This window comes from Schistocerca piceifrons, unplaced genomic scaffold, assembly GCF_021461385.2.
Source record: "Schistocerca piceifrons isolate TAMUIC-IGC-003096 unplaced genomic scaffold, iqSchPice1.1 HiC_scaffold_1544, whole genome shotgun sequence".
Taxonomy (NCBI): domain Eukaryota; kingdom Metazoa; phylum Arthropoda; class Insecta; order Orthoptera; family Acrididae; genus Schistocerca; species Schistocerca piceifrons.
Genome location: NW_025727396.1, coordinates 16,664,276 through 16,808,454, shown reverse-complemented (window position 1 = coordinate 16,808,454; position 144,179 = coordinate 16,664,276).

Here is a 144,179-nt window from a genome sequence, read left to right as displayed (position 1 = left end):
TATAGATTACGATGCTTCATTTCAGGTTTACTGTATCCCTTGCACCTTCTTATTGACGATGAAACACAGAAATTGCATCGGAATTAATTGCAAAAAGCACAATGCTGACTTAAGTACAAGAAGACTGACTCTTTTCACTGACTATGTTTTGAACCATTCCTGTGACACTAGTTATAGATTCGGATGCTTCACTTCAGGTTTACTGTATCCCTCTGACCTTCTTATTGACTATGAAACACAGAAATTGCATCGGAATTAGATACAAAAGGCACAATGCCGACTTAAGTACAAGAAGACTGACTCATCTTACTGTCTATGTTTCGAACCTTTCCTGTGACACTAGTTACTGATTCCGATGCTTCACTTCAGGTTTACTGTATCTCTTGGACCTTCTTATTGACGATGAAACACAGATATTGCATCGGAATTAAACACAAAAGGCACAATGCCGTCTTAAGTACAAAAAGACTGACTCTTCTTACTGACTATGATTAGAACCATTCCTGTGACACTAGTTATGGATTCCGATGCTTCACTTCAGGTTTACAGTATCCCTCTGACCTTCTTATTGACGATGAAACACAGAAATTGCAACGGAATTAAATGAAAAAGGCACAACGCCGACTTAAGTACATGAAGACTTACTCTTTTTACTGACTACGTTTTGAACCATTCCTGTGACACTAGTTATGGATTCGGATGCTTCACTTCAGTTTTACTGTATCCCTCTGACCTTCTTATTCGCGATGAACACAGAAATGGCATCGGAATTATATACAAAAGGCACAATGCCGACTTAAGTACAAGAAGACTGACTCTTTTTACTGACTATGATTTGAATCATTCCTGTGACACTAGTTATAGATTCGGATGCTTCACTTCAGGTTTACTGTATCCCTGTGACCTTCTTATTCTCGATGAAACACAGAAATTGCATCGGAATCAAATAGAAAAGGCACAATGCCGACTTAAGTACAAGACGACTGACTTTTCTTACTGTCTATGCTTTGAACCATTCCTGTGACACTAGTTATAGATTCCGATGCTTCACTTGATGTTTACTGTATCCCTCTGACCTTCTTATTGACGATGAAACACAGAAATTGCATCGGAATTAAATAAAAAAGGCACAATGCCGACTTAAGTACAAGAAGACTGACTCTTTTTACTGACTATGTTTTGAACCATTCCTGTGACTCTAGTTATAGATTCGGATGCTTCACTTCAGGTTTACTGTATCCCTCTGACCTTCTTATTCACGATGAAACACAGAAATTGCATCCGAATGAAATAGAAAAGGCACAATGCCAACTTTAGTACAAGAAGACTGACTCTTCCTACTGTCTATGCTTTGAACCATTCCTGTGACACTAGTTATAGAATCCGATGTTTCCCTTCAGGTTTACTGTATCCCTCTGACCTTCTTATTCACGATGAAACACACGAATTGCAACGGAATTAAATAGAAACGCCACAAAGCCTACTTAAGAACAAGATGGCTGACTCTTCTTACTGGCTATGTTTTGAACCATTCCTGTGACACTAGTTATATATTCCGATGCTTCACTTCAGGTTTACTGTATCCCTTGGACCTTCTTATTGACGATGAAACACAGATATTGCATCGGTATTAAATACAAAAGGCACAATGCCGACTTAAGTACAAGAAGACTGACTCTTCCTACTGTCTATGTCTTGAACCATTCCTGTGACACTAGTTATAGATTCCGATGCTTCACTTCAGGTTTACTGTATCCCTTTGATCTTCTTATTGACGATGAAACACAGAAATTGCATCGGAATTAAATACAAAAGGCACAATGCCGACTTAAGTACAAGAAGGCTGACTCATCTTACTGTCTATGTTTTGAACCTTTCCTGTGACACTAGTTATTGATTCCGATGCTTCACTTCAGGTTTACTGTATCTCTTGGACCTTCTTATTGACGATGAAACACAGAAATTGCATCGGAATTAAATACAAAACGCACAATGCCGACTTACGTTTAAGAAGACTGACTTTTCCTACTGTCTATGTTTTGAACCATTCCTGTGGCACTAGTTATAGATTCCGATGCTTCACTTGAGATTTTCTGTGTCCCTTGGACGTTCTTATTAACGATGAAACACAGAAATTGCAACGGAATTAAATATAAAAGGCCCAATGCCGACTTAAGTACATAAAGACCGTCTCTTCCTACTGACAATGTTTTGAACCATTCCTGTGACACTGGTTATAGATTATTCCGATGCTTCACTTCAGATTTACTGTATCCCTTGGACCTTCTTATTGACGATGAAACACAGAAATTGCATCGGAATTAGTACAAAAGGCACAATGCCGACTTAAATACAAGAAGACTGACTCTTCTTACTCACTATGTTTTGAACCATTCCTGTGACACTGTTTATAGATTATTCCGATGCTTCACTTCAGGTTTACTGTATCCCTCTGACCTTCTTATTGACGATGAAACACAGAAATTGCATCGGAATTAAATAAAAAAGGCACAATACCGACTTAAGTACAAGAAGACTGACTCTTTTTACTGACTATGTTTTGAACCATTCCTGTGACTCTAGTTATAGATTCGGATGCTTCACTTCAGGTTTACTGTATCCCTCTGACCTTCTTATTGACGATAAAACACAGAAATTGCATCGGAATTAAATAAAAAAGGCACAATGCCAACTTAAGTACAAGAAGACTGACTCTTCCTACTGTCTATGCTTTGAACCATTCCTGTGACACTAGTTATAGAATCCGATGCTTCCCTTCAGGTTTACTGTATCCCTCTGACCTTCTTATTCACGATGAAACACACGAATTGCAACGGAATTAAGTAGTAACGCCACAAAGCCTACTTAAGAACAAGATGGCTGACTCTTCTTACTGGCTATGTTTTGAACCATTCCTGTGACACTAGTTATATATTCCGATGCTTCACTTCAGGTTTACTGTATCCCTTGGACCTTCTTATTGACGATGAAACACAGAAATTACATCGGAATTAAATAGAAAAGGCACAATGCCGACTTAAGTACAAGAAGACTGACTCTTCCTACTGTCTATGTTTTGAACCATTCCTGTGACACTAGTTATAGATTCCGATGCTTCACTTCAGGTTTACTTTATCCCTTGCACCTCCATATTGACGATGAAGCACAGAAATTTCATCGGAACTAAATACAAAAAGCACAATGCCGACTTAAGTACAAGAAGATTGACTCTTCTTACTGTCTATGTTTCGAACCATTCCTGTGACCCTAGTTATAGCTTCCGATGCTTCACTTCAGGTTTACTGTATCCCTTGGACCTTCTAATTGACGATGAAACACAGAAATTGCATCGGAATTAAATACAAAATGCACAATGCCGACTTAAGTACAAGAAGACTGTCTCTTCCTACTGTCTATGTTTTGAACCATTCCTGTGACACTAGTTATAGATTACGATGCTTCATTTCAGGTTTACTGTATCCCTTGCACCTTCTTATTGACGATGAAACACAGAAATTGCATCGGAATTAATTGCAAAAAGCACAATGCTGACTTAAGTACAAGAAGACTGACGCTTTTCACTGACTATGTTTTGAACCATTCCTGTGACACTAGTTATAGATTCGGATGCTTCACTTCAGGTTTAATGTATCCCTCTCACCTTCTTATTGACGATGAAACACTTAAATTGCATCGGAATGAAAAAGAAAATGCACAATGCCGACTTAAGTACAAGGAGACTGACATATCTTACTGTCTATGTTTTGAACCATTCCTGTGACATTAGTTATAGATTCCGATGCTTCACTTCAGGTTTACTGTATCCCTTGGACCTTCTTATTGACGATGAAACACAGAAATTACATCGGAATTAAATAGAAAAGGCACAATGCCGACTAAAGTACAAGAAGACTGTCTCTTCCTACTGTCTATGTTTTGAACCATTCCTGTGACACTAGTTATAGATTACGATGCTTCATTTCAGGTTTACTGTATCCCTTGCACCTTCTTATTGACGATGAAACACAGAAATTGCATCGGAATTAATTGCAAAAAGCACAATGCTGACTTAAGTACAAGAAGACTGACGCTTTTCACTGACTATGTTTTGAACCATTCCTGTGACACTAGTTATAGCTTCCGATGCTTCACTTCAGGTTTACTGTATCCCTTGGACCTTCTAATTGACGATGAAACACAGAAATTGCATCGGAATTAGATACAAAAGGCACAATGCCGACTTAAGTACAAGAAGACTGACTCATATTACTGTCTATGTTTCGAACCTTTCCTGTGACACTAGTTACTGATTCCGATGCTTCACTTCAGGTTTACTGTATCTCTTGGACCTTCTTATTGACGATGAAACACAGATATTGCATCGGAATTAAACACAAAAGGCACAATGCCGTCTTAAGTACAAAAAGACTGACTCTTCTTACTGACTATGATTAGAACCATTCCTGTGACACTAGTTATGGATTCCGATGCTTCACTTCAGGTTTACAGTATCCCTCTGACCTTCTTATTGACGATGAAACACAGAAATTGCAACGGAATTAAATGAAAAAGGCACAACGCCGACTTAAGTACATGAAGACTTACTCTTTTTACTGACTACGTTTTGAACCATTCCTGTGACACTAGTTATGGATTCGGATGCTTCACTTCAGTTTTACTGTATCCCTCTGACCTTCTTATTCGCGATGAACACAGAAATGGCATCGGAATTATATACAAAAGGCACAATGCCGACTTAAGTACAAGAAGACTGACTCTTTTTACTGACTATGATTTGAATCATTCCTGTGACACTAGTTATAGATTCGGATGCTTCACTTCAGGTTTACTGTATCCCTGTGACCTTCTTATTCTCGATGAAACACAGAAATTGCATCGGAATCAAATAGAAAAGGCACAATGCCGACTTAAGTACAAGACGACTGACTTTTCTTACTGTCTATGCTTTGAACCATTCCTGTGACACTAGTTATAGATTCCGATGCTTCACTTGATGTTTACTGTATCCCTCTGACCTTCTTATTGACGATGAAACACAGAAATTGCATCGGAATTAAATAAAAAAGGCACAATGCCGACTTAAGTACAAGAAGACTGACTCTTTTTACTGACTATGTTTTGAACCATTCCTGTGACTCTAGTTATAGATTCGGATGCTTCACTTCAGGTTTACTGTATCCCTCTGACCTTCTTATTCACGATGAAACACAGAAATTGCATCCGAATGAAATAGAAAAGGCACAATGCCAACTTTAGTACAAGAAGACTGACTCTTCCTACTGTCTATGCTTTGAACCATTCCTGTGACACTAGTTATAGAATCCGATGTTTCCCTTCAGGTTTACTGTATCCCTCTGACCTTCTTATTCACGATGAAACACACGAATTGCAACGGAATTAAATAGAAACGCCACAAAGCCTACTTAAGAACAAGATGGCTGACTCTTCTTACTGGCTATGTTTTGAACCATTCCTGTGACACTAGTTATATATTCCGATGCTTCACTTCAGGTTTACTGTATCCCTTGGACCTTCTTATTGACGATGAAACACAGAAATTACATCGGAATTAAATAGAAAAGGCACAATGCCGACTTAAGTACAAGAAGACTGACTCTTCCTACTGTCTATGTTTTGAACCATTCCTGTGACACTAGTTATAGATTCCGATGCTTCACTTCTGGTTTACTTTATCCCTTGCACCTCCTTATTGACGATGAAGCACAGAAATTTCATCGGAATTAAATACAAAAAGCACAATACCGACTTAAGTACAAGAAGATTGACTCTTCTTACTGTCTATGTTTTGAACCATTCCTGTGACCCTAGTTATAGCTTCCGATGCTTCACTTCAGGTTTACTGTATCCCTTGGACCTTCTAATTGACGATGAAACACAGAATTTGCATCGGAATTAAATACAAAATGCACAATGTCGACTTAAGTACAAGAAGACTGTCTCTTCCTACTGTCTATGTTTTGAACCATTCCTGTGACACTAGTTATAGATTACGATGCTTCATTTCTGGTTTACTGTATCCCTTGCACCTTCTTATTGACGATGAAACACAGAAATTGCATCGGAATTAATTGCAAAAAGCACAATGCTGACTTGAGTACAAGAAGACTGACTCTTTTCACTGACTATGTTTTGAACCATTCCTGTGACACTAGTTATAGATTCGGATGCTTCACTTCAGGTTTACTGTATCCCTCTGACCTTCTTATTGACTATGAAACACAGAAATTGCATCGGAATTAGATACAAAAGGCACAATGCCGACTTAAGTACAAGAAGACTGACTCATCTTACTGTCTATGTTTCGAACCTTTCCTGTGACATTAGTTATAGATTCCGATGTTTCCCTTCAGGTTTACTGTATCCCTCTGACCTTCTTATTCACGATGAAACACACGAATTGCAACGGAATTAAATAGAAACGCCACAAAGCCTACTTAAGAACAAGATGGCTGACTCTTCTTACTGGCTATGTTTTGAACCATTCCTGTGACACTAGTTATATATTCCGATGCTTCACTTCAGGTTTACTGTATCCCTTGGACCTTCTTATTCACGATGAAACACAGAAATTGCATCCGAATAAAATAGAAAAGGCACAATGCCAACTTAAGTACAAGAAGACTGACTCTTCCTACTGTCTATGCTTTGAACCATTCCTGTGACACTAGTTATAGAATCCGATGCTTCCCTTCAGGTTTACTGTATCCCTCTGACCTTCTTATTCACGATGAAACACACGAATTGCAACGGAATTAAATAGAAACGCCACAATGCCTACTTAAGAACAAGATGGCTGACTCTTCTTACTGGCTATGTTTTGAACCATTCCTGTGACACTAGTTATATATTCCGATGCTTCACTTCAGGTTTACTGTATCCCTTGGACCTTCTTATTGACGATGAAACACAGAAATTGCATCGGAATTAAATACAAAAGGCACAATGCCGACTTAAGTACAAGAAGACTGACTCTTCTTACTGTCTATGTTTTGAACCATTCCTGTGACACTAGTTATAGATTCCGATGCTTCACTTCAGGTTTACTGTATCCCTTGGACCTTCTTATTGACGATGAAACACAGATATTGCATCGGTATTAAATACAAAAGGCACAATGCCGACTTAAGTACAAGAAGACTGACTCTTCCTACTGTCTATGTTTGAACCTTTCCTGTGACACTAGTTATTGATTCCGATGCTTCACTTCAGGTTTACTGTATCTCTTGGACCTTCTTATTGACGATGAAACACAGAAATTGCATCGGAATTAAATACAAAACGCACAATGCCGACTTACGTTTAAGAAGACTGACTTTTCCTACTGTCTATGTTTTGAACCATTCCTGTGGCACTAGTTATAGATTCCGATGCTTCACTTGAGATTTTCTGTGTCCCTTGGACGTTCTTATTAACGATGAAACACAGAAATTGCAACGGAATTAAATATAAAAGGCCCAATGCCGACTTAAGTACATAAAGACCGTCTCTTCCTACTGACAATGTTTTGAACCATTCCTGTGACACTGGTTATAGATTATTCCGATGCTTCACTTCAGGTTTACTGTATCCCTTGGACCTTCTTATTGACGATGAAACACAGAAATTGCATCGGAATTAGTACAAAAGGCACAATGCCGACTTAAATACAAGAAGACTGACTCTTCTTACTCACTATGTTTTGAACCATTCCTGTGACACTGGTTATAGATTATTCCGATGCTTCACTTCAGGTTTACTGTATCCCTCTGACCTTCTTATCGACGATGAAACACAGAAATTGCATCGGAATTAAATAAAAAAGGCACAATACCGACTTAAGTACAAGAAGACTGACTCTTTTTACTGACTATGTTTTGAACCATTCCTGTGACTCTAGTTATAGATTCGGATGCTTCACTTCAGGTTTACTGTATCCCTCTGACCTTCTTATTGACGATAAAACACAGAAATTGCATCGGAATTAAATAAAAAAGGCACAATGCCAACTTAAGTACAAGAAGACTGACTCTTCCTACTGTCTATGCTTTGAACCATTCCTGTGACACTAGTTATAGAATCCGATGCTTCCCTTCAGGTTTACTGTATCCCTCTGACCTTCTTATTCACGATGAAACACACGAATTGCAACGGAATTAAGTAGTAACGCCACAAAGCCTACTTAAGAACAAGATGGCTGACTCTTCTTACTGGCTATGTTTTGAACCATTCCTGTGACACTAGTTATATATTCCGATGCTTCACTTCAGGTTTACTGTATCCCTTGGACCTTCTTATTGACGATGAAACACAGAAATTACATCGGAATTAAATAGAAAAGGCACAATGCCGACTTAAGTACAAGAAGACTGACTCTTCCTACTGTCTATGTTTTGAACCATTCCTGTGACACTAGTTATAGATTCCGATGCTTCACTTCAGGTTTACTTTATCCCTTGCACCTCCATATTGACGATGAAGCACAGAAATTTCATCGGAACTAAATACAAAAAGCACAATGCCGACTTAAGTACAAGAAGATTGACTCTTCTTACTGTCTATGTTTTGAACCATTCCTGTGACCCTAGTTATAGCTTCCGATGCTTCACTTCAGGTTTACTGTATCCCTTGGACCTTCTAATTGACGATGAAACACAGAAATTGCATCGGAATTAAATACAAAATGCACAATGCCGACTTAAGTACAAGAAGACTGTCTCTTCCTACTGTCTATGTTTTGAACCATTCCTGTGACACTAGTTATAGATTACGATGCTTCATTTCAGGTTTACTGTATCCCTTGCACCTTCTTATTGACGATGAAACACAGAAATTGCATCGGAATTAATTGCAAAAAGCACAATGCTGACTTAAGTACAAGAAGACTGACGCTTTTCACTGACTATGTTTTGAACCATTCCTGTGACACTAGTTATAGATTCGGATGCTTCACTTCAGGTTTAATGTATCCCTCTCACCTTCTTATTGACGATGAAACACATAAATTGCATCGGAATGAAAAAGAAAATGCACAATGCCGACTTAAGTACAAGGAGACTGACATATCTTACTGTCTATGTTTTGAACCATTCCTGTGACATTAGTTATAGATTCCGATGCTTCACTTCAGGTTTACTGTATCCCTTGGACCTTCTTATTGACGATGAAACACAGAAATTACATCGGAATTAAATAGAAAAGGCACAATGCCGACTAAAGTACAAGAAGACTGTCTCTTCCTACTGTCTATGTTTTGAACCATTCCTGTGACACTAGTTATAGATTACGATGCTTCATTTCAGGTTTACTGTATCCCTTGCACCTTCTTATTGACGATGAAACACAGAAATTGCATCGGAATTAATTGCAAAAAGCACAATGCTGACTTAAGTACAAGAAGACTGACTCTTTTCACTGACTATGTTTTGAACCATTCCTGTGACACTAGTTATAGATTCGGATGCTTCACTTCAGGTTTACTGTATCCCTCTGACCTTCTTATTGACTATGAAACACAGAAATTGCATCGGAATTAGATACAAAAGGCACAATGCCGACTTAAGTACAAGAAGACTGACTCATCTTACTGTCTATGTTTCGAACCTTTCCTGTGACACTAGTTACTGATTCCGATGCTTCACTTCAGGTTTACTGTATCTCTTGGACCTTCTTATTGACGATGAAACACAGATATTGCATCGGAATTAAACACAAAAGGCACAATGCCGTCTTAAGTACAAAAAGACTGACTCTTCTTACTGACTATGATTAGAACCATTCCTGTGACACTAGTTATGGATTCCGATGCTTCACTTCAGGTTTACAGTATCCCTCTGACCTTCTTATTGACGATGAAACACAGAAATTGCAACGGAATTAAATGAAAAAGGCACAACGCCGACTTAAGTACATGAAGACTTACTCTTTTTACTGACTACGTTTTGAACCATTCCTGTGACACTAGTTATGGATTCGGATGCTTCACTTCAGTTTTACTGTATCCCTCTGACCTTCTTATTCGCGATGAAACACAGAAATGGCATCGGAATTATATACAAAAGGCACAATGCCGACTTAAGTACAAGAAGACTGACTCTTTTTACTGACTATGATTTGAATCATTCCTGTGACACTAGTTATAGATTCGGATGCTTCACTTCAGGTTTACTGTATCCCTGTGACCTTCTTATTCTCGATGAAACACAGAAATTGCATCGGAATCAAATAGAAAAGGCACATTGCCGACTTAAGTACAAGACGACTGACTTTTCTTACTGTCTATGCTTTGAACCATTCCTGTGACACTAGTTATAGATTCCGATGCTTCACTTGATGTTTACTGTATCCCTCTGACCTTCTTATTGACGATGAAACACAGAAATTGCATCGGAATTAAATAAAAAAGGCACAATGCCGACTTAAGTACAAGAAGACTGACTCTTTTTACTGACTATGTTTTGAACCATTCCTGTGACTCTAGTTATAGATTCGGATGCTTCACTTCAGGTTTACTGTATCCCTCTGACCTTCTTATTCACGATGAAACACAGAAATTGCATCCGAATGAAATAGAAAAGGCACAATGCCAACTTTAGTACAAGAAGACTGACTCTTCCTACTGTCTATGCTTTGAACCATTCCTGTGACACTAGTTATAGAATCCGATGTTTCCCTTCAGGTTTACTGTATCCCTTGCACCTCCTTATTGACGATGAAGCACAGAAATTACATCGGAATTAAATAGAAAAGGCACAATGCCGACTTAAGTACAAGAAGACTGACTCTTCCTACTGTCTATGTTTTGAACCATTCCTGTGACACTAGTTATAGATTCCGATGCTTCACTTCTGGTTTACTTTATCCCTTGCACCTCCTTATTGACGATGAAGCACAGAAATTTCATCGGAATTAAATACAAAAAGCACAATACCGACTTAAGTACAAGAAGATTGACTCTTCTTACTGTCTATGTTTTGAACCATTCCTGTGACCCTAGTTATAGCTTCCGATGCTTCACTTCAGGTTTACTGTATCCCTTGGACCTTCTAATTGACGATGAAACACAGAATTTGCATCGGAATTAAATACAAAATGCACAATGCCGACTTAAGTACAAGAAGACTGTCTCTTCCTACTGTCTATGTTTTGAACCATTCCTGTGACACTAGTTATAGATTACGATGCTTCATTTCTGGTTTACTGTATCCCTTGCACCTTCTTATTGACGATGAAACACAGAAATTGCATCGGAATTAATTGCAAAAAGCACAATGCTGACTTAAGTACAAGAAGACTGACTCTTTTCACTGACTATGTTTTGAACCATTCCTGTGACACTAGTTATAGATTCGGATGCTTCACTTCAGGTTTACTGTATCCCTCTGACCTTCTTATTGACTATGAAACACAGAAATTGCATCGGAATTAGATACAAAAGGCACAATGCCGACTTAAGTACAAGAAGACTGACTCATCTTACTGTCTATGTTTCGAACCTTTCCTGTGACATTAGTTATAGATTCCGATGTTTCCCTTCAGGTTTACTGTATCCCTCTGACCTTCTTATTCACGATGAAACACACGAATTGCAACGGAATTAAATAGAAACGCCACAAAGCCTACTTAAGAACAAGATGGCTGACTCTTCTTACTGGCTATGTTTTGAACCATTCCTGTGACACTAGTTATATATTCCGATGCTTCACTTCAGGTTTACTGTATCCCTTGGACCTTCTTATTGACGATGAAACACAGAAATTACATCGGAATTAAATAGAAAAGGCACAATGCCGACTTAAGTACAAAAAGACTGACTCTTCCTACTGTCTATGTTTTGAACCATTCCTGTGACACTAGTTATAGATTACGATGCTTCATTTCAGGTTTACTGTATCCCTCTGACCTTCTTATTCACGATGAAACACACGAATTGCAACGGAATTAAATAGAAACGCCACAAAGCCTACTTAAGAACAAGATGGCTGACTCTTCTTACTGACTTTGTTTTAAACCATTCCTGTGACACTAGTTATAGATTGTGATGCTTCACTTCAGGTTTACTGTATCCCTTGGACCTTCTTATTGACGACGAAACACAGAAATTACATCGGAATTAAATAGAAAAGGCACAATGCCGACTAAAGTACAAGAAGACTGTCTCTTCCTACTGTCTATGTTTTGAACCATTCCTGTGACACTAGTTATAGATTACGATGCTTCATTTCAGGTTTACTGTATCCCTTGCACCTTCTTATTGACGATGAAACACAGCAATTGCATCGGAATTAATTGCAAAAAGCACAATGCTGACGTAAGTACAAGAAGACTGACTCTTTTCACTGACTATGTTTTGAACCATTCCTGTGACACTAGTTATAGATTCGGATGCTTCACTTCAGGTTTACTGTATCCCTCTGACCTTCTTATTGACTATGAAACACAGAAATTGCATCTGAATTAGATACAAAAGGCACAATGCCGACTTAAGTACAAGAAGACTGACTCATCTTACCGTCTATGTTTCGAACCTTTCCTGTGACACTAGTTACTGATTCCGATGCTTCACTTCAGGTTTACTGTATCTCTTGGACCTTCTTATTGACGATGAAACACAGATATTGCATCGGAATTAAACACAAAAGGCACAATGCCGTCTTAAGTACAAAAAGACTGACTCTTCTTACTGACTATGATTAGAACCATTCCTGTGACACTAGTTATAGATTCCGATGCTTCACTTCAGGTTTACTGTATCCCTCTGACCTTCTTATTGACGATGAAACACAGAAATTGCAACGGAATTAAATGAAAAAGGCACAACGCCGACTTAAGTACATGAAGACTTACTCTTTTTACTGACTACGTTTTGAACCATTCCTGTGACACTAGTTATGGATTCGGATGCTTCACTTCAGTTTTACTGTATCCCTCTGACCTTCTTATTCGCGATGAAACACAGAAATGGCATCGGAATTATATACAAAAGGCACAATGCCGACTTAAGTACAAGAAGACTGACTCTTTTTACTGACTATGTTTTGAATCATTCCTGTGACACTAGTTATAGATTCGGATGCTTCACTTCAGGTTTACTGTATCCCTGTGACCTTCTTATTCTCGATGAAACACAGAAATTGCATCGGAATTAAATAGAAAAGGCACAATGCCGACTTAAGTACAAGACGACTGACTTTTCTTACTGTCTATGCTTTGAACCATTCCTGTGACACTAGTTATAGATTCCGATGCTTCACTTGATGTTTACTGTATCCCTCTGACCTTCTTATTGACGACGAGACACAGAAATTGCATCGGAATTAGTACAAAAGGCACAATGCCGACTTAAATACAAGAAGACTGACTCTTCTTACTGACTATGTTTGAACCATTCCCGTGACTCTAGTTATAGATCCCGATGCTTCACTTCAGGTTTACTATATCCCTCTGACCTTCTTATTGACGATGAAACACAGAAATTGCATCGGAATTAAATAAAAAAGGCACAATGCCGACTTAAGTACAAGAAGACTGACTCTTTTTACTGACTATGTTTTGAACCATTCCTGTGACTCTAGTTATAGATTCGGATGTTTCACTTCAGGTTTACTGTATCCCTCTGACCTTCTTATTCACGATGAAACACAGAAATTGCATCCGAATTAAATAGAAAAGGCACAAGGCCAACTTAAGTACAAGAAGACTGACTCTTCCAACTGTCTATGCTTTGAACCATTCCTGTGACACTAGTTATAGAATCCGATGCTTCCCTTCAGGTTTACTGTATCCCTCTGACCTTCTTATTCACGATGAAACACACGAATTGCAACGGAATTAAATAGAAACGCCACAAAGCCTACTTAAGAACAAGATGGCTGACTCTTCTTACTGGCTATGTTTTGAACCATTCCTGTGACACTAGTTATAGATTACGATGCTTCATTTCAGGTTTACTGTATCCCTTGCACCTTCTTATTGACGATGAAACACAGAAATTGCATCGGAATTAATTGCAAAAAGCACAATGCTGACTTAAGTACAAGAAGACTGACGCTTTTCACTGACTATGTTTTGAACCATTCCTGTGACACTAGTTATAGATTCGGATGCTTCACTTCAGGTTTAATGTATCCCTCTCACCTTCTTATTGACGATGAAACACATAAATTGCATCGGAATGAAAAAGAAAATGCACAATGCCGACTTAAGTACAAGGAGACTGACATATCTTACTGTCTATGTTTTGAACCATTCCTGTGACATTAGTTATAGATTCCGATGCTTCACTTCAGGTTTACTGTATCCCTTGGACCTTCTTATTGACGATGAAACACAGAAATTACATCGGAATTAAATAGAAAAGGCACAATGCCGACTAAAGTACAAGAAGACTGTCTCTTCCTACTGTCTATGTTTTGAACCATTCCTGTGACACTAGTTATAGATTACGATGCTTCATTTCAGGTTTACTGTATCCCTTGCACCTTCTTATTGACGATGAAACACAGAAATTGCATCGGAATTAATTGCAAAAAGCACAATGCTGACTTAAGTACAAGAAGACTGACTCTTTTCACTGACTATGTTTTGAACCATTCCTGTGACACTAGTTATAGATTCGGATGCTTCACTTCAGGTTTACTGTATCCCTCTGACCTTCTTATTGACTATGAAACACAGAAATTGCATCGGAATTAGATACAAAAGGCACAATGCCGACTTAAGTACAAGAAGACTGACTCATCTTACTGTCTATGTTTCGAACCTTTCCTGTGACACTAGTTACTGATTCCGATGCTTCACTTCAGGTTTACTGTATCTCTTGGACCTTCTTATTGACGATGAAACACAGATATTGCATCGGAATTAAACACAAAAGGCACAATGCCGTCTTAAGTACAAAAAGACTGACTCTTCTTACTGACTATGATTAGAACCATTCCTGTGACACTAGTTATGGATTCCGATGCTTCACTTCAGGTTTACAGTATCCCTCTGACCTTCTTATTGACGATGAAACACAGAAATTGCAACGGAATTAAATGAAAAAGGCACAACGCCGACTTAAGTACATGAAGACTTACTCTTTTTACTGACTACGTTTTGAACCATTCCTGTGACACTAGTTATGGATTCGGATGCTTCACTTCAGTTTTACTGTATCCCTCTGACCTTCTTATTCGCGATGAAACACAGAAATGGCATCGGAATTATATACAAAAGGCACAATGCCGACTTAAGTACAAGAAGACTGACTCTTTTTACTGACTATGATTTGAATCATTCCTGTGACACTAGTTATAGATTCGGATGCTTCACTTCAGGTTTACTGTATCCCTGTGACCTTCTTATTCTCGATGAAACACAGAAATTGCATCGGAATCAAATAGAAAAGGCACATTGCCGACTTAAGTACAAGACGACTGACTTTTCTTACTGTCTATGCTTTGAACCATTCCTGTGACACTAGTTATAGATTCCGATGCTTCACTTGATGTTTACTGTATCCCTCTGACCTTCTTATTGACGATGAAACACAGAAATTGCATCGGAATTAAATAAAAAAGGCACAATGCCGACTTAAGTACAAGAAGACTGACTCTTTTTACTGACTATGTTTTGAACCATTCCTGTGACTCTAGTTATAGATTCGGATGCTTCACTTCAGGTTTACTGTATCCCTCTGACCTTCTTATTCACGATGAAACACAGAAATTGCATCCGAATGAAATAGAAAAGGCACAATGCCAACTTTAGTACAAGAAGACTGACTCTTCCTACTGTCTATGCTTTGAACCATTCCTGTGACACTAGTTATAGAATCCGATGTTTCCCTTCAGGTTTACTGTATCCCTTGCACCTCCTTATTGACGATGAAGCACAGAAATTACATCGGAATTAAATAGAAAAGGCACAATGCCGACTTAAGTACAAGAAGACTGACTCTTCCTACTGTCTATGTTTTGAACCATTCCTGTGACACTAGTTATAGATTCCGATGCTTCACTTCTGGTTTACTTTATCCCTTGCACCTCCTTATTGACGATGAAGCACAGAAATTTCATCGGAATTAAATACAAAAAGCACAATACCGACTTAAGTACAAGAAGATTGACTCTTCTTACTGTCTATGTTTTGAACCATTCCTGTGACCCTAGTTATAGCTTCCGATGCTTCACTTCAGGTTTACTGTATCCCTTGGACCTTCTAATTGACGATGAAACACAGAATTTGCATCGGAATTAAATACAAAATGCACAATGCCGACTTAAGTACAAGAAGACTGTCTCTTCCTACTGTCTATGTTTTGAACCATTCCTGTGACACTAGTTATAGATTACGATGCTTCATTTCTGGTTTACTGTATCCCTTGCACCTTCTTATTGACGATGAAACACAGAAATTGCATCGGAATTAATTGCAAAAAGCACAATGCTGACTTAAGTACAAGAAGACTGACTCTTTTCACTGACTATGTTTTGAACCATTCCTGTGACACTAGTTATAGATTCGGATGCTTCACTTCAGGTTTACTGTATCCCTCTGACCTTCTTATTGACTATGAAACACAGAAATTGCATCGGAATTAGATACAAAAGGCACAATGCCGACTTAAGTACAAGAAGACTGACTCATCTTACTGTCTATGTTTCGAACCTTTCCTGTGACATTAGTTATAGATTCCGATGTTTCCCTTCAGGTTTACTGTATCCCTCTGACCTTCTTATTCACGATGAAACACACGAATTGCAACGGAATTAAATAGAAACGCCACAAAGCCTACTTAAGAACAAGATGGCTGACTCTTCTTACTGGCTATGTTTTGAACCATTCCTGTGACACTAGTTATATATTCCGATGCTTCACTTCAGGTTTACTGTATCCCTTGGACCTTCTTATTGACGATGAAACACAGAAATTACATCGGAATTAAATAGAAAAGGCACAATGCCGACTTAAGTACAAAAAGACTGACTCTTCCTACTGTCTATGTTTTGAACCATTCCTGTGACACTAGTTATAGATTACGATGCTTCATTTCAGGTTTACTGTATCCCTCTGACCTTCTTATTCACGATGAAACACACGAATTGCAACGGAATTAAATAGAAACGCCACAAAGCCTACTTAAGAACAAGATGGCTGACTCTTCTTACTGACTTTGTTTTAAACCATTCCTGTGACACTAGTTATAGATTGTGATGCTTCACTTCAGGTTTACTGTATCCCTTGGACCTTCTTATTGACGACGAAACACAGAAATTACATCGGAATTAAATAGAAAAGGCACAATGCCGACTAAAGTACAAGAAGACTGTCTCTTCCTACTGTCTATGTTTTGAACCATTCCTGTGACACTAGTTATAGATTACGATGCTTCATTTCAGGTTTACTGTATCCCTTGCACCTTCTTATTGACGATGAAACACAGCAATTGCATCGGAATTAATTGCAAAAAGCACAATGCTGACGTAAGTACAAGAAGACTGACTCTTTTCACTGACTATGTTTTGAACCATTCCTGTGACACTAGTTATAGATTCGGATGCTTCACTTCAGGTTTACTGTATCCCTCTGACCTTCTTATTGACTATGAAACACAGAAATTGCATCTGAATTAGATACAAAAGGCACAATGCCGACTTAAGTACAAGAAGACTGACTCATCTTACCGTCTATGTTTCGAACCTTTCCTGTGACACTAGTTACTGATTCCGATGCTTCACTTCAGGTTTACTGTATCTCTTGGACCTTCTTATTGACGATGAAACACAGATATTGCATCGGAATTAAACACAAAAGGCACAATGCCGTCTTAAGTACAAAAAGACTGACTCTTCTTACTGACTATGATTAGAACCATTCCTGTGACACTAGTTATAGATTCCGATGCTTCACTTCAGGTTTACTGTATCCCTCTGACCTTCTTATTGACGATGAAACACAGAAATTGCAACGGAATTAAATGAAAAAGGCACAACGCCGACTTAAGTACATGAAGACTTACTCTTTTTACTGACTACGTTTTGAACCATTCCTGTGACACTAGTTATGGATTCGGATGCTTCACTTCAGTTTTACTGTATCCCTCTGACCTTCTTATTCGCGATGAAACACAGAAATGGCATCGGAATTATATACAAAAGGCACAATGCCGACTTAAGTACAAGAAGACTGACTCTTTTTACTGACTATGTTTTGAATCATTCCTGTGACACTAGTTATAGATTCGGATGCTTCACTTCAGGTTTACTGTATCCCTGTGACCTTCTTATTCTCGATGAAACACAGAAATTGCATCGGAATTAAATAGAAAAGGCACAATGCCGACTTAAGTACAAGACGACTGACTTTTCTTACTGTCTATGCTTTGAACCATTCCTGTGACACTAGTTATAGATTCCGATGCTTCACTTGATGTTTACTGTATCCCTCTGACCTTCTTATTGACGACGAGACACAGAAATTGCATCGGAATTAGTACAAAAGGCACAATGCCGACTTAAATACAAGAAGACTGACTCTTCTTACTGACTATGTTTGAACCATTCCCGTGACTCTAGTTATAGATCCCGATGCTTCACTTCAGGTTTACTATATCCCTCTGACCTTCTTATTGACGATGAAACACAGAAATTGCATCGGAATTAAATAAAAAAGGCACAATGCCGACTTAAGTACAAGAAGACTGACTCTTTTTACTGACTATGTTTTGAACCATTCCTGTGACTCTAGTTATAGATTCGGATGTTTCACTTCAGGTTTACTGTATCCCTCTGACCTTCTTATTCACGATGAAACACAGAAATTGCATCCGAATTAAATAGAAAAGGCACAAGGCCAACTTAAGTACAAGAAGACTGACTCTTCCAACTGTCTATGCTTTGAACCATTCCTGTGACACTAGTTATAGAATCCGATGCTTCCCTTCAGGTTTACTGTATCCCTCTGACCTTCTTATTCACGATGAAACACACGAATTGCAACGGAATTAAATAGAAACGCCACAAAGCCTACTTAAGAACAAGATGGCTGACTCTTCTTACTGGCTATGTTTTGAACCATTCCTGTGACACTAGTTATATATTCCGATGCTTCACTTCAGGTTTACTGTATCCCTTGGACCTTCTTATTGACAATGAAACACAAAAATTACATCGGAATTAAATAGAAAAGGCACAATGCCGACTTAAGTACAAGAAGACTGACTCTTACTACTGTGTATGTTTTGAACCATTCCTGTGACACTAGTTATAGATTCCGATGCTTCACTTCAGGTTTACTTTATCCCTTGCACCTCCTTATTGACGATGAAGCACAGAAATTTCATCGGAATTAAATACAAAAAGCACAATGCCGACTTAAGTACAAGTAGATTGACTCTTCTTACTGTCTATGTTTTGATCCATTCCTGTGACCCTAGTTATAGCTTCCGATGCTTCACTTCAGGTTTACTGTATCCCTTGGACCTTCTAATTGACGATGAAACACAGAAATTGCATCGGAATTAAATACAAAAGGCACAATGCCGACTTAAGTACAAGAAGACTGTCTCTTCCTACTGTCTATGTTTTGAACCATTCCTGTGACACTAGTTATAGATTACGATGCTTCATTTCAGGTTTACTGTATCCCTTGCACCTTCTTATTGACGATGAAACACAGAAATTGCATCGGAATTAATTGCAAAAAGCACAATGCTGACTTAAGTACAAGAAGACTGACTCTTTTCACTGACTATGTTTTGAACCATTCCTGTGACACTAGTTATAGATTCGGATGCTTCACTTCAGGTTTACTGTATCCCTCTCACCTTCTTATTGACGATGAAACACATAAATTGCATCGGAATGAAAGAGAAAATACACAATGCCGACTTAAGTACAAGGAGACTGACATATCTTACTGTCTATGTTTTGAACCATTCCTGTGACATTAGTTATAGATTCCGATGCTTCACTTCAGGTTTACTGTATCCCTTGGACCTTCGAATTGACGAAGAAACACAGAAATTGCAACGGAATTAAATATAAAAGGTCCGATGCCGACTTAAGTGCATGAAGACCGTCTCTTCCTACTGACAATTCTTTGAACCATTCCTGTGACACTAGTTATAGATTATTGCGCTGCTTCACTTCAGGTTTACTGTATCCCTTGGACCTTCTTATTGACGATGAAATACAGATATTGCATCGGAATTAAATACAAAAGGCACAATGCCGGCTTAAGTACAAGAAGACTGACTCTTCTTACTGCCTATGTTTAGAACCATTCCTGTGACACTAGTTATAGATTCCGATGCTTCACTTCAGGTTTACTGTATCCCTTGCACCTTTTTATTGACGATGGAACACAGAAATTGCATCGGAATTAAATACACAAGGCACAATGCCGACTTAAGTACAAGAAGATTGACTCTTCTTACTGCCTATGTTTTGAACCATTCCTGTGACCCTAGTTATAGCTTCCGATGCATCACTCCAGGTTTACTGTATCCCTTGGACCTTCTTATTGACGATGAAACACAAAAATTGCATCAGAATTAAATACAAAAGGCACAATGCTGACTTAAGTAAAAGAAGTCTGACTCTTCTTACTGTCTATGATTTGAACCATTCCTGTGACACTAGTTATAGATTCCGATGCTTCACTCCAGGTTTACTGTATCCCTCTGACCTTCTTATTGACGATGAAACACAGAAATTGCATCAGAATTAAATAGAAAATGCACAATGATGACTTAAGTACAAGAACACTGACTCTTCTTACTGACTATGTTTTGAACCATTCCTGTGACACTAGTTATAATTTCCGATGCTTCACTTCAGGCTTACTGTATCCCTTGGACCTTCTTATTGACGATGAAACACAGAAATTGCATCAGAATTAAATACAAAAGGCACAATGCTGACTTAAGTAAAAGAAGTCTGACTCTTATTACTGTCTATGTTTTGAACCATTACTGTGACACTAGTTATAGATTCCGGTGCTTCACTCCAGGTTTACTGTTTCCCTTGGACCTTCTTATTGACGATGAAGCACAGGAATAGCATCAGAATGAAATAGAAAAGGCACAATGCCGACTTAAATACAAGAAGACTGACGCTTCTTACTAACTATGTTTTGAACCAATCCTGTGACACTACTTAAAGATTCCAATGCTTCACTTCAGGTTTACTGTATCCCTTGGACCTTCTTATTGACGATGAAACACAGATATTGCATCGGAATTAAATAGAAAAGGAACAATGCCTAATTAATTGCAAGAAGACTGACTCTTCTTACTGTTTATGTTTTGAACCATTCCTGTGACACTAGTTATAGGTTCCGATGCTTCACTACAGGTTTACTGTATCCCTTGGACCTTCTTATTGACGATGAAAAACAGACATTGCATCAGAATTAAATAGAAAAGGCACAATGCCGTCTTAAGTACAAGAAGACTGACTCTTCCTACTGTCTATGATTTGACCATTCCTGTGACACTAGTTATAGAATCCGATGCTTCCCTTCAGGTTTACTGTTTCCCTCTGACCTTCTTATTCACGATGAAACACACGAATAGCAACGGAATTAAATAGAAACGCCACAAAGCCTACTTAAGAACAAGATGGCTGACTCTTCTTACTGGCTATGTTTTGAACCATTCCTGTGACACTAGTTATATATTCCGATGCTTCACTTCAGGTTTACTGTATCCCTTGGACCTTCTTATTGACGATGAAACACAGAAATTGCATCGGAATTAAATACAAAAGGCACAATGCCGACTTAAGTACAAGAAGACTGTCTCTTCCTACTGTCTATGTTTTGAACCATTCCTGTGACCCTAGTTATAGCTTCCGATGCTTCACTTCAGGTTTACTGTATCCCTTGGACCTTCTTATTGACGATGAAACACAGAAATTGCATCGGAATTAAATACAAAAGGCACAATGCCGACTTAAGTACAAAAAGACTGTCTCTTCCTACTGTCTATGTTTTGAACCATTCCTGTGACACTAGTTATAGATTACCATGCTTCATTTCAGGTTTACTGTATCCCTTGCACCTTCTTATTGACGATGAAACACAGAAATTGCATCGGAATTAAATGCAAAAGGCACAATGCTGACTTAAGTACAAGAAGACTGACTCTTTTCACTGACTATGTTTTGAACCATTCCTGTGACACTAGTTATAGATTCGGATGCTTCACTTCAGGTTTACTGTATCCCTCTCACCTTCTTATTGACGAAGAAACACATAAATTGCATCGGAATGAAAGAGAAAATGCACAATGCCGACTTAAATACAAGGAGACTGACATATCTTACTGTCTATGTTTTGAACCATTCCTGTGACATTAGTTATAGATTCCGATGCTTCACTTCTGGTTTACTGTATCCCTTGGACCTTCTTATTGACGATGAAACACAGAAATTACATCGGAATTAAATAGAAAAGGCACAATGCCGACTAAAGTACAAGAAGACTGACTCTTCCTACTGTCAATGTTTTGAACCATTCCTTTGACACTAGTTATAGATTCTGTTGCTTCACTTCAGTTTTACTGCATCCCTCTGATTTTTTTATTGACAATGAACACACAGAAAGTATACCGGAATTAAATACAAAAGGCACAATGGCGACTTAAGTACAAGAAGACTGACTCCTCTTACTGTCTATCATTTGAACCATTCCTGTGAAACTAGTTATAGTTTCCGATGCTTCACTTCAGGTTTACTGTATCCCTTGGACCTTCTTATTGACGATGAAGGACAGAAATTGCTTCGGAATTAAACACAAAGGGCACAATGCCGACTTAAGTACAAGTAGACTGACTCTTCTTACTGACTATGCTTTGAACCATTCCTGTGACACTAGTTATAGATTTGGATGCTTCACTTCAGGTTTACTGTATCCCTCTCACCTTCTTATTGACGATGAAACACATAAATTGCATCGGAATTAAATAGAACATGCACAATGCCTATTTAAGTACAAGGCGACTGACATATCTTACTGACTATGTTTGAACCATTCCTGTGACATTAGTTATAGATTCCGATGCTTCACTTCAGGTTTACTGTATGCCTTGGACCTTCTTATTGACGAAGAAACACAGAAATTGCAACGGAATTAAATATAAAAGGCCCAATGCCGACTTAAGTGCATGAAGACTGACTCTTCTTACTGTCTATGTTTAGAACCATTCCTGTGACACTAGTTATAGATTCCGATGCTTCACTTCAGGTTTACTGTATCCCTTGCACCTTTTTATTGACGATGAAATACAGAAATTGCATCGGAATTAAATACAAAAGGCACAATGCCGACTTAAGTACAAGAAGATTGACTCTTCTTACTGTCTATGTTTCGAACCATTCCTGTGACCCTAGTTATAGCTTCCGATGCATCACTCCAGGTTTTCTGTAACCCTTGGACCTTCTTATTGACGATGAAACACAGAAATTGCATCAGAATTAAATACAAAAGGCACAATGCTGACTTAAGTAAAAGAAGTCTGACTCTTCTTACTGTCTATGATTTGAACCATTCCTGTGACACTAGTTATAGATTCCGATGCTTCACTCCAGGTTTACTGTATCCCTCTGACCTTCTTATTGACGATGAAACACAGAAATTGCATCAGAATTAAATAGAAAATGCACAATGATGACTTAAGTACAAGAAGACTGACTCTTCTTACTGACTATGTTTGAACCATTCCTGTGACACTAGTTATAATTTCCGATGCTTCACTTCAGGTTCACTGTATCCCTTGGACCTTCTTATTGACGATGAAACACAGAAATTGCATCAGAATTAAATACAAAAGGCACAATGCTGACTTAAGTAAAAGAAGTCTGACTCTTATTACTGTCTATGTTTTGAACCATTACTGTGACACTAGTTATAGATTCCGGTGCTTCACTCCAGGTTTACTGTTTCCCTTGGACCTTCTTATTGACGATGAAGCACAGGAATAGCATCAGAATGAAATAGAAAAGGCACAATGCCGACTTAAATACAAGAAGACTGACGCTTCTTACTAACTATGTTTTGAACCAATCCTGTGACACTACTTAAAGATTCCAATGCTTCACTTCAGGTTTACTGTATCCCTTGGACCTTCTTATTGACGATGAAACACAGATATTGCATCGGAATTAAATAGAAAAGGAACAATGCCTAATTAATTGCAAGAAGACTGACTCTTCTTACTGTTTATGTTTTGAACCATTCCTGTGACACTAGTTATAGATTCCGATGCTTCACTTCAGGTTTACTGTATCACTTGGACCTTCTTATTGACGATGAAACACAGAAATTGCATCGGAATTAAATACAAAAGGCACAATGCCGACTTACGTACTAGAAGACTGACTCTTCCTACTGTCTATGATTTGACCATTCCTGTGACACTAGTTATAGATTTCGATGCTTCACTTCAGGTTTACTGTATCTCTTCGACCTTCTTATTGACGATGAAACACAGAAATTGCATCGGAATTAAACACAAAAGGCACAATGCCGTCTTAAGTACAAAAAGACTGACTCTTCTTACTGACTATGATTAGAACCATTCCTGTGACACTAGTTATAGATTCCGATGCTTCACTTCAGGTTTACTGTATCCCTCTGACCTTCTTATTGACGATGAAACACAGAAATTGCAACGGAATTAAATGAAAAAGGCACAACGCCGACTTAAGTATAAGAAGACTTACTCTTTTTACTGACTACATTTTGAACCATTCCTGTGACACTAGTTATGGATTCGGATGCTTCACTTCAGTTTTACTGTATCCCTCTGACCTTCTTATTCGCGATGAAACACAGAAATTGCATCGGAATTATATACAAAAGGCACAATGCCGACTTAAGTAGAAGAAGACTGACTCTTTTTACTGACTATGTTTTGAATCATTCCTGTGACACTAGTTATAGATTCGGATGCTTCACTTCAGGTTTACTGTATGCCTCTGACCTTCTTATTCTCGATGAAACACAGAAATTGCATCGAAATTAAATAAAAAAGGCACAATGCCGACTTAAGTACAAGACGACTGACACTTCTTACTGTCTACGTTTTGAACCATTCCTGTGACACTAGTTATAGATTCCGATGCTCACTTCAAGTTTACTGTATCCCTCTGACCTTCTTATTGACGATGAAACACATAAATTGCATCGGAATGAAATAGAAAATGCACAATGCCGACTTAAGTACAAGGACACTGACATATCTTACTGTCTATGTTTTGAACCATTCCTGTGACATTAGTTATAGATTCCGAAGCTTCACTTCTGGTTTACTGTATCCCTTGCACCTTCTTATTGACGATGAAGCACAGAAATTGCATCGGAATTAAATACAAAAGGCACAATGCCGACTTAAGTACATAAAGACCGTCTCTTCCTACTGACAATGTATTGAACCATTCCTGTGACACTGGTTATAGATTATTCCGATGCTTCACTTCAGGTTTACTGTATCCCTTGGACCTTCTTATTGACGATGAAACACAGAAATTGCATCGGAATTAAATACAAAAGGCACAATGCCGACTTACGTACAAGAAGACTGTCTCTTCCTACTGTCTATGTTTTGAACCATTCCTGTGACACTAGTTATAGATTCCGATGCTTCACATGAGGTTTTCTGTATCCCTTGGATGTTCTTATTGACGATGAAACACAGAAATTTCAACGGAATTAAATATAAAAGGCCCAATGCCGACTTAAGTACATAAAGACCGTCTCTTCCTACTGACAATGTTTTGAACCATTCCTGTGACACTGGTTATAGATTATTCCGATGCTTCACTTCAGGTTTACTGTATCCCTTGGACCTTCTTATTGACGATGAAACACAGAAATTGCATCGGAATTAAATACAAAAGGCACAATGCCGACTTACGTACAAGAAGACTGACTCTTCCTACTGTCTATAGTTGACCATTCCTGTGACACTAGTTATAGATTTCGATGCTTCACTACAGGTTTACTGTATCCCTCTGACCTTCTTGTTGACGATGAAACACAGAAATTGCATCGGAATTAAATACAAAAGGCACAATGCGGACTTAAGTACAAGATGACTGACTCATCTGACTGTCTATGTTTTGAACCTTTCCTGTGACACTAGTTATTGATTCCGATGCTTCACTTCAGGTTTACTGTATCTCTTGGACCTTCTTATTGACGATGAAACACAGAAATTGCATCGGAATTAAACACAAAAGGCACAATGCCGTCTTAAGTACAAAAAGACTGACTCTTCTTACTGACTATGATTGGAACCATTCCTGGGACACTAGTTATGGATTCCGATGCTTCACTTCAGGTTTACTGTATCCCTCTGACCTTCTTATTGACGATGAAACACAGAAATTGCAACGGAATTAAATGAAAAAGGCACAACGCCGACTTAAGTACAAGAAGACTGACTCTTCTTACTGACTATGATTAGAACCATTCCTGTGACACTAGTTATAGATTCGGATGCTTCACTTCAGGGTTACTGTATCCCTCTGACCTTCTTATTCACGATGAAACACAGAAATTGCATCCGAATTAAATAGAAAAGGCACAATGCCAACATAAGTACAAGAAGACTGACTCTTCCTACTGTCTATGCTTTGAACCATTCCTGTGACACTAGTTATAGAATCCGATGCTTCCCTTCAGGTTTACTGTATCCCTCTGACCTTCTTATTCACGATGAAACACACGAATTGCAACGGAATTAAATAGAAACGCCACAATGCCTACTTAAGAACAAGATGGCTGACTCTTCTTACTGGCTATGTTTTGAACCATTCCTGTGACACTAGTTATATATTCCGATGCTTCACTTCAGGTTTACTGTATCCCTTGGACCTTCTTATTGACGATGAAACACAGAAATTGCATCGGAATTAAACACAAAAGGCACAATGCCGACTTAAGTACAAGAAGACTGACTCCTCTTACTGTCTATGCTTTGAACCTTTCCTGTGACACTAGTTATTGATTCCGATGCTTCACTTCAGGTTTACTGTATCTCTTGGACCTTCTTATTGACGATGAAACACAGAAATTACATCGGAATTAAACACAAAAGGCACAATGCCGTCTTAAGTACAAAAAGACTGACTCTTCTTACTGACTATGATTAGAACCATTCCTGTGACACTAGTTATAGATTCCGATGCTTCACTTCAGGTTTACTGTATCCCTCTGAACTTCTTATTCGCGATGAAACACAGAAATTGCATCGGAATTATATACAAAAGGCACAATGCCGACTTAAGTACGAGAAGACTGACTCTTTTTACTGACTATGTTTTGAATCATTCCTGTGACACTAGTTATAGATTCGGATGCTTCACTTCAGGTTTATTGTATCCCTCTGACCTTCTTATTGACGATGAAACACATAAATTGCATCGGAATGAAATAGAAAATGCACAATGCCGACTTAAGTACAAGGACACTGACATATCTTACAGTCTATGTTTTGAACCATTCCTGTGACATTAGTTATAGATTCCGATGCTTCACTTCAGGTTTACTGTATCCCTTGGACCTTCTTATTGACGATGAAACACAGAAATTACATCGGAATTAAATAGAAAAGGCACAATGCCGACTTAAGTACAAGAAGACTGACTCTTCCTACTGTCTATGTTTTGAACCATTCCTGTGACACTAGTTATAGATTCCGATGCTTCACTTCAGGTTTACTGTATCCCTTGCACCTTCTTATTGACGATGAAACACAGATATTGCATCGGAATTAAATGCAAAGGGCACAATGCTGACTTAAGTACAAGAAGACTGACTCTTTTCACTGTCTATGTTTTGAACCATTCCTGTGACACTAGTTATAGATTCGGATGCTTCACTTCAGGTTTACTGTATCCCTCTCACCTTCTTATTGACGATGAAACACATAAATTGCATCGGAATGAAATAGAAAATGCAAAATGCCGACTTAAGTACAAGGAGACCGACATATCTTACTGTCTATGCTTTGAACCATTCCTGTGACATTAGTTATAGATTCCGATGCTTCACTTCAGGTTTACTGAATCCCTTGGACCTTCTTATTGACGATGAAACACAGAAATTACATCGGAATTAAATAGAAAAGGCACAATGCCGACTAAAGTACAAGAAGACTGACTCTTCCTACTGTCAATGTTTTGAACAATTCCTGTGACACTAGTTATAGATTCTGTTGCTTCACTTCAGGTTTACTGCATCCCTCTGATTTTCTTATTGACAATGAAACACAGAAAGTATACCGGAATTAAATACAAAAGGCACAATGGCGACTTAAGTACAAGAAGACTGACTTTTCTTATTGTCTATCTTTTGAACCATTCCTGTGAAACTAGTTATAGATTCCGATGCTTCACTCCAGGTTTACTGTATCCCTCTGACCTTCTTATTGACGATGAAATACAGAAATTGCATCAGAATTAAATAGAAAATGCACAATGATGACTTAAGTACAAGAAGACTGACTCTTCTTACTGACTATGTTTTGAACCATTCCTGTGACACTAGTTATAATTTCCGATGCTTCACTTCAGGTTTACTGTATCCCTTGGACCTTCTTACTGACGATGAAACACAGAAATTGCTTCGGAATGAAATACAAAAGGCACAATGCAGAATTAAGTACAAGACGACTGACTCTTATTACTGTCTATGATTTGAACCATTACTGTGACACTAGTTATAGATTCCGATGCTTCACTACAGGTTTACTGTATCCCTTGGACCTTCTTATTGACGATGAAACACAGACATTGCATCAGAATTAAATAGAAAAGGCACAATGCCGACTCAAGTACAAGAAGACTAACGCTTCTTACTGACTATGGTTAGAACCATTCCTGTGACACTAGTTATAGATTCCGATGCTCACTTCAAGTTTACTGTATCCCTCTGACCTTCATATTGACGATGAAACACAGAAATTGCATCAAAATTAAATACAAAATGCACAATGCCGACACAAGTACGAGAAGACTGACTCTTCCTACTGTCTATGATTTGACCATTCCTGTGACACTAGTTATAGATTTCGATGCTTCACCTCAGGTTTACTGTATCCCTCTGACCTTCTTATTGACGATGAAACACATAAATTGCATCGGAATTAAATAGAAAATGCACAATGCCGACCTAAGTACAAGGCGACTGACATATCTTACTGTCTATGTTTTGAACCATTCCTGTGACATCAGTTATAGATTCCGATGCTTCACTTCAGGTTTACTGTATCCCTTGGACCTTCTTATTGACGATGAAACACAGAAATTGCATCGGAATTAAATACAAAAGGCACAATGCCGACTTACGTACTAGAAGACCGACTCTTCCTACTGTCTATGATTTGACCATTCCTGTGACACTAGTTATAGATTTCGAAGCTTCACTTCAGGTTTACTGTATCCCTCTGACCGTCTTATTGACGATGAAACACAGAAATTGCATCGGAATTAAATACAAAAGGCACAATGCCGACTTAAGTACAAGAAGACTGAATCATCTTACTGTCTACGTTTTGAACCTTTCCTGTGACACTAGTTATTGATTCCGATGCTTCACTTCAGGTTTACTGTATCTCTTCGCCCTTCTTATTGACGATGAAACACAGAAATTGCATCGGAATTAAACACAAAAGGCACAATGCCGTCTTAAGTACAAAATGTTGACTCTTCTTACTGACTATGATTAGAACCATTCCTGTGACACTAGTTATAGATTCCGTGCTTCACTTCAGGTTTACTGTATCCCTCTGACCTTCTTATTGACGATGAAACACAGAAATTGCAACGGAATTAAATGAAAAAGGCACAACGCCGACTTAAGTACAAGAAGACTTACTATTTTTACTGACTACGTTTTGAACCATTCCTGTGACACTAGTTATGGATTCGGATGCTTCACTTCAGTTTTACTGTATCCCTCTGACCTTCTTATTCGCGATGAAACACAGAAATTGCATCGGAATTATATACAAAAGGTACAAAGCCGACTTAAGTACAAGAAGACTGACTCTTTTTACTGACTATGTTTTGAATCATTCCTGTGACACTAGTTATAGATTCGGATGCTTCACTTCAGGTTTACTGTATCCCTCTGACCTTCTTATTCTCGATGAAACACAGAAATTGCATCGAAATTAAATAAAAAAGGCACAATGCCGACTTAAGTACAAGACGACTGACACTTCTTACAGTCTATGTTTTGAACCATTCCTGTGACACTAGTTATAGATTCCGATGCTCACTTCAAGTTTACTGTATCCCTCTGACCTTCTTATTGACGATGAAACACATAAATTGCATCGGAATGAAATAGAAAATGCACAATGCCGACTTAAGTACAAGGACTCTGACATATCTTACTGTCTATGTTTTGAACCATTCCTGTGACATTAGTTATAGATTCCGATGCTTCACTTCAGGTTTACTGTATCCCTTGGACCTTCTTATTGACGATGAAACACAGAAATTACATCGGAATTAAATAGAAAAGGCACAATGCCGACTTAAGTACAAGAAGACTGACTCTTCCTACTGTCTATGTTTTGAACCATTCCTGTGACACTAGTTATAGATTCCGATGCTTCACTTCTGGTTTACTGTATCCCTTGCACCTTCTTATTGACGATGAAGCACAGAAATTGCATCGGAATTAAATACAAAAGGCACAATGACGACTTAAGTACAAGAAGATTGACTCTTCTTACTGTCTATGCTTTGAACCATTCCTGTGACCCTAGTTATAGCTTCCGATGCTTCACTTCAGGTTTACTGTATCCCTTGGACCTTCTTATTGACGATGAAACACAGATATTGCATCGGAATTAAATAGAAAAGGAACAATGCCTAATTAATTGCAAGAAGACTGACTCTTCTTACTGTTTATGTTTTGAACCATTCCTGTGACACTAGTTATAGATTCCGATGCTTCACTACAGGTTTACTGTATCCCTTGGACCTTCTTATTGACGATGAAAAACAGACATTGCATCAGAATTAAATAGAAAAGGCACAATGCCGACTTAAGTACAAGAAGACTAACGCTTCTTACTGACTATGGTTAGAACCATTGCTGTGACACTAGTTATAGATTCCGATGCTCACTTCAAGTTTACTGTATCCCTCTGACCTTCATATTGACGATGAAATACAGAAATTGCATCAAAATTAAATACAAAATGCACAATGCCGACTCAAGTACGAGAAGACTGACTCTTCCTACTGTCTATGATTTGACCATTCCCGTGACACTAGTTATAGATTTCGATGCTTCACTTCAGGTTTACTGTATCCCTCTGACCTTCTTATTGACGATGAAACACATAAATTGCATCGGAATTAAATAGAAAATGCACAATGCCGACTTAAGTACAAGGCGACTGAAATATCTTACTGTCTATGTTTTGAACCGTTCCTGTGACATTAGTTATAGATTCCGATGCTCACTTCAGGTCTACTGTATCCCTTGGACGTTCTTATTGACGATGAAACACAGAAATTGCATCGGAATTAAATACAAAAGGCACAATGCCGACTTACGTACAAGAAGACTGGCTCTTCCTACTGTCTACGTTTTGAACCATTCCTGTGACACTAGTTATAGATTCCAATGCTTCACTTGAGGTTTTCTGTATCCCTTGGACGTTCTTATTGACGATGAAACACAGAAATTGCAACGGAATTAAATATAAAATGCCCAATGCCGACTTAAGTACATAAAGACCGTCTCTTCCTACTGACAATGTATTGAACCATTCCTGTGACACTTGTTAAAAATTATTCCGATGCTTCACTTCAGGTTTACTGTATCCCTTGGACCTTCTTATTGACGATGAAACACAGAAATTGCATCGGAATTAAATACAAAAGGCACAATGCCGACTTACGTACAAGAAGGCTGACTCTTCCTACTGTCTATGTTTTGAACCATTCCTGTGACACTAGTTATAAATTCCGATGCTTCACTTGAGGTTTTCTGTATCCCTTGGACGTTCTTATTGACGATGAAACACAGAAATTGCAACGGAATTAAATATAAAAGGCCCAATGCCGACTTAAGTACATAAAGACCGTCTCTTCCTACTGACAATGTTTTGAACCATTCCTGTGACACTGGTTATAGATTATTCCGATGCTTCACTTCAGGTTTACTGTATCCCTTGGACCTTCTTATTGACGATGAAACACAGAAATTGCATCGGAACTAAATACAAAAGGCACAATGCCGACTTACGTACATGAAGACTGACTCTTCCTACTGTCTATGATTTGACCATTCCTGTGACACTAGTTATAGATTTCGATGCTTCACTTCAGGTTTACTGTATCCCTGTGACCTTCTTATTGACGATGAAACGCAGAAATTGCATCGGAATTAAATACAAAAGGCACAATGCCGACTTAAGTACAAGAAGACTGACTCATCTGGCTGTCTATGTTTTGAACCTTTCCTGTGACACTTGTTATTGATTCCGATGCTTCACTTCAGGTTTACTGTATCTCTTGGACCTTCTTATTGACGATGAAACACAGAAATACATCGGAATTAAACACAAAAGGCACAATGCCGTCTTAAGTACAAAAAGACTGACTCTTCTTACTGACTATGATTAGAACCATTCCTGTGACACTAGTTACAGATTCCGATGCTTCACTTCAGGTTTACTGTATCCCTCTGAACTTCTTATTCGCGATGAAACACAGAAATTGCATCGGAATTATATACAAAAGGCACAATGCCGACTTAAGTACAAGAAGACTGACTCTTTTTACTGACTATGTTTTGAATCATTCCTGTGACACTAGTTATAGATTCGGATGCTTCACTTCAGGTTTATTGTATCCCTCTGACCTTCTTATTGACGATGAAACACATAAATTGCATCGGAATGAAATAGAAAATGCACAATGCCGACTTAAGTACAAGGACACTGACATATCTTACAGTCTATGTTTTGAACCATTCCTGTGACATTAGTTATAGATTCCGATGCTTCACTTCAGGTTTACTGTATCCCTTGGACCTTCTTATTGACGATGAAACAGAGAAATTACATCGGAATTAAATAGAAAAGGCACAATGCCGACTTAAGTACAAGAAGACTGACTCTTCCTACTGTCTATGTTTTGAACCATTCCTGTGACACTAGTTATAGATTCCGATGCTTCACTTCAGGTTTACTGTATCCCTTGCACCTTCTTATTGACGATGAAGCACAGAAATTGCATCGGAATTAAATACAAAAGTCACAATGCCGACTTAAGTACAAGAAGATTGACTCTTCTTACTGTCTATGTTTTGAACCATTCCTGTGACCCTAGTTATAGCTTCCGATGCTTCACTTCAGGTTTACTGTATCCCTCGGACCTTCTTATTGACGATGAAACACAGAAATTGCATCGGAATTAAATACAAAAGGCACAATGCCGACTTAAGTACAAGAAAACTGTGTCTTCCTACTGTCTATGTTTTGAACCATTCCTGTGACACTAGTTATAGATTACGATGCTTCATTTCAGGTTTACTGTATCCCTTGCACCTTCTTATTGACGATGAAACACAGATATTGCATCGGAATTAAATGCAAAGGGCACAATGCTGACTTAAGTACAAGAAGACTGACTCTTTTCACTGTCTATGTTTTGAACCATTCCTGTGACACTAGTTATAGATTCGGATGCTTCACTTCAGGTTTACTGTATCCCTCTCACCTTCTTATTGACGATGAAACACATAAATTGCATCGGAATGAAATTGAAAATGCAAAATGCCGACTTAAGTACAAGGAGACTGACATATCTTACTGTCTATGTTTTGAACCATTCCTGTGACATTAGTTATAGATTCCGATGCTTCACTTCAGGTTTACTGTATCCCTTGGACCTTCTTATTGACGATGAAACACAGAAATTACATCGGAATTAAATAGAAAAGGCACAATGCCGACTAAAGTACAAGAAGACTGACTCTTCCTACTGTCAATGTTTTGAACAATTCCTGTGACACTAGTTATAGATTCTGTTGCTTCACTTCAGGTTTACTGCATCCCTCTGATTTTCTTATTGACAATGAAACACAGAAAGTATACCGGAATTAAATACAAAAGGCACAATGGCGACTTAAGTACAAGAAGACTGACTCTTCTTACTGACTATGTTTTGAACCATTCCTGTGACACTAGTTATAATTTCCGATGCTTCACTTCAGGTTTACTGTATCCCTTGGACCTTCTTATTGACGATGAAACACAGAAATTGCATCAGAATTAAATAGAAAATGCACAATGATGACTTAAGTACAAGAAGACTGACTCTTCTTACTGACTATGTTTTGAACCATTCCTGTGACACTAGTTATAATTTCCGATGCTTCACTTCAGGTTTACTGTATCCCTTGGACCTTCTTACTGACGATGAAACACAGAAATTGCATCGGAATTAAATACAAAAGGCACAATGCAGAATTAAGTACAAGACGACTGACTCTTATTACTGTCTATGATTTGAACCATTACTGTGACACTAGTTATAGATTCCGATGCTTCACTACAGGTTTACTGTATCCCTTGGACCTTCTTATTGACGATGAAACACAGACATTGCATCAGAATTAAATAGAAAAGGCACAATGCCGACTTAAGTACAAGAAGACTGACTCTTCCTACTGTCTATGATTTGACCATTCCTGTGACACTAGTTATAGAATTCGATGCTTCACTTCAGGTTTACTGTATCCCTCTGACCTTCTTATTGACGATGAAACACATAAATTGCATCGGAATTAAATAGAAAATGCACAATGCCGACCTAAGTACAAGGCGACTGACATATCTTACTGTCTATGTTTTGAACCATTCCTGTGACATCAGTTATAGATTCCGATGCTTCACTTCAGGTTTACTGTATCCCTTGGACCTTCTTATTGACGATGAAACACAGAAATTGCATCGGAATTAAATACAAAAGGCACAATGCCGACTTACGTTTAAGAAGACTGACTCTTCCTACTGTCTATGTTTTGAACCATTCCTGTGACACTAGTTATAGATTCCGATGCTTCACTTGACATTTTCTGTATCCCTTGGACGTTCTTATTAACGATGAAACACAGAAATTGCAACGGAATTAAATATAAAAGGCCCAATGCCGACTTAAGTGCATAAAGACCGTCTCTTCCTACTGACAATGTCTTGAACCATTCCTGTGACACTGGTTATAGATTATTCCGATGCTTCACTTCAGGTTTACTGTATCCCTTGGACCTTCTTATTGACGATGAAACACAGAAATTGCATCGGAATTAAATACAAAAGGCACAATGCCGACTTACGTACTAGAAGACTGACTCTTCCTACTGTCTATGATTAGACCATTCCTGTGACACTAGTTATAGATTTCGATGCTTCACTTCAGGTTTACTGTATCCCTCTGACCTTCTTATTGACGATGAAACACAGAAATTGCATCGGAATTAAATACAAAAGGCACAATGCCGACTTAAGTACAAGAAGACTGAATCATCTTACTGTCTATGTTTTGAACCTTTCCTGTGACACTAGTTATTGATTCCGATGCTTCACTTCAGGTTTACTGTATCTCTTCGACCTTCTTATTGACGATGAAACACAGAAATTGCATCGGAATTAAACACAAAAGGCACAATGCCGTCTTAAGTACAAAATGACTGACTCTTCTTACTGACTATGATTAGAACCATTCCTGTGACACTAGTTATAGATTCCGTGCTTCACTTCAGGTTTACTGTATCCCTCTGACCTTCTTATTGACGATGAAACACAGAAATTGCAACGGAATTAAATGAAAAAGGCACAACGCCGACTTAAGTACAAGAAGACTTACTCTTTTTACTGACTACGTTTTGAACCATTCCTGTGACACTAGTTATGGATTCGGATGCTTCACTTCAGTTTTACTGTATCCCTCTGACCTTCTTATTCGCGATGAAACACGGAAATTGCATCGGAATTATATACAAAAAGTACAAAGCCGACTTAAGTACAAGAAGACTGACTCTTCTTACTGACTATGTTTTGAATCATTCCTGTGACACTAGTTATAGATTCGGATGCTTCACTTCAGGTTTACTGTATCCCACTGACCTTCTTATTCGCGATGAAACACAGAAATTGCATCGAAATTAAATAAAAAAGGCACAATGCCGACTTAAGTACAAGACGACTGACACTTCTTACAGTCTATGTTTTGAACCATTCCTGTGACACTAGTTATAGATTCCGATGCTCACTTCAAGTTTACTGTATCCCTCTGACCTTCTTATTGACGATGAAACACATAAATTGCATCGGAATGAAATAGAAAATGCACAATGCCGACTTAAGTACAAGGACTCTGACATATCTAACTGTCTATGTTTTGAACCATTCCTGTGACATTAGTTATAGATTCCGATGCTTCACTTCAGGTTTACTGTATCCCTTGGACCTTCTTATTGACGATGAAACACAGAAATTACCTCGGAATTAAATAGAAAAGGCACAATGCCGACTTAAGTACAAGAAGACTGACTCTTCCTACTGTCTATGCTTTGAACCATTCCTGTGACACTAGTTATAGATTCCGATGCTTCACTTCTGGTTTACTGTATCCCTTGCACCTTCTTATTGACGATGAAGCACAGAAATTGCATCGGAATTAAATACAAAAGGCACAATGACGACTTAAGTACAAGAAGATTGACTCTTCTTACTGTCTATGCTTTGAACCATTCCTGTGACCCTAGTTATAGCTTCCGATGCTTCACTTCAGGTTTACTGTATCCCTTGGACCTTCTTATTGACGATGAAACACAGATATTGCATCGGAATTAAATAGAAAAGGAACAATGCCTAATTAATTGCAAGAAGACTGACTCTTCTTACTGTTTATGTTTTGAACCATTCCTGTGACACTAGTTATAGATTCCGATGCTTCACTACAGGTTTACTGTATCCCTTGGACCTTCTTATTGACGATGAAACACAGACATTGCATCAGAATTAAATAGAAAAGACACAATGCCGACTTAAGTACAAGAAGACTAACGCTTCTTACTGACTATGGTTAGAACCATTGCTGTGACACTAGTTATAGATTCCGATGCTCACTTCAAGTTTACTGTATCCCTCTGACCTTCATATTGACGATGAAATACAGAAATTGCATCAAAATTAAATACAAAATGCACAATGCCGACTCAAGTACGAGAAGACTGACTCTTCCTACTGTCTATGAGTTGACCATTCCCGTGACACTAGTTATAGATTTCGATGCTTCACTTCAGGTTTACTGTATCCCTCTGACCTACTTATTGACGATGAAACACATAAATTGCATCGGAATTAAATAGAAAATGCACAATGCCGACTTAAGTACAAGGCGACTGAAATATCTTACTGTCTATGTTTTGAACCGTTCCTGTGACATTAGTTATAGATTCCGATGCTCACTTCAGGTTTACTGTATCCCTTGGACCTTCTTATTGACGATGAAACACAGAAATTGCATCGGAATTAAATACAAAAGGCACAATGCCGACTTACGTACAAGAAGACTGGCTCTTCCTACTGTCTATGTTTTGAACCATTCCTGTGACACTAGTTATAGATTCCAATGCTTCACATGAGGTTTTCTGTATCCCTTGGACGTTCTTATTGACGATGAAACACAGAAATTGCAACGGAATTAAATATAAAATGCCCAATGCCGACTTAAGTACATAAAGACCGTCTCTTCCTACTGACAATGTATTGAACCATTCCTGTGACACTGGTTAAAAATTATTCCGATGCTTCACTTCAGGTTTACTGTATCCCTTGGACCTTCTTATTGACGATGAAACACAGAAATTGCATCGGAATTAAATAGAAAAGGCACAATGCCGACTTACGTACAAGAAGGCTGACTCTTCCTACTGTCTATGTTTTGAACCATACCTGTGACACTAGTTATAGATTCCGATGCTTCACTTGAGGTTTTCTGTATCCCTTGGACGTTCTTATTGACGATGAAACACAGAAATTGCAACGGAATTAAATATAAAAGGCCCAATGCCGACTTAAGTACATAAAGACCGTCTCTTCCTACTGACAATGTTTTGAACCATTCCTGTGACACTGGTTATAGATTATTCCGATGCTTCACTTCAGGTTTACTGTATCCCTTGGACCTTCTTATTGACGATGAAACACAGAAATTGCATCGGAACTAAATACAAAAGGCACAATGCCGACTAAGTACAAGAAGACTGACTCTTCCTACTGTCTATGATTTGACCATTCCTGTGACACTAGTTATAGATTTCGATGCTTCACTTCAGGTTTACTGTATCCCTCTGACCTTCTTATTGGCGATGAAACGCAGAAATTGCATCGGAATTAAATACAAAAGGCACAATGCCGACTTAAGTACAAGAAGACTGACTCATCTGGCTGTCTATGTTTTGAACCTTTCCTGTGACACTAGTTATTGATTCCGATGCTTCACTTCAGGTTTACTGTATCTCTTGGACCTTTATATTGACGATGAAACACAGAAATTGCAACGGAATTAAATGAAAAAAGCACAACGCCGACTTAAGTACAAGAAGACTGACTCTTTTTACTGACTACGTTTTGAACCATTCCTGTGACACTAGTTATGGATTCTGTTGCTTCACTTCAGTTTTACTGTATCCCTTGGACCTTCTTATTGACGATGAAACACAGAAATTGCATCGGAATTAAATGCAAAAGGTACAATGCTGACTTAAATACAAGAAGACTGACTCTTTTCACTGACTATGTTTTGAACCATTCCTGTGACACTAGTTATTGATTCGGATGCTTCACTTCAGGTTTACTGTATCCTTCTCACCTTCTTATTGACGATGAAACACATAAATTGCATCGGAATGAAATAGAAAATGCACAATGCCGACTTAAGTACAAGGAGACTGACATATCTTACTGTCTGTGTTTGAACCATTCCTGTGACATTAGTTATAGATTCCGATGCTTCACTTCAGGTTTACTGTATCTTTTGGACCTTCTTATTGACGATGAAACACAGAAATTACATCGGAATTAAATAGAAAAGGCACAATGCCGACTAAAGTACAAGATGACTGACTCTTCCTACTGTCAATGTTTTGAACCATTCCTGTGACACTAGTTATAGATTCTGTTGCTTCACTTCAGGTTTACTGCATCCCTCTGATTTTCTAATTGACAATGAAACACAGGAAGTATACCGGAATTAAATACAAAAGGCACAATGCTGACTTAAGTACAAGAAGACTGACTCTTTTCGCTGACTATGTTTTGAACCATTCCTGTGACACTAGTTATAGATTCGGATGCTTCACTTCAGGTTTACTGTATCCCTCTCACCTTCTTATTGACGATGAAACACATAAATTGCATCGGAATGAAATAGAAAATGCACAATGCCGACTTAAGTACAAGGAGACTGACATATCTTACTGTCTATGTTTTGAACTATTCCTGTGACATTAGTTATAGATTCCGATGCTTCACTTCAGGTTTACTGTATCCCTTGGACCTTCTTATTGACGATGAAACACAGAAATTACATCGGAATTAAATAGAAAAGGCACAATGCCGACTAAAGTACAAGAAGACTGACTCTTCCTACTGTCAATGTTTTGAACCATTCCTGTGACACTAGTTATAGATTCTGTTGCTTCACTTCAGGTTTACTGCATCCCTCTGATTTTCTTATTGACAATGAAACACAGAAAGTATACCGGAATTAGATACAAAAGGCACAATGGCGACTTAAGTACAAGAAGTCTGACTCCTCTTACTGTCTATCATTTGAACCATTCCTGTGAAACTAGTTATAGATTCCGATGCTTCACTTCAGGTTTACTGTATCCCTTGGACCTTCTTATTGACGATGAAACACAGAAATTGCATCGGAATTAAACACAAAGGGCACAATGCCGACTTAAGTACAAGAAGACTGACTCTTCTTACTGACTAAGTTTTGAACCATTCCTGTGACACTAGTTATAGATTCCGATGCTCACTTCAAGTTTACTGTATCCCTCTGACCTTCGTATTGACGATGAAACACAGAAATTGCATCGGGATTAAATACAAAAGGCACAATACTGACTTAAGTACAAGAAGACTGACTCTTTTTACTGACTATGTTTTGAAACATTCCTGTGACACCAGTTATAGATTCGGATGCTTCACTTCAGGTTTACTGTATCCCTCTGACCTTCTTATTGACGATGAAACACATAAATTGCATCGGAATTAAATAGAAAATGCACAATGCCTACTTTAGTACAAGGCGACTGACATATCTTACTGACTCTGTGTGAACCATTCCTGTGACATTAGTTATAGATTCCGATGCTTCACTTCAGGTTTACTGTATCCCTTGGACCTTCTTATTGACGATGAAACACAGAAATTGCATCGGAATTAAATACAAAAGGCACAATGCCGACTTAAGTACAAGAAGACTAACTCTTCCTACTGTCTATGCTTTGAACCATTCCTGTGACACTAGTTATAGATTCCGATGGTTCACTTGAGGTTTACTGTATCCCTTGGACCTTCTTATTGACGAAGAAACACAGAAATTGCAACGGAATTAAATATAAAAGGCCCAATGCCGACTTAAGTGCATGAAGACCGCATCTTCCTACTGACAATGTTTTGAACCATTCCTGTGACACTAGTTATAGATTATTGCGATGCTTCACTTCAGGATTACTGTATCCCTTGGACCTTCTTATTGACGATGAAATACAGATATTGCATCGGAATTAACTACAAAAGGCACAATGCCGACTTAAGTACAAGATGACTGACTCTTCCTACTGTCTACGTTTAGAACCATTCCTGTGACTCTAGTTATAGATTCCGATGCTTCACTTCAGGTTTACTGTATCCCTTGCACCTTCTTATTGAAGATGAAACACAGAAATTTCATCGGAATTAAATACAAAAGTCACAATGCCGACTTAAGTACAAGAAGATTGACTCTTCTTACTGTCTATGTTTTGAACCATTCCTGTGACCCTAGTTATAGCTTCCGATGCATCACTCCCGGTTTACTGTATCCCTTGGACCTTCTTATTGACGATGAAACACAGAAATTGCATCAGAATTAAATACAAAAGGCACAATGCTGACTTAAGTAAAATAAGTCTGACTCTTCTTACTGTCTATGATTTGAACCATTCCTGTGACACTAGTTATAGATTCCGATGCTTCACTCTAAGTTTACTGTATCCTTCTGACCTTCTTATTGACGATGAAACACAGAAATTGCATCAGAATTAAATAGAAAATGCACAAAGATGACTTAAGTACAAGAAGACTGACTCTTCTTACTGACTATGTTTGAACCATTCCTGTGACACTAGTTACAATTTCCGATGCTTCACTTCAGGTTTACTGTATCCCTTGGACCTTCTTATTGACGATGAAACACAGACATTGCATCAGAATTAAATAGAAAAGGCACAATGCCGACTTAAGTACAAGAAGACTAACGCTTCTTACTGACTATGGTTAGAACCATTCCTGTGACACTAGTTATAGATTCCGATGCTCACTTCAAGTTTACTGTATCCCTCTGACCTTCATATTGACGATGAAACACAGAAATTGCATCAAAATTATTACAAAATGCACAATGCCGACTCAAGTACGAGAAGACTGACTCTTCCTACTGTCTATGATTTGACCATTCCTGTGACACTAGTTATAGTTTTCGATGCTTCACTTCAGGTTTACTGTATCCCTCTGACCTTCTTATTGACGATGAAACACATAAATTGCATCAGAATTAAATGGAAAATGCACAATGCCGACTTAAGTACAAGGCGACTGACATATCTTACTGTCTATGTTTTGAACCATTCCTGTGACATTAGTTATAGATTCCGATGCTTCACTTCAGGTTTACTGTATCCCTTGGACCTTCTTATTGACGATGAAACACAGAAATTGCATCGGAATTAAATACAAAAGGCACAATGCCGACTTACGTACAAGAAGACTGACTCTTCCTACTGTCTATGTTTTGAACCATTCCTGTGACACTAGTTATAGATTCCGATGCTTCACTTGAGGTTTTCTGTATCCCTTGGACGTTCTTATTGACGATGAAACACAGAAATTGCAACGGAATTAAATATAAAAGGCCCAATGCCGACTTAAGTACATAAAGACCGTCTCTTCCTACTGACAATGTTTGGAACCATTCCTGTGACACTGGTTATAGATTATTCCGATGCTTCACTTCAGGTTTACTGTATCCCTTGGACCTTCTTATTGACGATGAAATACAGAAATTGCATCGGAATTAAATACAAAAGGCACAATGCCGACTTAAGTACAAGATGACTGACTCTTCCTACTGTCTATGTTTTGAACCATTCCTGTGACACTAGTTATAGATTCCGATGCTTCACTTCTAGATTACTGTATCCCTTGCACCTTCTTATTGACGATGAAACACAGAAATTGCATCGGAATTAAATACAAAAGGCACAATGCTGACTTACGTACAAGAAGACTGACTCTTTTTACTGACTATGTTTTGAAACATTCCTGTGACACTAGTTATAGATTTCGATGCTTCACTTCAGGTTTACTGTATCCCTCTCACCTTCTTATTGACGATGAAACACATAAATTGCATCGGAATGAAATAGAAAATGCACAATGCCGACTTAAGTACAAGGATACTGACATATCTTACTGTCTATGTTTTGAACTATTCCTGTGACATTAGTTATAGATTCCGATGCTTCACTTCAGGTTTACTGTATCCCTTGGACCTTCTTATTGACGATGAAACACAGAAATTGCATTGGAATTAAACACAAAGGGCACAATGCCGACTTAAGTACAAGAAGACTGACTCTTCTTACTGACTAAGTTTTGAACCATTCCTGTGACACTAGTTATAGATTCCGATGCTCACTTCAAGTTTACTGTATCCCTCTGACCTTCTTATTGACGATGAAACACATAAATTGCATCGGGATTAAATACAAAAGGCACAATGCTGACTTAAGTACAAGAAGACTGACTCTTTTTACTGACTATGTTTTGAACCATACCTGTGACACTAGTTATAGATTCGGATGCTTCACTTCAGGTTTACTGTATCCCTCTGACCTTCTTATTGACGATGAAACACATAAATTGCATCGGAATTAAATAGAAAATGCACAATGCCTTCTTAAGTACAAGGCGACTGACATATCTTACTGACTCTGTGTGAACCATTCCTGTGACATTAGTTATAGATTCCGATGCTTCACTTCAGGTTTACTGTATCCCTTGGACCTTCTTATTGACGATGAAACACAGAAATTGCATCGGAATTAAATACAAAAGGCACAATGCCGACTTAAGTACAAGAAGACTAACTCTTCCTACTGTCTATGATTTGAACCATTCCTGTGACACTACTTATAGATTCCGATGCTTCACTTGAGGTTTACTGTATCCCTTGGACCTTCTTATTGACGAAGAAACACAGAAATTGCAACGGAATTAAATATAAAAGGCCCAATGCCGACTTAAGTGCATGAAGACCGTCTCTTCCTACTGACAATGTTTTGAACCATTCCTGTGACACTAGTTATAGATTATTGCGATGCTTCACTTCAGGATTACTGTATCCCTTGGACCTTCTTATTGACGATGAAATACAGAAATTGCATCGGAATTAAATACAAAAGGCACAATGCCGACTTAAGTACAAGATGACTGACTCTTCCTACTGTCTATGTTTAGAACCATTCCTGTGACACTAGTTATAGATTCCGATGCTTCACTTCAGGTTTACTGTATCCCTTGCACCTTCTTATTGAAGATGAAACATAGAAATTGCATCGGAATTAAATACAAAAGTCACAATGCTGACTTAAGTACAAGAAGATTGACTCTTCTTACTGTCTATGTTTTGAACCATTCCTGTGACCCTAGTTATAGCTTCCGATGCATCACTCCAGGTTTACTGTATCCCTTGGACCTTCTTATTGACGATGAAAGACAGAAATTGCATCAGAATTAAATACAAAAGGCACAATGCTGACTTAAGTAAAAGAAGTCTGACTCTTCTTACTGTCTATGATTTGGACCATTCCTGTGTCACTAGTTATAGATTCCGATGCTTCACTCCAGGTTTTCTGTATCCTTCTGACCTTCTTATTGACGATGAAACACAGAAATTGAATCAGAATTAAATTGAAAATGCACAATGATGACTTAAGTACAAGAAGACTGACTCTTCTTACTGACTATGCTTTGAACCATTCCTGTGACACTAGTTATAATTTCCGATGCTTCACTTCAGGTTTACTGTATCCCTTGGACCATCTTATTGACGATGAAACACAGAAATTGCATCGGAATTAAATACAAAAGGCACAATGCAGAATTAAGTACAAGACGACTGACTCTTATTACTGTCTATGTTTTGAACCATTCCTGTGACATTAGTTATAGATTCCGATGCTTCACTCCAGGTTTACTGTATCCGTTGGACCTTCTTATTGACGATGAAATGCAGAAATTGCATCGGAATTAAATACAAAAGGCACAATGCCGACTTAAGTACAAGATGACTGACTCTTCCTACTGTCTATGTTTTGAACCATTCCTGTGACACTAGTTATAGATTCCGATGCTTCACTTCAAGTTTACTGTATCCCTTGCACCTTCTTATTGACGATGAAACACAGAAATTGCATCGGAATTAAATACAAAAGGCACAATGCTGACTTAAGTACAAGAAGACTGACTCTTTTTACTGACTATGTTTTGAACCATTCCTGTGACACTAGTTATGGATTCGGATGCTTCACTTCAGGTTTACTGTATCCCTCTGACCTTCTTATTGACGATGAAACACATAAATTGCATCGGAATGAAATAGAAATTGCACAATGCCGACCTTAATACAAGGAGACTGACATATCTTACTGTCTATGTTTTGAACCATTCCTGTGACATTAGTTATAGATTCCGAGGCTTCACTACTGGTTTACTGTATCCCTTGGACCTTCTTATTGACGAAGAAACACAGAAATTGCAACGGAATTAAATATAAAAGGCCCAATGCCGACTTAAGTGCATGAAGACCGTCTCTTCTTACTGACTATGTTTTGAACCATTCCTGTGACACTTGTTATAGATTCGGATGCTTCACTTCAGGTTTACTGTATCCCTCTGACCTTCTTATTGACGATGAAACACAGAAATTGCATCGGAATTAAATAGAAAATGCACAATGCCGACTTAAATACAAGACGACTGACTTTTCTTAATGTCTATGCTTTGAACCATTCCTGTGACACTAGTAATAGATTCCGATGCTTCACTTCAGGTTTACTGAATCCCTTGGACCTTCTTATTCACGATGAAACACAGAAATTGCATCGGAATTAAATACAAAAGGCACAATGCCGACTTAAGTACTAGAAGACTGACTCTTTTTACTGACTATGATTTGAACCATTCCTGTGACACTAGTTATAGATTCATATGCCACACTCCAGGTTTACTGTATCCCTTGGACCTTGTTATTGACGATGAAGCACAGAATTTGCATCGGAATTAAATGCAAAAGGCACAATGCCGACATAAGGAAAAGAAGTCTGACTCTTCTTACTGACTTTGTTTTAAACCATTCCTGTGACACTAGTTATAGATTGTGATGCTTCACTTCAGGTTCACTGTATCCCTTGGATCTTCTTATTGACGATGAAATACAGAAATTGCACCGGAATTAAATACAAAAGGCACAATGGCGACTTAAGTACAAGAAGACTGACTCCTCTTACTGTCTATCTTTTGAACCATTCCTGTGACACTAGTTATAGATTACCATGCTTCATTTCAGGTTTACTGTATCCCTTGCACCTTCTTATTGACGATGAAACACAGATATTGCATCGGAATTAAATACAAAAGGCACAATGTCGACTTAAGTACAAGAAGACTAACACTTCCTACTGTCTATGTGTTGAACCATTCCTCTGACACTAGTTATAGATTCCGATGCTTCACTTGAGGTTTACTGTATCCCTTGGACCTTCTTATTGACGAAGAAACACAGAAATTGCAACGGAATTAAATATAAAAGGCCCAATGCCGACTTAAGTGCATGAAGACCGTCTCTTCTTACTGACTATGTTTTGAACCATTCCTGTGACACTTGTTATAGATTCGGATGCTTCACTTCAGGTTTACTGTATCCCTCTGACCTTCTTATTGACGATGAAACACAGAAATTGCATCGGAATTAAATAGAAAATGCACAATGCCGACTTAAATACAAGACGACTGACTTTTCTTAATGTCTATGCTTTGAACCATTCCTGTGACACTAGTAATAGATTCCGATGCTTCACTTCAGGTTTACTGAATCCCTTGGACCTTCTTATTCACGATGAAACACAGAAATTGCATCGGAATTAAATACAAAAGGCACAATGCCGACTTAAGTACTAGAAGACTGACTCTTTTTACTGACTATGATTTGAACCATTCCTGTGACACTAGTTATAGATTCATATGCTACACTCCAGGTTTACTGTATCCCTTGGACCTTGTTATTGACGATGAAGCACAGAATTTGCATCGGAATTAAATGCAAAAGGCACAATGCCGACATAAGGAAAAGAAGTCTGACTCTTCTTACTGACTTTGTTTTAAACCATTCCTGTGACACTAGTTATAGATTGTGATGCTTCACTTCAGGTTCACTGTATCCCTTGGATCTTCTTATTGACGATGAAATACAGAAATTGCATCGGAATTAAATACAAAAGGCACAATGCCGTCTTAAGTACAAGACGACTGACCCTTCCTACTGTCTATGTTTGAACCATTCCTGTGACACTAGTTATAGATTCCGATGCTTCACTTCAGGTTTACTGTATCCCTTGGACCTCCTTATTGACGATGAAACACAGAAATTGCATCGGAATTAAATACAAAAGGCACAATGCCGACATAAGGACAAGAAGACTGACTCTTCTTACTGACTTTGCTTTGAAAAATTAGCGTGACCCTAGTTATAGATTCCGATGCTTCACTTCAGGTTTACTGTATCGCTTGGACCTTCTTATTGACGATGAAACACAGAAATTGCATCGGAATTAAATACAAAAGGCACAATGCCGACTTAAGTACAAGAAGACTGCCTCTTCCTACTGTCTATGTTTTGAACCAATCCTGTGACACTAGTTATAGATTCCGATGCTTCACTTCATGTTTACTGTATCCCTTGGACCTTCTTATTGACGATGAAACATAGAAATTGCATCGGAATTAAATACAAAAGGCACAATGCCGACTTAAGTACATGAAGACCGACTCTTCCTACTGACTATGATTTGAACCATTCCTGTGACACTAGTTATAGATTCCGATGCTTCACTTGAGGTTTACTGTATCCCTTGGACATTCTTATTAACGATGAAACACAGAAATTGCATCGGAATTAAATACAAAAGGCACAATGCAGACTTAAGTACAAGAAGACTGACTCTTCTTAATGTCTAGGTTTTGAACCATTCGTGCGACATTAGTTATAGATTCCGATGCTTCACTCCAGGTTTACTGTATCCCTTGGACCTTCTTATTGACGATGAAACACAGAAGTTGCATCGGATTTAAATACAAAAGGCACAATGTCGACTTAAGGACAAGAAGACTGACACTTCTTACTGACTATGTTTTGAACCATTCCTGTGACACTAGCTATAGATTCCGATGCTTCACTCCAGGTTTACTGTATCCGTTGGACCTTCTTATTGACGATGAAACGCAGAAATTGCATCGGAATTAAATACAAAAGGCACAATGCCGACTACAGTACAAGAAGACTGACGCTTCTTACAGTCTAAGTTTTTGAACCATTACTGTGACACTAGTTATAGATTCCGGTGCTTCACTCCAGGTTCACTGTTTCCCTTGGACCTTCTTATTGACGATGAAGCACAGGAATTGCATCAGAATGAAATAGAAAAGGCACAATGCCGACTTAAATACAAGAAGACTGACGCTTCTTACTGACTATGGTTAGAACCATTCCTGTGACACTAGTTATAGATTCCGATGCTCACTTCAAGTTTACTGTATCCCTCTGACCTTCATATTGACGATGAAACACAGAAATTGCATCAAAATTATTACAAAATGCACAATGCCGACTCAAGTACGAGAAGACTGACTCTTCCTACTGTCAATGATTTGACCATTCCTGTGACACTAGTTATAGTTTTCGATGCTTCACTTCAGGTTTACTGTATCCCTCTGACCTTCTTATTGACGATGAAACACATAAATTGCATCGGAATTAAATAGAAAATGCACAAAGCCGACTTAAGTACAAGGCGACTGACATATCTTACTGTCTATGTTTTGAACCATTCCTGTGACATTAGTTATAGATTCCGATGCTTCACTTCAGGTTTACTGTATCCCTTGGACCTTCTTATTGACGATGAAACACAGAAATTGCATCGGAATTAAATACAAAAGGCACAATGCCGACTTACGTACAAGAAGACTGACTCTTCCTACTGTCTATGTTTTGAACCATTCCTGTGACACTAGTTATAGATTCCGATGCTTCACTTGAGGTTTTCTGTATCCCTTGGACGTTCTTATTGACGATGAAACACAGAAATTGCAACGGAATTAAATATAAAAGGCCCAATGCCGACTTAAGTACATAAAGACCGTCTCTTCCTACTGACAATGTTTGGAACCATTCCTGTGACACTGGTTATAGATTATTCCGATGCTTCACTTCAGGTTTACTGTATCCCTTGGACCTTCTTATTGACGATGAAATACAGAAATTGCATCGGAATTAAATACAAAAGGCACAATGCCGACTAAAGTACAAGAAGACTGACTCTTTTTACTGACTATGATTTGAACCATTCCTGTGACACTAGTTATAGATTCGGATGCTTCACTTCAGGTTTACTGTATCCCTCTGACCTTCTTATTGACGATGAAACACATAAATTGCATCGGAATGAAATAGAAATTGCACAATGCCGACCTTAATACAAGGAGACTGACATATCTTACTGTCTATGTTTTGAACCATTCCTGTGACATTAGTAATAGATTCCGAGGCTTCACTACTGGTTTACTGTATCCCTTGGACTTTCTTATTGACGATGAAACACAGAAATTGCATCGGAATTAAATAGAAAAGGCACAATGCCGACATAAGTACAAGAAGACTGACTCCTCTTACTGTCTATCTTTTGAACCATTCCTGTGACACTAGTTATAGATTACCATGCTTCATTTCAGGTTTACTGTATCCCTTGCACCTTCTTATTGACGATGAAGCACAGAATTTGCATCGGAATTAAATGCAAAAGGCACAATGCCGACATAAGGAAAAGAAGTCTGACTCTTCTTACTGACTTTGTTTTAAACCATTCCTGTGACACTAGTTATAGATTGTGATGCTTCACTTCAGGTTCACTGTATCCCTTGGATCTTCTTATTGACGAAGAAATACAGAAATTGCATCGGAATTAAATACAAAAGGCACAATGCCGTCTTAAGTACAAGACGACTGACCCTTCCTACTGTCTATGTTTGAACCATTCCTGTGACACTAGTTATAGATTCCGATGCTTCACTTCAGGTTTACTGTATCCCTTGGACCTCCTTATTGACGATGAAACACAGAAATTGCATCGGAATTAAATACAAAAGGCACAATGCCGACATAAGGACAAGAAGACTGACTCTTCTTACTGACTTTGTTTGAAAAATTAGCGTGACCCTAGTTATAGATTCCGATGCTTCACTTCAGGTTTACTGTATCGCTTGGACCTTCTTATTGACGATGAAACACAGAAATTGCATCGGAATTAAATACAAAAGGCACAATGCCGACTTAAGTACAAGAAGACTGCCTCTTCCTACTGTCTATGTTTTGAACCAATCCTGTGACACTAGTTATAGATTCCGATGCTTCACTTCATGTTTACTGTATCCCTTGGACCTTCTTATTGACGATGAAACATAGAAATTGCATCGGAATTAAATACAAAAGGCACAATGCCGACTTAAGTACATGAAGACCGACTCTTCCTACTGACTATGATTTGAACCATTCCTGTGACACTAGTTATAGATTCCGATGCTTCACTTGAGGTTTACTGTATCCCTTGGACATTCTTATTAACGATGAAACACAGAAATTGCATCGGAATTAAATACAAAAGGCACAATGCAGACTTAAGTACAAGATGACTGACTCTTCTTAATGTCTAGGTTTTGAACCATTCGTGCGACATTAGTTATAGATTCCGATGCTTCACTCCAGGTTTACTGTATCCCTTGGACCTTCTTATTGACGATGAAACACAGAAGTTGCATCGGAATTAAATACAAAAGGCACAATGTCGACTTAAGGACAAGAAGACTGACACCTCTTACTGACTATGTTTTGAACCATTCCTGTGACACTAGCTATAGATTCCGATGCTTCACTTCAGGTTCACTGTATCCCTCTGACCTTCTTATTGACGATGAAACACAGATATTGCATCGGAATTAAATACAAAAGGCACAATGCCGACTTAAGTACAAGAAGACTGACTCTTCTTACTGTCTATGTTTTGAACCATTCCATTGACACTAGTTATAGATTCCGATGCTTCACTCCAGGTTTACCGTATCCCTTGGACCTTGTTATTGACGATGAAACACAGGAATTGCATCGGAATTAAATAGAAAATTTATACTGCCGACTTAAGTACAAGAAGACTGACTCTTCTTACTGACTATGCTTTGAACCATACCTGTGACACTAGTTATAGATTCCGATGCTTCACCTCAGGTTTACTGTATCCCTTGGACCTTCTTATTGACGATGAAACACAGAAATTGAATCGGAGTTAAATACAAAAGGCAAAATGCCGACTTAAGTACACGAAGACTGACTCCTCTTACTGTCTATGTTTTGAACCATTCCTGTGACACTACTTATAGATTCCGATGCTTCACTTCAGGTTTACTGTATACCGTGGACGTTCTTATTGACGATGAAACACAGAAATTGCATCGGAATTAAATACAAAAGGCACAATGCCGACTTATGTACAAGTAGACTGATTCTTCCTACTGTCTATGTTTTGAACCATTCCTGTGACACTAGTTTAGGATTTCGATGCTTCACTTCAGGTTTACTGTATCCCGCTGACCTTCTTATTGACGATGAAACACAGAAATTGCATCGGAATTAAATACAAAAGGCACAATGCCGACTTAAGTACAAAAAGACTGGCTCTTCCATCTGTCTACGTTTTGAACAATTCCTGTGACACTAGTTATAGTTTCTGATGCTTCACTCCAGGCTTTCTGTATCCCTTGGGCCTTCTTGTTGACGAAGAGACACAGAAATTGCATCGGAATTAAATACAAAGGCACAATGCCGACTTAGTACAAGAAGGCTGACTCTTCTTACTGACTATGTTTTGAACCATTCCTGTGACACTAGTTATAGATTCCGATGCTTCACTTCAGGTTTACTGTATCCCTTGGACCTTCTTATTGACGATGAAACACAGAAATTGCATCGGAATTAAATAGAAAAGGCACAATGCCGACTTAAGTACAAGAAGACTGACTCTTCTTACTGTCTATGTTTTGAACCATTCCTGTGACACTAGTTATAGATTCCGATGCTTCACTTCAGGTTTGCTGTATCCCTTGGACCTTCTTATTGACGATGAAACACAGAAATTGCATCGGAATTAAATACAAAGCGCACAATACCGACTTAAGTACAAGAAGACTGACTCTTCTTACTGTCTATGTTTTGAACCATTCCTGTGACACTAGTTATAGATACCGATGCTTCACTTCAGGTTTACTTTATGCCTTGGACCTTCTTATTGACGATGAAACACAGAAATTGCATCGGAATTAAACACAAAAGGCACAATGCCGACTTAAGTTCAAAAAGACTGACTCTTCTTACAGACTATGTTTGGAACCATTCCTGTGACACTAATTATAGATTCTGATGCTTCACTTCAGGTTTACTGTATCCCTCTGACCTTCTTGTTGACGATGAAACACAGAAATTGCATCGGAATTAAATACATAAGGCACAATGCCGACTTAAGTACTAGACGACTGACTTTTCTTACTGTCTATGTTTTGAACCATTCCTGTGACACTAGTTATAGATTCCGATGATTCACTTCAGGTTTATTGTATCCCTTGGACCTTCTTATTGACGATGAAACACAGAAATTGCATCGGAATTAAATACAGAAGGCACAATGCCGACTCAAGTACAAGAAGACTGACTCTTCCTACTGTCTATGTTTTGAACCAATCCTGTGACACTAGTTACAGATTCCGAAGCTTCACTTGATGTTTACTGTATTCCTTGGACCTTCTTATTGCCGATGAAACAAAGAATTTGCATCGGAATTAAATACAAAAGGCACAATGCCGACTTAAGTACATGAAGACCGACTCTTCCTACTGACTATGATTTGAACCATTCCTGTGACACTAGTTTTAGATTCCGATGCTTCACTTGAGGTTTACTGTATCCCTTGGACGTTCTTAATGACGATGAAACACTGAAATTGCATCGGAATTAAATACAAAAGGCACAATGCCGTCTTAAATACAAGAAGACTGACTCTTCTTACTGTCTATGTTTTGAACCATTCCTATGACACTAGTTATAGATTCCGATGCATCACTCCAGGTTTACTGTATCCCTTTGACCTTGTTATTGACGATAAAACACAGAAATTGCATCGGAACTAAATTGAAAATGCACAATGCCGACTTAAGTACAAGAAGACTGACTCTTCCTACTGTCTATGTTTTGAACCATTCCTGTGACACTAGTTATAGCTTCCGATGCTTCACTTCAGGTTTACTGTATCCCTTGGACCTTCTTATTGAAGATGAAACACAGAAAATGCATCGGAATTAAATACATAAGGCACAATGCCGACACAAGTACATGAAGACCGACTCTTCCTACTGACTATGTTTTGAACCATTCCTGTGACACTAGTTATAGATTCCCATGCTTCACTTGAGGTTTACTGTATCCCTCTGACCTTCTTATTGACGTGGAACACAGAAATTGAATCGGAATTAAATTGAAACGCCACAATGCCTACTTAAGTACAAGAAGACTGCTCTTCTTACTGTCTATGTTTTGAACCATTCCTGTGACACTAGTTATAAATTCCGATGCATGACTTCAGTTTTACTGTATCCCTTGGACTTTCTTATTGACGATGAAACACAGAAACTGCATCGGATTTAAATACAAAAGGCACAATGCCGACTTAAGTACATGAAGACCGACTCTTCCTACTGACTATGTTTTGAACCATTCCTGTGACTCTAGTTATGGATTCCGATGCTTCACTTGAGTTTTACTGTATCCCTTGGACCTTCTTATTGACGATGAAACACAGATATTGCATCGGAATTAAATACAAAAGGCACAATGTCGACTTAAATACAAGAAGACTAACACATCCGACTGTCTATGTTTTGAACCATTCCTGTGACACAAGTTATAGTTTCCGATGCTTCACTTGAGGTTTACTGTATCCCTTGGACCTTCTTATTGACGAAGAAACACAGAAATTGCAACGGAATTAAATATAAAAGGCCCAATGCCGACTTAAGTGCATGAAGACCGTCTCTTCTTACTGACTATGTTTTGAACCATTCCTGTGACACTTGTTATAGATTCGGATGCTTCACTTCAGGTTTACTGTATCCCTCTGACCTTCTTATTGACGATGAAACACAGAAATTGCATCGGAATTAAATAGAAAATGCACAATGCCGACTTAAGTACAAGACGACTGACTTTTCTTACTGTCTATGCTTTGAACCATTCCTGTGACACTAGTAATAGATTCCGATGCTTCACTTCAGGTTTACTGAATCCCTTGGACCTTCTTATTCACGATGAAACAAAGAAATTGCATCGGAATTAAATACAAAAGGCACAATGCCGACTTAAGTACTAGAAGACTGACTCTTTTTACTGACTATGATTTGAACCATTCGTGTGACACTAGTTATAGATTCATATGCTACACTCCAGGTTTACTGTATCCCTTGGACCTTGTTATTGACGATGAAGCACAGAATTTGCATCGGAATTAAATTCAAAAGGCACAATGCCGACATAAGGAAAAGAAGTCTGACTCTTCTTACTGACTTTGTTTTAAACCATTCCTGTGACACTAGTTATAGATTGTGATGCTTCACTTCAGGTTCACTGTATCCCTTGGATCTTCTTATTGACGATGAAATACAGAAATTGCATCGGAATTAAATACAAAAGGCACAATGCCGACATAAGGACAAGAAGACTGACTCTTCTTACTGACTTTGCTTTGAAAAATTAGCGTGACCCTAGTTATAGATTCCGATGCTTCACTTCAGGTTTACTGTATCGCTTGGACCTTCTTATTGACGATGAAACACAGAAATTGCATCGGAATTAAATACAAAAGGCACAATGCCGACTTAAGTACAAGAAGACTGCCTCTTCCTACTGTCTATGGTTTGAACCATTCCTGTGACACTAGTTATAGATTCCGATGCTTCACTTCATGTTTACTGTATCCCTTGGACCTTCTTATTGACGATGAAACATAGAAATTGCATCGGAATTAAATACAAAAGGCACAATGCCGACTTAAGTACATGAAGACCGACTCTTCCTACTGACTATGATTTGAACCATTCCTGTGACACTAGTTATAGTTTCCTATGCTTCACTTGAGGTTTACTGTATCCCTTGGACATTCTTATTAACGATGAAACACAGAAATTGCATCGGAATTAAATACAAATGGCACAATGCAGACTTAAGTACAAGAAGACTGACTCTTCTTAATGTCTAGGTTTTGAACCATTCGTGCGACATTAGTTATAGATTCCGATGCTTCACTCCAGGTTTACTGTATCCCTTGGACCTTCTTATTGACGATGAAACACAGAAATTACATCGGAATTAAATACAAAAGGCACAATGTCGACTTAAGGACAAGAAGACTGACACTTCTTACTGACTATGTTTTGAACCATTCCTGTGACACTAGCTATAGATTCCGATGCTTCACTTCAGGTTCACTGTATCCCTCTGACCTTCTTATTGACGATGAAACACAGATATTGCATCGGATTTAAATACAAAAGGCACAATGTCGACTTAAGGACAAGAAGACTGACTCTTCTTACTGTCTATGTTTTGAACCATTCCATTGACACTAGTTATAGATTCCGATGCTTCACTCCAGGTTTACCGTATCCCTTGGAACTTGTTATTGACGATGAAACACAGGAATTGCATCGGAATTAAATAGAAAATTTATACTGCCGACTTAAGTACAAGAAGACTGACTCTTCTTACTGACTATGCTTTGAACCATACCTGTGACACTAGTTATAGATTCCGATGCTTCACCTCAGGTTTACTGTATCCCTTGGACCTTCTTATTGACGATGAAACACAGAAATTGAATCGGAGTTAAATACAAAAGGCAAAATGCCGACTTAAGTACACGAAAACTGACTCTTCTTACTGTCTATGTTTTGAACCATTCCTGTGACACTACTTATAGATTCCGATGCTTCACTTCAGGTTTACTGTATCCCTTGGACCTTCTTATTGACGATGAAACACAGAAATTGCATCGGAATTAAATACAAAAGGCACAATGCCGACTTATGTACAAGTAGACTGATTCTTCCTACTGTCTATGTTTTGAACCATTCCTGTGACACTAGTTTAGGATTCCGATGCTTCACTTCAGGTTTACTGTATCCCTCTGACCTTCTTATTGACGATGAAACACAGAAATTGCATCGGAATTAAATACAAAAGGCACAATGCCGACTTAAGTACAAAAAGACTGGCTCTTCCATCTGTCTATGTTTTGAACGATTCCTGTGACACTAGTTATAGTTTCTGATGCTTCACTCCAGGCTTTCTGTATCCCTTGGGCCTTCTTGTTGACGATGAAACACAGAAATTGCATCGGAATTAAATAGAAAAGGCACAATGCCGACTTAAGTACAAGAAGACTGACTCTTCTTACTGTCTATGTTTTGAACCATTCCTGTGACACTAGTTATAGATTCCGATGCTTCACTTCAGGTTTGCTGTATCCCTTGGACCTTCTTATTGACGATGAAACACAGAAATTGCATCGGAATTAAATACAAAGCGCACAATACCGACTTAAGTACAAAAAGACTGACTCTTCTTACAGACTTTGTTTGGAACCATTCCTGTGACACTAATTATAGATTCTGATGCTTCACTTCAGGTTTACTGTATCCCTCTGACCTTCTTGTTGACGATGAAACACAGAAATTGCATCGGAATTAAATACAAAAGGCACAATGCCGACTTAAGTACATGAAGACCGACTCTTCCTACTGACTATGATTTGAACCATTCCTGTGACACTAGTTTTAGATTCCAATGCTTCACTTGAGGTTTACTGTATCCCTTGGACGTTCTTAATGACGATGAAACACAGAAATTGCATCGGAATTAAATACAAAAGGCACAATGCCGACTTAAGTACAAGAACACTGATTCTTCTTACTGACTATGTTTTGAACCGTTCCTGTGACACTAGTTATAGATTCCGATGCTTCACTTCAGGTTTGCTGTATCCCTTGGAACTTCTTATTGACGATGAAACACAGAAATTGCATCGGAATTAAATACAAAGCGCACAATACCGACTTAAGTACAAAAAGACTGACTCTTCTTACAGACTATGTTTGGAACCATTCCTGTGACACTAATTATAGATTCTGATGCTTCACTTCAGGTTTACTGTATCCCTCTGACCTTCTTGTTGACGATGAAACACAGAAATTGCATCGGAATTAAATACAAAAGGCACAATGCCGACTTAAGTACATGAAGACCGACTCTTCCTACTGACTATGATTTGAACCATTCCTGTGACACTAGTTTTAGATTCCAATGCTTCACTTGAGGTTTACTGTATCCCTTGGACGTTCTTAATGACGATGAAACACAGAAATTGCATCGGAATTAAATACAAAAGGCACAATGCCGACTTAAGTACAAGAACACTGATTCTTCTTACTGACTATGTTTTGAACCGTTCCTGTGACACTAGCTATAGAGTCCGATACTTCACTTCAGGTTTACTGTATCGCTCTGACCTTCTTAATGACGATGAAACACTGAAATTGCATCGGAATTAAATACAAAAGGCACAATGCCGTCTTAAATACAAGAAGACTGACTCTTCTTACTGTCTATGTTTTGAACCATTCCTATGACACTAGTTATAGATTCCGATGCATCACTCCAGGTTTACTGTATCCCTTTGACCTTGTTATTGACGATAAAACACAGAAATTGCATCGGAACTAAATTGAAAATGCACAATGCCGACTTAAGTACAAGAAGACTGACTCTTCCTACTGTCTATGTTTTGAACCATTCCTGTGACACTAGTTATAGCTTCCGATGCTTCACTTCAGGTTTACTGTATCCCTTGGACCTTCTTATTGAAGATGAAACACAGAAAATGCATCGGAATTAAATACATAAGGCACAATGCCGACACAAGTACATGAAGACCGACTCTTCCTACTGACTATGTTTTGAACCATTCCTGTGACACTAGTTATAGATTCCCATGCTTCACTTGAGGTTTACTGTATCCCTCTGACCTTCTTATTGACGTGGAACACAGAAATTGAATCGGAATTAAATTGAAACGCCACAATGCCTACTTAAGTACAAGAAAACTGCTCTTCTTACTGTCTATGTTTTGAACCATTCCTGTGACACTAGTTATAAATTCCGATGCATGACTTCAGTTTTACTGTATCCCTTGGACTTTCTTATTGACGATGAAACACAGAAACTGCATCGGATTTAAATACAAAAGGCACAATGCCGACTTAAGTACATGAAGACCGACTCTTCCTACTGACTATGTTTTGAACCATTCCTGTGACACTAGTTATGGATTCCGATGCTTCACTTGAGTTTTACTGTATCCCTTGGACCTTCTTATTGACGATGAAACACAGATATTGCATCGGAATTAAATACAAAAGGCACAATGTCGACTTAAGTACAAGAAGACTAACACATCCGACTGTCTATGTTTTGAACCATTCCTGTGACACAAGTTATAGTTTCCGATGCTTCACTTGAGGTTTACTGTATCCCTTGGACCTTCTTATTGACGAAGAAACACAGAAATTGCAACGGAATTAAATATAAAAGGCCCAATGCCGACTTAAGTGCATGAAGACCGTCTCTTCTTACTGACTATGTTTTGAACCATTCCTGTGACACTTGTTATAGATTCGGATGCTTCACTTCAGGTTTACTGTATCCCTCTGACCTTCTTATTGACGATGAAACACAGAAATTGCATCGGAATTAAATAGAAAATGCACAATGCCGACTTAAGTACAAGACGACTGACTTTTCTTACTGTCTATGCTTTGAACCATTCCTGTGACACTAGTAATAGATTCCGATGCTTCACTTCAGGTTTACTGAATCCCTTGGACCTTCTTATTCACGATGAAACACAGAAATTGCATCGGAATTAAATACAAAAGGCACAATGCCGACTTAAGTACTAGAAGACTGACTCTTTTTACTGACTATGATTTGAACCATTCGTGTGACACTAGTTATAGATTCATATGCTACACTCCAGGTTTACTGTATCCCTTGGACCTTGTTATTGACGATGAAGCACAGAATTTGCATCGGAATTAAATGCAAAAGGCACAATGCCGACATAAGGAAAAGAAGTCTGACTCTTCTTACTGACTTTGTTTTAAACCATTCCTGTGACACTAGTTATAGATTGTGATGCTTCACTTCAGGTTCACTGTATCCCTTGGATCTTCTTATTGACGATGAAATACAGAAATTGCATCGGAATTAAATACAAAAGGCACAATGCCGACATAAGGACAAGAAGACTGACTCTTCTTACTGACTTTGCTTTGAAAAATTAGCGTGACCCTAGTTATAGATTCCGATGCTTCACTTCAGGTTTACTGTATCGCTTGGACCTTCTTATTGACGATGAAACACAGAAATTGCATCGGAATTAAATACAAAAGGCACAATGCCGACTTAAGTACAAGAAGACTGCCTCTTCCTACTGTCTATGGTATGAACCATTCCTGTGACACTAGTTATAGATTCCGATGCTTCACTTCATGATTACTGTATCCCTTGGACCTTCTTATTGACGATGAAACATAGAAATTGCATCGGAATTAAATACAAAAGGCACAATGCCGACTTAAGTACATGAAGACCGACTCTTCCTACTGACTATGATTTGAACCATTCCTGTGACACTAGTTATAGTTTCCGATGCTTCACTTGAGGTTTACTGTATCCCTTGGACATTCTTATTAACGATGAAACACAGAAATTGCATCGGAATTAAATACAAAAGGCACAATGTCGACTTAAGGACAAGAAGACTGACACTTCTTACTGACTATGTTTTGAACCATTCCTGTGACACTAGCTATAGATTCCGATGCTTCACTTCAGGTTCACTGTATCCCTCTGACCTTCTTATTGACGATGAAACACAGATATTGCATCGGAATTAAATACAAAAGGCACAATGCCGACTTAAGTACAAGAAGACTGACTCTTCTTACTGTCTATGTTTTGAACCATTCCATTGACACTAGTTATAGATTCCGATGCTTCACTCCAGGTTTACCGTATCCCTTGGAACTTGTTATTGACGATGAAACACAGGAATTGCATCGGAATTAAATAGAAAATTTATACTGCCGACTTAAGTACAAGAAGACTGACTCTTCTTACTGACTATGCTTTGAACCATACCTGTGACACTAGTTATAGATTCCGATGCTTCACCTCAGGTTTACTGTATCCCTTGGACCTTCTTATTGACGATGAAACACAGAAATTGAATCGGAGTTAAATACAAAAGGCAAAATGCCGACTTAAGTACACGAAGACTGACTCTTCTTACTGTCTATGTTTTGAACCATTCCTGTGACACTACTTATAGATTCCGATGCCACACTTCAGGTTTACTGTATCCCTTGGACCTTCTTATTGACGATGAAACACAGAAATTGCATCGGAATTAAATACAAAAGGCACAATGCCGACTTATGTACAAGTAGACTGATTCTTCCTACTGTCTATGTTTTGAACCATTCCTGTGACACTAGTTTAGGATTCCGATGCTTCACTTCAGGTTTACTGTATCCCTCTGACCTTCTTATTGACGATGAAACACAGAAATTGCATCGGAATTAAATACAAAAGGCACAATGCCGACTTAAGTACAAAAAGACTGGCTCTTCCATCTGTCTATGTTTTGAACGATTCCTGTGACACTAGTTATAGTTTCTGATGCTTCACTCCAGGCTTTCTGTATCCCTTGGGCCTTCTTGTTGACGATGAAACACAGAAATTGCATCGGAATTAAATAGAAAAGGCACAATGCCGACTTAAGTACAAGAAGACTGACTCTTCTTACTGTCTATGTTTTGAACCATTCCTGTGACACTAGTTATAGATTCCGATGCTTCACTTCAGGTTTGCTGTATCCCTTGGACCTTCTTATTGACGATGAAACACAGAAATTGCATCGGAATTAAATACAAAGCGCACAATACCGACTTAAGTACAAAAAGACTGACTCTTCTTACAGACTATGTTTGGAACCATTCCTGTGACACTAATTATAGATTCTGATGCTTCACTTCAGGTTTACTGTATCCCTCTGACCTTCTTGTTGACGATGAAACACAGAAATTGCATCGGAATTAAATACAAAAGGCACAATGCCGACTTAAGTACATGAAGACCGACTCTTCCTACTGACTATGATTTGAACCATTCCTGTGACACTAGTTTTAGATTCCAATGCTTCACTTGAGGTTTACTGTATCCCTTGGACGTTCTTAATGACGATGAAACACAGAAATTGCATCGGAATTAAATACAAAAGGCACAATGCCGACTTAAGTACAAGAACACTGATTCTTCTTACTGACTATGTTTTGAACCGTTCCTGTGACACTAGTTATAGATTCCGATGCTTCACTTCAGGTTTGCTGTATCCCTTGGACCTTCTTATTGACGATGAAACACAGAAATTGCATCGGAATTAAATACAAAGCGCACAATACCGACTTAAGTACAAAAAGACTGACTCTTCTTACAGACTATGTTTGGAACCATTCCTGTGACACTAATTATAGATTCTGATGCTTCACTTCAGGTTTACTGTATCCCTCTGACCTTCTTGTTGACGATGAAACACAGAAATTGCATCGGAATTAAATACAAAAGGCACAATGCCGACTTAAGTACATGAAGACCGACTCTTCCTACTGACTATGATTTGAACCATTCCTGTGACACTAGTTTTAGATTCCAATGCTTCACTTGAGGTTTACTGTATCCCTTGGACGTTCTTAATGACGATGAAACACAGAAATTGCATCGGAATTAAATACAAAAGGCACAATGCCGACTTAAGTACAAGAACACTGATTCTTCTTACTGACTATGTTTTGAACCGTTCCTGTGACACTAGCTATAGAGTCCGATACTTCACTTCAGGTTTACTGTATCGCTCTGACCTTCTTAATGACGATGAAACACTGAAATTGCATCGGAATTAAATACAAATGGCAAAATGCCGTCTTAAATACAAGAAGACTGACTCTTCTTACTGTCTATGCTTTGAACCATTCCTATGACACTAGTTATAGATTCCGATGCATCACTCCAGGTTTACTGTATCCCTTTGACCTTGTTATTGACGATGAAACACAGAAATTGCATCGGAACTAAATTGAAAATGCACAATGCCGACTTAACTACAAGAAGACTGACTCTTCCTACTGTCTATGTTTTGAACCATTCCTGTGACACTAGTTATAGCTTCCGATGCTTCACATCAGGTTTACTGTATCCCTTGGACCTTCTTATTGAAGATGAAACACAGAAACTGCATCGGAATTAAATACATAAGGCACAATGCCGACATAAGTACATGAAGCCCGACTCTTCCTACTGACTATGTTTTGAACCATTCCTGTGACACTAGTTATAGATTCCCATGCTTCACTTGAGGTTTACTGTATCCCTCTGACCTTCTTATTGACGAGGAACACAGAAATTGAATCGGAATTAAATTGAAACGCCACAATGCCTACTTAAGTACAAGAAGACTGCTCTTCTTACTGTCTATGTTTTGAACCAATCCTGTGACACTAGTTATAGATTCCGATGCATGACTTCAGTTTTACTGTATCCCTTGGACTTTCTTATTGACGATGAAACACAGAAACTGCATCGGATTTAAATACAAAAGGCACAATGCCGACTTAAGTACATGAAGACCGACTCTTCCTACTGACTATGTTTTGAACCATTCCTGTGACACTAGTTATGGATTCCGATGCTTCACTTGAGTTTTACTGTATCCCTTGGACCTTCTTATTGACGATGAAACACATATATTGCATCGGAATTAAATACAAAAGGCACAATGCCGACTTAAGTACAAGAAGACTGACTCCTCTTACTGTCTATGTTTTGAACCATTCCTGTGACACTAGTTATTGATTCCGATGCTTCACTTGAGGTTTTCTGTATCCCTCTGACCTTCTTATTGACGAGGAAACACAGAAATTGAATCGGAATTAAATAGAATCGCCACAATGCCTACTTAAGTACAAGAAGCCTGACTCTTCTTACTGTCTACGTTTTGAACCATTCCTGTGACACTAGTTATAGCTTCCGATGCTTCACTTCAGGTTTACTGTATCCCTTGGACCTTCTTATTGAAGATGAAACACAGAAATTGCATCGGAATTAAATACATAAGGCACAATGCCGACTTGAGTACATGAAGACCGACTCTTCCTACTGACTATGTTTTGAACCATTCCTGTGAGACTAGTTATAGATTCCGATGCTTCACTTGAGGTTTACTGTATCCCTCTGACCTTCTTATTGACGAGGAACACAGATATTGAATCGGAATTAAATTGAAACGCCACAATGCCTACTTAAGTACAAGAAGACTGCTCTTCTTACTGTCTATATTTTGCACCATTCCTGTGACACTAGTTATAGATTCCGATGCATGACTTAAGCTTTACTGTATCCCTTGGACTTTCTTATTGACGATGAAACACAGAAACTGCATCGGATTTAAATACAAAAGGCACAATGCCGACTTAAGTACATGAAGACCGACTCTTCCTACTGACTATGTTTTGAACCATTCCTGTGACACTAGTTATAGATTCCGATGCTTCACTTGAGTTTTACTGTATCCCATGGACCTTCTTATTGACGATGAAACACAGATATTGCATCGGAATTAAATGCAAAAGGTACAATGCCGACTTAAGTACAAGAAGACTGACTCCTGTAACTGTCTATGTTTTGAACCATTCCTGTGACACTAGTTATAGATTCCGATACATGACTTCAGTTTTACTTTATCCCTTTGACCTTGTTATTGACGATGAAACACAGAAATTGCATCGGAATTAAATACAAAATTCACAATGCCTACTTAAGGACAAGAAGACTGACTATTCATACTGACTATGTTTTGAACCATTCCTGTGACACTAGTTATAGCTTCCGATGCTTCACTTCAGGTTTACTGTATCCCTTGGACCTTCTTCTTGAAGATGAAACACAGAAATTGCATCGGAATTAAATACATAAGGCACAATGCCGACTTGAGTACATGAAGACCGACTCTTCCTACTGACTATGTTTGAACCATTCCTGTGACACTAGTTATAGATTCCGATGCTTCACTTCAGGTTTACTGTATCCCTTGGACCTTATTATTGACGATGAAACACAGAAATTGCATCGGAATTTAATACAAAAGGCACAATGCCGACTTAAGTACAAGAAGACTGACTATTCTTACTGTCTATGATTTGAACCATTCCATTGACTCTAGTTATAGATTCCGATGGTTCACTCCAGGTTTATTGTATCACTTTGACCTTGTTATTGACGATGAAACACAGAAATCGCATCGGAATTAAATACAAAAGGCACAATGCCGACTTAAGTACAAAAAGACTGACTCTTCCATCTGTCTATGTTTGGAACCATTCCTGTGGCACTAGTTATAGTTTCTGATGCTTCACTCCAGGCTTTCTGTATCCCTTGGGCCTTCTTGTTGACGATGAAACACAGAAATTGCATCGGAATTAAATACAAAAGGCACAATGCCGACTTAGTACAAGAAGCCTGACTCTTCTTTCTGACTATGTTTTGAACCATTCCTGTGACACTAGTTATAGATTCCGATGATTCACTTTAGGTTTACTGTATCCCTTGGACATTCTTATTGACGATGAAACACAGAAATTGCATCGGAATTAAATACAAAAGGCACAATGCAGACTTAAGTACAAGAAGACTGACTCCTGTAACTGTCTATGTTTTGAACCATTCCTGTGACACTAGTTATAGATTCCGATACATGACTTCAGTTTTACTTTATCCCTTTGACCTTGTTATTGACGATGAAACACAGAAATTGCATCGGAATTAAATACAAAATTCACAATGCCTACTTAAGGACAAGAAGACTGACTATTCTTACTGACTATGATTTGAACCATTCCTGTGACACTATCTATAGATTCCGATGCTTCACTTCAGGTTTACTATATCCCTCTGACCTTCTTATTGACGATAAAACACAGAAAATGCATCGGAATTAAATACAAAAGGCACAAAGCCGACTTAAGTACAAGAAGACTGACTCTTCTTACTGTCGATGCTTTGAACCTTTCCATTGACACTAGTTATAGATTCCGATGCTCACTTCAGGTTTACAGTATCCCTCTGACCTTCTTATTGACGATGAAACACATAAATTGCACCGGAATTAAATACAAAATGCACAATGCCGACATAAGGACAAGAAGACTGACTCTTCTTACCGACTTTGTTTTGAACCATTCCTGTGGCACTAGTAATAGATTCCGATGCTTCAATTCAGGTATACTGCATCCCTTGGACCTTCTTATTGACGATGAAACACAGAAATTGCATCGGAATTAAATACAAAAGGCACAATGCCGACTTAAGTACAAGAAGACTGACTCTTCCTACTGTCTATGTTTTGAACCATTCCTGTGACACTAGTTATAGATTCCGATGCTTCACTTCAGGTTTACTGTATCCCTTGGACCTTATTATTGACGATGAAACACAGAAATTGCATCGGAATTTAATACAAAAGGCACAATGCCGACTTAAGTACAAGAAGACTGACTATTCTTACTGTCTATGATTTGAACCATTCCATTGACTCTAGTTATAGATTCCGATGGTTCACTCCAGGTTTATTGTATCACTTTGACCTTGTTATTGACGATGAAACACAGAAATTGCATCGGAGTTAAATAGAAAAGGCACAATGCCGACATAAGTACAAGAAGACTGACTCTTCTTACTGACTATGTTCTGAACCATTCCTGTGACACTAGTTATAGATTCCGATGATTCACTTCAGGTTTACTGTATCCCTTGGTCCTTCTTATTGACGATGAAACACAGAAATAGCATCGGAATTAAATACAAAAGGCAAAATGCCGACTTAAGTACACGAAGACTGACTCTTCTTACTGTCTATGCTTTGAACCATTTCTGTGACTTTAGTTATAGATTTCGATGCTCCATTCCGGTTTTCCTGTATACCTTGGACCTTCTTATTGACGATGAAACACAGAAATTGCATCGGAATTAAATACAAAGGGCACAATGCCGACATAAGGACAAGAAGACTGACTCTTCTTACTGACTTTGCTTTGAAAAATTAGCGTGACCCTAGTTATAGATTCCGATGCTTCACTTCAGGTTTACTGTATCCCTTGGACCTTCTTATTGACGATGAAACACAGAAGTTGCATCGGAATTAAATACAAAAGGCAAAATGCCGACTTAAGTACACGAAGACTGACTCTTCTTACTGTCTATGTTTTGTACCGTTCCTGTGACACTAGTTATAGTTTCCGATGCTTCACTTCAGGTTTACTGTATACCGTGGACCTTCTTATTGACGATGAAACACAGAAATTGCATCGGAATTAAATACAAAAGACACAATGCCGACTTATGTACAAGTTGACTGATTCTTCCTACTGTCTATGTTTTGAACCATTCCTGTGACACTAGTTTAGGATTCCGATGCTTCACTTCAGGTTTACTGTATCCCTCTGACCTTCTTATTGACGATGAAACACAGAAATAGCATCGGAATTAAATACAAAAGGCACAATGCCGACTTAAGTACAAAAAGACTGACTCTTCCATCTGTCTATGTTTGGAACCATTCCTGTGGCACTAGTTATAGTTTCAGATGCTTCACTCCAGGCTTTCTGTATCCCTTGGGCCTTCTTGTTGACGATGAAACACAGAAATTGCATCGGAATTAAATACAAAAGGCACAATGCCGACTTAGTACAAGAAGCCTGACTCTTCTTTCTGACTATGTTTTGAACCATTCCTGTGACACTAGTTATAGATTCCGATGATTCACTTTAGGTTTACTGTATCCCTTGGACATTCTTATTGACGATGAAACACAGAAATTGCATCGGAATTAAATACAAAAGGCACAATGCAGACTTAAGTACAAGAAGACTGACTCTTCTTAATGTCTAGGATTTGAACCATTCCTGCGACATTAGTTATAGATTCCGATGCTTCACTCCAGGTTTACTGTATCCCTTGGACCTTATTATTGACGATGAAAGACAGAAATTGCATCGGAATTAAATACAAAAGGCACAATGCCGACTTAAGGACAAGAAGACTGACACTTCTTACTGACTATGTTTTGAACCATTCCTGTGACACTAGCTATTGATTCCGACGCTTCACTTCAGGTTCACTGTATCCCTCTGACCTTCTTATTGACGAAGAAACACAGATATTGCATCGGAATTAAATACAAAAGGCACAAAATTCCAAAATATAACACAGAAACGTTAAAAAATGAAGAAATTAAACAACGGTTTCAAAGAGCATTGCACAAAGATAGCGATGGCATATCCACAATAAATAAGAAAGCGGGATGGGAGGAGATCAAAAACGAAATAGTTGAAATAGCAAAAGAAAATTGTCTCGTGAAAAGAGTAAGAAGACATCCATTGTGGGACAATGAATGTGATGAGAACCTGGAGAAGAGACAGAAATTGTGGCAGAAATGGAACTCCACAAAAGATCCTCAAGATCTTGACAATTTTAAAATCCAGAGAAGAGAAACAGCTAAGCTTTTCCGTAATAAAAAAAGAAGACAATTTCAGGATAACCTAGAACAGATTGAGGAAGACTTTAAAAGAAATAATTCTAGAGATTTCTACAAAACTTTTAGAAAACAGCTAACCAAATACCAATCCCCAAATTTATGTTTTAAAGATGAAGAGAACAAGCTAGGTTTGACAAACAAGACTAATTGTGAAATATTAGCAAAATATTTCGAGAATCTACTAAATTGTGAACCACCCAAAGATAAAATGAGTTTTGAAAACCACCGAAATACTAATACCGAGTCAAAACCTCCAGACGCTGAAGAAATAAAACACATAATACACAGTCTAAAAAACAATAAAGCCTCAGGTGAAGACTCCATAGTACCAGAAATCCTAAAAATAATGGATACCAACCTCCCACAAGTTTTGGAACATATGTTTAAGAAGATCTGGGACGAAGAAAGAATTCCTGAAGACTGGCAGTGTGCCCTGATACACCCACTACACAAAAAGGGGGATAAGATGAATGTTAATAATCATAGAGGGATCTCGCTACTACCAGTAGGATACAAAATTTTGTCAAGGAAATTACTTCAAATCGTGGAGCCAGTTCTGGATAAAAAAATAGGTGAATATCAAGCAGGTTTTAGACAAGGTAGATCCTGTGATGAACAAATATTTAACCTGAAAACACTAATTCGTTACAGAATCTCAAGAGGCCAGAGATTTGCAATAGTATTTGTAGATTTCAAAGAAGCATACGACACGGTAGATAGAGAAACATTACTGAAAGTATTGGAAGAATTTGGGGTCGATACGAAAACAATTCAAATTATCAGACAGACGCTAACAAACAGTAAGGCCAAAGTTAAATTTATGGGTGTAATTTCAAGGAAGTTCGAAAGTAAAACAGGTGTTAGACAAGGTGATGGTTTGTCCCCAATCCTCTTCAACTGCGTACTGGAAAAGATATTGAGAATATGGAAAGGAGAACTCAAAGGCACCAAAAATGACATCAGAATTGGAACAAAAAAAGAAAAAATAAAAGTGGACTGTTTAGCTTTTGCAGACGATCTGGCAATAATTACAGAAAACGAAGAAATAGCTCAGAACTACCTGGAGAAACTACAAGAAGTTTCGGCCAGAGCTGGACTGCAGATTTCATTTGAAAAAACCGTGTATATGTCTAATCATAGAAATAACAAGAAAAATCTTATTACTAAATACGGCAATATTAAGAGAGTAGAAAAATTTAAGTATTTAGGTGAAATAACTCAAGTGAATGGTTTAGACAAGAGTGCAAACCAGGCGAGAGCAAGGAAAATGGAATTTGCTTTTCAAAAAACCAAAGACATATATAACAAAAAAACCATTTCGATTCAAGCTAAATTAAGGCATTATAAAACTGTCATTAGACCAGAATGCCTGTATGCATCGGAGTGCCTAACTCTTAACAAAAAGGGGGAAATAGAAAACATGGAAAAGAAAGAAAGGAAAATTTTGAGAAAAATATTAGGACCGAGAAAGATTGGAGAAGAGTACAAGCTAAAGAGTAATAAGGAAATATACAAAACTATTGAGAAAGTGAGTGAGGCAATGCGTAAACGCAGACTAACGTTTTATGGTCACCTGTCGAGGATGGATGGAAACAGACTAACAAGAAAAGTGTTTGAACATAGTAACAGGAACGAAAAAACCAACAATAAATGGATACAGATGGTGAAAAAGGATTTGGCCTATTTTAATGTCACCCGTGAGTCAATCAGGGACAGGGAAAAGTTTAGACAAATAGTGAACGAAATTAAGTGTTTTCCAGATGAAACGAAACTAAAGAATAATAACAGGAAATGGTCGTAAGAGCGGAGGAGGAACCACTCGAAAATGATGAGGAAAGATTGGGAAGAGAGAAAAAAAGATCAAAAAGCCGGGCAAGTGAATTGTTGAACGTGGTCCAAAGATGGCCGAAATCGAAAGAAGAAGAAGAAAAGGCACAATGCCGACTTAAGTACAAGAAGACTAACTCTTCTTACTGTCTATGTTTTGAACCATTCCATTGACACTAGTTATAGATTCCGATGCTTCACTCCAGGTTTACTGTATCCCTTGGACCTTGTTATTGACGATGAAACATAGAAATTTCATCGGAATTAAATAGAAAATTTATATTGCCGACTTAAGTACAAGAAGACTGACTCTTCTTACTGACTATGCTTTGAACCATTCCTGTGACACTAGTTATAGATTCCGATGCTTCACCTCAGGTTTACTGTATCCCTTGGACCTTCTTATTGACGATGAAACACAGAAATTGCATCGGAATTAAATACAAAAGGCACAATGCCGACTTAAGTACAAGAAGACTGACTCTTCTTACTGACTATGTTTTGAACCATTCCTGTGACACTAGTTGTAGATTGCTATGCTTCACTTCAGGTTTACTGTATCCCTCTGACCATCTTATTGACGATGAAACACAGAAATTGCATCGGAATTAAATACAAAAGGCATAATGCCGACTTAAGTACAAGAAGACTGACTCTTCTTACTGTCTATGTTTTGAACCATTCCTGTGACACTAGTAATATTCCGATGCTTCACTTCAGGTTTACTGTATCCCTTGGACCTTCTTATTGACGATGAAACACAGAAATTGCATCGGAGTTAAATACAAAAGGCAAAATGCCGACTTAAGTACACGAAGAATGACTCTTCTTACTGTCTATGTTTTGTACCATTCCTGTGACACTAGTTATAGATTCCGATGCTTCACTTCAGGTTTACTGTATACCGTGGACCTTCTTATTGACGATGAAACACAGAAATTGCATCGGAATTAAATACAAATGGAACAATGCCAACTTAAGTACAAAAAGACTGTCTCTTCAATCTGTCTATGCTTTGAACCATTCCTGTGGCACTAGTTATAGTTTCTGATGCTTCACTCCAGGCTTTCTGTACCCTTTGGGCCTTCTTGTTGACGATGAAACACAGAAATTGCATCGGAATTAAATACAAAAGGCACAGTGCCGACTTAGTACAAGAAGCCTGACTCTTCTTACTGACTATGTTTTGAACCATTCCTGTGACACTAGTTATAGATTCCGATGCTTCACTTCAGATTTACTGTATCGCTTGGACCGTCCTATTGACGATGAAACACAGAAATTGCATCGGAATTAAACACAAAAGGCACAATGCCGACTTAAGTTCAAAAAGACTGACTCTTCTTACAGACTATGTTTTGAACCATTCCTGTGACACTAGTTATAGATTCCGATGCTTCACTTCATGTTTACTGTATCCCTCTGACCCTCTTATTGACGATGAAACACATAAATTTGCATCGGGATTAAATACAAAAGGCACAATGCCGACTTAAGTACTAGACGACTGACTTTTCTTAGTGTCTATGTTTTGAACCATTCCTGTGACACTAGTTATAGATTCCGATGATTCACTTCAGGTTTACTGTATCCCTTGGACCTTCTTATTGACGATGAAACACAGAAATTGGATCGGATTTAAATACAAAAGGCACAATGCCGACTCAAGTACAAGAAGACTGACTCTTCCTACTCTCTATGTTTTGAACCATTCCTGTGACACTAGTTATAGATTCCGATGCTTCACTTCAGGTTTACTGTAAACCTTGGACCTTCTTATTGAAGATGAAACTCAGAAATTGCATCGGCATTAGATACATAAGGCACAATGCCGACTTAAGTACATGAAGACCGACTCTTAATACTGACTATGTGTTGAACTATTCCTGTGACACTAGTTATAGATTCCGATGCTTCACTTGAGGTTTACTGTATCCCTCTGACTTTCTTGCTGACGAGAAACACAGATATTGAATCGGAATTAAATTGAAACGCCACAATGCCTACTTAAGTACAAGAAGACTGCTCTTCTTACTGTCTATGTTTTGAACCATTCCTGTGACACTAGTTATAGATTCCGATGCATGGCTTCAGTTTTACTGTATCCCTTGGACTTTCTTATTGACGATGAAACACAGAAATTGCATCGGATTTAAATACAAAAGGCACAATGCTTACTTAAGGACAAGAAGACAGACTATTCTTACTGACTATGTTTTGAACCATTCCTGTGACACTAGCTATAGATTCCGATGCTTCACTTCAGGTTTACTATATCCCTCTGACCTTCTTATTGACGATAAAACACAGAAAATGCATCGGAATCAAATACAAAAGGCACAATGCCGACTTAAGTACAAGAAGACTGACTCTTATTACTGTCGATGTTTTGAACCTTTCCTGTGACACAAGTTATAGATTGCGATGCTACAGTCCAGGTTTACTGTATCCCTTGGACCTTCTTATTGACGATGAAACACAGAAATTGCATCGGAATTAAATACAAAAGTCACAATGTCGACATAAGTACAAGAAGACTGACTCTTCTTACTATGTTTTGAACCATTCTTGTGACACTAGTTATAGATTCCGATGCTTCACTTCAGGTTTACTGTATCCCTCGGACCTTCCTATTGACGATGAAACACAGAAATTGCATCAGAATTAAATACAAAAGGCAAAATGCCGACTTAAGTACACGAAGACTGACTCTTCTTACTGTCTATGTTTTGAACCATTCCTGTGACACAAGTTATAGATTGCGATGCTACAGTCCAGGTTTACTGTATCCCTTGGACTTTCTTATTGACGATGAAACACAGAAATTGCATCGGAATTAAATACAAAAGTCACAATGTCGACATAAGTACAAGAAGACTGACTCTTCTTACTGTCTATATTTTGATCCATTCCAGTGACACTAGTTATAGATTCCGATGCTTCACTTCAGGTTTACTGCATCACTTGGACCTTCTTATTGACGATGAAAAACAGAAATTGCATCGGAATTAAATACAAAAGGCACAATGCCGGCTTCAGTACAAGACGTCTGACTCTTCTTACTGTCTATGTTTGAATTATTACTGTGACACTGGTTATAGATTCCGATGCTTCACTCCAGGTTTACAGTATCCCTTGGACCTTCTTATTGACGATGAAACACAGAAATTGCATCGGAATTAAATACAAGAGGCACAATGCCGACTTAAGGACAAGAAGACTGACTCTTCTTACTGTCTATGTTTGAACCATTCCTGTGACACTAGTTATAGATTCCGATGCTTCACTTCTGGTTTCCTGTATCCCTTTGACCTTCTTATTGCCGGTGAAACACAGAAATTGTATCGGAATGAAATACGAAAGGCACAATGCCAACTTATGTACAAGAAGACTGACTCTTCTTACTGACTATGATTTGAACGATTCCTGTGACACTAGTTATAGATTCCTATGCTTCACTTCAGGTTTACTGTATCCCTCTGACCTTCTTATTGACGATGAAACATAGAAATTGCATCGGAATTAAATATATAAGGCACAATGCCGACTTAAGTACAAGAAGGCTGACCATTCTTACTGTCTATGTTTTGAACCATTCCTATGACACTAGTTGTACATTCCGATGCTTCACTTCAGGTTCACTGTATCCCTTGGACATTCTTATTGACGATGAAACACAGTAATTGCATCAGAATTAAATACAAAAGGCACAATGCCGACTTAAGGACAAGAAGACTGACTCTTCTTACTAACTATGTTTTGAACCATTCCTGTGACACTAGCTATAGATTCCGATGCTTCACATCTGGTATACTATAACCCTCAGACCTTCTTATTGACGTTGAAACACAGAAATTGCATCGGACTTAAATACAAAAGGCACAATGCCGACTTAAGTACAAGAAGACTGACTCTTCTTACTGTCTATGTTGTGAACCATTCCATTGACACTAGTTATAGATTTCGATGCTTCACTCCAGGTTTACTGTATCCCTTGGACCTTCTTATTGACGATGAAACACAGAAATTGCATCGGAATTAAATAGAAAAGGCACAATGAAGACTTAAGTACAAGAAGACTGACTCTTCTTACTGACCATGTTTTGAACCATTCCTGTGACACCAGTTATAGATTATAATGCTTCACTTCAGGTTTACTGTATCCCTTGGACCTTCTTATTGACGATGAAACACAGAAATTGCATCGGAATTAAATACAAATGGCACAATGCCGACATAAGTACAAGAAGACTGACTCTTCTTACTGTCTATATTTTGAACCATTCCAGGGACACTAGTTATAGATTCCGATGCTTCACTTCGGGTTTACTGCATCCCTTGGACCTTCTTATTGACGATGAAACACAGAAATGGCATCGGAACTAAGTACAAAAGGCACAATGCCGACTTAAGTACAAGAAGACTGACTCTTCCTACTGCCTATGTTTTGAACCGTTCCATTGACACTAGTTATAGATTCCTATGCTTCACTTCAGGTTTACTGTATCCCTTGGACCTTCTTATTGACGATGAAACACAGAAATTGCATCGGAATTAAACACAAAAGGCACAATGCAGACTTAGGTACATAAAGACTGACTCTTCTTACTATCTATGTTTGAACCATTCCTGTGAAGCTAGTTATAGATTCCGATGCTTCACTTCAGGCTTCCTGCATCCCTCTGACCTTCTTATTGCCGGTGAAACACCGAAATTGCATCGGAATTAAATACGAAATGCACAATGCCAACTCAAGTACAAGAAGATTGACTCTTCTTACTGACTATGCTTTGAACCATTCCTGTGACACTAGTTATAGATTCCGATGCTTCACTTCAGGATTACTGTATCCCTCTGACCTTCTTATTGATGATGAAACATAGAAATTGCATCGGAATGAGATACAAAAGGCACAATGCCGACTTAAGTACAGGAAGACTGACTCTTCTCACCGTCTATGTTTGAACCATTCGTGTGACACTAGTTATAGATTCCGATGCTTCACTTCAGGTTTACTGTGTCCCTTAGACCTTCTTATTGACGATGAAACACAGGAATTGCGTCGGAATTAAATTCAAAAGGCAAATGCCAACTAAAGTACACGTAGACTGACTCTTCTTACTTTCTATGTTTTGAACCATTCCTGTGACACAAGTTATAGATTCCGATGCTACACTTCAGGTTTACTGTATCCGTTGGACCTTCACATTGACGATGAAACACAGAAATAGCATCGGAATTAAATACAATATGCACAATGCCGACTTAAGGACAAGAAGACTAACTGTTCTTACTGACTATGTTTTGAACCATTCCTGTGACACTAGTTATAGATTCCGATGCTTCACTTCAGGTTTATTGTATCCCTCTGACCTTCCTATTGACGACGAAACACAGAAATTGCATCGGAATTAAATACAAAAGGCACAATGCAGACTTAAGTACAAGAAGAGTGACACCACTTACTGTCTATGATTTTAACCATTCCTGTGACACTAGTTTTGGATTCCGATGATTCACTCCAGGTTTACTGTATCCCTTGGACCTTCTTATTGACGATGAAACACAAAAATTGCATCCGAATTAAATAGAAAAGTCACAATGCCGTCTTAAGTACAAGATGACTGACTCTTCTTACTGACTTTGTTTTGAACCATTCCTGTGACACTAGTTATAGATTCCGATGCTTCACTTTAGGTTTTCTGTATTCCTTGGGCCTTCTTATTGACGATGAAACACAGAAATTGCATCGGAATTAAATAGAAAAGGCACAATGAAGACTTAAGTACAAGAAGACTGACTCTTCTTACTGACTATGTTTTAAACCATTCCTGTGACACCAGTTATAGATTATAATGCTCACTTCAGGTTTACTGTATCCCTTGGACCTTCTTATTGACGATGAAACACAGAAATTGCGTCGGAATTAAATACAAAAGGCAGAATGCAGACTTAAGGACAAGAAGACTAACTGTTCTTACTGACTATGTTTTGAACCATTCCAGTGACACTAATTATAGATTCCGGTGCTTCACTTCAGGTTTACTGCATCCCTTAGACCTTCTTATTGACGATGAAACACAGAAATTGCGTCGGAATTAAATACAAAAGGCAAATGCCGACTAAAGTACACGAAGACTGACTCTTCTTACTGTCTATGTTTTGAACCATTCCTGTGACAATAGTTATAGATTCCGATGCTACACTCCAGGTTTACTGTATCCCTTGGACCTTCTCACTGACGATCTAACACAGAAATTGCATCGGAATTAAATACAAAAGGCACAATGCCGACTTAAGGACAAGAAGACTAACTGTTCTTACTGACTATGTTTTGAACCATTCCTGTGACACTAGTTATAGATTCCGATGCTTCACTTCAGGTTTACTGTATACCTTGGACCTTCTTATTGACGATAAAACACAGAAATTGCATCGGAATTAAATACAAAAGGCACAATGCCGACTTAAGGACAAGAAGACTGACTCTTCATACTGACTATGTTTTGAACCATTCCTGTGACACTAGTTATAGATTCCGGTGCTTCACTTCAGGTTTTCTGTATCCCTTTGACCTTCTTATTGCCGGTGAAACACAGAAATTGTATCGGAATTAAGTACGAAAGGCACAATGCCAACTTATGTACAAGAAGATTGACTCTTGTTACTGACTATGTTTTGAACCACTCCTGTGACACTAGTTATAGATTCCGATGCTACACTCCAGGTTTACTGTCTCCCTTGGACCTTGTTATTGACGATGAAACACAGAAATTGCGTCGGAATTAAATACAAAAGGCACAATGCCGACATAAGTACAAGAAGACTGACTCCTCTTACTGCCTATGTTTGAAACATTCCTGTGACACTAGTTTTAGATTCCGATGCTTCACTCCAGGTTTACTGTATCCCTTGGACCTTCTTACTGACGATGAAACACAGAAATTGCATCGGAATTAAATATAAAAGTCACAATGCCGTCTTAAGTACAAGAAGACTGACCCTTCCTACTGTCTATGTTTTGAATCATTCCTGTGACACTAGTTTTGGATTCCGATGCTTCACTTCCGGTTTACTGTATCCCTCTGACCTTCTTAATGACGATGAAACACAAAAATTGGATCGGAATGAAATACAAAAGGCACAATGCCGACTTAAGTACAAGAAGACTGACTCTTCCTACTGTCTATGTTTTGAACCATTCCTGTGACACTAGTTATAGATTCCGATGCTTCACTTTAGGTGTACTGTATCCCTCTGACCGTATTGCCGATGAAACTCAGAAATTGCATCGGAATTAAATAGAAAAGGCACAATGCCGACTTAAGTACAAGAAGACTGACTCTTCCTACTAAATATGTTTTGAACCATTCCTGTGACACTTGTTATAGATTCCGATGCTTCACTTCAGGTTTACTGTATACCTTGGAGCTTCTTATTGACGAAGAAACACAGAAATTGCATCGGAATTAAATACGAAACGCACAATGCCAACTTAAGTACAAGAAGATTGACTCTTCTTACTGACTATGTTTTGAACCATTCCTGTGACACTAGTTATAGATTCCGATTCTTCACTTCCGGATTACTGTACCCCTCTGACCATCTTAATGATGATGAAACACAGAAATTGCATCGGAATAAGATACAAAAGGCACAATGCCGACTTATGTACAAGAAGACTGACTCTTTCTACTGTCTATATTTTGAACCATTCCTGTGACACTAATTATGGATTCCGATGCTTCACTTCAGGTTTACTGTATCCCTTGGACCTTCGTATTGACGATGAAACACAGAAATTGCATCGGAATTAAATACATAAGGCACAATGCCGACTTAAGTACATGAAGACCGAATCTTCCTACTGACTATGCTTTGAACCATTCCTGTGACACTAGTTATAGATTCCGATGCTGCACTTGAGGTTTACTGTATCCCTCTGACCTTCTTATTAACGAGGAAACACAGAAATTGAATCGGAATTAAATTGAAACGCCATAATGCCTACTTAAGTACAAGAAGACTGACTCTTCTTACTGTCTACTGTTTTGAACCATTCCTGTGACACTAGTTATAGATTCCGATGCATGACTTCAGTTTTACTGTATCCCTTGGACCTTGTTATTGACGATGAAACACAGAAATTGCGTCGGAATTAAATAGAAAAGGCACAATGCCTACATAAAAGAGAAGAAGACTGACTCTTCTTACTGACTATGTTTTGAACCATTCCTGTGACAATAGCTATAGATTCCGATGCTTCACTTCAGGTTTACCATATCCCTCTGACCATCTTATTGACGATAAAACACAGAAAATGCATCGGAAGTAAATACAAAAGGCACAATGCCGACTTAAGTACAAGAAGACTGACTCTTCTTACTGTCTATGTTTTGAACCATTCCATTGACACTAGTAATAGATTCCGATGCTTCACTCCAGGTTTACTGTATCCCTTGGACCTTGTTATTGACGATGAAACACAAAAATTGCATCGGCATTAAATAGAAAAGGCACAATGCCGACTTAAGTACAAGAAGACTGACTCTTCTTACTGTCTATGTTTGAACCATTCCTGTGACACTAGTTATAGATTCCGATGCTTCACTTCAGGTTTCCTGCATCCCTCTGACCTTCTTGTAGCCGGTGAAACACAGAAATTGCATCGAAATTAAATACGAAATGCACAATGCCAACTTAAGTACAAGAAGATTGACTCTTGTTACTGACTATGTTTTGAACCACTCCTGTGACACTAGTTATAGATTCCGATGCTACACTCCAGGTTTACTGTCTCCCTTGGACCTTGTTATTGACGATGAAACACAGAAATTGCGTCGGAATTAAATACAAAAGGCACAATGCCGACATAAGTACAAGAAGACTGACTCCTCTTACTGCCTATGTTTGAAACATTCCTGTGACACTAGTTTTAGATTCCGATGCTTCACTCCAGGTTTACTGTATCCCTTGGACCTTCTTACTGACGATGAAACACAGAAATTGCATCGGAATTAAATATAAAAGTCACAATGCCGTCTTAAGTACAAGAAGACTGACTCTTCTTACGGACTATGTTTGAACCATTCCTGTGACACTAGTTATAGATTCCGATGCTCACTTCAGGTTTACTGTATCCCACTGACCTTCTTATTGACGATGAAACACAGAAATTGCATCGGAATTAATTACAAAAGGCACAATGCCGACTTACGGACAAGAAGACTCACTCTCCATACTGACTATGTTTTGAACCATTCCTGTGACACTAGTTATAGATTACGATGCTTCACTTCAGGTTTACTGTTTCCCTCTGACCTTCCTATTAAAGATGAAACACAGAAATTGCATCGGAATTAATTACAAAAGGCACAATGCCGACTTAAGTACAAGACGTCTGACTCTTCTTACTGTCTATGTTTTGAACCATTACTGTGACACTAGTTATAGATTCCGATGCTTCACTCCAGGTTTACAGTATCCCTTGGACCCTCTTATTGACGATGAAACACAGAAATTGCGTCGGAATAAATACAAGAGGCACAATGCCAACTTAAGTACAAGAAGACTGACTCTTCTTGCTGTCTATGTTTGAACCATTCCTGTGACACTAGTTATAGATTCCGATGCTTCACTTCAGGTTTCCTGTATCCCTTTGACCTTCATATTGCCGGTGAAACACAGAAATTGTATCGGAATTAGATACGAAAGGCACAATGCCAACTTATGTACAAGAAGACTGACCCTTCTTACTGACTATGTTTTGAACGATTAACCTGTGACACTAGTTATAGATTCCGATGCTTCACTTCAGGTTTACTGTATCACTCTGAGTTTCTTATTGACGATGAAACACAGAAATTGCATCGGAATTAAATAGAAAAGGCACAATGCCGACTTAAGTACAAGGAGGCTGTTTCTTCTTACTGTCTATGTTTTGAACCATTCCAATGACACTAGTTGTACATTCCGATGCTTCACTTCAGGTTCACTGTATCCCTTGGACCTTCTTATTGACGATGAAACACAGAAATTGCATCAGAATTAAATACAAGAGGCACAATGCCGACTTAAGGACAACAGGACTGACTCTTCTTACTGACTATGTTTTGAACCATTCCTGTGACACTAGCTATAGATTCCGATGCTTCACATCTGGTATACTGTATCCCGCAGACCTTCTTATTGACGATGAAACACAGAAATTGCATCGGAATTAAATAAAAAAGGCGCAATGCCGACTTAAGTACAAGAAGACTGACTCTTCTTACTGTATGTGTTGTGAACCATTCCATTGACACTAGTTATAGATTCCGATGCTTCACTCCAGGTTTACTGTATCCCTTGGACCTTCCTATTGACGATGAAACACAGAAATTGCATCGGAATTAAATAGAAAAGGCACAATGAAGACTTAAGTACAAGAAGACTGACTCTTCTTACTGACTATGTTTTGAACCATTCCTGTGACACTAGTTATAGATTATAATGCTTCACTTCAGGTTTACTGTATCTCTTGGACCTTCTTATTGACGATGAAGCACCGAAATTGCATCGGAATTAAATACAAAAGGCGAAATGCCGGCTTTAGTACACGAAGACTGACTCTTCTTACTGTCTATGTTTTGAACCATTCCTGTGACACTAGTTATAGATTCCCATGCTACACTCCAGGTTTTCTCTATCCCTTGGACCTTCTTATTGTCGATGAAACACAGAAAGTGCATCGGAATTAAATACATAAGGCACAATGCCGACTTAAGTACAAGAAGACTGACTCTTCTTACTGTCTATGTTTGAACCATTCCTGTGACACTAGTTATAGATTCCGATGCTTCACTTCAGGTTTCCTGCATCCCTCTGACCTTCTTGTTGCCGGTGAAACACAGAAATTGCATCGGAATTAAATACGAAATGCACAATGCCAACTTAAGTACAAGAAGATTGACTCTTCTTACTGACTATGTTTTGAACCATTCCTGTGTCACTAGCTATAGATTCCGATGCTTCACATCTGGTATACTGCATCCCTCTGACCTTCTTATTGACGATGAAACACAGAAATTGCATCGGAATTAAATATAAAAGGCGCAATACCGACTTAAGTACAAGAAGACTGACTCTTCTTACTGTCTATGTTGTGAACCATTCCATTGACACTAGTTATAGATTCCGATGCTTCACTCCAGGTTTACTGTATCCCTTAGACTTTCTTAATGACGATGAAACACAGAAATTGCGTCGGAATTAAATACAAAAGGCAAATGCCGACTAAAGTACACGAAGACTGACTCTTCTTACTGTCTATGTTTTGAACCATTCCTGTGACACAAGTTATAGATTCCGATGCTACACTCCAGGTTTACTGTATCCCTTGGACCTTCTTATTGACGATGAAGTACAGAAATTGCATCGGAATTAAATACAAAATGCACAATGCCGACTTAAGGACAAGAAGACTAACTGTTCTTACTGACTATGTTTTGAACCATTCCTGAGACACTTGTTATAGATTCCGATGCTTCACTTCAGGTTTATTTTATCCCTCTGACCTTCCTATTGACGACGAAACACAGAAATTGCATCGGAATTAAATACAAAAGGCACAATGCAGACTTAAGTACAAGAAGACTGACTCCTCTTACTGTCTATAATTTGAACCATTCCTGTGCCACTAGTTTTAGATTCCGATGATTCACTCCAGGTTTACTGTATCCCTTGGACCTTCTTATTGACGATGAAACACAATAATTGCATCCGAATGAAATAGAAAAGTCACAATGCCGTCTTAAGTACAAGAAGACTGACTCTTCTTCCTGACTATGTTTTGAACCATTCCTGTGACACTAGTTATAGATTCCGATGCTTCCCTTCAGGTTTTCTGTATACCTTGGACCTTCTTATTGACGATGAAACACAGAAATTGCATCGGAATTAAATAGAAAAGGCACAATGAAGACTTAAGTATAAGAAGACTGACTCTTCTTACTGACTATGTTTTGAACCATTCCTGTGACACCAGTTATAGATTATAATGCTTCACTTCAGGTTTACTGTATCCCTTGGACCCTCTTATTGACGATGAAACACAGAAATTGCGTCGGAATTAAATACAAAAGGCACAATGCCGACTTAAAGACAAGAAGACTGATTGTTCTTACTGACTATGTTTGAACCATTCCTGTGACACTAGTTATAGATTCCGATGCTTCACTTCAGGTTCATTGTATCCCTCTGACCTTCTTATTGAAGATGAAACACAGAAATTGCATCGGAATTAAATAGAAAAGGCACAATGTCGACTTAAGCACAAGAAGACTGACTCTTCATACTGTCTATGTTTTGAACCATTCCAGTGACACTAATTATAGATTCCGATGCTTCACCTCAGGCTTACTGAATCCCTTGGACCTTCTTATTGACGATGAAACACAGAAATTGCATCGGAATTAAATACAAAAGGCACAATGCCGGCTTCAGTACAAGACGTCTGACTCTTCTTACTGTCTATGTTTTGAACCATTCCTGTGACACCAGTTATAGATTATAATGCTTCACTTCAGGTTTACTGTATACCTTGGACCTTCTTATTGACGATGAAACACAGAAATTCAATCAGAATTAAATACAAGGGGCACAATGCCGACTTAAGGATAAGAAGACAGACTCTTCCTACTGACTATGTTTTGAACCATTCCTGTGACACTAGCTATAGATTCCGATGCTTCACATCTGGTATACTGTATCCCTCAGAACTTCTTATTGACGATGAAACACAGAAATTGCATCGGAATTAAATAAAAAAGGCGCAATGCCGACTTAAGTACAAGAAGACTGACTCTTCTTACTGTCTATGTTGTGAACCATTCCATTGACACTAGTTATAGATTCCGATGCTTCACTCCAGGTTTACTGTATCCCTTGGACCTTCTTATTGACGATGAAACACAGAAATTGCATCGGAATTAAATAGAAAAGGCACAATGAAGACTTAAGTACAAGAAGACTGACTCTTCTTACTGACTATGTTTTGAACCATTCCTGTGACACTAGTTATGGATTATAATGCTTCACCTCAGGTTTACTGTATCTCTTGGACCTTCTTATTGACGATGAAGCACCGAAATTGCATCGGAATTAAATACAAAAGGCGAAATGCCGACTTTAGTACACGAAGACTGACTCCTCTTACTGTCTATGTTTTGAACCATTCCTGTGACACGAGTTATAGATTCCCATGCCGCACTCAAGGTTTTCTATATCCCTTGGACCTTCTTATTGTCGACGAAACACAGAAATTGCATCGGAATTAAATACAAGAGGCACAATGCCGACTTAAGGACAAGAAGATTGACTCTTCTTACTGACTGTGATTTTGAACCATTCCTGTGACACTAGTTATAGATTCCGATGCTTCACTTCAGGATTACCGTTTCCCTCTGACCTTCCTATTGACGATGAAAAACAGAAATTGCATCGGAATTAATTACAAAAGGCACAATGCCGACTTAAGTACAAGAAGACTGACTCTTCTTACTGTCTATGTTTGAACCATTCCTGTGACACTAGTTATAGATTCCGATGCTTCACTTCAGGTTTCCTGCATCCCTCTGACCTTCTTGTTGCCGGTGAAACACAGAAATTGCATCGGAATTAAATAGATAAGGCACAATGTCGACTTAAGTACAAGAAGACTGACTCTTCTTACTGTCTATGTTTTGAACCATTCATGTGACACTAGTTATAGATTCCGATGCTTCACTCCAGGTTTACAGAATCCCTTGGACCTTCTTATTGACGATGAAACACAGAAATTGCATCGGAATTAAATACAAGAGGCACAACGCAGACTTAAGGACAAGAAGATTGACTCATCCTACTGACTATGTTTTGAACCATTCCTGTGACTCTAGTTATAGATTCCGATGCTTCACTTCAGGTTTACTGTATCTCTCTGACCGTATTGCCGAAGAAACTCAGAAATTGCATCGGAATTAAATACAAAAGGCACAATGCCGACTTAGGGACAAGAAGACTGACTCTTATACTGACTGTGTTTTGAACCATTCCTGTGACACTTGTTTTAGATTCCGATGCTTCCCTTGAGGTTTACTATTTCCCTTGGACCTTCGTATTGACGATGAAACACAGAAATTGCATCGGAATTAAATACAAAAGAAACAATGCCGACTTAAGTACAAGCAGACTGACTCTTTTACTGTCCATGTTTTGAACCTTTTCTGTGACACTATTTATGGAGTCCGATGCTTCACTTCAGGTTTACTGTATCCCTTCGGCCTTCTTAATGCCGGTGAAACACAGAAGTAGCATCGGAATTAAATACGAAATGCACAATTCCAACTTAAGTACAAGAAGATTGACTCTTCTTACTGACTATGCTTTGAACCATTCCTGTGACACTAGTTATAGATTCCGATTCTTCACTTCAGGATTACTGTATCCCTCTGACCATCTTATTGATGATGAAACACAGAAATTGCATCGGAATATGATACAAAAGGCACAATGCCGACTTATGTACAAGAAGACTGACTCTTTCTACTGTCTATGTTTTGAACCATTCCTGTGACACTAATTATGGATTCCGATGCTTCACTTCAGGTTTACTGTATCCCTTGGACCTTCGTTTTGACGATGAAACACAGAAATTGCATCGGAATTAAATACATTAGGCACAATGCCGACTTAAGTACGTGAAGACCGACTCTTCCTACTGACTATGTTTTGAACCATTCCTGTGACACTAGTTATAGATTCCGATGCTGCACTTGAGGTTTACTTTATCCCTCTGACCTTCTTATTGAGGAGGAAACACCGAAATCGAATCGGAATTAAATTGAAACGCCACAATGCCTACTTAAGTACAAGTAGACTGACTCTTCTTACTGTCTACGATTTGAACCATTCCTGTGACACTAGTTATAGATTCCGATGCATGACTTCAGTTTTACTGTATCCCTTGGACCTTGTTATTGACAATGAAACACAGAAATTGCATCGGAATTAAATAAGAAAGGCACAATGCCTACATAAAGAACAAGAAGACTGACTCTTCTTAGTGACTATGTTTTGAACCATTCCTGTGACACAAGCTATAGATTCCGATGCTTCACTTCAGGTTTACTATATCCCTCTGACCTTCTTATTGACGATAAAACACAGAAAATGCATCGGAATTAAATACAAAAGGCGCAATGGCGACTTAAGTACAAGAAGACTGACTCTTCTCACTGTCTATGTTTTGAACCATTCCATTGACACTAGTAATAGATTCCGATGCTTCACTCCAGGTTTACTGTATCCCTTGGACCTTGTTATTGACGATGAAACACAAAAATTGCATCGGAATTAAATAGAAAAGGCACAATGCCGACTTAAGTACAAGAAGACTGACTCTTCTTACTGTCTATGTTTTGAACCATTCCTGTGACACTAGTTATAGATTCCGATGCTTCACTTCTGGTTTACTGTATCCCTCTGACCGTATTGCCGAAGAAACTCAGAAATTGCATCGGAATTAAATACAAAAGGCACAATGCCGACTTAGGGACAAGAAGACTGACTCTTATACTGACTATGTTTTGAACCATTCCTGTGACACTTGTTATAGATTCCGATGCTTCACTTGAGGTTTACTGATTCCCTTGGACCTTCTTATTGACGATGAAACACAGAAATTGCATCGGAATTAAATGCAAAAGAAACAATGCCGACTTAAGTACAAGAAGACTGACTCTTTTACTGTCCATGTTTTGAACCTTTTCTGTGACACTATTTATGGAGTCCGATGCTTCACTTCAGGTTTACTATATCCCTTCGGCCTTCTTAATGCCGGTGAAACACAGAAGTAGCATTGGAATTAAATACGAAATGCACAATGCCAACTTAAGTACAAGAAGACTGACTCTTCTTACTGTCTATGTTGTGAACCGTTCCATTGACACTAGTTATAGATTCCGATGCTTCACTCCAGGTTTACTGTATCCCTTGGACCTTCTTATTGACGATGAAACACAGAAATTGCATCGGAATTAAATACAAAAGGCGAAATGCCGACTTTAGTACACGAAGACTGACTCCTCTTACTGTCTATGTTTTGAACCATTCCTGTGACACTAGTTATAGATTCCCATGCTGCACTCCAGGTTTTCTCTATCCCTTGGACCTTCTTATTGTCGACGAAAAACAGAAATTGCATCGGAATTAAATACAAGAGGCACAATGTCGACTTAAGGACAAGAAGATTGACTCTTCTTACTGACTGTGATTTTGAACCATTCCTGTGACACTAGTTATAGATTCCGATGCTTCACTTCAGGATTACCGTTTCCCTCTGACCTACCTATTGACGATGAAAAACAGAAATTGCATCGGAATTAAATACAAAAGGCACAATGCCGACTTAAGTACAAGAAGACTGACTCTTCTTACTGTCTATGTTTGAACCATTCCTGTGACACTAGTTATAGATTCCGATGCTTCACTTCAGGTTTCCTGCATCCCTCTGACCTTCTTGTTGCCGGTGAAACACAGAAATTGCATCGGAATTAAATACGAAATGCACAATGCCAACTTAAGTACAAGAAGATTGACTCTTCTTACTGACTATGTTTTGAACCATTCCTGTGACACTAGCTATAGATTCCGATGCTTCACATCTGGTATACTGTATCCCTCAGACCTTCTTATTGACGATGAAACACAGAAATTGCATCGGAATTAAATAAAAAAGGCGCAATGCCCACTTAAGTACAAGAAGACTGACTCTTCTTACTGTCTATGTTGTGAACCATTCCATTGACACTAGTTATGGATTCCGATGCTTCACTCCAGGTTTACTGTATCCCTTAGACCTTCTTATTGACGATGAAACACAGAAATTGCGTCGGAATTAAATACAAAAGGCAAATGCCGACTAAGGTACACGAATACTGACTCTTCTTACTGTGTATGTTTTGAACCATTCCTGTGACACTAGTTTTAGATTCCGATGATTCACTCCAGGTTTACTGCATCCCTTGGACCTTCTTATTGACGATGAAACACAAAAATTGCATCCGAATTGAATAGAAAAGTCACAATGCCGTGTTAAGTACAAGAAGACTGACTCTTCTTACTGACTATGTTTTGAGCCATTCCTGTGACACTAGTTATAGATTCCGATGCTTCACTTCAGGTTTTCTGTATACCTTGGACCTTCTTATTGACGATGAAACACAGAAATTGCATCGGAATTAAATAGAAAAGGCACAATGAAGACTTAAGTACAAGAAGACTGACTCATCTTACTGACTATGTTATGAACCATTCCTGTCACACCAGTTATAGATTATAATGCTTCACTTCGGGTTTACTGTATCCCTTGGACCTTCTTATTGACGATGAAACACAGAAATTGCGTCGGAATGAAATACAAAAGGCACAATGCCGACTTAAAGACAAGAAGACTGACAGTTCTTACTGACTATGTTTGAACCATTCCTGTGACACTAGTTATAGTTTCCGATGCTTCACTTCAGGTTCATTGTATCCCTCTGACCTTCTTATTGACGATGAAACACAGAAATTGCATCGGAATTAAATAGATAAGGCACAATGTCGACTTAAGTACAAGAAGACTGACTCTTCTTACTGTCTATGTTTTGAACCATTCATGTGACACTAGTTATAGATTCCGATGCTTCACTCCAGGTTTACAGAATCCCTTGGACCTTCTTATTGACGATGAAACACAGAAATTCCATCGGAATTAAATACAAGAGGCACAACGCCGACTTAAGGACAAGAAGATTGACTCATCCTACTGACTATGTTTTGAACCATTCCTGTGACTCTAGTTATAGATTCCGATGCTTCACTTCAGGTTTACTGTATCTCTCTGACCGTATTGCCGAAGAAACTCAGAAATTGCATCGGAATTAAATACAAAAGGCACAATGCCGACTTATGTACAAGAAGACTGACTCTTTCTACTGTCTATGTTTTGAACCATTCCTGTGACACTAATTATGGATTCCGATGCTTCACTTCAGGTTTACTGTATCCCTTGGACCTTCGTATTGACGATGAAACAAAGAAATTGCATCGGAATTAAATACATAAGGCACAATGCCGACTTAAGTACATGAAGACCGACTCTTCCTACTGACTATGTTTTGAACCATTCCTGTGACACTAGTTATAGATTCCGATGCTGCACTTGAGGTTTACTGTATCCCTCTGACCTTCTTATTGGGGAGGAAACACAGAAATCGAATCGGAATTAAATTGAAACGCCACAATGCCTACTTAAGTACAAGTAGACTGACTCTTCTTACTGTCTACGTTTTGAACCATTCCTGTGACACTAGTTATAGATTCCGATGCATGACTTCAGTTTTACTGTATCCCTTGGACCTTGTTATTGACGATGAAACACAGAAATTGCATCGGAATTAAATAAGAAAGGCACAATGCCTACATAAAGAACAAGAAGACTGACTCTTCTTACTGACTATGTTTTGAACCATTCCTGTGACACAAGCTATAGATTCCGATGCTTCACTTCAGGTTTACTATATCCCTCTGACCTTCTTATTGACGATAAAACACAGAAAATGCATCGGAATTAAATACAAAAGGCGCAATGCCGACTTAAGTACAAGAAGACTGACTCTTCTTACTGTCTATGTTTTGAACCATTCCATTGACATTAGTAATAGATTCCGATGCTTCACTCCAGGTTTACTGTATCCCTTGGACCTTGTTATTGACGATGAAACACAAAAATTGCATCGGAATTAAATAGAAAAGGCACAATGCCGACTTAAGTACAAGAAGACTGACGCTTCTTACTGTCTATGTTTTGAACCATTCCTGTGACACTAGTTATAGATTCCGATGCTTCACTTCTGGTTTACTGTATCCCTCTGACCGTATTGCCGAAGAAACTCAGAAATTGCATCGGAATTAAATACAAAAGGCACAATGCCGACTTAGGGACAAGAAGACTGACTCTTATACTGACTATGTTTTGAACCATTCCTGTGACACTTGTTATAGATTCCGATGCTTCACTTGAGGTTTACTGATTCCCTTGGACCTTCTTATTGACGATGAAACACAGAAATTGCATCGGAATTAAATGCAAAAGAAACAATGCCGACTTAAGTACAAGAAGACTGACTCTTTTACTGTCCATGTTTTGAACCTTTTCTGTGACACTATTTATGGAGTCCGATGCTTCACTTCAGGTTTACTATATCCCTTCGACCTTCTTAATGCCGGTGAAACACAGAAGTAGCATTGGAATTAAATACGAAATGCACAATGCCAACTTAAGTACAAGAAGACTGACTCTTCTTACTGACTGTGTTTTGAACCATTCCTGTGACACCAGTTACAGATTATAATGCTTCACTTCAGGTTTACTGTATCCCTTGGACCTTCTTATTGACGATGAAACACAGAAATTGCGTCGGAATGAAATACAAAAGGCACAATGCCGACTTAAAGACAAGAAGACTGACTGTTCTTACTGAATATGTTTGAACCATTCCTGTGACACTAGTTATAGATTCCGATGCTTCACTTCAGGTTCATTGTATTCCTCTGACCTTCTTATTGACGATGAAACACAGAAATTGCATCGGAATTAAATAGAAAAGGCACAATGTCGACTTAAGTACAAGAAGACTGACTCTTCTTACTGTCTATGTTATGAACCATTCATGTGACACTAGTTATAGATTCCGATGCTTCACTCCAGGTTTACAGAATCCCTTGGACCTTCTTATTGACGATGAAACACAGAAATTGCATCGGAATTAAATACAAGAAGCACAATGCCGACTTAAGGACAAGAAGATTGACTCTTCTTACTGACTATGTTTTGAAAAATTCCTGTGACACTAGTTATAGATTCCGATGCTTCAGTTCAGGTTTACTGTATTCCTCTGACCGTATTGCCGATAAACTCAGAAATTGCATCGAAATTAAATACAAAAGGCACAATGAAGACTTAGGGACAAGAAGACTGACTCTTATACTGACTATGTTTTGAACCATTCCTGTGACACTTGTTATAGATTACGATGCTTCACTTGAGGTTTACTGTTTCCCTTGGACCTTCTTATTGACGATGAAACACAGAAATTGCATCGGAATTAAATACAAAAGAAACAATGCCGACTTAAGTACAAGAAGACTGACTCTTTTACTGTCCATGTTTTGAACCTTTTCTGTGACACTATTTATGGAGTCCGATGCTTCACTTCAGGTTTACTGTATCCCTTCGGCCTTCTTAATGCCGGTGAAACACAGAAGTAGCATCGGAATTAAATACGAAATGCAGAATGCCAACTTAAGTACAAGAAGATTGACTCTTCTTACTGACTATGCTTTGAACCATTCCTGTGACACTAGTTATTGATTCCGAGTCTTCACTTCAGGATTACTGTATCCCTCTGACCATCTTATTGATGATGAAACACAGAAATTGCATCGGAATAAGATACAAAAGGCACAATGCCGACCTATGTACAAGAAGACTGACTCTTTCTACTGTCTATGTTTTAAACCATTCCTGTGACACTAATTATGGATTCCGATGCTGCACGTGAGGTTTACTGTATCCCTCTGACCTTCTTATTGACGAGGAAACACAGAAATTGAATCGGAAATAAATACAAAAGGCACAATGCCTACATAAAGAACAAGAAGACTGACTCTTCTTAGTGACTATGTTTTGAACCATTCCTGTGACACTAGCTATAGATACCGATGCTTCACTTCAGGTTTACTACATCCCTCTGACCTTCTTATTGACGATAAAACACAGAAAATGCATCGGAATTAAATACAAAAGGCACAATGCCGACTTAAGTACAGGAAGACTGACTCTTCTTACTGTCTATGTTTTGAACCATTCCATTGACACTAGTAATAGATTCCGATGCTTCACTCCAGGTTTACTGTATCCCTTGGACCTTGTTATTGACGATGAAACACAAAAATTGCATCGGAATTAAATAGAAAAGGCACAATGATGACTTAAGTACAAGAAGACTGACTCTTCTTACTGTCTATGTTTTGAACCATTCCTGTGACACTAGTTATAGATTCCGATGCTTCACTTCAGGTTTACTGTATCCCTCTGACCGTATTGCCGAAGAAACTCAGAAATTGCATCGGAATTAAATACAAAAGGCACAATGCCGACTTAAGTACAAGAAGACTGACTCTTTTACTGTCCATGTTTGAACCTTTTCTGTGACACTATTTATGGAGTCCGATACTTCACTTCAGGTTTACTGTATCCCTTCGGCCTTCTTAATGCCGGTGAAACACAGTAGTAGCATTGGAATTAAATACGAAATGCACAATGCCAACTTAAGTACAAGAAGATTGACTCTACTTACTGACTATGTTTTGAATCATTCCTGTGACACTAGTTATAGATTCCGATGCTTCACTTCAGGTTTACTGTTTCCCTCTGACCTTCCTATTAAAGATGAAACACAGAAATTGCATCGGAATTAATTACAAAAGGCACAATGCCGACTTAAGTACAAGAAGACTGACTCTTCTACTGTCTATGTTTTGAACCATTTCTGTGACACTAGTTATAGAGTCCGATGCTTCACTTCAGGTTTTCTGTATCCCTTGGGCCTTCTTATTGACGATGAATCACAGAAATTGCATCGGAATTAATTACAAATGGCACAATGCCGACTTTAGTACAAGATGATTGACTCTTCTTACTGACTATGTTTTGAACCATTACTGTCACACTAGTTATAGATTCCGATGCTTCACTCCAGGTTAACAGTATCCCTTGGACCCTCTTATTGACGATGAAACACAGAAATTGCGTCGGAATAAATACAAGACGCACAATGCCAACTTAAGTACAAGAAGACTGACTCTTCTTACTGTCTATGTTTGAACCATTCCTGTGACACTAGTTATAGATTCCGATGCTTCACTTCAGGTTTCCTGTATCCCTTTGACCTTCATATTGCCGGTGAAACACAGAAATTGTATCGGAATTAGATACGAAAGGCACAATGCCAACTTATGTACAAGAAGACTGACTCTTCTTACTGACTATGTCTTGAACGATTCCCCTGTGACACTAGTTATAGATTCCGATGCTTCACTTCAGCTTTACTGTATCCCTCTGAGTTTCTTATTGACGATGAAACACAGAAATTGCATCGGAATTAAATAGAAAAGGCACAATGCCGACTTAAGTACAAGAAGGCTGTTTCTTCTTACTGTCTATGCTTTCAACCATTCCTATGACACTAGTTGTACATTCCGATGCTTCACTTCAGGTTCACTGTATCCCTTGGACCTTCTTATTGACGATGAAACACAGAAATTGCATCATTATTAAATACAAGAGGCACAATGCCGACTTAAGGACAAGAAGACTGACTCTTCTTACTGCCTATGTTTTGAACCAATCCTGTGACACTAGCTATAGATTCCGATGCTTCACATCTGGTATACTGTATCCCTCAGACCTTCTTATTGACGATGAAACACATAAATTGCATCGGAATTAAATAAAAAAGGCGCAATGCCGACTTAAGTACAAGAAGACTGACTCTTCTTACTGTCTATGTTAGAACCATTCCTGTGACACTAGTTATAGATTCCCATGCTACACTCCAGGTTTTCTCTATCCCTTGGACCTTCTTATTGTCGATGAAACTCAGAAATTGCATCGGAATTAAATACAAGAGGCACAATGCCGACTTAAGGACAAGAAGATTGACTCTTCTTACTGACTGTGATTTTGAACCATTCCTATGACACTAGTTTTAGATTCCGATGCTTCACTTCAGGATTACCGTTTCCCTCTGACCTTCCTATTGACGATGAAAAATAGAAATTGCATCGGAATGAAATACAAAAGGCACAATGCCTACTTAAGTACAAGAAGACTGACTCTTCTTTCTGTCTATGTTTAAACCATCCCTGTGACACTAGTTATAGATTCCGATGCTTCACTTCAGGTTTCCTGCATCCCTCTGACCTTCTTGTTGCCGGTGAAACACAGAAATTGCATCGGAATTAAATACGAAATGCACAATGCCAACTTAAGTACAAGAAGATTGACTCTTCTTACTGACTATGTTTCGAACCATTCCTGTGACACTAGCTATAGATTCCGATGCTTCACATCTGGTATACTGTATCCCTCAGACCTTCTTCTTGACGATGAAACACAGAAATTGCATCGGAATTAAATAAAAAAGGCGCAATGCCGACTTAAGTACAAGAAGACTGACTCTTCTTACTGTCTATGTTGTGAACCATTCAATTGCCACTAGTTATAGATCCCGATGCTTCACTCCTGGTTTACTGTATCCCTTAGACCTTCTTATTGACGATGAAACACAGAAATTGCGTCGGAATCAAATACAAAAGGCAAATGCCGACTAAAGTACACGAAGACTGACTCTTCTTACTGTCTATGTTTTGAACCATACCTGTGACATAAGCAATAGATTCCGATGCTACACTCCAGGTTTACTGTATCCCTTGGACCTTCTTATTGACGATGAAACACAGAAATTGCATCGGAATTAAATACAAAATGCACAATGCCGACTTAAGGACAAGAAGACTAACTGTTCTTACTGACTATGGTTTGAACCATTCCTGTCACACTAGTTATAGATTCCGATGCTTCACTTCAGGTTTATTGTATCCCTCTGACCTGCCTATTGACGACGAAACACAGAAATTGCATCGGAATTAAATACAAAAGGCACAATGCAGACTTAAGCACAAGAAGACTGACTCCTCTTACTGTCTATGATTTGAACCATTCCTGTGACACTAGTTTTAGATTCCGATGATTCACTCCAGGTTTACTGTATCCCTTGGACCTTCTTATTGACGATGAAACACAAAAATTGCACCGAATTAAATAGAAAAGTCACAATGCCGTCTTAAGTACAAGAAGACTGACTCTTCTCACTGACTATGTTTTGAACAATTCCTGGGACGCTAGTTATAGATTCCGATGCTTTACTTCAGGAGTTCTGTATACCTTGGACCTTCTTATTGACGATGAAACACAGAAATTGCATCGGAATTAAATAGAAAAGGCACAATGAAGACTTAAGTACACGAAGACTGACTCGTCTTACTGACTATGTTTTGAACCATTCCTGTGACACCAGTTATAGATTATAATGCTTCATTTCAGGTTTACTGTATCCATTGGACCTTCTTATTGGCGATGAAACACAGAAATTGCGTCGGAATTAAATACAAAAGGCACAATGCCGACTTAAAGACAAGTAGACTGACTGTTCTTACTGACTATGTTTGAACCATTCCTGTGACACTAGTTATAGATTCCGATGGTTCACTTCAGGTTCATTGTATCCCTCTGACCTTCTTATTGACGATGAAACACAGAAATTGCATCGGAATTAAATAGAATAGGCACAATGCCGACTTAAGGACAAGAAGACTAACTGTTCTTACTGACTATGTTTTGAACCATTCCAGTGACACTAATTATAGATTCCGATGCTTCACTTCAGGTTTACTGCATCCCTTAGACCTTCTTATTGACAATAAAACACAGAAATTGCGTCGGAATTAAATACAAAAGGCAAATGCCGACTAAAGTACACGAAGACTGACTCTTCTTACTGTCTATGTTTTGAACCATTCCTGTGACAATAGTTATAGATTCCGATGCTACACTCCAGGTTTACTGTATCCCTTGGACCTTCTCATTGACGATGAAACACAGAAATTGCATCGGAATTAAATACAAGAGGCACAATGCCGACTTAAGGACAAGAAGACTAACTGTTCTTACTGACTATGTTTTGAACCATTCCTGTGAGACTAGTTGTAGATTCCGATGCTTCACTTCAGGTTTACTGTATACCTTGGACCTGCTTATTGACGATAAAACACAGATATTGCATCGGATTTAAATACAAAAGGCACAATGCCGACTTAAGTACAAGAAGACTGACTCTTCCTACTGTCTATGTTTTGAATCATTCCTGTGACACTAGTTTTGGATTCCGATGCTTCACTTCAGGTTTACTGTATCCCACTGACCTTCTTATTGGCGATGAAACACAGAAATTGCATCGGAATTAAATACAAAAGGCACAATGCCGACTTAAGGACAAGAAGACTGAATCTTCATACTGACTATGTTTTGAACCATTCCTGTGACACTAGTTATAGATTCCGATGCTTCACTTCAGGTTTCCTGTATCACTTTGACCTTCTTATTGCCGGTGAAACACAGAAATTGTATTGGAATTAAGTACGAAAGGCACAATGCCAACTTATGTACAAGAAAACTGACTCTTCTTACTGAGTATGTTTTGAACGATTCCTGTGACACTAGTTATAGATTCCGATGCTTCACTTCAGGTTTACTGTATCCCTCTGACCTTCTTATTGACGATGAAACACAGAAACTGCATCGGAATTAAATAGAAAAGGGACAATTCCGACTTAAGTACAAGAAGGCTGACCCTTCTTACTGTCTATGTTTTGAACCATTCCTATGACACTAGTTGTACATTCCGATGCTTCACTTCAGGTTCACTGTATCCCTTGTACCTTCTTGTTGTCGATGAAACACAGAAATTGCATTAGAATTAAATACAAAAGGCACAATGCCGACTTAATGACAAGAACACTGACTCTTCTTACTGACTATGTTTTGACCATTCCTGTGACACTAGCTATAGATTCCGATGCTTCACTTCAGGATTACTGTATCCCTCTGACCTTCTTATTGATGATGAAACACAGAAATTGCATCGGAATAAGATACAAAAGGCACAATGCCGACTTAAGTACAAGAAGACTGACTCTTCTTACTGACTATGTTTTGAACCATTCCATTGACACTAGTTATAGATTCCGATGCTTCACTCCAGGTTTACAGTATCCCTTGGACCATCTTATTGACGATGAAACACTGAAATTGCATTAGAATTAAATACAAAAGGCACAATGCCGACTTAATGACAAGAACACTGACTCTTCTTACTGACTATGTTTTGAACCATTCCTGTGACACTAGCTATAGATTCCGATGCTTCACTTCATGATTACTGTATCCCTCTGACCTTCTTATTGATGATGAAACACAGAAATTGCATCGGAATAAGATACAAAAGGCACAATGCCGACTTAAATACAAAAAGACTGACTCTTCTTACTGACTATGTTTTGAACTATTCCTGTGACACTTGTTATAGGTTCCGATGCTTCACTTCAGGTTTACTGTATACCTTGGACCCTCTTATTGACGAAGAAACACAGAAATTGCATCGGAATTAAATACAAAATGCACAATGCCGACTTAAGTACAAGAAGACTGACTCTTCCCACTGTCTATGTTTTGAACCACACCTGTGACACTAGTTATAGATTCCGATGCTTCACTTCAGGTTTACTGTATCCCTCTGACCGTATTGCCGAAGAAACTCAGAAATTGCATCGGAATTAAATACAAAAGGCACAATGCCGACTTAGGGACAAGAAGACTGACTTTTATACTGACTATGTTTTGAACCATTCCTGTGACACTTGTTATAGATTCCGATGCTTCACTTGAGGTTTACAGTTTCCCTTGGACCTTCTTATTGACGATGAAACACAGAAATTGCATAGGAATTAAATACAAAAGAAACAATGCCGACTTAAGTACAAGAAGACTGACTCTTTTACTGTCTATGTTTTGAACCTTTTCTGTGACACTATTTATGGAGTCCGATGCTTCACTTCGGGTTTACTGTATCCTTCGGCCTTCTTAATGCCGGTGAAACACAGAAGTAGCATCGGAATTAAATACGAAATGTACAATGCCAACTTAAGTACAAGAAGATTGACTCTTCTTACTGACTATGTTTTGAACCATTCCTGTGACACTAGTTATAGATTCCGATTCTTCACTTCAGGATTACTATATCCCTCTGACCATCTTATTGATGATGAAGCACAGAAATTGCATCGGAATAAGATACAAAAGGCACAATGCCGACTTAAGTACAAGAAGACTGATTCTTTCTACTGTCTATGTTTTGAATCATTCCTGTGACACTAATTATGGATTCCGATGCTTCACTTCAGGTTTACTGTATCCCTCGGACCTTCGTATTGACGAGGAAACACAGAAATTGCATCGGAATTAAATACATAAGGCACAATGCCGACGTAAGTACATGAAGACCGATTCTTCCTACTGACTATGTTTTGAACCATTCCTGTGACACTAGTTATAGATTCCGATGCTGCACTTGAGGTTTACTGTATCCCTCTGACCTTCTTATTGACGAGGAAACACAGAAATTGAATCGGAATTAAATTGAAACGCCACAATGCCTACATAAGTACAAGAAGACTGACTCTTCTTACTGTCTACGTTTTGAACCATTCCTGTGACACTAGTTATAGATTCCGATGCATGACTTCAGTTTTACTGTATCCCTTGGACCTTGTTATTGACGATGAAACACAGAAATTGCATCGGAATTAAATACAAATGGCACAATGCCTACATAAAGGACAAGAAGACTGACTCTTCTTACTGACTATGTTTTGAACCATTCCTGTGACACTAGCTATAGATTCCGATGCTTCACTTCAGGTTTACTATATCCCTCTGACCTTCTTATTGACGATAAAACACAGAAAATGCATCGGAATTAAATAAAAAAGGCACAATGCCGACTTAAGTACAAGAAGACTGACTCTTCTAACTGTCTATGATTTGAACCATTCCGTTGACACTAGTAATAGATTCCGATGCTTCACTCCAGGTTTACTGTATCCCTTGGACCTGGTTATTGACGATGAAACACAAAAATTGCATCGGAATTATATAGAAAAGGCACAATGCCGACTTAAGTACAAGAAGACTGACTATTCTTACTGTCTATGTTTTGAACTATTCCTGTGACACTAGTTATAGATTCCGATGCTTCACGTCAGGTTTACTGTATCCCTTGGATCTTCTTATTGACGATGAAACACAGAAATTGCATCAGAATTAAATACAAAAGGCAAAATGCCGACTTAAGTACACGAAGACTGACTCCTCTTACTGTCTATGTTTTGAACCATTCCTGTGACACAAGTTATAGATTCCGTTGCTACAGTCCAGGTTTACTGTATCCCTTGGACCTTCTTATTGACGATGAAACACAGAAATTGCATCGGAATTAATTACAAAAGGCACAATGCCGACTTAAGTACAAGAAGACTGACTCTTCTTACTGTCTATATTTTAAAACATTCCAGTGACACGAGTTATAGATTCCGATGCTTCACTTTAGGTTTATTGTCACCCTTGGACCTTCTTATTGACGATGAAACACAGAAATTGCATCGGAATTAAAAACAAAACGCACAATGCCAACATCAGTACAAGACGTCTGACTCTTCTTACTGTCTATGCTTTGAACCATTACTGTGACACTAGTTATAGATTCCGATGCTTCACTCTAGGTTTACAGTATCCCTTGGACCTTCTCATTGACGATGAAACACAGAAATTGCATCGGAATTAAATACAAGGGGCACAATGCCGACTTAAGGACAAGAAGATTGACTCTTCTTTCTGACTGTGATTTTGAACCATTCCTGTGACACTAGTTATAGATTCCGATGCTTCACTTAAGGATTACCGTTTCCCTCTGACCTTCCTATTGACGATGAAAAACAGAAATTGCATCGGAATTAAATACAAAAGGCACAATGACGACTTAAGTACAAGAAGACTGACTCTTCTTACTGTCTATGTTTGAACCATTCCTGTGACACTAGTTATAGATTCCGATGCTTCACTTCAGGTTTCCTGCATCCCTCTGACCTTATTGTTGCCGGTGAAACACAGAAATTGCATCGGAATAAAATACGAAATGCACAAAGCCAACTTAAGTACAAGAAGATTGACACTTCTTACTGACTATGTTTTGAACCACTCCTGTGACACTAGTTATAGATTCCGATGCTTCAATTCAGGATTTACTGTATCCCTCTGACCTTCTTATTGATGATGAAACATAGAAATTGCTTCGGAAGAAGATACAAAAGGCACAATGCCGACTTAAGTACAAGAAGACTGACTCTCCTTACTGTCTATGTTTTGAACCATTCGTGTGACACAAGTTAAAGATTCCGATGCTACACTCCAGGTTTACTGTATCCCTTGGACCTTCTTATTGACGATGAAACACAGAAATTGCATCGGAATTAAATACAAAAGGCACAATGCCGACTTAAGGACAAGAAGACTGACTTTTCTTACTGACTATGCTTTGAACCATTCCTGTGACACTAGTTATAGATTCCGAAGCTTCGCTTCAGGTTAATTGTATCCCTCTGACCTTCCTATTAACGACGAAACACAGAAATTGCACCGGAATTAAATAGAAAAGGCACAATGCCGACTTAAGTACAAGAAGACTGACTCCTCTTACTGCCTATGTTTGAACCATTCCTGTGACACTAGTTTTAGATTCCGATGCCTCACTCCAGGTTTACTGTATCCCTTGGACCTTCTTATTGACGATGAAACACAGAAATTGCATCGGAATTAAATAGAAAAGTCACAATGCCGTCTTAAGTGCAAGAAGACTGACTCTTCTTACGGACTATGTTTTGAACCATTCCTGTGACACTAGTTATAGATTCCGATGCTTCACTTCAGGTTTATTGTTTTCCTCTGACCCTCCTATTAAAGATGAAACACAGAAATTGCATCGGAATTAATTACAAAAGGCACAATGCCGACTTAAGTACAAGAAGACTGACTCTTCTACTGTCTATGTTTGAACCATTTCTGTGACACTAGTTATAGAGTCCGATGCTTCACTTCAGGTTTACTGTATCCCTTGGGCCTTCTTATTGACGATGAAACACAGAAATTGCATCGGAATTAAATACAAGAGGCACAATGCCGACTTAAGGACAAGAAGATTGACTCTTCTTACTGACTATGTTTGAACCATTCCTGTGACACTAGTTATAGATTCCCATGCGGCACTACAGGTTTACTGTTTCGCTCTGACCATCCTATTGACGATGAAAAACAGAAATTGCATCGGAATTAAATACAAAAGGCACAATAACGACTTAAGTACAAGAAGACTGACTCTTCTTAGTTTCTATGTTTGAACCATTCCTGTGACACCAGATATATAGTCCGATGCTTCACTTCTGGTTCATTGTATCCCTCTGACCTTCTTATTGACGATGAAACACAGAAATTGCATCGGAATTAAATAGAAAGGGCACAATGTCGACTTAAGTACAAGAAGACTGACTCTTCTTACTGTCTATGTTTTGAACCATTCCTGTGACACAAGTTATAGATTCCGATGCTACACTCCAGGTTTACTGTATCCCTTGGACCTTCTTATTGACGATGAAACACAGAAATTGCATCGGAAATAAAAACAAAAGGCAAAATGCCGACTTAGGGACAAGAAGACTAACTGTTCTTACTGACTATGTTTTGAACCATTCCAGTGACACTAATTATAGATTCCGATGCTTCACTTCAGGCTTACTGCATCGCTTGGACCTCCTTATTGACGATGAAACACAGAAATTGCATCGGAATTAAATGCAAAAGGCACAATGCCGGCTACAGTACAAGACGTCTGACTCCTCTTACTGCCTATGTTTTGAACCATTACTGTGACACTAGTTATAGATTCCGATGCTTCACTCCAGGTTTACGGTATCCCTTGGACCTTCTTATTGACGATGAAACACAGTAATTGCATCGGAATTAAATACAAAAGGCACAATGCCGACTTAAGGACAAGAAGACTAACTGTTCTTACTGACTATGTTTTGAACCAGTCCAGTGACACTAATTATAGATTCCGATGCTTCACTTCAGGTTTACTGCATCCCTTAGACCTTCTTATTGACGATGAAACACAGAAATTGCGTCGGAATTAAATACAAAAGGCAAATGCCGACTAAAGTACACGAAGACTGACTCTTCTTGCTGTCTATGTTTTGAACCATTCCTGTGACAATAGTTATACATTCCGATGCTACACTCCAGGTTTACTGTATCACTTGGACGTTCTCATAGACGATGAAACACAGAAATTGCATCGGAATTAAATACAAGAGGCACAATGCCGACTTAAGGACAAGAAGACTAACTGTTCTTACTGACTATGTTTTGAACCATTCCTGTGACACTAGTTATAGATTCCGATGTTTCACTTCAGGTTTACTGTATACCTTGGACCTTCTTATTGACGATAAAACACAGAAATTGCATCGGATTTAAATACAAAAGGCACAATGCCGACTTAAGTACAAGAAGACTGACTCTTCCTACTGTCTATGTTTTGAATCATTCCTGTGACAATAGTTTTGGATTCCGATGCTTCACTTCAGGTTTACTGTATCCCACTGACCTTCTTATTGACGATGAAACACAGAAATTGCATCGGAATTAAATACAAAAGGCACAATGCCGACTTAAGGACAAGAAGACTGACTCTTCATACTGACTATGCTTTGAACCATTCCTGTGACACTAGTTATAGATTCCGATGCTTCACTTCAGGTTTCCTGTATCACTTTGACCTTCTTAGTGCCGGTGAAACACAGAAATTGTATCGGAATTAAGTACGAAAGGCACAATGCCAACTTATGTACCAGAAGACTGACTCTTCTTACTGAGTATGTTTTGAACGATTTCTGTGACACTAGTTATAGATTCCGATGCTTCACTTCAGGTTTACTGTATCCCTCTGACCTTCTTATTGACGATGAAACACAGAAACTGCATCGGAATTAAACAGAAAAGGGACAATTCCGACTTAAGTACAAGAAGGCTGACCCTACTTACTGTCTATGTTTTGAACCATTCCCATGACACTAGTTGTACATTCCGATGCTTCACTTCAGGTTCACTGTATCCCTTGGACCTTCTTATTGACGATGAAACACAGAAATTGCATTAGAATTAAATACAAAAGGCACAATGCCGACTTAATGACAAGAAGACTGTCTCTTCTTACTGACTATGTTTTGAACCATTCCTGTGACGCTAGCTATAAAATCCGATGCTTCACATCTGGTATACTGTATCCCTCAGACCTTCTTATTGACGATGAAACACAGAAATTGCATCGGAATTAAATACAAAAGGCACAATGCCGACTTAAGTACAAGAAGCTTGACTCTTCTTACTGTCTATGTTGTGAACCATTCCATTGACACTAGTTATAGATTCCGATGCTTCACTCCATGTTTACTGTATCCCTTGGACCATCTTATTGACGATGAAACACAGAAATTGCATCAGAATTAAATACAAAAGGCACAATGCCGACTTAAGGACAAGAAGACTGACTGTTCTTACTGACTATGTTTGAACCATTCCAGTGACACTAGTTATAGATTCCGATGCTTCACTTCAGGTTTACTGTATACCTTGGACCTTCTTATTGACGATGAAACGCAGAAATTGCATCGGAATTAAATACAAAATACACAATGCCGACTTAAGTACAAGAAGGCTGACCCTTCCCACTGTCTATGATTTGAATCATTCCTGTGACACTAGTTTTGGATTCCGATGCTTCACTTCAGGTTTCCTGTATCCCTCTGACCTTCTTATTGACGATGAAACACAGAAATTGGATCGGAATGAAATACAAAAGGCACAATGCCGACTTAAGTACAAGAAGACTGACTCTTCCTACTGTCTATGTTTTGAAATATTCCTGTGACACTAGTTATAGATTCCGATGCTTCACTTTAGGTGTACTGTATACCTCTGACCGTATTGCCGATGAAACTCAGAAATTGCATCGGAATTAAATACAAAAGGCACAATGCCACCTTAAGGACAACAAGACTGACTCTTCTTACTGACTATGCTTTGAACCATTCCTGTGACACTAGTGTAGATTCCGATGCTTCACTTGAGGTTTACTGTTTCCCTTGGACCTTCTTATTGACGATGAAACACAGAAATTGCATCGGAATTAAATACAAAAGAAACAATGCCGACTTAAGTACAAGAAGACTGACTCTTCTACTGTCTATGTTTTCAACCGTTTCTGTGACACTATTTATAGACTCTGATGCTTCACTTCAGATTTACTGTATCCCTTGGGCCTTCTTAATGACGGTGAAACACAGAAATTGTATCGGAATTAAAGACGAAATGCACAATGCCAACTTAAGTACAAGAAGTTTGACTCTTCTTACAGACTATGTTTTGAACCATTCCTGTGACACTAGTTGTAGATTCCGATGCTTCACTTGAGGTTTACTGTTTCCCTTGGACATTCTTATTGACGATGAAACACAGAAATTGCATCGGAATTAAATAGAAAAGTCACAATGCCGTCTTAAGTGCAAGAAGACTGACTCTTCTTACGGTCTATGTTTTGAACCATTCCTGTGACACTAGTTATAGATTCCGATGCTTCACTTCAGGTTTATTGTTTTTCTCTGACCTTCCTATTAAAGATGAAACACAGAAATTGCATCGGAATTAATTACAAAAGGCACAATGCCGACTTAAGTACAAGAAGACTGACTCTTCTACTGTCTATGTTTTGAACCATTTCTGTGACACTAGTTATGGAGTCCGATGCTTCACTTCAGGTTTACTGTATCCCTTGGGCCTTCTTATTGACGATGAATCACAGAAATTGCATCGGAATTAATTACAAAAGGCACAATGCCGACTTAAGTACAAGAAGACTGACTCTTCTTACTGTCTATAATTTGAACCATTCCAGTGACACTAGTTATAGATTCCGATGCTTCACTTCAGGTTTACTTTATCCCTTGGCCTTCTTATTGACGATGAAACACAGAAATTGCCTCGGAAATAAATCCAAAAGGCACAATGCCGACTTAAGTACAAGACGTCTGACACTTCTTACTGTCTATGTTTTGAACCATTACTGTGACACTAGTTATAGATTCCGATGCTTCACTCCAGGTTAACAGTATCCCTTGGACCCTCTTATTGACGATGAAACACAGAAATTGCGTCGGAATAAATACAAGAGGCACAATGCCAACTTAAGTACAAGAAGACTGACTCTTCTTACTGTCTATGTTTGAACCATTCCTGTGACACTAGTTATAGATTCCTTAGCTTCACTTCAGGTTTCCTGTATCCCTTTGACCTTCATATTGCCGGTGAAACACCGAAATTGTATCGGAATTAGATACGAAAGACACAATGCCAACTTATGTACAAGAAGACTGACTCTTCTTACTGACTATGTTTTGAACGATTCCCCTGTGACACTAGTTATAGATTCCGATGCTTCACTTCAGGTTTACTGTATCGCTCTGAGTTTCTTATTGACGATGAAACACAGAAATTGCATCGGAATTAAATAGAAAAGGCACAATGAAGACTTAAGTACAAGATGACTGACTCTTCTTACTGACTATGATTTGAACCATTCCTGTGACACTAGTTATAGATTATAATGCTTCACTTCAGGTTTACTGTATCTCTTGGACCTTCTTACTGACGATGAAGCACCGAAATTGCATCGGAATTAAATACAAAAGGCGAAATGCCGACTTTAGTATACGAAGACTGACTCTTCTTACTGTCTATGTTTTGAACCATTCCTGTGACAATAGTTATAGATTCCCATGCTACACTCCAGGTTTTCTCTATCCCTTGGACCTTGTTATTGTCGATGAAACACAGATATTGCATCGGAATTAAATACAAAAGGCACAATGCCGACTTAAGGACAAGAAGACTGACTGTTCTTACTGACTATGCTTTGAACCATTCCTGTGACACTAGTTATAGATTCCGAAGCTTCGCTTCAGGTTAATTGTATCCCTCTGACCTTCCTATTGACGACGAAACACAGAAATTGCACCGGAATTAAATAGAAAAGGCACAATGCCGACTTAAGTACAAGAAGACTGACTCCCCTTACTGCCTATGTTTGAACCATTCCTGTGACACTAGTTTTAGATTCCGATGCTTCACTCCAGGTTTACTGTATCCCTTGGACCTTCTTATTGACGATGAAACACAGAAATTGCATCGGAATTAAATAGAAAAGTCACAATGCCGTCTTAAGTGCAAGAAGACTGACTCTTCTTACGGACTATGTTTTGAACCTTTCCTGTGACACTAGTTATAGATTCCGATGCTTAACTTCAGGTTTACTGTATCCCACTGACCTTCGTATTGACGATGAAACACAGAAATTGCATCGGAATTAAATACAAAAGGCACAATGCCGACTTAAGGACAAGAAGATTCACTCTTCATACTGACTATGTTTGAACCATTCCTGTGACACTAGTTATAGATTCCGATGCTTCACTTCAGGTTTACTGATTTCCTCTGACCTTCCTATTAAAGATGATACACAGAAATTGCATCGGAATTAATTACAAAAGGCACAATGCCGACTTAAGTACAAGAAGACTGACTCTTCTACTGACTATGTTTTGAACCATTTCTGTGACACTAGTTATAGAGTCCGATGCTTCACTTCAGGTTTACTGTATTCCTTGGGACTTCTTATTGACGATGAATCACAGAAATTGCATCGGAATTAATTACAAAAGGCACAATGCCGACTTAAGTACAAGAAGACAGACCCTTCTTACTGTCTATATTTTGAACCATTCCAGTGACACTAGTTATTGATTCCGATGCTTCACTTCAGGTTTACTTTATCCCTTGGACCTTCTTATTGACGATGAAACACAGAAATTGCATCGGAAATAAATCCAAAAGGCACAATATCGACTTAAGTACAAGACGTCTGACACTTCTTACTGTCTATGTTTGAACCATTACTGTGACACTAGTTATAGATTCCGATGCTTCACTCCAGGTTTACAGTATCCCTTGGACCCTCTTATTGACGATGAAACACAGAAATTGCGTCGGAATAAATACAAGAGGCACAATGCCAACTTAAGTACAAGAAGACTGACTCTTCTCACTGTCTATGTTTGAACCATTCCTGTGACACTAGTTATAGATTCCGATGCTTCACTTCAGGTTTTCTGTATCCCTCTGACCTTCATATTGCCGGTGAAACACTGAGATTGTATCGGAATTAGATACGAAAGGCACAATGCCAAATTATGTACAAGAAGACTGACTCTTCTTACTGACTATATTTTGAACGATTCCCCTGTGACACTAGTTATGGATTCCGATGCTTCACTTCAGTTTTACTGTATCCCTCTGAGTTTCTTATTGACGATGAAACACAGAAATTGCATCGGAATTAAATAGAAAAGGCACAATGCCGACTTAAGTACAAGAAGGCTGTTTCTTCTTACTGTCTATGTTTTGAACCATTCCTATGACACTAGTTGTACATTCCGATGCTTCACTTCAGGTTCACTGTATCCCTTGGACCTTCTTATTGACGATGAAACACAGAAATTGCATCAGAATTAAATACAAGAGGCACAGTGCCGACTTAAGGACAAGAAGACTGACTCTTCTTATTGACTATGCTTTGAACCATTCCTGTGACACTAGCTATAGATTCCGATGCTTCACATCTGCTATACTGTATCCCTCAGACCTTCTTATTGACGATGAAACACAGAAATGGCATCGGAATTAAATAAAAAAGGCGCAATGCCGACTTAAGTACAGGAGACTGACTCTTCTTACTGTCTATGTTGTGAACCGTTCCATTGACACTAGTTATGGATTCCGATGCCTCACTCCAGGTTTACTGTATCCCTTGGACCCTCTTATTGACGATGAAACACAGAAATTGCATCGGAATTAAATAGAAAACACTAGCTATAGATTCCGATGCTTCACATCTGCTATACTGTATCCCTCAGATCTTCTTATTGACGATGAAACACAGAAATTGCATCGCAATTAAATAAAAAAGCCGCAATGCCGACTTAAGTACAAGAAGACTGACTCTTCTTACTGTCTATGTTGTGAACCATTCCATTGACACTAGTTATAGATTCCGATGCCTCACTTCAGGTTTACTGTATCTCTTGGACCTTCTTATTGACGATGAAGCACCGAAATTGCATCGGAATTAAACACAAAAGGCGAAATGCCGGCTTTAGTACACGAAGACTGTCTCTTCTTACTGTCTATGTTTTGAACCATTCCTGTGACAATAGTTATAGATTTCCATGCTACACACCAGGTTTTCTCTATCCCTTGGACCTTGTTATTGTCGATGAAACACAGATATTGCATCGGAATTAAATACACGAGGCACAATGCCGACTTAAGGACAAGAAGATTGACTCTTCTTACTGACTGTGATTTTGAACCATTCCTGTGACACTAGTTATAGATTCCGATGCTTCACTTCAGGATTACCGTTTCCCTCTGACCTTCCTATTGACGATGAAAAACAGAAATTGCATCGGAATTAAATACAAAAGGCACAATGCCGTCTTAAGTACAAGAACACTGACTCTTCATACTGTCTATGTTTGAACCATTCCTGTGACACTAGTTATAGATTCCGATGCTTCACTTCCGGTTTCCTGCATCCCTCTGGCCTTCTTGTTGATGGTGAAACACAGAAATTGCATCGGAATTAAATAGGAAATGCACAATGCCAACTTAAGTACAAGAGGATTGACTATTCTTACTGACTATGTTTTGAACCACTCCTGTGACACTAGTTATAGATTCCGATGCTCAATTCAGGATTACTGTATCCCTCTGACCTTGTTATTGATGATGAAACATAGAAATTGCATCGGAATAAGATACAAAAGGCACAATGCCGACTTAAGTACAAGAAGACTGACTCTTCTTACTGTCTATGTTTTGAACCATTCGTGTGACACTAGTTATAGATTCCGATGCTTCACTTCTGGATTACTGTATCCCTTAGACCTTCTTATTGACGATGAAACACAGAAATTGCGTCGCAATTAAATACAAAAGGCAAATGCCGACTAAAGTACACGAAGACTGACTCTTCTTACTGTCTATGTTTTGAACCACTCCTGTGACACAAGTTATAGATTCCGATACTACACTCCAGGTTTACTGTATCCCTTGGACCTTCTTATTGACGATGAAACACAGAAATTGCATCGGAATTAAATACAAAAGCACAATGCCGACCTAAGGACAAGAAGACTGACTGTTCTTACTGACTATGTTTGAACCATTCCTGTGACACTAGTTATAGATTCCGATGCTTCAATTCAGGATTACTGTATCCCTCTGACCTTCTTATTGATGATGAAACATAGAAATTGCATCGGAATAAGATACAAAAGGCACAATGCCGACTTAAGTACAAGAAGACTGACTCCTCTTACTGTCTATGTTTGAACCATTCCTGTGACACAAGTTTTAGATTCCGATGCTTCACTCCAGGTTTACTGTATCCCTTGGACCTTCTTATTGACGATGAAACACAGAAATTGCATCGGAATTAAATAGAAAAGTGACAATGCCGTCTTAAGTACAAGAAGACTGACTCAACTTACGGACTATGTTTTGAACCATTCCTGTGACACTAGTTATAGATTCCGATGCTTCACTTCAGGTTTACTGTATACCTTGGACCTTCTTATTGACGATGAAACACAGAAATTGCATCGGATTTAAATACAAAAGGCACAATGCCGACTTAAGTACAAGAAGACTGACTCTTCCTACTGTCTATGTTTGAATCTTTCCTGTGACACTAGTTTTGGATTCCGATGCTTCACTTCAGGTTTACTGTATCCCACTGACCTTCTTATTGACGATGAAACACAGAAATTGCATCGGAATTTAATACAAAAGGCACAATGCCGACTTAAGGACAAGAAGACTCACTCTTCATAGTGACTATGCTTTGAACCATTCCTGTGACACTAGTTATAGATTCCGATGCTCACTTCAGGTTTACTGTTTCCCTCTGACCTTCCTATTAAAGATGAAACACAGAAATTGCATCGGAATTAATTACAAAAGGCACAATGCCGACTAAAGTACAAGAAGACTGACTCTTCTATTGTCTATGTTTTGAACCATTTCTGTGACACTAGTTATAGAGTCCGATGCTTCACTTCAGGTTTACTGTATCCTTTGGGCCTTCTTATTGACGATGAATCACAGAAATTGCATCGGAATTAATTACAAAGGGCACAATGCCGACTTAAGTACAAGAAGACTGACTCTTCTTACTGTCTATATTTTCAACCATTCCAGTGACACTAGTTATAGATTCCGATGCTTCACTTCAGGTTTACTGTATCCCTTGGACCATCTTATTGACGATGAAACACAGAAATTGCATCGGAAATAAATCCAAAAGGCACAATGCCGACTTAAGTACAAGACGTCTGACTCTTCTTACTGTCTATGTTTTGAACGATTCCCCTGTGACTCTAGTTATAGATTCTGATGCTTCACTTCAGGTTTACTGTATCCCTCTGACCTTCTTATTGACGATAAAACACAGAAATTTGCATCGGAATTAAATAGATAAGGCACTATGCCGACTTAAGTACAAGAAGGCTGTTTCTTCTTACTGTCTATGTTTTGAACCATTCCTATGACACTAGTTGTACATTCCGATGCTTCACTTCAGGTTCACTGTATCCCTTGGACCTTCTTATTGACGATGAAACACATAAATTGCATTGGAATTAAATACAAAAGAAACAATGCCGACTTAAGTACAAGAAGCCTGACTATTCTACTGTCTATGCTTTGAACCTTTTCTGTGAGACTATTTATAGAGTCCGATGTTTCATTTCAGGTTTACTGTATCCCTTGGGCCTTCGTATTGACGATGAATCACAGAAATTGCATCGGAATTAAATACAAAAGGCACAATGCCGACTTAAGTACAAGAAGACTGACTCTTCTTGCTGTCTATATTTTGAACCATTCCAGGGACACTAGTTATAGATTCCGATGCTTCACTTCAGGTTTACTGTATCCCTTGGACCTTCTTATTGACGATGAAACACAGAAATTGCATCGGAAATAAATCCAAAAGGCACAATGCCGACTTAAGTACAAGACGTCTGACTCTTCTTACTGTCTATGTTATGAACCATTACTGTGACACTAGTTATAGATTCCGATGCTTCACTCCAGGTTTACTGTATCCTGTGCACCTTCTTATTGGCGACGAAACACAGAGATTGCATCGGAATTAAATAGAAAAGGCACAATGCCGACTTAAGTACTAGAAGACTGACACTTCCTACTGTCTATGTTTTGAACCATTCCTGTGACATTAGTTATAGATTCCGATGCTTCACCTCCGGTTTACTGTATCCCTGTGACCTTCTTATTTACGATGAACCACAGAAATTGCATCGGAATTAAATAGAAAAGGCACAATGCCGACTTAAGTACTAGAAGACTGACACTTCCTACTGTCTATGTTTTGAACCATTCCTGTGACATTAGTTATAGATTCCGATGCTTCATCTCCAGTTTACTGTATTCCTGTGACCTTCTTATTTACGATGAACCACAGAAATTGCATCGGAATTAAATAGAAAAGGCACAATGAAGACTTAAGTGCAAGAAGACTGACTCTTCTTACTGACTATGTTTTGAACCATCCCTGTGACACTACTTATAGATTCCAATGCTTCACATCAGGTTTACTGTATCCCTTGGACCTTCTTATTGACGATGAAGCACAGAAATTGCATCGGAATTAAATAGAAAAGGCACAAAGCCGACTTAAGTACAAGAAGACTGGCTCTTCTTACTGACTATGATTTCAACCATTCCTGTGACACTAGTTATAGATTCCGATGCTTCACTTCAGGTTTATCGTATACCTTGGACCTTCTTATTGACGATGAAACACAGAAATTGCATCGGAAATAAATACAAAAGCACAGTGCCGACTTAAATACAAGAAGACTAACTCTTCTTACTGACTATGTTTTGAACCATTCCTGTGACACTCGTTATACATTCCGATGCTTCACTTCAGGTTTACTGTATACCTTGGACCTTCTTATTTATGATGAAACACAGAAATAGCATCGGAATTAAATACAAAAGCCACAATGCCGCCTTAAGGACAAGAAAACTGACTGTTCTTACTGACTATGTTTGAACCATTCCTGTGACACTAGTTATAGGTTCCGATGCTTCACTTCAGGTATATTGTATCCCTCTGACCTTCTTATTGACGGTGAAACACAGAAATTGCATCGGAATTAAATAGAAAAGGCACAATGTCGACTTAAGTACAACAAGACTGACTCTTCTTACAGTCTATGTTTGAACCATTCCTGTGACACTAGTTATAGATTCCGATGCTTCACTCCAGGTTTATTGTATCCCTTGGACCTTCTTATTTACGATGAAACACAGAAATTGCATCGGAATTAAATAGAAAAGGCACAATGCCGACTTAAGGACAAGGAGACTGACTCTTCTCACTGACTATGTTTTGAACCATTCCTGTGACACTAGTTACAGATTCCGATGCTTCACTTCAGGACTACTGTATCCCTCTGACCTTTCGTATTGACGATGAAACACAGAAATTACATCGGAATTAAATACAAAAGGCACAATGCCGACTTAAGTACAAGAAGTCTGACTCTTCTTACTGTCTATGTTTGAAACATACCTGTGACCCTAGCTATAGATTCGGATGCTTCACTTCAGGTTTACTGTATCCCTCTGACCTTCTTATTGACGATGAAACACAGAAATTGCATCGGAATGAAATACAAAAGGCACAATGCCGACTTAAGTACGAGAAGACTGACTCTTCCTACTGTCTATGTTTTTAACCATTCCTGTGTCACTAGTTATAGATTCCGATGCTTCACTTCAGGTTTACTGCATCCCTCTGACCGTATTGCCGATGAAACACAGAAATTGCATCGGAATTAAATACAAAAGGCACATTGCCGACTTAAGGACAAGAAGACTGACTCTTCTTGCTGACTATGTTTTGAACCATTCCTGTACCACTAGTTATAGATTCCGATGCTTCACTTGAGGTTTACTGTTTCCCTTGGACCTTCTTTTTGAAGATGAAACACAGAAATTGCATCGGAATTAAATACAAAAGAAACAATGCCGACTTAAGTACAAGAAGCCTGACTCTTCTACTGTCTATGTTTTGAACCTTTTCTATGAGACTATTTATAGAGTCCGATGCTTCACTTCAGGTTTACTGTACCCCTTGGGCCTTCGTATTGACGATGAATCACAGAAATTGCATCGGAATTAAATACAAAAGGCACAATGCCGACTTAAGTACAAGAAGACTGACTCTTCTTACTGTCTATAATTTGAACCATTCCAGTGACGCTAGTTATGGATTCCGATGCTTCACTTCAGGTTTACTGTATCCCTCTGACCTTCTTATTGACGATGAAACACAGAAATTGCATCGGAATTAAATAGAAAAGGCACAATGAAGACATAAGTACAAGAAGACTGACTCTTCTTACTGACTATGTTTTGAACCATTCCTGTGACACTAGTTATAGATTCCGATGCTTCACTTCAGGTTTCCTGTATCCCTTTGACAGTCTTATTACCGGGGAAACACAGAAATTGTATCGGAATTAAATACGAAATGCACAATGCCAACTTAAGTACAAGAAGACAGACTCTTCTTACTGACTATGTTTTGAACGATTCCTGTGACACTAGTTATAGATTCCGATGCTTCACTTCAGGTTTACTATACCCCTCTGATCTTCTTATTGACGATGAAACACAGAAATTTCATCGGAATTAAATAGAAAAGGCACAATGCCGACTTAAGTACAAGAAGGCTGACTCTTCTTAGTGTCTCTGTTTTGAACCATTCCTGTGACACTAGTTGTACATTCCGATGCTTCACTTCAGGTTCACTGTATCCCTTGGACCTTCTTATTGACGATGAAACACAGAAATTGCATCAGAATTAAATACAAAAGCACAATCCCGACTTAAGGCCAAGAAGACTGACTCATCTTACTGTCTATGTTTTGAACCATTCCTGTGACATTACTTACAGATTCCGATGCTTAACTTCAGGTTTACTGTATCCTTTAAACCTTCTTATTGGCGACGAAACACAGAAATTGCATCGGAATTAAATAGGAAAGGCACAATGCCGAATTAAGTACAAGAAGACTGACACTGCCTACTGTCTATGTTTTGAATCATTCCTGTGACACTAGTTATAGATTCCGATGATTCACCTCCGGTTTACTGTATCCCTGTGACCTTCTCATTTACGATGAAACACAGAAATTGCATCGGAATTAAATAGAAAAGGCACAATGAAGACTTAAGTGCAAGAAGACTGACTCTTCTTACTGACTATGTTTTGAACCATCCCTGTGACACTACTTATAGATTCCAATGCTTCACATCAGGTTTACTGTATCCCTTGGACCTTCTTATTGACGATGAAACACAGAAATTGCATAGGAATTAAATAGAAAAGGCACAATGCCGACTTAAGTACAAGAAGACTGGCTCTTCTTACTGACTATGATTTCAACCATTCCTGTGACACTAGTTATAGATTCCGATGCTTCACTTCAGGTTTATCGTATACCTTGGACCTTCTTATTGACGATGAAACACAGAAATTGCATCGGAATTAAATACAAAAGCACAGTGCCGACTTAAATACAAGAAGACTGACTCTTCTTACTGACTATGTTTTGAACCATTCCTGTGACACTCGTTATACATTCCGATGCTTCACTTCAGGTTTACTGTATACCTTGGACCTTCTTATTTATGATGAAACACAGAAATTGCATCGGAATTAAATACAAAAGAAACAATGCCGACTTAAGGACAAGAAGACTGACTGTTCTTACTGACTATGTTTGAACCATTCCTGTGACACTAGTTACAGATTCCGATGCTTCACTCCAGGTTTACTGTATTACTTGGACCTTCTTATTGACGATGAAACACAGAAATTGCATCGGAATTAAATACAAAAGCACAATGCTGACTTAAGTACAAGAAGACTGACTCTTCTTACTGTCTATGTTTTGAACCATTCCATTGACACTAGTTATAGATTCCGATGCTTCACTCCAGGTTTACTGTTTCCCTTGGACCTTCTTATTGACGATGAAACACAGAAATTGCATCGGAATTAAATAGAAAAGGCACAATGAAGACATAAGTACAAGAAGACTGACTCTTCTTACTGTTTATGTTTTGAACCATTCCTGTGACACTAGTTATAGATTCCAATGCTTCACTTCAGGTATACTGTATCCCTCGGACCTTCTTATTGACGATGAAACACAGAAAATGCATCGGAATTAAATACAAAATGCACGATGCCGACTTAAGGACAAGAAAACTGACTCTTCATACTGACTATGTTTTGAACCATGCCTGTGACACTAGTTATAGCTTCCGATGCTTTACTTCAGATTTACTGTTTCCCTCTGACCTTCCTATTGACGATGAAACACAGAAATTGCATCGGAATTAAATACAAAAGGCACAATGCCGATTTAAGTACAAGAAGGCTGACTCTTCTACTGTCTATGTTTTGAACCATGTCTGTGACACTAGTTATACAGTCCGATGCTTCACTTCAGGTTTACTGTATCACTTGGGGATTCTTATTGACGATGAATCACATAAATTGCATCGGAATTAATTACAAAAGGCACAATGCCGACTTAAGTACAAGAAGACTGACTCTTCTTGCTGTCTATAATTTGAACCATTCCAGGGACACTAGTTATAGATTCCGATGCTTCACTTCAGGTTTACTGTATCCCTTGGACCTTCTTATTGACGATGAAACACAGAAATTGCATCGGAAATAAATCCCAAAGGCACAATGCCGACTTAAGTACAAGACGTCTGACTCTTCTTACTGTCTATGTTATGAACCATTACTGTGACACTAGTTATAGATTCCGATGCTTCACTCCAGGTTTACAGTATCCCTTGGAACCTCTTATTGACGATGAAACACAGAAATTGCATCGGAATTAAATACAAGAGGCACAATGTCGACTTAAGGCCAAGAAGACTGACTCTTCTTACTGTCTATGTTTGGACCATTCCTGTGACACTAGTTATAGATTCCGATGCTTCACTTCAGGTTTCCTGTATCCCTTTGACCTTCTTATTGCCGGTGAAACACAGAAATTGTATCGGAATTAAATACGAAATGCACAATGCCAACTTAAGTACAAGAAGACAGACTCTTCTTACTGACTATGTTTTGAACGATTCCTGTGACACTAGTTGTAGATTCCGATGCTGCACTTCAGGTTTACTGTACCCCTCTGACCTTCTTATTGCCGATGAAACACAGAAATTGCATCGGAATTAAATAGAAAAGGCATAATGCCGACTTAAGTACAAGAGGGCTGACTCTTCTTAGTGTCTATTTTTTGAACCATTCCTGTGACACAAGTTGTACATTCCGGTGCTTCACTTCAGGTTCACTGTATCCCTTGGACCTTCTTATTGACGATGAAACACAGAAATTGCATCAGAATTACATACAAAAGGCACAATGCCGACTTAAGTACAAGAAGACTGACTCTTCTTACTGTCTAAGATTTGAACCATTCCTGTGATATTACTTGTAGATTCCGATGCTTAACTTCAGGTTTACTGTATCCTTTGCACCTTCTTATTGGCGACGAAACACAGAAATTGCATCGGAATTAAATAGAAAAGGCACAATGCCGACTTAAGTACTAGAAGACTGACACTTCCTACTGTCTATGTTTTGAACCATTCCTGTGACACTAGTTATAGATTCCGATGCTTCACCTCCGGTTTACTGTATCCCTGTGACCTTCTTATTTACGATGAAACACAGAAATTGCATCGGAATTAAATAGAAAAGGCACAATGAAGACTTAAGTGCATGAAGACTGACTCTTCTTACTGACTATGTTTTGAACCATTCCTCTGACACTAGTTATAGATTCCAATGCTTCACTTCAGGTTTACTGTATGCCTTGGACCTTCTTATTGACGATGAAACACAGAAATTGCATCGGAATTAAAAACAAAAGGCGAAATGCCGACATGAGTACACGAAGACTGACTCTTCTCACTGTCTATGTTTTGAACGATTCCTGTGACACTAGTTATAGATTCCCATGCTACACTACATGTTTACTCCATCCCTTGGACCATCTTATTGACGATGAAACACAGAAATTGCATCGGAATTAAATACAAGCGGCACAATGCCGACTTAAGGTCAAGAAGACTGACACTTCTTACTGTCTATGTTTGGACCATTCCTGTGACACTAGTTATAGATTCCGATGCTTCACTTCAGGTTTCCTGTATCCCTTTGACCTTCTTATTACCGGGGAACACAGAAATTGTATCGGAATTAAATACGAAATGCACAATGCCAACTTAAGTACAAGAAGACAGACTCTTCTTACTGACTATGTTTTGAACGATTCCTGTGATACTAGTTATAGACTCCGATGCTTCACTTCAGGGTTACTATACACCTCTGACCTTCTTATTGACGATGAAACACAGAAATTGCATCGATGCTTCACTCCAGGTTTACTGTAGCCCTTGGACCTTCTTATTGACGATGATACACAGAAATTGCATCGGAATTAAATACAAAAGGCACAATGCCGACTTAAGTACAAGAAGACTGACTCTTCATACTGTCTATGTTTTGAACCATTCCATTGACACTAGTTATAGATTCCGATGCTTCAGTCCAGGTTTACTGTTTCCCTTGGACCTTCTTATTGACGATGAAACACAGAAATTGCATCGGATTTAAATAGAAAAGGCACAATGAAGACATAAGTACAAGAAGACTGACTCTTCTTACTGACTATGTTTTGAACCATTCCTTTGACACTAGTTATAGATTCCGATGCTTCACTCCAGGTTTACTGTATCCCTTGGACCTTCTTGTTGACGATGAAACACAGAAATTGCAGCGGAATTAAATAGAAAAGGCACAATGCCGACTTAAGTACAAGAAGACTGGCTCTTCTTACTGACTATGATTTCAACCATTCCTGTGACACTAGCTATAGATTCCGATGCTTTACTTCAGGTTTATCGTATACCTTGGACCTTCTTATTGACGATGAAACACAGAAATGGCATCGGAATAAATTACAAAAGGCACAGTGCCGACTTAAATACAAGAAGACTGACTCTACTTACTGACTATGATTTGAAAAATTCCTGTGACACTTGTTATAGATTCCGATGCTTCACTTCAGGTTTACTGTATGCCTTGGACCTTCTTATTGACGATGAAATACAGAAATTGCATCGGAAATAAATCCAAAAGGCACAATGCCGACATAAGTACAAGACGTCCGACTCTTCTTACTGTCTATGTTTTGAACCATTACTGTGACACTAGTTATAGATTCCGATGCTTCACTCCAGGTTTACAGTATCACTTGGAACCTCTTATTGACGATGAAACACAAAAATTGCATCGGAATTAAATACAAGAGGCACAATGCCGACTTAAGGTCAAGAAGACTGACTCTTCTTACTGTCTATGTTTGGACCATTCCTGTGACACTAGTTATAGATTCCGATGCTTCACTTCAGGTTTCCTGTATTCCTTTGACCTTCTTATTGCCGTTGAAACACAGAAATTGTATCGGAATTAAATACGAAATGCACAATGCCAACTTAAGTACAAGAAGACAGACTCTTCTTACTGACTATGTTTTGAACGATTCCTGTGACACAAGTTATAGATTCCGATGCTTCACTTCAGGTTTACTGTATCCCTCTGACCTTCTTATTGACGATGAAACACAGAAATTGCATCGGAATTAAATAGAAAAGGCACAATGCCGACTTAAGTACAAGAGGGCTGACTCTTCTTAGTGTCTATGCTTTGAACCATACCTGTGACACTAGTTGTACATTCCGATGCTTCACTTCAGGTTCACTGTATCCCTTGGACCTCCTTATTGACGATGAAACACAGAAATTGCATCAGAATTAAATACAAAACGCACAATGCCGACTTAAGGACAAGAAGACTGACTCTTCTTACTGACTATGCTTTGAACCATTCCTGCGACACTAGTTATAGATTCCAATGCTTCACTTCAGGTTTGCTGTATCCCTTGGACATTCTTATTGACGATGAAACACAGAAATTGCATCGGAATTAAATACAAAAGGCGAAATGCCGACATGAGTACACGAAGACTGACTCTTCTTACTGTCTATGCTTTGAACCATTCCTGTGACACTAGTTATAGATTCCGATGCTTAACTCCAGGTTTACTGTATCCCTTGGACCTTCTTGTTGACGATGAAACACAGAAATTGCATCGGAATTAAATAGAAAATGCACGATGCCGACTTAAGTACAAGAAGAGAGACTCTTCTCACTGACTATGTTTTGAACCATTCCTGTGACACTAGTTATAGATTCCGATGCTTCACTTCAGGTTTATCGTATACCTTGGACCTTCTTATTGATGATGAAACACAGAAATTGCATCGGAATAAAATACAAAGGGCACAATGCCGACTTAAGCGCAAGAAGACTGACTGTTCTTACTGACTATGTTTGAACCATTCCTGTGACACTAGTTATAGATTCCGATGCTTCACTCCAGGTTTACTGTATCCCTTGGACCTTCTTATTGACGATGAAACACAGAAATTGCGTCGGAATTAAATACAAAAGGCACAATGCCGACTTAAGAACAAGAATACTGACTGTTCTTACTGACTATGTTTGAACCATTCCTGTGACACTAGTTATAGATTCCGATGCTTCACTTCAGGTTTACTGTACCCCTCTGACCTTCTTATTGACGATGAAACACAGAAATTGCATCGGAATTAAATACAAGCGGCACAATGCCGACTTAAGGTCAAGAAGACTGACTCTTCTCGCTGTCAATGTTTGGACCATTCCTGTGACACTAGTTATAGATTCCGATGCTTCACTTCAGGTTTCCTGTATCCCTTTGACCTTCTTATTGCCGGTGAAACACAGAAATTGTATCGGAATTAAATACGAAATGCACAATGCCAACTTAAGTACAAGAAGACAGACTCTTCTTACTGACTATGTTTTGAACGATTCCTGTGACACTAGTTATAGATTCCGAAACTTCACTTCAGGTTTACTGTACACCTCTGACCTTCTTATTGACGATGAAACACAGAAATTGCATCGGAATAAAATAGAAAAGGCACAATGCCGACTTATGTACAAGAAGGCTGACTCTTCTTAGTGTCTCTGTTTTGAACCATTCCTGTGACACTAGTTGTACATTCCGATGCTTCACTACAGGTTCACTGTACCCCTTGGACCTTCTTATTGACGATGAAACACAGAAATTGCATCAGAATTTAATACAAAAGGCACAATGCCAACTTAACGACAAGAAGACTGACTCTTCTTACTGTCTATGTTTTGAACCATTCCTGTGACATTACTTACAGATTCCGATGCTGAACTTCAGGTTTACTGTATCCTTTGCACCTTCTTATTGGCGACGAAACACAGAAATTGCATCGGAATTGAATAGGAAAGGCACAATGTGGACTTAAGTACAAGAAGACTGACACTTCCTACAGTTTTTTTTTTTTTTTTGAACCATTCCTGTGACACTAGTTATAGATTCCGATGCTTCACCTCCGGTTTACTGTATCCCTGTGACATTCTTATTTACGATGAAACACAGAAATTGCATCGGAATTAAATAGAAAAGGCATAAGAAGACTTAAGTGCAAGAAGACTGACTCCTCTTACTGACTATGTTTTGTACCATTCCTGTGACACTAGTTATAGATTCCAATGCTTCACTTCAGGTTTACTGTATCCCTTGGACCTTCTTCTTGACAATGAAACACAGAAATTGCGTCGGAATTAAATACAAAAGGCACAATGTCGACTTAAGTACAAGAAGACTGACTCTTCTTACTGTCTATGTTTTGAACCATTCCTGTGACACTAGTTATAGATTCCGATGCTTCACTCAAGGTTTACTGTATCCCTTGGACCTTCTTGTTGACGATGAAACACAGAAATTGCATAGGAATTAAATAGAAAAGGCACAATGCCGACTTAAGTACAAGAAGTCTGACTCTTCTTACTGACTATGTTTTGAACCATTCCTGTGACACTCGTTATAGATTCCGATGCTTCACTTCAGGTTTACTGTATACTTTGGACCTTCTTATTGATGATGAAACACAGAAATTGCACCGGAATTAAATACAAAAGCCACAATGTCGACTTAAGGACAAAAAGACTGACTGTTCTTACTGACTATGTTTGAACCATTCCTGTGACACTAGTTATAGATTCCGATGCTTCACTCCAGGTTTACTGTATCCCTTGGACCTTCTTATTGACGATGAAACACAGAAATTGCACCGGAATTAAATAGAAAAGGCACAATGAAGACATAAGTACAAGAAGACTGACTCTTCTTACTGACTATGTTTTGAACCATTCCTGTGACACTAGTTATAGATTCCAATGCTTCACTTCAGGTTTACTGTATCCCTCGGACCTTCTTATTGACGATGAAACACAGAAATTGCATCGGAATTAAACAAAAAAGGCGAAATGCCGACATGAGTACAGGAAGACTGACTCTTCTTACTGTCTATGCTTTGAACCATTCCTGTGACACTAGTTATAGATTCCCATGCTACACTCCAGGTTTACTCCATCCCTTGGACCATCTTATTGACGATGAATCACAGAAATTGCGTCGGAATTAAATACAAAAGGCACAATGCCGACTTAAGAACAAGAAGACTGACTGTTCTTACTGACTATGTTTAAACCATTCCTGTGACACTACTTATAGATTCCGATGCTTCACTTCAGGTTTATTGTATCCCTCTGACCTTCTTATTGACGATCAAACACAGAAATTGCATCGGAATTAAATAGAAAAGGCACAATGTCGACTTAAGTACAACAAGACTTACTCTTCTTACTGTCTATGTTTTGAACCATTGCTGTGACACTAGTTATAGATTCCGATGCTTCACTCTAGGTTTACTGTATCCCTTGGACCTTCTTATTGACGATGAACACAGAAATTGCATCGGAATTAAATAAAAAAGGCACAATGCCGACTTAAGTACAAGAAGACTGACTCTTCTTACTGACTATGTTTTGAACCATTCCTGTGACACTTGTTATAGATTCCGATGCTTCACTTAAGGTTTACAGTATACCTTGGACCTTCTTATTGATGATGAATCACAGAAAATGCATCGGAATTAAATACAAAAGGCACAGTGCCGACTTAAATACAAGAAGACTGACTCTACTTACTGACTATGATTTGAACCATTCCTGTGACACTTGTTATAGATTCCGATGCTTCACTTCAGGTTTACTGTATACCTTGGACCTTCTTATTGACGATGAAACACAGAAATTGCATCAGAATTAAATACAAAATGCACAATGCCGACTTAAGTAAAAGAAGACTGACTCTTCTTACTGTCTATGTTTTGAATCATTCCTGTGACACTAGTTTTGGATTCCGATGCTTCAATTCAGGTTTACTGTATCCCTCTGACCTTCTTATTGACGATGAAACACAGAAATTGCATCGGATTGAAATACAAAAGGCACAATGCAGATTTAAGTACGAAATGACTGACTCTTCCTACTGTCTATGATTTGAACCATTCCTGTGTCACTAGTTATAGATTCCGATGCTTCACTTCAGGTATACTGTATCCATGTGACCGTATTGCCGATGAAACACAGAAATTGCATCGGAATTAAATACAAAAGGCACAATGCCGACTTAAGTACATGACATCTGACTCTTCTTACTGTCTATGTTTTGAACCATTACTGTGACACTAGTTATAGATTCCGATGCTTCACTTCAGGTTTACTGTATACCTTGCACCTTCTTATTGACGATGAAACAGATAAATTGCATCGGATTTAAATACAACAGGCACAGTACCGACTTAAGTACAAGAAGACAGACTCTTCTTACTGACTATGCTTTGAACCATCCTTGTGACACTAGTTATAGGTTCCGATGATTCACTTCAGGTTTCCTGTATCCCTCTGACCTTCTTATTGCCGGTGAAACACAGAAATTGCATCGGAATTAAATACGAAAGGCACAATGACAACTTAAGTACAAGGAGACTTACGCTTCTTACTGACTATGTTTGAACCATTCCTGTGACACTAGTTATAGATTCCGATGCTTTACTTCACGTTTACTCTATCCCTCTGACCTTCTTATTGACGATGAAACACAGAAATTGCATCGCAATTAAATAGAAATGGCACAATGCCGACTTAAGTACAAGAAGACTGACTCTTCTAACTGTCTATGATTTGAACCATTCCTGTGACACTAATTGTAGATTCCGATGCATCACTTCAGGTTTACTGTATCCCTTGGACCCTCTTATTGACGATGAAACACAGAAATTGCATCGGAATTAAATAGAAAAGGCACAATTAAGACTTAAGTACAAGAAGACTAACTCTTCTTACTGACTATGTTTTGAACCATCCTTGTGACACTAGTTATAGGTTCCGATGATTCACTTCAGGTTTACTGTATCCCTCTGACCTTCTTATTGCGGTGAAACACAAAAATTGCATCGAAATTAAATACGAAAGGCACAATGCAAACTTAAGTAAAAGAAGTCTGACTCTTCTTACTGTCTATGATTTGAACCATTCCTGTGACACTAGTTATAGATTCCGATGCTTCACTCCAGGTTTTCTGTATCCCTTGGTCCGTTTTATTGACGATGAAACACAGAAATTGCATCAGAATCTAATAGAATATGCACACTGATGACTTTAGTGCAAGAAGACTTACTATTCTTACTGACTATGTTTTGAACCATTCCTGTGACACTGGTTATAGATTTCGATGCTTCACTCCAGGTTCACTGTATCCCTTGGTCCTTCTTATTGACGATGAAACACAGAAATAGCTTCGGAATTAAATACAAAATGCACAATGCCGACTTAAGTACAAGAAGACTGACTCTTCTTACTATGTTTTGAACCTTTCCTGTGACACTAGTTATAAATTCCGATGCTTCACGTCAGGTTTACTCTATCCCTTGGACCTTCTTATTGACGATGAAACACAGAAATTGCATCTGAATTGAATACAAAGGGCACAATGCAGAATTAAGTACGCGAAGACTGACTCTTCTTACTGTCTATGTTTTGAACCTTTCCTGTGACATTACTTACAGATTCCGATGCTGAACTTCAGGTTTACTGTATCCTTTGCCCCTTCTTATTGGCGACGAAACACAGAAATTGCATCGGAATTGAATAGGAAAGGCACAATGTGGACTTAAGTACAAGAAGACTGACACTTCCTACTGTTTCTTTTTTTTTGAACCATTCCTGTGACACTAGTTATAGATTCCGATGCTTCACTTCAGGTTTACTGTATCCCTCTGACTTCCCTATTGACGATGAAACACAGAAAATGCATCGGAATTAAAAACAAAAGGCACAATGCCGACATAAGTACATGAAGACTGACTCTTCTTACTGTCTACGTATGAACCATTCCTGTGACTCTAGTTATAGATTCCGGTGCTTCACTTCAGGTTTCCTGTATCCCTCTGACCTTCTTATTGCCGGTGAAACACAGAAATTGCATCGGAATTAAATACGAAAGGCACAATGCCAACTTAAGTACAAGAAGACTTACTCTTCTTACTGACTATGTTTTGAACCATTCCTGTGACAATAGTTATAGATTCCGATGCTTTACTTCAGGTTTACTCTATCCCTCTGACCTTCTTATTGACGATGAAACACAGAAATTGCATCGGAATTAAATAGAAATGGCACAATGCCGACTTAAGTACAAGAAGACTGACTCTTCTAACTGTCTATGATTTGAACCATTCCTGTGACACTAGTTGTAGATTCCGATGCATCACTTCAGGTTTACTGTATCCCTTGGAACCTCTTATTGACGATGAAACACAGAAATTGCATCGGAATTAAATAGAAAAGGCACAATTAAGACTTAAGTACAAGAAGACTGACTCTTCTTACAGACTATGTTTTGAACCATCCTTGTTACACTAGTTATAGGTTCCGATGATTCACTTCAGGTTTACTGTATCCCTTGAACACTCTTATTCACGATGAAGCACAGAAATTGCATCGGAATTAAATAGAAAAGGCGAAATGAAGACTTAAGTACACGAAGACTGACTCGTCTTACTGTCTATGTTTTGAACCATTCCTGTGACACTAGTTATAGATTCCGATGCTTCACTCCAGGTTTACTGTATCTCTTGGCCCTTCTTATTGACGATGATACACAGAAATTGCATCGGAATGGAATAGAAAAGGCACAGTGCTGACTTAAGTACAAGAAGACTGACTCTTCTTACTGACTATGTTTTGAACCATTCCTGTGACACTAGTTATAGATTCCGATGCTTCACTTCAGGTTTACTGTATACCTTGCACCTTCTTATAGACGATGAAACACATAAATTGCATTGGATTTAAATACAACAGGCACAGTACCGACTTAAGTACAAGAAGACTGACTCTTCCTACTGTCTACGTTTTGAACCATTCCTGTGACACTAGTTATAGATTCCGATTCTTCACTTCAGGTTTACTGCATCCCTCTGACCTTATTGCCGATGAAACACAGAAATTGCATCGGAATTAAATACAAAAGGCACAATGCCGACATAAGGACAAGAAGACTGTCTCTTCTTACTGTCTATGTTTTGAACCGTCCCTGTGACACTAGTTATAGATTCCGATGCTTCACTTCAGGGTTACTGTATCCCGTGGACCTTCTTATAGACGATGAAACACAGAAATTGCATCGGAATTAAATACAAAAGGCAAAATGCCGTCTTAAGTACAAGAAGTCTGACTCTTCTTACTGACTATGCTTTGAACCATTCTTGTGGCACTAGTTATGGATTCCGATGCTTCACTTCAGGTTTACTGTATCCCTCTGAATTTCTTATTGCGGTGAAACACAAAAATTGCATCGGAATTAAATACGAAAGGCACAATGCAAACTTAAGTAAAAGAAGTCTGACTCTTCTTACTGTCTATGATTTGAACCATTCCTGTGACACTAGTTATAGATTCCGATGCTTCACTCCAGGTTTACTGTATCCCTTGGTCCTTCTTATTGACGATGAAAAACAGAAATTGCATCAGAATCTAATAGAATATGCACAATGATGACTTTAGTGCAAGAAGACTTACTATTCTTACTGACTATGTTTTGAATCATTCCTGTGACACTAGTTATAGATTCCGATGCTTCACTCCAGGTTTACTGTATCCCTTGGTCCTTCTTATTGACGATGAAACACAGAAATAGCTTCGGAACTAAATACAAAATGCACAATGCCGACTTAAGTACAAGAAGACTGACTCTTCTTACTATGTTTTGAACCTTTCCTGTGACACTAGTTATAAATTCCGATGCTTCACGTCAGGTTTACTCTATCCCTTGGACCTTCTTATTGACGATGAAACACAGAAATTGCATCAGAATTGAATACAAAGGGCACAATGCAGAATTAAGTACGAGAAGACTGACTCTTCTCACTGTCTATGTTTTGAACCATTCCTGTGACATTACTTACAGATTCCGATGCTGAACTTCAGGTTTACTGTATCCTTTGCACCTTCTTATTGGCGACGAAACACAGAAATTGCATCGGAATTGAATAGGAAAGGCACAATGTGGACTTAAGTACAAGAAGACTGACACTTCCTACTGTTTTTTTTTTTTTGAACCATTCCTGTGACACTAGTTATAGATTCCGATGCTTCACCTCCGGTTTACTGTATCCCTGTGACCTTCTTATTTACGATGAAACACAGAAATTGCATCGGAATTAAATAGAAAAGGCATAAGAAGACTTACGTGCAAGAAGACTGACTCTTCTTACAGACTATGTTTTGAACCATTCCTGTGACACTAGTTATAGATTCCAATGCTTCACTTCAGGTTTACTGTATCCCTTGGTCCTTCTTATTGACGATGAAACACAGAAATAGCTTCGGAATTAAATACAAAATGCACAATGCCGACTTAAGTACAAGCAGACTGACTCTTCTTACTATGTTTTGAACCTTTCCTGTGACACTAGTTATAAATTCCGATGCTTCACGTCAGGTTTACTCTATCCCTTGGACCTTCTTATTGACGATGAAACACAGGAATTGCATCTGAATTGAATACAAAGGGCACAATGCAGAATTAAGTACGAGAAGACTGACTCTTCTTACTGTCTATGTTTTGAACCTTTCCTGTGACATTACTTACAGATTCCGATGCTGAACTTCAGGTTTTCTGTATCCTTTGCCCCTTCTTATTGGCGACGAAACACAGAAATTGCATCGGAATTGAATAGGAAAGGCACAATGTGGACTTAAGTACAAGAAGACTGACACTTCCTACTGTTTCTTTTTTTTTGAACCATTCCTGTGACACTAGTTATAGATTCCGATGCTTCACTTCAGGTTTACTGTATCCCTCTGACTTCCCTATTGACGATGAAACACAGAAATTGCATCGGAATTAAAAACAAAAGGCACAATGCCGACATAAGTACATGAAGACTGACTCTTCTTACTGTCTACGTATGAACCATTCCTGTGACTCTAGTTATAGATTCCGGTGCTTCACTTCAGGTTTCCTGTATCCCTCTGACCTTCTTATTGCCGGTGAAACACAGAAATTGCATCGGAATTAAATACGAAAGGCATAATGCCAGTTTAAGTACAAGAAGACTTACTCTTCTTACTGACTATGTTTTGAACCATTCCTGTGACACTAGTTATAGATTCCGATGCTTTACTTCAGGTTTACTCTATCCCTCTGACCTTCTTATTGACGATGAAACACAGAAATTGCATCGGAATTAAATAGAAATGGCACAATGCCGACTTAAGTACAAGAAGACTGACTCTTCTAACTGTCTATGATTTGAACCATTCCTGTGACACTAGTTGTAGATTCCGATGCATCACTTCAGGTTTACTGTATCCCTTGGACCCTCTTATTGACGATGAAACACAGAAATTGCATCGGAATTAAATAGAAAAGGCACAATTAAGACTTAAGTACAAGAAGACTGACTCTTCTTACAGACTATGTTTTGAACCATCCTTGTTACACTAGTTATAGGTTCCGATGATTCACTTCAGGTTAACTGTATCCCTTGAACACTCTTATTCACGATGAAGCACAGAAATTGCATCGGAATTAAATAGAAAAGGCGAAATGAAGACTTAAGTACACGAAGACTGACTCGTCTTACTGTCTATGTTTTGAACCATTCCTGTGACACTAGTTATAGATTCCGATGCTTCACTCCAGGTTTACTGTATCTCTTGGCCCTTCTTATTGACGATGATACACAGAAATTGCATCGGAATGGAATAGAAAAGGCACAGTGCTGACTTAAGTACAAGAAGACTGACTCTTCTTACTGACTATGTTTTGAACCATTCCTGTGACACTAGTTATAGATTCCGATGCTTCACTTCAGGGTTACTGTATCCCGTGGACCTTCTTATAGACGATGAAACACAGAAATTGCATCGGAATTAAATACAAAAGGCAAAATGCCGTCTTAAGTACAAGAAGTCTGACTCTTCTTACTGACTATGCTTTGAACCATTCTTGTGGCACAAGTTATGGATTCCGATGCTTCACTTCAGGTTTACTGTATCCCTCTGAAATTCTTATTGCGGTGAAACACAAAAATTGCATCGGAATTAAATACGAAAGGCACAATGCAAACTTAAGTAAAAGAAGTCTGACTCTTCTTACTGTCTATGATTTGAACCATTCCTGTGACACTAGTTATAGATTCCGATGCTTCACTCCAGGTTTACTGTATCCCTTGGTCCTTCTTATTGACGATGAAAAACAGAAATTGCATCAGAATCTAATAGAATATGCACAATGATGACTTTAGTGCAAGAAGACTTACTATTCTTACTGACTATGTTTTGAATCATTCCTGTGACACTAGTTATAGATTCCGATGCTTCACTCCAGGTTTACTGTATCCCTTGGTCCTTCTTATTGACGATGAAACACAGAAATAGCTTCGGAACTAAATACAAAATGCACAATGCCGACTTAAGTACAAGAAGACTGACACTTCTTACTATGTTTTGAACCTTTCCTGTGACACTAGTTATAAATTCCGATGCTTCACGTCAGGTTTACTCTATCCCTTGGACCTTCTTATTGACGATGAAACACAGAAATTGCATCTGAATTGAATACAAAGGGCACAATGCAGAATTAAGTACGAGAAGACTGACTCTTCTCACTGTCTATGTTTTGAACCATTCCTGTGACATTACTTACAGATTCCGAAGCTGAACTTCAGGTTTACTGTATCCTTTGCACCTTCTTATTGGCGACGAAACACAGAAATTGCATCGGAATTGAATAGGAAAGGCACAATGTGGACTTAAGTACAAGAAGACTGACACTTCCTACTGTTTTTTTTTTTTGAACCATTCCTGTGACACTAGTTATAGATTCCGATGCTTCACCTCTGGTTTACTGTATCCCTGTGACCTTCTTATTTACGATGAAACACAGAAATTGCATCGGAATTGAATAGAAAAGGCATAAGAAGACTTAAGTGCAAGAAGACTGACTCTTCTTACAGACTATGTTTTGAACCATTCCTGTGACACTAGCTATAGATTCCAATGCTTCACTTCAGGTTTACTGTATCCCTTGACCTTCTTGACGATGAAACACAGAAATTGCGTCGGAATTAAATACAAAAGGCACAATGCCGACTTAAGGACAAGAAGACTGACTGTTCTTACTGACTATGTTTGAACCATTCCTGTGACACTAGTTATAGATTCCGATGCTTCACTTCAGGTTTATTGTATCCCTCTGTCCTTCTTATTGACGATCAAAGACAGAAATTGCATCGGAATTAAGTAGAAAAGGCACAATGTCGACTTAAGTACAAGAAGACTGACTCTTCTTACTGACTATGTTTTGAACCATTCCTGTGACACTAGTTATAGATTCCGATGCTTCACTCAAGGTTTACTGTATCCCTTGGACCTTCTTGTTGACGATGAAACACAGAAATTGTATCGGAATTAAATAGAAAAGGCACAATGCCGACTTAAGTACAAGAAGACTGACTCTTCTTACTGACTATGTTTTGAACCATTCCTGTGACACTAGTTATAGATTCCGATGCTTCTCTTCAGGTTTATCGTATACCTTGGAACTTCTTATTGACGATGAAACACAGAAATTGCATCGGAATTAAATACAAAAGCACAGTACCGACTTAAATACAAGAAGACTGACTCTTGTTACTGACTATGTTTTGAACCATTCCTGTGACACTAGTTATAGATTCCAATGCTTCACTTCAGGTTTACTGTATCCCTCGGACCTTCTTATTGACGATGAAACACAGAAATTGCATCGGAATTAAATAAAAAAGGCGAAATGCCGACATGAGTACACGAAGACTGACTCTTCTTACTGTCTATGCTTTGAACCATTCCTGTGACACTAGTTATAGATTCCCATGCTACACTCCAGGTTTACTCCATCCCTTGGACCATCTTATTGACGATGAAACACAGAAATTGCGTCGGAATTAAATACAAAAGGCACAATGCCGACTTAAGGACAAGAAGACTGACTGTTCTTACTGACTATGTTTGAACCATTCCTGTGACACTAGTTATAGATTCCGAAGCTTCACTTCAGGTTTATTGTATCCCTCTGACCTTCTTATTGACGATCAAACACAGAAATTGCATCGGAATTAAATAGAAAAGGCACAATGTCGACTTAAGTACAACAAGACTTACTCTTCTTACTGCCTATGTTTTGAACCATTCCTGTGACACTAGTTATAGATTCCGATGCTTCACTCTAGGTTTACTGTATCCCTTGGACCTTCTTATTGACGATGAACACAGAAATTGCATCGGAATTAAATAAAAAAGGCACAATGCCGACTTAAGTACAAGAAGACTGACTCTTCTTACTGACTATGTTTTGAACCATTCCTGTGACACTAGTTATAGATTCCGATGCTTCGCTTCAGGTTTACTGTATACCTTGGACCTTCTTATTGACGATGAAACACAGAAATTGCATCGGAATTAAATACAAAAGGCACAGTGCTGACTTAAATACAAGAAGACTGACTCTACTTACTGACTATGATTTGAACCATTCCTGTGACACTTGTTATAGTTTCCGATGCTTCACTCCAGGTTTACTGTATCCCTTGGACCTTCTTATTGACATTGAAACAAAGAAATTGCATCGGAATTAAATACAAGAGGCACAATGCTGACTTATGGACCGGAAGACTGACTCTTCCCACGGACTATGTTTTGAACCATTCCTGTGACACTAGTTATAGATTCCGATGCTTCACTTCAGGTTCACTGTATCCCTCTGACTTCCCTATTGACGATGAAACACAGAAATTGCATCGGAATTAAAAACAAAAGGCACAATGCCGACTTAAGTACATGAAGACTGACTCTTCTTACTGTCTACGTATGAACCATTCCTGTGACTCTAGTTATAGATTCCGGTGCTTCACTTTAGGTTTCCTGTATCCCTCTGACCTTCTTATTGCCGGTGAAACACAGATATTGCATCGGAATTAAATACGAAAGGCACAATGCCAACTTAAGTACAAGAAGACTTACTCTTCTTACTGACTATGTTTTGAACCATTCCTGTGACACTAGTTATAGATTCCGATGCTTTACTTCAGGTTTACTCTATCCCTCTGACCTTCTTATTGACGATGAAACACAGAAATTGCATCGGAATTAAATAGAAATGGCACAATGCCGACTTAAGTACAAGAAGACTGACTCTTCTAACTGTCTATGATTTGAACCATTCCTGTGGCACTAGTTGTAGATTCCGATGCATAACTTCAGGTTTACTGTATCCCTTGGACCCTCTTATTGACGATGAAACACAGAAATTGCATCGGAATTAAATAGAAAAGGCACAATTAAGACTTAAGTACAAGAAGACTGACTCTTCTTACTGACTATGTTTTGAACCATCCTTGTTACACTAGTTATAGGTTCCGATGTTTCACTTCAGGTTTACTGTATCCCTTGGACACTCTTATTCACGATGAAGCACAGAAATTGCATCGGAATTAAATAGAAAAGGCGAAATGAAGAGATAAGTACACGAAGACTGACTCGTCTTACTGTCTATGTTTTGAACCATTCCTGTGACACTAGTTATAGATTCCGATGCTTCACTCCAGGTTTACTGTATCTCTTGGCCCTTCTTATTGACGATAATACACAGAAATTGCATCGGAATGGAATACAAAAGGCACAGTGCTGACTTAAGTACAAGAAGACTGACTCTTCTTACTGACTATGTTTTGAACCATTCCTGTGACACTAGTTATAGATTCCGATCCTTCACTTCAGGTTTACTGTATACCTTGCACCTTCTTATTGACGATGAAACACATAAATTGCATCGGATTTAAATACAACAGGCACAGTACCGACTTAAGTACAAGAAGACTGACTCTTCCTACTGTCTATGTTTTGAACCATTCCTGTGACACTAGTTATAGATTCCGATTCTTCACTTCAGGTTTACTGCATCCCTCTGACCTTATTGCCGATGAAACACAGAAATTGCATCGGAATTAAATACAAAAGGAAAATGCCGTCTTAAGTACAAGAAGTCTGACTCTTCTTACTGACTATGCTTTGAACCATTCTTGTGGCACTAGTTATGGATTCCGATGCTTCACTTCAGGTTTACTGTATCCCTCTGACCTTCTTATTGCGGTGAAAAACAGAAATTGCATCGGAATTAAATACGAAAGGCACAATGCAAACTTAAGTAAAAGATGTCTGACTCTTCTTACTGTCTATGATTTGAACCATTCCTGTGACACTAGTTATAGATTCCGATGTTTCACTCCAGGTTTACTGTATCCCTTGGTCCATCTTATTGATGATGAAACACAGAAATTGCATCAGAATCTAATAGAATATGCACAATGATGACTTTAGTGCAAGAAGACTTACTATTCTTACTGACTATGTTTTGAACCATTCCTGTGACACTAGTTATAGATTCCGATGCTTCACTTCAGGATTACTGTATCCCTCCGACCTTCTTATTGACGATGAAACACAGAAATTGAATCGGAATTAAATACAAAAGGCACAATGCCGACTTAAGTACAAGAAGACTGACTCTTCTTACTGTCTATGTTTTGAACCATCCCTGTGACACTAGTTATATATTCCGATGCTTCACTCCAGGTTTACTGTATCCCTTGGTCCTTCTTAATGACGATGAAACACAGAAATAGCTTCGGAATTAAATACAAAATGAACAATGCCGACTTCAGTACAAGAAGACTGACTCTTCTTACTATGTCTTGAACCTTTCCTGTGACACTAGTTATAAATTCCGATGCTTCGCGTCAGGTTTACTCTATCCCTTGGACCTTCTTATTGACGATGAAATACAGAAAATGCATCGGAATTGAATACAAAGGGCACAATGCAGAATGAAGTACGAGAAGACTGACTCTTCTTACTGACTATGTTTTGAACCACTTCTGTGACTCTAGATATGGATTCCGATGCTTCAATCCATGTTTACTGTATCCCTTGGACCTTCTTATTGACGATGAAACACAGAAATTGCATCAGAATCAAATAGAAAAGGCACAATGCCGACTTAAGTACAAGAAGACTGACTCTTCTTACTGTCTATGTTTTGAATCACTCCTGAGACACTAGTTGTAGATTCCGATGCTTCACTTCAGGTTTACTGTATCCCTTGGACCTTCTTATTGACGATGAAACACAGAAATTGCATCGGAATTAAATACAAAAGACATAATGCCGACTTAAGTACAAGAAGACTGACTCTTCTTACTCTCTATGCTTTGAACCATACCTGTGACACTAGTTATAGTTTCCGATGCTTCACTTCAGGGTTAATGTATCCCTCTGACCGTCTTATTTACGATGAAACATAGAAATTGCATCGGAATTAAATGGAAAAGGCACAATGCCGACTTAAGTACTAGAACTCTGACTCTTCCTACTGTCTATGCCTTGAACCATACCTGTGACACTAGTTATAGATTCCGATGTTTCACTTCAGGTTTACTGTATCCCTTGGATCTTCTTATTGACGATGAACCACAGAAATTGCATCGGAATTAAATACAAAAGGCAAAATGCCGACTTAAGTACACGAGGACTGACTCTTCTTACTGTCTATGATTTGAACCATTCCTGTGACACTAGTCATAGGTTCCGATGCTACACTCCCGGTTTAGTGTATCCCTCTGACCTTCTTATTGACGATGAAACACAGAAATTGCATCGGAATTAAATACAAAAGGCACAATGCCGACTTAAGGACAAGAAGACTGACTCTTCTTACTGGCTTTGTTTTGAACCATTCCTGTGACACTAGTTATAGAATCCGATGCTTCACTCCAGGTTTACTGTATCCCTTGGACCAGCTTATTGACGATGAAACACAGAAATTGCATCGGAATTCAATACAAAAGGCACAATGCCGACTTAACTACAAGAAGACAGACTCTTCCTATTGTCTATGTTTTGAACCATTCCTGTGACACTAGTTTTGGATTCCGATGCTTCACTTCAGGTTTGCTGTATACCTCTGACCTTCTTAATGACGATGAAACACAGAAATTGCAGCGGAATTAAATAGAAAAGGCACAATGCCGACTTAAGTACAAGAAGACTGACTCTTCCTACTGTCTACGTTTTGAACCATTCCTGTGACACTAGTTATGGATTCCGATGCTTCACTTCAGGTTTACTGTATCCCTTGGACCTGCTTATTGACGATGAAACACAGAAATTTCCTCGGAATTAAATACAGACGGCACAATGCCGACTTAAGTACAAGAAGACTGTCTCTTCCTACTGTCTATGTTTGAACCATACCTGTGACACTAGTTTTAGATTCCGATGCTTCACTTCAGGTTTGCTGTATCCCTCTGACCTTCTTATTGACGATGACACACAGAAATTGCATCGGAATTAAATAGAAAAGGCACAATGCCGACTTAAGTACATGAAGACCGACTCTTCCTACTGACGATGTTTTGAACCATTCCTGTGACACTAGTTATAGATTCCGATGCTTCACTTGAGGTTTACTGTATCCCTTGGACCTTCTTATTGACGATGAGACACAGAAATTGCATCGGACTTAAATACAAAAGGCATAATGCCGACTTAAGTACACGAAGACTGACTCTTCTTACAGTCTATGATTTGAACCATTCCTGTGACACGAGTTATAGACTCCGATGCTACACTCCAGGTTTACTGTATCCCATGGACCTTCTTCTTGACGATGAAACACAGAAATTGCATCGCAAGTAAATCCAAAAGGCACAATGCCGACTTAAAGATAAGAAGACTGGCTCTTTTTACTGACTTTGCTTCAACCATTCCTGTGACACTAGTTATACATTCCGATGCTTCACTTCAGGTTTACTGTATCGCTTGGACCGTCCTACTGACGATGAAACACGGAAATTGCATCGGAATTAAATACAAAAGGCACAGTGTCGACTTAAGTACAAGAAGACTGACTCTTCCTACAGTCTATGTTTTGAACCATTCCTGTGTCACTAGTTACAAATTACGACGCTTCACTTCAGGTTCACTGTATCCCTTGGACCTTCTTATTGACGATGAAACATAGAAATTGCATCGGAAATAAATACAAAAGGCACAATGCCGACATAAGTACATGAAGGCCAACTCTTCCTACTGACTATGTTTGAACCGTTCCTGTGACACTAGTTATAGATTCCGATGCTTCACTTAAGGTTTACTGTATCCCTTGGACCTTCTTATTGACGATGAAACACAGATATTGCATCGGAATTAAATACAAAAGGCACAATGCCGACTTAAGTACAAGAAGACTGACTCTTCCCACTGTCTAAGTTTTGAACCATTCCTGTGACACTAGTTATAGATTCCGATGCTTCACTTGAGGTTTACTGTATCCCTTGGACCTTCTTATTGACGATGAAACACAGAAATTGCATCGGAATTAAATAGAAAAGGCACAATGCCGTTTTAAGTACAAGAAGACTGATCCTTATTAGTGTCTATGTTTTGAACCATTCCTGTGACACTAGTTATAGATTCCGATGCGTCATTTCAGGTCTACTGTATCCCTCGGACCCTCTTATTGACGATGAAACACAGAAATTGCATCGGAATTAAATACAAAAGGCTCAATGCCGACTTAAGTACAAGAAGACTGACTCTTCTTACTGACTATGATTTGAACCATTCCTGTGACACTAGTTATAGATTGCAATGCTTCACTTCAGGTTTACTGTATCCATCTGACCTTCTTATTGACGATGAAACACAGAAATTGCATCGGAATTAAATACAAAAGGCTCAATGCCGACTTAAGTACAAGAAGACTGACTCTTCTTACTGACTATGATTTGAACCATTCCTGTGACACTGGTTATAGATTGCAATGCTTCACTTCAGGTTTACTGTACCCCTCTGACCTTCTTATTGACGATGAAACACAGAAATTGCATCGGAATTAAATAGAAAAGGCACAATGCCGACTTAAGTACAAGAAGACTGACTCTTATACTGTCTATGTTTTGAACCATTTCTGTGGCACTAGTTATAGAGTCCGATGCTTTACTTCAGGTTTACTGTATCCCTTGGGCCATCTTAGTCACGATGAATCACAGAAATTGCATCGGAATTAAATACAAAAGGCAAAATGCCGACTTAAGTACAAGAAGACCGACTCTTCTTACTGTCTATGATTTGAACCATTCCTGTGACACTAGTTATAGGTTCCGATGCTACACTCCCGGTTTAGTGTATCCCTCTGACCTTCTTATTGACGATGAAACACAGAAATTGCATCGGAATTAAATACAAAAGGCACAATGCCGACTTAAGGACAAGAAGACTGACTCTTCTTACTGGCTTTGATTTGAACCATTCCTGTGACACTAGTTATAGAATCCGATGCTTCACTCCAGGTTTACTGTATCCCTTGGACCAGCTTATTGACGATGAAACACAGAAATTGCATCGGAATTCAATACAAAAGGCACAATGCCGACTTAAGTACAAGAAGACTGACTCTTCTTACTGTCTATGTTTTGAAACATTCAATTGACACTAGTTATAGATTCCGATGCTTCACTCCAGGTTTGTTGTATCCCTGGGACCTTGTTATTGACGATGAAACACAGAAATTGCATCGGAATTAAATAGAAAAGGCACAATGCCGACGTAAGTACAAGAAGACTGACTCTTCTTACTGACTTTGTTTTGACCATTCCTGTGACACTAGTTATAGATTCCGATGCTACACTTCGGGTTTACTGTATCCTCTGGACCTTCTTATTGACGATGAAACACAGAAATTGCATCGGAATTAAAAACAAAAGGCACAATGCCGACTTAAGGATAAGAAGACTGGCTCTTCTTACTGACTATGTTTTGAACCATTCCATTGACACTAGTTATAGATTAAGATGCTTCACTCCAGGTTTACTGTATCCCTTGGACATCGTTATTGACGATGAAACACAGAAAGTGCATCGGAATTAAATAGAAAAGGCACAATGCCGACTTAAGTACAAGAAGACTGACTCTTCTTACTGACTTTGTTTTGAACCATTCCTGTGACACTAGTTATAGATTCCGATGTTTCAATTCAGGTTTACTGTATCGCTTGGACCGTCCTATTGACGATGAAACACAGAAATTGCATCGGAATTTATTACAAAAGGCACAGTGCCGACTTAAGTACAAGAAGACTGACTCTTCCTACAGTCTATGTTTGAAACCATTCCTGTGTCACTAGTTATAGATTACGATGCTTCACTTCAGGTTTACTGTATCTCTTGGACCTTCTTATTGACGATGAAACACAGAAATTGCATCGGAATTAAATACAAAAGGCACAATGCCGACATAAGTACATGAAGACTAACTCTTCCTACTGACTATGTTTGAACCGTTCCTGTGACACTAGTTATAGATTTCCATGCTTCACTTGAGGTTTACTGTATTCCTTGGACCTTCTTATTGACGATGAAACACAGAAATTGCATCGGAATTAAATACAAAAGGCACAATGCCGACTTAAGTGGAAGAAGACTGACTCTTCTTACTGTCTATGTTTTTAACCATTCCTGTGACCCTAGTTATATATTCGGATGCTTCACTTCAGGTTTACTGTATCCCTCTGACCTTCTTATTGACGATGAAACACAGAAATTGCATCGGAATTAAATACAAAATGCACAATGCCGACTTAAGTACAAGACGTCTGACTCTGCTTACTGTCTATGTTTTGAACCATTCCATTGACACTAGTTATATATTCCGATGCTCTACTCCAGGTTTACTGTATCCCTTTGACCTTGTTATTGACGATGAAACACAGAAATTGCATCGGAATTAAATAGAAAAGGCACAATGGCGACGTAAGTACAAGTAGACTGACTCTTCTTACTGACTATGTTTTGACCATTCCTGTGACAATACTTATAGATTCCGATGCTTCACTTGAGGTTTACTGTATCCCCTGGACCTTCGTATTGACGATGAAACACAGAAATTGCATCGGAATTAAAAACAAAGGCACAATGCCGACTTAAGGATAAGAAGACTGGCTCTTCTTACTGACTTTGTTTTGAACCATTCCTGTGACACTAGTTATAGATTCCGATGCTTCACTTCAGGTGTACTGTATCGTTTGGACCGTCCTATTGACGATGAAACACAGAAATTGCATCGGAATTAAATACAAAAGGCACAGTGCCGACTTAAGTACAAGAAGACTGACTCTTCATACAGTCCATGTTTTGAACCATTCCTGTGTCACTAGTTATAGATTACGATGCTTCACTTCAGGTTTACTGTAGCCCTTGGACCTTCTTATTGACGATGAAACACAGATATTGCATCGGAACGAAATACAAAAGGCACAATGCCGACATAAGTACATGAAGACCAACTCTTCCTACTGACTATGTTTGAACCGTTCCTGTGACACTAGTTATATATTCCGATGCTTCACTTGAGGTTTACTGTATCCCTTGGATCTTCTTATTGACGATGAAACACTGAAATTGCATCGGAATTAAATACAAAAGGCACAATGCCGACTTAAGTGGAAGAAAACTGACTCTTCTTACTGTCTATGTTTTGAACCATTCCTGTGACCCTAGTTATAGATTCGGATGCTTCACTTCAGGTTTACTGTATCCCTCTGACCTTCTTATTGATGATGAAACACAGAAATTGCATCGGAATTAAATAGAAAAGGCACAATGCCGACTTAAGTACAAGACGACTGATTTTTCTTACTGTCTATGTTTTGAACCATTCCTGTGACACAAGTAATAGATTCTGATGCTTCACTTCAGGTTTACTGTATCCCTTTGACCTTCTTATTGACGATGAAACACAGAAATTGCATCGGAATTAAATACAAAAGGCACAATGCCGTCTTAAGTACAAGAAGACTGACCCTTCTTACTGTCTATGCTTTGAACCATTCCTGTGACACTAGTTATAGATTGCGATGCGTCATTTCAGGTTTACTGTATCCCTCGGAACTTCTTAGTGTCGATGAATCACTGAAATTGCATCGGAACTAAATACAAAAGGCACAATGCCGACTTAAGTACAAGAAGACTGACTCTTATTACTGACTATGTTTTGAACCATTCCTGTGACACTAGTTATAGGTTCCGATGCTTCACTCCAGGTTTACTGTATCCCTTGGACATTCTTATTGACGATGAGACACAGAAATTGCATCGGAATTAAATACAAAAGGCATAATGCCGACTTAAGTACACGAAGACTGACTCTTCTTACAGTCTATGATTTGAACCATTCCTGTGACACTAGTTATAGACTCCGATGCTACACTCCTGGTTTACTGTATCCCATGGACCTTCTTATTGACGATGAAACACAGAAATTGCATCGGAATTAAATCCAAAATGCACAATGCCGACTTAAGTACAAGAAGACTGACTCTTCCCACTGTCTATGTTTTGAACCTTTCCTGTGACACTAGTTATAGATTCCGATGCTTCACTTGAGGTTTACTGTATCCCTTGGACCTTCTTATTGACGATGAAACACAGAAATTGCATCGGAATTAAATAGAAAAGCACAATGCCGTTTTAAGTACAAGAAGACTGATCCTTCTTAGTGTCTATGTTTTGAACCATTCCTGTGACACTAGTTATAGATTCCGATGCGTCATTTCAGGTTTACTGTATCCCTCGGACCTTCTTATTGACGATGAAACACAGAAATTGCATCGGAATTAAATACAAAAGGCTCAATGCCGACTTAAGTACAAGAAGACTGACCCTTCTTACTGACTATGATTTGAACCATTCCTGTGACACTAGTTATAGATTGCAATGCTTCACTTCAGGTTTACTGTATCCATCTGACCTTCTTATTGACGATGAAACACAGAAATTGCATCGGACTTAAATACAAAAGGCTCAATGCCGACTTAAGTACAAGAAGACTGACTCTTCTTACTGTCTATGATTTGAACCATTCCTGTGACACTAGTTATAGATTGCAATGCTTCACTTCAGGTTTACTGTATCCCTCTGACCTTCTTATTGACGATGAAACACAGAAATTGCATCCGAATTAAATAGAAAAGGCACAATGCCGACTTAAGTACAAGAAGACTGACTCTTCTTACTGTCTATGATTTGAACCATTCCTGTGACACTAGTTATAGATTGCAATGCTTCACTTCAGGTTTACTGTATCCCTCTGACCTTCTTATTGACGATGAAACACAGAAATTGCATCGGAATTAAATAGAAAAGGCACAATGCCGACTTAAGTACAAGAAGACTGACTCTTATACTGTTTATGTTTTGAACCATTTCTGTGGCACAAGTTATAGAGTCCGATGCTTCACTCCAGGTTTACTGTAACCCCTTGCACCTTCTTATTGACGATGAAACACAGAAATTTCATCGGAAATAAATACAAAAGGAAGAATGCCGTCTTAAGTACAAGAAGACTGACTCTTCTTACTGTCTATGTTTTGAACCATTCCATTGACACTAGTTATAGATTCCGATGCTTCACTCCAGGTTTGTTGTATCCCTGGGACCTTGTTATTGACGATGAAACACAGAAATTGCATCGGAATTAAATAGAAAAGGCACAATGCCGACGTAAGTACAAGAAGACTGACTCTTCTTACTGACTATGTTTTGACCATTCCTGTGACACTAGTTATAGATTCCGATGCTTCACTTCGGGTTTACTGTATCCCCTGGACCTTCTTATTGACGATGAAACACAGAAATTGCATCGGAATTAAAAACAAAAGGCACAATGCCGACTTAAGGATAAGAAGACTGGCTCTTCTTACTGACTATGTTTTGAACCATTCCATTGACACTAGTTATAGATTCCGATGCTTCACTCCAGGTTTACTGTATCCCTTGGACATCGTTATTGACGATGAAACACAGAAAGTGCATCGGAATTAAATACAAAAGGCACAATGCCGACTTAAGTACAAGAAGACTGACTCTTCTTACTGACTTTGTTTTGAACCATTCCTGTGACACTAGTTATAGATTCCGATGCTTCAATTCAGGTTTACTGTATCGCTTGGACCGTCCTATTGACGATGAAACACAGAAATTGCATCGGAATTAAATACAAAAGGCACAGTGCCGACTTAAGTACAAGAAGACTGACTCTTCCTACAGTCTATGTTTTATACCATTCCTGTGTCACTAGTTATAGATTACGATGCTTCACTTCAGGTTTACTGTATCCCTTGGACCTTCTTATTGACGATGAAACACAGAAATTGCATCGGAATTAAATACAAAAGGCACAATGCCGACATAAGTACATGAAGACCTACTCTTCCTACTGACTATGTTTGAACCGTTCCTGTGACACTAGTTATAGATTTCGATGCTTCACTTGCGGTTTACTGTATCCCTTGGACCTTCTTATTGACGATGAAACACAGAAATTGCATCGGAATTAAATACAAAAGGCACAATGCCGACTTAAGTACAAGAAGACTGACTCTTCCTACTGTCTATGTTTTGAAATATTCCTGTGACACTAGTTATAGATTCCGATGCTTCACTTTAGGTGTACTGTATACCTCTGACCGTATTGCCGATGAAACTCAGAAATTGCATCGGAATTAAATACAAAAGGCACAATGCCACCTTAAGGACAACAAGACTGACTCTTCTTACTGACTATGCTTTGAACCATTCCTGTGACACTAGTGTAGATTCCGATGCTTCACTTGAGGTTTACTGTTTCCCTTGGACCTTCTTATTGACGATGAAACACAGAAATTGCATCGGAATTAAATACAAAAGAAACAATGCCGACTTAAGTACAAGAAGACTGACTCTTCTACTGTCTATGTTTTCAACCGTTTCTGTGACACTATTTATAGACTCTGATGCTTCACTTCAGATTTACTGTATCCCTTGGGCCTTCTTAATGACGGTGAAACACAGAAATTGTATCGGAATTAAAGACGAAATGCACAATGCCAACTTAAGTACAAGAAGTTTGACTCTTCTTACAGACTATGTTTTGAACCATTCCTGTGACACTAGTTGTAGATTCCGATGCTTCACTTGAGGTTTACTGTTTCCCTTGGACATTCTTATTGACGATGAAACACAGAAATTGCATCGGAATTAAATAGAAAAGTCACAATGCCGTCTTAAGTGCAAGAAGACTGACTCTTCTTACGGTCTATGTTTTGAACCATTCCTGTGACACTAGTTATAGATTCCGATGCTTCACTTCAGGTTTATTGTTTTTCTCTGACCTTCCTATTAAAGATGAAACACAGAAATTGCATCGGAATTAATTACAAAAGGCACAATGCCGACTTAAGTACAAGAAGACTGACTCTTCTACTGTCTATGTTTTGAACCATTTCTGTGACACTAGTTATGGAGTCCGATGCTTCACTTCAGGTTTACTGTATCCCTTGGGCCTTCTTATTGACGATGAATCACAGAAATTGCATCGGAATTAATTACAAAAGGCACAATGCCGACTTAAGTACAAGAAGACTGACTCTTCTTACTGTCTATAATTTGAACCATTCCAGTGACACTAGTTATAGATTCCGATGCTTCACTTCAGGTTTACTTTATCCCTTGGCCTTCTTATTGACGATGAAACACAGAAATTGCCTCGGAAATAAATCCAAAAGGCACAATGCCGACTTAAGTACAAGACGTCTGACACTTCTTACTGTCTATGTTTTGAACCATTACTGTGACACTAGTTATAGATTCCGATGCTTCACTCCAGGTTAACAGTATCCCTTGGACCCTCTTATTGACGATGAAACACAGAAATTGCGTCGGAATAAATACAAGAGGCACAATGCCAACTTAAGTACAAGAAGACTGACTCTTCTTACTGTCTATGTTTGAACCATTCCTGTGACACTAGTTATAGATTCCTTAGCTTCACTTCAGGTTTCCTGTATCCCTTTGACCTTCATATTGCCGGTGAAACACCGAAATTGTATCGGAATTAGATACGAAAGACACAATGCCAACTTATGTACAAGAAGACTGACTCTTCTTACTGACTATGTTTTGAACGATTCCCCTGTGACACTAGTTATAGATTCCGATGCTTCACTTCAGGTTTACTGTATCGCTCTGAGTTTCTTATTGACGATGAAACACAGAAATTGCATCGGAATTAAATAGAAAAGGCACAATGAAGACTTAAGTACAAGATGACTGACTCTTCTTACTGACTATGATTTGAACCATTCCTGTGACACTAGTTATAGATTATAATGCTTCACTTCAGGTTTACTGTATCTCTTGGACCTTCTTACTGACGATGAAGCACCGAAATTGCATCGGAATTAAATACAAAAGGCGAAATGCCGACTTTAGTATACGAAGACTGACTCTTCTTACTGTCTATGTTTTGAACCATTCCTGTGACAATAGTTATAGATTCCCATGCTACACTCCAGGTTTTCTCTATCCCTTGGACCTTGTTATTGTCGATGAAACACAGATATTGCATCGGAATTAAATACAAAAGGCACAATGCCGACTTAAGGACAAGAAGACTGACTGTTCTTACTGACTATGCTTTGAACCATTCCTGTGACACTAGTTATAGATTCCGAAGCTTCGCTTCAGGTTAATTGTATCCCTCTGACCTTCCTATTGACGACGAAACACAGAAATTGCACCGGAATTAAATAGAAAAGGCACAATGCCGACTTAAGTACAAGAAGACTGACTCCCCTTACTGCCTATGTTTGAACCATTCCTGTGACACTAGTTTTAGATTCCGATGCTTCACTCCAGGTTTACTGTATCCCTTGGACCTTCTTATTGACGATGAAACACAGAAATTGCATCGGAATTAAATAGAAAAGTCACAATGCCGTCTTAAGTGCAAGAAGACTGACTCTTCTTACGGACTATGTTTTGAACCTTTCCTGTGACACTAGTTATAGATTCCGATGCTTAACTTCAGGTTTACTGTATCCCACTGACCTTCGTATTGACGATGAAACACAGAAATTGCATCGGAATTAAATACAAAAGGCACAATGCCGACTTAAGGACAAGAAGATTCACTCTTCATACTGACTATGTTTGAACCATTCCTGTGACACTAGTTATAGATTCCGATGCTTCACTTCAGGTTTACTGATTTCCTCTGACCTTCCTATTAAAGATGATACACAGAAATTGCATCGGAATTAATTACAAAAGGCACAATGCCGACTTAAGTACAAGAAGACTGACTCTTCTACTGACTATGTTTTGAACCATTTCTGTGACACTAGTTATAGAGTCCGATGCTTCACTTCAGGTTTACTGTATTCCTTGGGACTTCTTATTGACGATGAATCACAGAAATTGCATCGGAATTAATTACAAAAGGCACAATGCCGACTTAAGTACAAGAAGACAGACCCTTCTTACTGTCTATATTTTGAACCATTCCAGTGACACTAGTTATTGATTCCGATGCTTCACTTCAGGTTTACTTTATCCCTTGGACCTTCTTATTGACGATGAAACACAGAAATTGCATCGGAAATAAATCCAAAAGGCACAATATCGACTTAAGTACAAGACGTCTGACACTTCTTACTGTCTATGTTTGAACCATTACTGTGACACTAGTTATAGATTCCGATGCTTCACTCCAGGTTTACAGTATCCCTTGGACCCTCTTATTGACGATGAAACACAGAAATTGCGTCGGAATAAATACAAGAGGCACAATGCCAACTTAAGTACAAGAGGACTGACTCTTCTCACTGTCTATGTTTGAACCATTCCTGTGACACTAGTTATAGATTCCGATGCTTCACTTCAGGTTTTCTGTATCCCTCTGACCTTCATATTGCCGGTGAAACACTGAGATTGTATCGGAATTAGATACGAAAGGCACAATGCCAAATTATGTACAAGAAGACTGACTCTTCTTACTGACTATATTTTGAACGATTCCCCTGTGACACTAGTTATGGATTCCGATGCTTCACTTCAGTTTTACTGTATCCCTCTGAGTTTCTTATTGACGATGAAACACAGAAATTGCATCGGAATTAAATAGAAAAGGCACAATGCCGACTTAAGTACAAGAAGGCTGTTTCTTCTTACTGTCTATGTTTTGAACCATTCCTATGACACTAGTTGTACA